Genomic DNA, 107,185 nt, shown 5'->3' with positions numbered 1-107,185 from the left:
TTCCCTTCAGGGGATGTGGAAGGGCAGCAGCTGCAGCAGCACCAAGTGATTTAATTCTTGTACGAGCAGATGGCAAGTGCCAATATATAGTTGACACAAGAAAAGGCAAATAATTGGGAAATGCTGTAGTCAAGCATTTTAAGAGACTAACAGAACTCATAACTACATATAGCACAACTTTCTACAGCCACCACGACCGTTTTACCCCTTCTTATAAGTGGCAAAACCAAGCACATTTATTAATCTGACTCAGAGAGATAGCTTGTCTGTACCATTTAAAAATAAGCAAAATTATATAAACTTAAAAGTATGCTTAGAACATATCAAGGAGTTCAAGAATTAACTAGCTCAATTTAATATTAGTACAAAGTTTTAAATGACTAACAGATCATAGAAATTAGTTTTAAGTTGTGCTATGAAATTAATTACTGTTAATATAAAAATTTGTAGGAAATTCCCTGGAGGTCCAGTGGCTAGGATTCTGCACTTCCACTGCAGGGGGCATGGGTTCAGTCCCTGTTCAGGGAACTAAGATCCCTGAAGCCATGAGGAGTGGCCAAAAAAAAAACAACCAAAAAAAAAAAAAAAAACAACTGTCAAATAATAGTTCAGTTTTATTGAACAAATTTACACTTTTCATGTTTTTAAACATTATGTAAAAGTAATGTTAGGGTTTTTAATAATTAAACTGGTATAAGTTCAGGAAGTTCAAATCAATTATTCTCAAAGTAAGGAGACACACTCAGTGAAGATAAAATACACATTTATATTCAATACTATACTTCACAGTGAGAAAATGTTACCAAGTCCAAGCTCATGCTTCTTGCCACACAGCAGGCCAATAAATTGAGAGATGAGTTGTCGGGGGAAGGACTAGTGACTTTATACAGAAAGCCAGCAGACAGAGAAGTCTGGTTCCAGCCAGACTTAGGAGAAGAGGTATTAATTTCTTTTTTCTGCAGCCACTCACAGATGGATCGGTGAGGATGTTTCTTGTGAGCTACACAAAGGTATTTTAGCTTAACACTCAGGCATGGGAGTCAGAATTTCCTGAGCTGGGCCATTATGTACACTTTAAGCTATAAGCAACATCCCTTTAGTGATTAACTTGAAGTAAAAGCAATAGAATACAAAGGTTAAAGTAAAAGAAACAGATCCAATATGGAGTCAGGTTTATTATTCTCTTTTACAGGAAGACATAGCTTTTTTTTTTTTTAAGCCAAACATTAAACGAATAGCATTTGTCAAAAATTTTGAGTTCTTTGAACCTGGATTCCTAGTACTAGAAATTTCTGTAAGAAGGATTTCTTTTTATAAATCTAGCACATTTAATGTATTAGAAGTTTAATTTCCTTATTTTAGGAATAGTTGATTAGTTTATTTATGTGATTGTGTAGTTATCTTGATAAATGTTGGGAAGAAAATTTTCTCTATCCTTCTAGGTTCTTCTGACTGGCCTAAGAATTAAATTGACATGAGACAGATTAACAGGAGGAAATGAAACAAAAATTTAATGACATGTATACATGGGAGAGACTCAGGGAAACTGAGTAACTTGCTAAAATGTTTGAAGCCCTCATCTTAAAAATCATCCTCAGCTAAAGACAGAAGAGGATATTGAGGGTGGGGAGTCAGTTATGGGAGGTCACCAGGAAAAGCACAGTAAATAAGGGCAAGGTGGTTGGACAGATTTAAGTCACTGCCTTCTCCATTGATAACTTTCTACAGATGTGGTCATCCTCTTCCTAGTGCAGAGAGTGAGACAACCTACAAATGGAGATTTCCCTTGCAAACGTAAATGTTTCTTACAGAAGGATAATTCCTTCCTGGCTCAGCGTTTTTTCCACATCTGCTGTTTCTTAGAAAATAACCAGCTTTGGGACTTCCCTGGTGGCACAGTGGTTAAGAATCTGCCTGCCAATGCAGGGGACATGGGTTTCATCCCTGGTCCAGGAAGATCCCACATGCCGTGGCACAACGAAGCCTGTGTGCCACAACTACTGAGCCTGTGTGCTGCAAATACTAAAGCCTGCACACCTAGAGCCCATGCTCCGCAACAAGAAAAGCCACTGCAATGAGAAGCCCACAGACTGCAATGAAGAGTAGCCCCTGCTTGCCACAAGTAGAGAAAGCCTGCACACAGCAACGAAGACCCAATGCAGAAAAAAAAAAAGAAGAAAGGAGGGAAGGAAGGAAGGAAGGAAGGAAGAAAATAACCAGCTTAAAATAATTAATATGCTGAGAGACATATTTTGGGGAGGCAAATTTTGCCCCCCTACATTAGCCAATGAGAACAAAGCTCCTTTAAGAGATGTAATAATCTAATTTGTTAGAACTCTCTAAAGTTAGTAAAGCATTTCACACTATCACAACAAGAAGCAAAGAGCTTTCTTGGTTACAGCCATGAAGGCATGTCCACATGCACAGACATACAGAGTGTAAAGCAAAGAATGTTGTGTGCCATCCAGTTCTACAAGGATCAAGTCATGAGCCACTGCAGCCGCTGACCTACAGTACACCCTGATAGGAATTCAGCACAAAAACCAGGATCAACTATTCAGTGTTTTGGTTATACAGGCCCCTAGATATGCTAGTGAACCGAAGTTCATGTGTCCGATGCACAGTGAGGCCACGCAATATCGAAATGTCAGAATTTGGAGCAGAGAAAGGTTGACCTCAGAGTCACGCGAGGTAATGGGTGGCTCATGCCCCCCCAAAACCCGGAACCCCCAGAAGGGTTTCAGCAAAGCTTTTCTTTTTTCTTTTTTAAGAACTAGGGTTTGAGTCCTAATTACCCCCCGCACCCCCGTTCCCCCGCTCCGCCAATGCCACGCCGGTATTGACTGTTATTGACTGTACTGGCTGATATTGACTATTCTGCTAAAAAGAATTTTGAAATCGGGAGTCCTCAACTAATAAAACAGGTTGCGTTCTGCTTCTTCAAAATTAAAGCACACTTTTCTGTAGAAATACCAGTAATTCTAGGTAAGAGATAACACATTCTGGGAACGTTACAATCTGTCCCACATAAGGGAGGGAGATGAGTGCGTCAGTAAGAGGCAAGTGAAAACTGATTTACACCAGCTGGAAACCCGCAAGAATTGTCTGCGTTTGGCCTCTGCAGCAGGAGACCAGAGGCTCAATGGATGCGCTCTTGGCCCCTGGGAACTACAAGTCCCAGAATGCCACGGGGAGGCTGCCAGGTCGCGCACGCGCTCTGAGCGCCGCAGGCTGGCCGCACTTATGGCTGCTCCCAGCAAGGCGGTGATCGTCCCGGGGAACGGCGGCGGGGATGTGGCCACCCACGGCTGGTACGGCTGGGTGAAGAGAGGACTGGAGCAGGTAGGAGACGTGCCTCGCTGCGCCGAAAGGTCGGCCTGGCGCGGGAGGGGTCGGAGAGCTACCCGCTCCCACCCTTTTGTGCAGAACCCTCCGGGAGACCCGGTCTTAGACTCTACAAGTAGTGATTGGCTGGTGAAACAGCCCGGAGGGCTTCTCCAAGGGCTCAGAGACCGAGCCCGCTCCCCGTGTCTCCTGCGGGTTCAGATCTGGGACTCTCAGATGATTCTACATCTGTCTCCTCTGCTCTCTGCCTCAGATTTTTAGACATTTTAATGTGTAATATTAATATATACAAAGGATGTATGTAACACGTATGTACATTATGAAGCATAATGTAATCAATACCTGAGTCCATCACCAAACTGAAATCTACAAGATTACAATGTCCTTCCATCCCATTTCCCTGCCATCGGAAAATTTTTTAATTTGCTTCGCTTTTAAAAATTAATGCACTTTTCAACCTATGTATGTATGCTTTAAGCATTATATTGTTAAATTTAGCTTCTTTGTGAGCTTTATAGAAAATGGTATCAACTGAGGGTTGTCTTGCGCACCTCGATGTTTTTTTCAACTCTCTTCCATAATTAGGCAATAAGACTATTTCCAGAGTTGCCAACCTCTAGAGCTCTAGAGTGAGTCTCTAGAATAAAATTCCAGGCTTGTAGCTGAAAATCATGCATAGAGCTACAAACCAAAAGGTCAGGGCTGAAGCTGTCCAAGAGGATCAGATCCCCAACTTCCTGTACCAGTATTTCTGTACATTTTACCTACTGCCTGGAGCAAAGTCTGATTGGCTCCAGGTCAGTTTGTCTAGAATCTGTTCACTCGTGCCCTCTCTATATATATATGCCAGTGGTGATAAATGTGCATGTGCAGGTGCACATATAAAGAGATCTACAGAGCTGGCTAGATAGAGAACTACACACAGATAGAGTTTATGAGGAGGGATTGTATGCTTATATGTAATCCTGTAGCACTTACTCCACTTTATTTCATAATATAAGCAAGTACTTATTGAATTGATAAAGCTCATATCAGGTGTCTCATTTCTTATTAGCAAAGTGTTAGTTGTAATTAACCTCTTTATTATAGCTTTTTCTCCCCCCCTCATATCATAGATACCTGGTTTCCAGTGTTTGGCTAAAAACATGCCTGACCCAAGTAAGTTTTTTAAACGTGTCTTTAAAAAGCCTCATCTTGTTGGGTTTTGATCTTGACATTTCCTGGTAGAGAAGAGGAATATCCTAGTAGAGAAGCCGAAGGGAGTACGTACCTCAGGGTGAATGATGGCAGGTATTTGAGGGAGGAGGGTGCAAACCAAAAAACATGATAGAAGGTTCTTGTAAGGATCAAGAAGAGCACCTGAGCTCAGTAGAATTTAATTTTCAACTTTGTAAGCAACTTGATTTTCCCTTCTATAAGTCAGCTATTTGCAGGCAAAATTTTGGGTGTTTCATTTGAGGCAGAGAAATGACAAAACTTATAGCATCTCTGTGAGGTCCTAATATTAGAAAATGTAACATTGCCACTTTTGTTCTGAGTATGCCTATCACTTGTTTCAGGAGTTTCCTTTTTGGAAAGAAAGAATATGCGTGGCCGTGAACTTGAGAGACAGTATTGTCAAGAGGATTTTTGTTCTTGTTTTTGAGTTGGAAAGTTTACATTAAAGCTTCAGTTATATTTTATTACTTTAGTATTTCCTTACAAAAACATGCTGAAAAATAAAAACCAAACTGTTTACCAAAACTACAGATTTGAGGCTTTCAAACAGCAACACGTAAAACTTTGGCCCTACTACAACAGCCCCACCCGCATTGTGGTCCTGCAGCTTGCTGAGCAGCCCCCTGTTAGAAAGGTGGGCAGCACTGGACTGAGACTGTCCCTGTCGAGTGACGGACTCTTCTTTTCCCCTAAACCTTAGTCACAGCTCGGGAGAGCATCTGGCTTCCCTTCATGGAGACGGAGCTGCACTGCGACGAGGAGACCATCGTCATAGGCCACAGTTCCGGGGCCATTGCAGCCATGAGGTGCGGTCCTTGTTGAATTGTTAACCGCCCCCCCACCCCCCCATGTGGGCTCCAGCCAAGCTTGCTTGGGAAATACCTTGCATACATCTTAAGTTTCCCCTGCAGAGGAGACAGTGCTGACCTCAAAAGTGGTAACGTGATCTGTCCTAATTCCTTCCTGGTTTGGTTAGTGGATTAAAAGAAAGTTTGCTCTTACTGGGATACAGTGACCCTTTTAAAACACAAGGGCCTCCAAACCCCAGTGGCTGCCGTCACCCTCAGAAGAACTTGGCTCTCAAGCCCTCACCTCCCTCCCTATGTCATCTCCGCTCCCCTTCGCTGCCCCCAGCCTGGTTTACAGACCTCAGTGCGGTTCTTGAACTTGCCGAGCATGCGCCTTCCTCAGGCCTGTGCTTGCCACTGTTCTGCCTGAACTCTGTCCCCCAACACCTGCATGGCCTTCTCCTTTCTAGGTCTCTGCTCCACATCCCCTCGCAGGGAGGCCTGCTGTAATCACTCCACGTGAAACAGCAGCCTCACCCCACCGAATCCTGCCCCCTTTATAGCTTATGGCCCCCTGTTATCTGTAGCACTTTTCACCACCTGACATCCTGCCCATTTCTTGTCTGTCTCCTCCCAGTCCACGAAGGGGAGGGTGGGGGGGAGGTGGAGCTTTGTTCACTCTGACGCCGAAAGCCCGGTGCCTGGCAGTGTCTGGTGTGTGGTGGATGCTAATGACTCCCCGTCGGAGGGTGGAGGCTGTTTTCCCCCCAGCCCCCAGCCGTCAGGACTCATGGGCACCTCCCTGCTGCTCCCCAGTAGGATGTCACCCTGCAGGCTTAAGAGGCCTGGAGCATAAGGACAGAGCTGGCTGAATAGCCTGTGGGGGTTGGGTTTCCTCCATATTTGTGAGGGTGGATGACAAAGGATTATGGGTTTTGTGTGGCCTCTTGTCCCCAGCAGTCCCTCAGGATATCACGTGAATCAACTGTCAGAGAAATCTTGCCAAGTTCTGTAACCTCTCGGCCACATCTGTGGACGCTACAAGAATAATGCTTTCTGATGTGGACCTATAGAACTATGGTACATAGTGTTTATAAGCTGCTGGGAGTTGTTTGGAAAATGAAGAAATCCCTTTCTGCCAAAATCTATACCAACCCAAGGCCAACTGAATTTTTCTCAGGCTGCTGGCTCATGAGGTGGCTTCTTTTAAAGGCTCCTGACATTTATTGTAGGATTGTCCGCAAGCTTCTAAAAATTAACTTCTAAAGTTAAGGTAGGCAAGGAGAAAACTAGATGTCAAAGCCGGGGGGGTGTATGATTGTAGGGGAACAGGATACAGAGGACCAGTCCGCAGATTCCTTATTAATCACAAAGGGGGATTGTGTCTCTACAGTGGGGGGATCTGAGGGGTATCACCTTAGGTAATCTGACAGTCTCGGCAGTAATGGGACAAACTGGCATCATGTGAAGGATGTGGGAAGGACACAACATTGCCTACATAATGGTCTTGCCAGAAATGTTTCACCTCAGACTAATAATGAGGAAACAGACAAATTCAGTTTAAGGGATAACATACAAGATAATGGGCCTCAAATTCTTCAAAGATGCCGATATCATCTAAAACAAGTTTAAAAGTGGCTAAAGAGTCATGAAACCAAACGGATGATCTTTAACGGGATCTAGGATTGAAAGGAACATTTTGGTACAACTGGGGAAAAATGAATACAGGTAGTGTTACTGCCTCTGTGCTAAATTTATTAGGTATTAGGTATAAGAATGGCACTGTGGTTACATAAGAGCATAGCCGTGTTCTCAGGGGATATGTGAAGTATTTAGGGATGAAATGTAGCAAAATTAATGAATCTGGCTGCTTGTTGTTCTTCTAACTTTTTGGTAAGTTTGACATTTTTCAAAGCAAAAGGTTGGAGGAAAAGTTTAGTCACAAGAACAAAATAGCAACCCTAAATCTTGCCTGGCACCAAGGCCTCCTGGAGCACTTACCTTTCTAGGTCCTTCCTTAGTCTGGCCTTTGCTCAGTGAGGAAACTGTCTATAGTTAGCTAAGGGTCCGCTTGCTGGGCACTGTTCTAGGGTTCACTGTTCAAGGTTCAGCCCTGCCCTTGAGGGATGCCCTTGGGGGAGAGAGAGATGACACAACGCAAATGAGCGTGTGTGAAAGAGGCACAGTTCTGGGATGGTACAGTCACAGACCACCTGCATCTGTCACCTGGGTTGGGGAGGTGTCATGCCTTAGAATGCAGACTCCTGGGCCGTACTCTCAATCCTCTGAATCAGATGCTCTGGGGCTGAGCCTGGGAATCTACAGGTTAACCAACCAAGTGATGCCGACGCCAATAGTAAAGGTAGTCCCATGCACACATCAAAGAGAATGATTACACTTCTTGTGTTTATTCAGAAAGGATTACGGAAGAGGTCTGCACTACCTTGAAAACTGAGTAGAAATTCAGGTAGCCCAGGGGAGGTGATTAACCACTGGGCTCATAGTTCAGCAGTTTCCTCGTCCTTTTTCATACTAAGCTCAACAGCCTACTGCACATGCTTTCTGAAAGCTAAATCAAATGAATTTTGGGGTGGCTTACTGACCTTCTAGGGATCAGATATAACATTGAACAGCAGCTACACCATTCCCCTCTCTCCAGGTATGCAGAGACGCACCGGGTGTACGCCATCGTGCTAGTGTCTGCGTACACGTCTGACCTGGGGGACGAGAACGAGCGAGCAAGTGGTAAGTCTGAAGGCAGAACCCCGGGGGAGCCCTTCCTGTAGTCCCAGGCTGCACGTTCAGGTAGTAAAATGGCACTGTCTTCCAACAGGCTAACAAAATCTGACAGCATGTGAGGAATATTTACCACCCATCTTTAGGTGTAAGTTAGGCACTTAGAGAGTCCAGAACTGAACCCCTGAGCCCTCCCCTCCCCCTTCACCAGGAGCTATGGTGTTCAGCCCTACGGATCTGAAACTGAAGAAGGGCTTCTAACTGACACTGGACTCTGATTCTCTGCATCTCTACCCTGGTCCTCACTAGAGTGGTGAGAATGGAAAGGATCCACAGCACTGAGAGGTTGTGTTCTTCTCCTAGGATACTTCAGCCGCCCCTGGCAGTGGGAGAAGATCAAAGCCAACTGTACCCACATTGTGCAGTTTGGCTCCACTGACGATCCTTTCCTTCCTTGGAAGGAACAACAAGAAGTGGCCGACAAGTTGGAAGCCAAATTGCACAGGTTCACTGACCGTGGCCATTTCCAGAACACGGAGTTTCATGAACTGGTTAGTGTGGTCAAGTCCATGCTGAAAGTACCAGAGTAGACGAGTGGTTCCTGCTGTTCTGCGTAACAACATGGGCGTAGGGCAACGGTCAGCTTATTAACAGATGACAGTCACCTATTATCAGATGAATGTGGGCACACAAAGCAGATCAAATTAAGGTCCAGAAATGCCTAAAAAACAGGTTTCAATGTTCAAACTAAATTACAAACAGCATTTTCATTTCCCATAGAATCTACATCTCCTCAAATTTCTATGACCTAAAATAGTATTTTTCCCATTTGGTAAGGAACATGGGAGAGCTTAACCACCCTTACCTATCCAAGTGAATGAGACACAAACGAAACCAGGTTTTCTGATCCCCAGTTCAGATGAAAACTAAACAGGTTTCATGTTATGTTATAGGAGTTGCACTCCTCTCTGACATAAAACTTTTCTGTTATTGGGGGAAGAAAACATGACTTAAGGTCCAGAGTGTTGGTGAAGAGCTCAAAACACCAGCCTCTGTGGGGAGTGGGTCCAGGGTATAACCCAGACCAAGGCCTTCCCCTTTGACCCCTGATGCCTTGTCCTTAAACATGTCGAGAAAGTGACACACAAGGAGGCCGAGGCAGGGGTCTGCAGGGTCAGGCTGGGGTTGATCTAAGACCAGACAGGCCAAGGATTAGGGCAGCGGGGGCACTCCTGCCAGGCCCTGTCTGAGTTGTTGCCATGTGGGAGTTTGGCAAGGTATTGCCAATTTTCTGATTTTTCAAGGAAATAAATTCATATGGTAGATTCTGTATTTAGGGACTCTTAAGTGTATGTATATATAATCCGTATACACACGAATTATGTTCACTCCAGAGACATATGGGTTACGTTAGCTGGCAACTACTGCATAAATAAAAAATCTGCAAACACTGCAGGACACAGAGTCCAAGCCATCAATGTGTGACCTTTGCTATAAGTACTCACTTAGCCAGTGCTTTATGTGATATAAAGCCTGAGAAATAGACATACTGTCAAAGGATGAAATCATGGGAACAATCTAGATTTTGTTACAGTCTTAAATATTTTTAAAAATGATCTTTCAGTGCCCCAAATTTTGTTCTGTAACGTGTTCTAACTTTTAATTTCCATGTTCCTTTAGATCTCTTTCAGCATCATTCCATGATTTTTCTTCTAATCATACGCCCTCAAAAAAACTCTTTTTCATTTTCCAACATTTTTTGGCTGTTATGATCCCCAAGTAATGTCTCAATCAATTTCCAATAAATTCACACCTGGCATTTGCTGCAGTAATCTGAATTCCCACACTGTTTATACTTAACGAAGATTCAAAGCCATCATTTGAACTTGGAAAGTCTTGATTTCTAAATATGCTAAAAAAAAAAAAATGTCAGGAGAGATTCTCTAAACTTATAGCAGTAATTATCTTATGGGATGGGAATTTTGGTAGGTACGGTGTGGTGGACATATCCTTTTTACTTTATATACACCTGGGAATTATTTGAGTTTGTTGCACTGAATGTGTCTTTTATAACTAAAAATAAAGATTAAAAACAGCTTATTTGACAAGTTAATGAAAAGCAAAGTAGATCAGTTGAATAATTTTCTTAGAGAGGCTATGTAGCATTGATTTGACCAAGCCTGTAATCAAAGTTTGATTCTCTTTCAGTTATTTGGAAGTAGTAATTGTTCTACTTATTCTCTGCCTTGTTTTCTGAAGTCCTTTCTTAAAACAAATTACAAATTTACACAAATAACAGTTCATAATATTTGCTGTCCTCTTTCTCTGTAGAAAAAAACAAATACATACAGTTGAGAAATAATTAACTTTGATATTCTTCATTCCTATAAAAATAACTTAAATACAGAGCCGTACAATGGTTGAGTTGCGCCGCTCAGTAACCACAGGGCACCAGCAAAGAAAATGTCAGTTCTTCATTCACAGAAGCCACGACCTCAGGTGCTCACCAGCCGCAGGTGACTAGCAGCTTCCTTCCTGGACACAGATACAGAGCATTTCCATCCTGATAGAAGGTTCTATTGGACAGCACTGTGCTAGAGCACGTGTTACATTCTTCCCTCACCCACGATCAAAGTAAAAGTGACTTACTTGGAAGTCACTTTTGTTTCACTAGTTTGTTTAGTTGATCACCATAAAATTTATGACCCCATAAAACTTACTCATCACCAAACTAAGATCAGAGGAGTTTCATGGAGTAAACCCACATGAACTATTTATTTAAAGCATCAAATCATGGTCTTTTATGATTCTCTGTTTGACTCTCTACAGATCACTATAAAGCAGAGAGGGGCCTCGATAGACTCTAGGGATTATCTGTTTTCAGATGAGCAAGATACCTAACACTAAATGGGAATCAAGTGTAAGGATTAGGACTTCATTTATGATTTGATTTTTTTGTATTGTCGTGAGTCTATAGAGTCGCGCAATTTGTTTTGGTCTAAATTTACTCCTGGGGCTTCCTAGGTGGCGCAGTGGTTGAGAATCCGCCTGCCAATGTGGAGGACACGGGTTTGATCCCTGCTCCAGGAAGATCCCACATGCCTCGGAGCAACTAAGCCCATGTGCCAAAGAAAACAAACAAACAAACAAACAAACAAAAAAATAAAGTTTAAAAAAAAAAACAAACTAAATTTACTCCTGTAGGATAAATATCCATTTAACTACCATCAGAGGTGCTGTATTTTTAAATTATTGTCTCTTTCTTTCTTTAGTTAATATTCAGAATGAAAAACATACTAAGAGAAAAAAGTTTAAAGGGGCTGTTTATTGTTTTAGCCAGATTGTAAACTTTAAAAAATCTCTGGCTTTCAAGATACAGTAGGAAGTCTGTATTGAAAACACAAACTGGTTCCTTCTTTCCACTTCTGAGTGTCCTCCAAGCTCAGTTTTCTCATTAAATAAGATGAGCGCCTCTGCGACAGGCCAGGTCCCAGGAAGGGCAGATACTGTTCTTAGCATTCCAGCTCTCACCAAGGGTGGAACAGAAACCCTCTGTTGTTTCAGGCTCCCAGATTCTTCTGGATCTTACATGTGTCCAATGATCTTTGTTTCAAAGCGCTAGTGTCATCAAATGCTAGTTCCATAGAGCTGGCCACAGAATTTACCTGGTTCTTAAAAGTTGGTTACTGAGCTTTATTTCATTTTACTGTTTACCTCAAGATAACCCTTGTGTTGGTTCTCCTAACTGCTGTTTGTACTCAGGCCTCAACAGAGCTTTCCTTTCCCTCAGTCCCACGCTTTCAGCCTGGACATAGAAACTTTTAAATGACTCTGTAAAGTGAAAATACAACAGCGGAGACCCTAAAAAGCCCTGTAGCTAACTTCTGTGCAACAAAACATCAAGTAACCTATTGTTTTCTATTTAGCTGAAGATGGGGACTGAAAGTGCTGTTAGAACCGAGGACAATTATAGTGGCTTCCTGCTTAGTTTAGACCTATTACACCATGAATTTCAGAACAGAATATGGAAACAAATCTAAAACAGGACAAGGAAGGAAGAATGATAATCTCTCCCTTTCCTAAATAAAGTGAATGGAGGACAATGGATTGTTTTTAGTTTTAATTTAGTTAAATAAGAATCTGGGGGAAATTCTAGCAAACAATACAATTGAGCCACAGAGTGAACCTTATAAGACTTTAACAAAGAAGAACCAGGGAAAATATTCCCCTGAGGATGATTAATATCCATGCACTGTCCACATATCCTCGACAACAGGCATCATCTGGGTTTGTGGTAAGTACAGAGGCATAACTGTCTGAAAGAATATTTCTGACATAAACAGTCATCAGTAGTGTGTGGAAAAGGGATGTCCCACTGTGTCCCCCATCCATGCTCCAAGTCTGCCTTCTCCCCTGCGATTCCTGCTTCCCCACTTTTCATTTCTTCTCAGTTAAACCACTGAGAAGGCAGTAACAGAAGTGGTGAAACTGAGCCAAATGTAAAGTATTCCCAAAGGAGACCTTAATAAATGACTTCAAAATGGGCCTTTTAAAGCTCTAGCTGTTATTAAAGTACTTGGCAAATGTGGACTTGTTCATTGCTTTTCCCGTGAATCATCAAAAGTCTTGAAAGCTTCAGAAGGTGGTCTTCCAGGAGTTCAAAGTATTTTACTTGTTGAAGAATGGATTACTACTAACCTTACCTGTTTCATATCCGTTGACTACCCCACCAATATAAATTTAGTCTTCACAGATTAAAAGATTTTTTTCTCAGCAGTAAGTCTGTATCTTGAAGCTTGCTTTCAAGGGAAAATGATGATTCCATCATGAATTAAGTTATTTGTTCCCAAAGTAACTTCATTTGCAAAATGTCAGTAAAGGTCATAGCTCTATTAAAATTCGAGCCACTCTGTCATGTAAATACAGTTTGATGGTGAAATCTCACCACCTTCATGGCAGTCATCAAAAACCTTTAAAAAAGAAAAAAGGTTATATTCAAACTGAAGTTTTAAAATTATTACATTATAGGTAATGTAAATATCAACAACTAAAAATTCTAACAAAATAGCCAAGACCCAACTGTTTATTTAAAGCAATATTAAAAACAAAACTTTCAAAGTGAAAGAGGTTAGGACTAGATATAAGAACATGCTGGAATAGGACCTGCTCTGTGAGCATAGAGTGAGAGACCTTTCACCGTAGCACGAAGCTGACCATGTCCACCTGTGCACTGGGCAGAAGGCAGGTAACAGGAGTCCAGGAAGGGAGATCTATACGCACCAGCGACTTGATCTCAACCAAATGTTTCATGTTTAGCCACCTTCCTATTTGTGAAGGGTGCTAAATACAAGTCCCAACAGGTTAGCCTCTTTTCTAGCAGTTGAAACCAGGGCATAGAGAACTTAGGCATGTAGACAATAAAACAGACTAGCAGCCCAAGAATATAAACGCCACAAGGGCTGGGACGGTGCCTGCAGCACACAGGTGGTTCTCAGAAACTATCCAGGAACCAATGAATGAAGAGTGTGGGGTGAAAGCATATCACCCCTGGGTGTGAGTCCTGGTTGTCATGTGTCAACTGTACACTCTTAGGTCTTCCTCAGCCTGAATTCCCTCACACTTAAAGGAAAATAATACCACTAGCTCCAAGGGACATAAGGAGGATTAAATCAGACCGCAGAAATCTTCAAGAACATGTCTGGCCCATAGTACGTTCTCAACAATCTCATTCCCTCCCTGCTTAGGTGAAATGATTAGCCCTCATCAAAAATTGTCCATTTTGGGACTTCCCTGGCAGTCCAGTGGTTAGGACTCTGCACTTCCACTGCAGGGGGTGCGGGTTCAATCCCTGGTCAGGGAACTAAGATCCCACATGCTATACAGCACAGCCAAAAGAGGGGGAAAAAAATGTCCCATTTGGGGCCAACAGCAGAAAACAGATTTCCTTAACATGGTTATTCTAAGAATGTAAGGTGACGATTTGTTCATTAAAGGTCTGTCATCAAGGTTACATGGAGGTTCCAGCAGCTCTTGGTCAACCCTGAGTTTGGGAAAACTTGGGTGTGCTTACTGGTATCAATACATTATGTGGCATTTGCACTTGGTGGCAGTAAAATGTAAAGTGAAGTCATTCTAACTCACCGGGCAGAGTCCGCAGGGGGCTCGGACCAATCCTGTGGGCGGGATGATCGGGCTGACTGCCCTGTACAGTTTCATGTGTCCGTCCACGCTGCCTACGGTACCTTCTTTTGCAGCGATGATAGTCATCTCCACTTTCCCATCATAGATGAGTGTATTCAAGATGGTCTCAATGTCTTCCATGGACAGCTCTACCTACAAAAGGGATATGTTAGAAAGGACCCCAAAAGGACAAGGAGACATCCTTTTGGAGGGTGTTAAAAACAGTAAAAGGGCACACTTCCTTGGTGAAATGGGGAAGGATTATGCTGGAGAGTAACTGAGAGCACGAAGAGGCTGAACAATGGCCCAGGTGAGCGCAGACTGTCACATGCCAGGGATAGAGCTCAGAGCACGTGCTGAGCTTGACACTTGCTGATGTCTTTCACCCTCCTAAGGAACATCTACATGTCTTGTAACATTTTTTGGCAAGAATTTGATGGAGATTTATAAAATGCTTGAGTAGAAAGGTACTTCAGACATCAAACAGTCCAAATTCCTGTTTTTTATATGATATCTTGAGCCCAGGAAATGAAAATTTGTCCAAGAGGTCACTTCAACTTCTTCTCTGATGGTGACCAGCATCGAGTACCGTGTCTGCACGTACAGATCTTCAGCAGAATGTGCCGACAATGCCACTTACAGCTCGTAAGTCAGAAAATACCAATAAATGACAACTGATATGATGACTAGTGTCTGGCACATATGTTGAAATGTCCCCAAGAGAGTCAAGAACTTGTCAGAACAGACTTTTGAATTTGGTAGTGAGGTGCACTGCCAGGCCTGCACTGTATCCCAGGCTCAAGTACAACAATTCAATAAGTGCCTGATGGCAATGAACACCGTTGCCTGACTGGCTTAAGACAGTACTTCCTCAAAGTGGGTTCTGCAGAATGTACACAGGTAGCACCAGAAAAAAGGGTCTGGGTCAGGTGTGCCTGGAATACACTGTAAACTACATTCCTATGATGAAGAATATGTTTCTGAAAATAAGACGAAAATTAGAAACTGGTTCTGACCTTACTGATCCCCAGTTCACAGATATACTTCCACACTTCATGTGACGAAGCAAATGAGCTATTTCTCTGTATCACTGGATTCTGTTTGCTTTCTCGTGCTGTTTCTGCCTGTAAGGGTAGAAACATAAATTTCAGGAAGAATACTGGTGCCTTGTGAATACAATTCATATAGAATGAAATCAACAACAGGACATATTTTGTTCAGTAAAAATGGCCAATTTCAATATTTTCAACTCCTATAAGATATGATATACAAGATTAAACATTCCTTATGAAGAAACTTAAAAAAAAATACTGAAAGTGATGTTTCCTCAATTATGCCTCACCTTGGTTTGTAAGAATTTAAAACACTGTTGGTTAAGCACCTCTACAAATTCAGATTCAAAATCCTGGTCACTGTACCAGGCTCCGCCGGTCACAGAGCGGTCTGGCTGCAGGTTATAGAGCATATACACCTTCTTTTTTGAGGCCTAGGGAAAAACACGCACAGTAGATGGTTAACAGGTAACAAAATAGTCTTCCAAAACTAAGACTTAAAAGCCCCCAAAGCTTCATATTTTGGAGCAGTTTGGGACTTACAGAATCACTGGGAAGATGGGGCAGTGTGCCCCCAGACCTGGTGCTCAGCTTCCCCTAGTATTAACACCTGACATTACCAGAGTACACTTGTTACAGCGAAGGAACCAATAGTGATATGTCAATATTAGCTATAAAGTCTATACTTCTTTCAAATTTCCTTCGTTTCTCCCTAATGTCCTTTTTATGGTCCAGGAGCCTATCCAGGATACCAGATTACATTTAGTTGCTTTGTCTCCTGAAGCAAATTTTGGTAGTGACAGTTTCTCAGACTTTCCTTGTTATTGATGAATTTGCCATTTTTTGAGAATTACTGAAAAAATTTCTGTAGGATGTCCCTTAATTGGGATTTGTCTGAGTAGACTGGAAAAAAGACCAGAGAGGTAAAGTGCCCCTCTCATCACATCATGTCGAGGGTACTTGATCATCACTACATGATGCCTGTCATCATTATAACATATCAGTGTTGACATTATGAATCTGTCACCTGGTCTGAGGTAGTGTTTCTCAGTTTCTACACTGTAAAGTTGCTTTTTTCTCTGCCCTTTCCATATGTGGAAGGACGCCCCCATGCACAGCCCACACTTAAAGACTGGGAGTTCGCTCTACTTCCTTAAGGATGAAGAGTCTACATAAATTATTTGGAATTCTTCTGCATGGGAGACTTGTCTGTTCTCCCCCATTTACTTATTTATTCAAACATCCATATCAGTATGTTCTCATGAATATTTATTTTATACTCTGGGTTACAATCTATTATTACTTTAGTTTAAAACTTTGAAAACATCATGCTAAGTGAGAGAAGCCAGACACAGAAGACTAGATATTGGGAATTCCTTGGCAGTCCAGTGGTTAGGACTCAGTGCAGTCACTGCCATGGCCCAGGGTTCAATCCCTGGTTGGGGAACTAAGATCCCACCGGCCACACAGCATGGCCAAAACAAAAACAAAAATAAAAAAATGCCAACAACATTAAAAAGATATCATTAAAAAAAAATTAGAACAGTGTGATGGCTGCAGAACACTGTGACTATACTAAAACCCACTGAATTAAATCTCAATAAAGCTGTTACTAAAAATAAAGATGTAGAAGCATGATAGGCAAAATGAAGCTAGGCATGGGTACACAGGGATTCATTTTGTTATTTTTTTATACTTTTGTATATATTTGAAATTATCCAATAAAAATGTGGATGAGAAATACTATTCTAAATGAGGGAGTGGTAGGACATAAATACCATTGATAAATAAAATGACTGATGAATATCAAATTCTTATTTGCTGAATTCTGTGTTCAAGCACCCCTTAATCTAGAAGCATGCCAGCTCCTCTATGCCTCAATCGGTGAAGCCAGCAGCTGTGTCTGCTGGAGCCAGCTCAGGATCCTGGAGCCCCTGGAGGATGTGATGGGGTCGGCAGGATGAGGAGGAGGAGGAATACCACGCACTGGAACAGATGCTCCACTGGGACAGAGCGCTTTCTGTGACTTGTTCACTAACGTATTCCAAGCACCCAGAACAGTGCCCGGCATATAGCAAATGCAGAGCAGATATTTGTGGAATTGGTAACCTCACATAGCAGATTGAAGTAAATTATCTTACGTGCTACAAAATCCAGGAAAAACATTCATGATTCTTTGTTGAAGAGAGTAAAGTAGTTTTATTAGATTTTTGAGTGGGTAAGACACTAAGAGTTAACTGGCAGTGACATACCTAAGCAGCATCTCCAAACCATCCAATATGAGCTAAAATTTTTAAAATCTTTTTTGATCAGTTGTTTTAAATCATGACACAGGGACTTCCTAGGTGGCACAGTGGTTAAGAATCCACCTGCCAATGCAGGGGACACGGGTTCGAGCCCTGCTCTGGGAAGATCCCACATGCTGCGGAGCAACTAAGCCCGCGTGCTGCAACTACTGAAGCCTGCACCTAGAACCTGCACTCCACAACAAGAAAAGCCACCTCAATGAGAAGCCCGTGCACCACAATGAAGAGTAGCCCCCGCTCGCTGCAACTAGAGAAAGCCCACATGCAGCAATGAAAATCCAGTGCAGTCAATAAATAAATAAATAAATAATTAAAAAAAAAAATCATGACATAGCTTAAAGAACAATAAAAGCCTGAAATATACTGGGAGGAATAAATGTACAGTGAACATTCAGGGGAAGAAAAGAGACCAGTACTCACTGCCACAGACTTAACAGCTTTGATAAGCTTCTTACTTTCCAAATTCTTTAGAATTTTGTTAATTTCTGTTAATGGCAAGTTGCTTTTGTATCGGATATCTCTGCTCCATATTCCTATTAGAAAGTAAAGTAAAATAAGTTAAACACTATAGGATGTGTGTTTCTTTTCTCATTGCTTATATCTCATTATAAATCTAGCAAAATATGTATATATTCTTGGAGCATAGCTATAGGAAAAATGACCTAGAGGCAAGAATCTCAGAGAGCAACAAAAATATGCAAAACAATACATAAGTTATATGTTCTATTTTCTAACTGGAAATTTCTTGGAATGCTAGTGTGGCACCTTTTAAAAATCATATGAAAAGGCCGTTTTTGTAAAGGAAGAAAAATCTTGAATGTCATTGAATTAACATGCCCTCCTATATCCCAACCTCTTTTTTTTCTATAAATTTCACTTTAGTTGTATATATGAAAAACAAACTTAAGTTTGGGTCAGGGTCAGCTGCCATCCTCAATGAGAGCAAAAAAAACTTTATGAGAGCATCTGTGTGCATGTATGTCCATTATTTATACAGCACTATATTTGAGAGAAGAAAGATTATAGTTCTTTTAGTCACTAAAAGCCTGTGCAGAAAGCTATGATTTTTCTCTCAAAGAAAGAAATAAGTGTTATATATACAAAGGGAATTCATGTAAAAATATTTTGCTGTGTTTTCTTTCTTTCTTTTTTTTTTTTAATAAATTTATTTATTTTATTGGCTGTGTCGGGTCTTCGTTGCTGCACACGGGCTTTCTCTAGTTGCAGTGAGCAGGGGCTACTCTTCGTTGCGGTGCACGGGCTTCTCATTTTGGTGGCCTCTCTTGTTGCAGAGCACAGGCTCTAGGCCGTGGCCTTCAGTAGTTGCAGCACATGAGCTCAATAGTTGTGGCTCACGGGCTTAGTTGCTCCACGGCATGTGATATCTTCCCAGGGCAGGGATTGAACCCGTGTCCCCTGCATTGGCAGGCGGATTCTTAACCACTGTGCCACCTAGGAAGTCCCTTTTGCTGTGTTTTCTTCCCAACATAAAGGCATAATAAGATAGGAAGTTTTTTCTTTTTAATAGAGAATGACTTCATATTTATTTTTAAAATGTTAATTTAACTTAACACATATAAAAATTATATTATTTCAGGTTACATCATAATTGTTGAAGCTAATATTAATGACTCAAATAGATCTTAAATTGTAATAACAGCAGTTTAGATAAAGTTCTTTAAGGGCAACAGGAAAGGAACTAAATAGCTGTTGAGGGAGCTACATCAGACATTGCCACACCGCACTAGGCATCCCTCAGGGTTTTCCAAGAACCAGAGAGATGTTATTATCCACAACTTACAGATAAGAGGAAGAAACAAAGGCTGCCGAAATTTAGCAGGTGAGGATTAAAAGAAAAAAAAAACCTTAATTTTTAATTTATTTATTTTGAATAGATAATACATTCACGTGGTCCAAAATTCAGAAGTTTCTTTCCATTCCTGCCCACAGCCATCTAGTTCCCGTCTCCCTTGAGGCAACAACAGCATCACTCCTGGGTGTCCTTCAAACGTATGTACATTTTATATGTGTGTGTGTGTTATATTTTCTTCTCCTTTTAACACAGATGGCAGCATACTGAACTGACTGATCTATACCCTGGGAAGCCAGGATCTCAGTCCCTATAGTATCTGGTCCTAAAGACAATGCTCTTTCTGCTTGTTCCTCTATATGCTTACCTTTATTTCCTGCATCCTCTATGATTTGATATACTAGTTTTTCTTGGTTATCTGATCCTTTCATTTTACTGCAGGGGAATAAAATAGAATTAAAAAGGCAAAGAGGTACATGATAATCTAATAATCTACATGACTACTTAAACGAATGAGCAGACAAGGTCATCACATTGACTTATTTACCAAAAGAAGGGCTTACCTTAAAAAGAATGAGACAGGGCTGTATGTACCAGAATGAAAAGATGTCCAAGATATAGTAAGTGAAAAAAACAAGTTGCAAAACAGTATGGATAGCATGATCCCATTTTTGTTAAAAAAAAAAAAAAAAGAAAAAAAGAAAAGAGATTATATATAAATATATGGTATATAAATATATAATCATCTCTATGTATTTATATATACCAAATTATTAAGAGCAGCTGTCTCCAGGAAGTGGAACTCAGGTGGGAGGTGAGATGATACACAAGACAGGTTTACATGATGCAATTCTGTACTGGCATTTTCCCTCTGAACATATATTACTTTTATAATATTAAAATTTTCTTAAAATAAAAAATTAGGTGCTTACCCAGCATTCTGAGAATCCTTTATTCTATACAGAAGGCCTGTATTGCTCCTTAAGAGATCCAACTGACCCTAAAGTTGTGTTTTTTTTTTTTTTTTAAAGAAAATAGCAGTGAATTATTTTGGAGATATATCAAAATCCAATGACAAACATTAATACATTCTTCAATATTTTACACATACTAAAATATCTTACCTCCCATAGTTGCCAGTTCCTCACTTGAGTACTTAAGTTTTTTTCCTACATATCCCATGAAATGTACATTTTAAAACTTAGCTCTTTATCTCACCATTTCCCCAAATATTAATACCTAACAATTTTTTACATGTTAGATCCTGGCTTGGTTATATGACCAATGTGTAAAGAATTTTAAACAAGCAGCTTTAGAATAATAAATAAAAATCCATATTCAATTCAAGTAAATTCAATAAATATATATAACATAAATAAATATAATAAAGTGTAATTTGTCTAAAAAAGTTCAAATAAAGGCTATTCATGCCAAAATATCTTATGATACAATGATTAAATAAAATTTACATTAGTATATGTGCTGCCGAAGGGAGCACAAAATTTACATTAATAGTAACATACTAACTGTGATTTTTGTAGTGTTACATGAAAATTAGGCAGAAAGGTCAACCAATGAATAAAAGGCCTGTAGTAGTTTTGTTTTCACACAAGTCACAAGTGAAATAAAGTATGTCTGCCCTGCTCCTGCATTTCCTTGGGTCTGAACTTAGGAGAACCCAGACGGCTGTACCACTGGGCTTCTGGCAGTTCAGGGAAGCAGGGCTAGGAGAGGCCCCCCTCCCATAGTTAAGGCTGGGCAGACCCATGGCTTGGAATGAGGCTGATATATGGATGAACAGCAATACTCTCCCTCCCTCCCTCGGACCACAAAGCCCAATTTGGAGGCTCCATTCAGTTGTTCAACTCAGCCTGTGAACATCTACTTAACACCTGTACTGTGATATACATTTTGGGGGGACAAACATGAATTTTAAAAGAGAATTACACAGCTAACTTTGATACCATTGGGTTGGCATTAAGACAGAACTAAGTAAAGGGTGGGATGGACTCTCGGAGAAGCAGCTTTGGCCCAACATGTGGGCTCAGGGAGGCTCTCTGGAGATGATAGCAGAGATGAGTCTTGAGGATAACGAAGAGTCAGTCTGTGAGGAAAGGGAAGAAGGGCCTGCTAAGCAGGGAAGACAGCATGAGCAAAGGGCCTGAGGCATGAAACAGCGTGATGTGCCAGGGAACCACAAACAATCTGTTCCCTCGAAAACTAACTTTTGAGGCAGAGGGATGGAGGGAGATGAGGTGGGTGAGGAAGGTAGGGACTCAGTGTGTAAACCCTGGAGTCCGGTCTTGAATCCCTAGAATTGAGAGAAGGGTTTCTGGTGGGAAAGTGACTTGGTCAGATCTGCATTTAAGACAGAGCACGCTGGTTGCTCTGAGGCACATGGAGCTGGGAAAACCCGTTAAGATGCACTGTAATAGTCCAAGTAAAAGCTAAGAGCCTAAACACATGCAGGGGTAGTAGGAATGGAAATAGGTGAACAAATTTGAAAACTGTTTAAGAGCTAAAGTCAGCAACACTCATGATTTATTAATAGTTACTCCCTTGCTTAAAATTCTTCAATAGCTCCACCACTGCCTACAGCCTGTAGCTGACAGGACTGGCAATAGGTGGGGTTGCAGAGGTGGTGAAAGAGAGGGAGGTGCTGAGAATAATTTTCAGACAGAAAGAAAAAGGCTAAAAGCAGGGGGAGGGGAGTTTCCGAGAACAAAAACATTTTTAATTGCCACACTTTCCAGCACCCCAGCTCTATCCTTCCTGGAGCTGAAGACCTTTACCACGGTGAATCGATTAGAAATCACCAACACTCCTTTTTTACTTTGGCTAGAACAGGGTTCAGCAATCTGTGCACTGCTTTTTTTTTTGAATTGAAGTATAGTTGAGTTACAATGTTATGTTAGTTTCAGGTGTACAACATAGTGATCTCATATTTTTATAGATTATACTCCATTTAAAGTTATTATAGGGACTTCCCTGGTGGCACAGTGGTTAAGAATCCGCCTGCCAATGCAGGGGACACGAGTTCGAGCCCTGCTCTGGGAAGATCCCACATGCCGCAGAGGAACTAAGCCCGTGTGCCACAACTACTGAGCCCATGCCACAACTACTGAAGCCCACGCCACAACTACTGAAGCCCACGCACCTAGAGCCTGTGCTCCATAACAAGAGAAGCTACTGCACTGAGAAGCCCGCGCTCCACAATGAAGAGTAGCCTCTGCTTGCTGCACCTAGAGAAAGCCCGCTCAGCTATGAAGACCCAAAGCAGCCAATAAATAAAAAAATTTATAAAAAATAAAAAAAAGTTATTACAAAATATTGGTTATATTCCCTGTGCTGTACAATATATCCTTGCAGCCAATTTATTTTGTACCTCTTAATTAGTTTGTACCTCTTAATTCCATACCCCTATCTTGCCCCTCCCTCTCCCCACTGGTAATCACTAGTTTATTCTCTATATCTGTGAGTCTGTTTTGTTATATTCATTCCTTTATTTTTTAAATTCCACATATAAGTGATATCATATGCGTATTTGTCTTTCTCTGACTTACTTCACTTAGTATGATAATCTCTAGGTCCAACCATGTTGCTGCAAATGGCATCATTTCATTCTTTTTTACCACTGAGTAATATTCCATAGTATATATATATATATATATATATATATATATATATATATACACACCACATCTTCTTCATCCTTTTATCTGCTGATGGACACTTAGGTTGCTTCCATATCTTGCTAATTGTAAATTATGCTGCTATAAACATTTGGGTGCATATATCTTTTTGAATTAGTGTTTTCATTTTCTTTGGATGTATACCCAGGAGTGGAATTGTTGGATCATATGGTAGTTCTATTTTTAGTATTTTGAGGAATCTCCATACTGTTTTCCACAGTGGTGGCACCAACTTACATTCCCACCAACAGTGTACAAGGATTCCCTTTTCTCCACATCCTCACCAACATTTGTTGTTTGTGGTCTTTTTTATGATAGTCACTCTGACAGGTGTGAGGTGAGATCTCATTATTTTAATTTGCATTTCTCTAAAAATATTGCTATGATTTATGTCAAAGAGTGTTCTGCCTATGTTTTCTTCTAGGACTTTTACGGTTTCTGGTCTTACAGTTAGGTCTTTAATCCATTTTGAGTTTATTTTTATATATGGTGTGAGGAAAAAGTCCTAATTTCATTTTTTACCTGCAGCTGTCCATTTTTCCCAGCACCACTTGTTGAAGAGATCTTTTTTTTAAATTAATTAATTAATTTTTATTTATTGGCTGCATTGGGTCTTCGTTGCTGTGTGGGTTTTCTACAGTTGTGGAGAGCAGGGGCTACTTTTCGTTGTGGTGCGCAGGCTTCTCATTGTGATGGCTTCTCTTGTTGTGAAGCACAGGCTGTAGGCATGTGGGCTTCAGCAGTTGTGAAGCATGGGCTCATTAGTTGTGGCTTTCAGGCTCTAGAGTGCAGGCTCAGTAGTTGCAGCACACAAGCTTAGTTGCTCCCTGACCTGTGGAATCTTCCCAGATCAGGACTCGAACCTGTGTCCCCGAAATTGGCAGGTGGATTCTTAACCACTGTGCCCCCATGGAAGCCCCTTGAAAAGACTCTTTTCCCCATTATAAACTGTTGCCTCCTTTGTCTTAGATTAATTGACCATAAGTGGATGGGTTTATTTCTGGGCTCTCTACTCTGTTCCACTGATCTATGTGTCTCTTTTTGTGCCAGAACCACACTGTTTTGATTACTGTGGCTTTGTGGTACAGTCTGAAGTCAGGGAGCATGACACCTCCAGCTTTGTTTTTTCTCAAGATTGCTTTGGCTATTTGGGCTCTTTTGTGGCTTCACATAAATTTTTGTATTATTTGTTCTAGTTCTGTGAAAAATGTCCTGGGTATTTTGATAAGGATTGCGTTAGATCTATAGATTGCTTTGGGTAATATGGACATTTTAACAATATTAATATAGTCTTTATTATTTATTTATTTCCTGGCCATACTATGCGGCAGGCAGGATCTTAGTTCCCCAACCAGGGATGAAACCCATACCCCCTGCAGTGGAAACACAGATTCTTAACCACTGGACCACCAGGGAAGTCCCCTTTTTAACAATATTAATTCCTCCAGTCTGTGAACATTGGATATCTTTCTATTTCTTTGTAGCATCTTCAATTTCCGTCATAAATGTTTTACAGTTTTCTAAATTAGGTCTTTCACTTCTTTGGTTAAGTTTATTCCTAGGTATTTTATTCCTTTTATGTGATTTTTAAACAAGATTATTTTCATTTCCTCTTTCTGTTAGTTCATTATTAGTATATAGAAAAAGCAACAGATTTCTGTAGATTAATCTTGATCCTGCAACTTTATTGAATTATTAGTTCTAATAGTTTTCTGATTGAGATTTTAGGGTTTTCTATATATAGTATCACATCACCCTCAAATAAGGACAGTTTTACTTTTCTCTTCCTGTTTGTATGCCTGGGCCCTGGCAGTGAAAACATCAAGTCCTAAGCACTGGACCACCAGGGAATGCCCTTCTTGATTTTAGAGAACAGGCTTTCAGCTTTTCACCACTGAATATGTTAGCTGTGGGTCTGTCATAAATGGCTTTCATTTTGTTGAAATATGTTCCTTCTACACCAACTGTGATAAGAGTCTTTATCATGAATGGATGTTGAATTTTGTCAAATGCTTTTTCTGTGTCTATTGAGATGATCATGTGACTTTCATCCTTCCTTTTGTTAATGTGGTGTATTACACTGATTGATTTGTGCATATTGAACCATTTTTGCATTCCTGTAATAAATCCCATTTGATCATGGTACACGATCCTTTTTGTATATTGTCGAATTCAGTTTGCTAACATTTTGTTGAGGATTTCCGCATGTATGTTCATCAGAGACACTGGCCTCTAATTCTCTTTTTTTTGGTAGTATCTTTGTCTGCTTTTGGTATCAGAGTAATAGTGGCCTCATAGAACGAATATGGGAATGTTTCCTCCTCTTCAATTTTTGGGAACAGTTTGAGAAGGACTGATATTTGCTCTTCTTTATACGTTTGGTAGGACTCCCCTGTGAAGCCATCCAGTCCTGGACTTTTGTTTGCTGGGAGTTTTTTGATTACTAATTCAAGTTTACTATTAGTGACTGGACTGTTCAGATTGTCTATTTCTTCCCGATTGTCACATGTTTATTCCTTAACTGTTTACTGTACTTATAGTTGATTTTTCCATTTTTGTCTTTTAATTGTCATACTAGCTTATGTAAGTGTTTGGTCCAAAGCCTTTACTATGTATTTGCCTTTACTAGCAGTAAGAAGCAAATAGAAGGTAGGAACAGACTATTGCTTATATGTAGATGTGTGCCGCTATGCACCTTAGTGACAGTTGGGTTACTAAATGTAACAGTTAAAATACAAGTATTTCATTTGCCTTGTAAAATGCATATTACTTCTTTCCTTAATTCAGGCAGTCTGAGCTGCTTCTCGGTTTGGAGTCTTATCAGTCACAACCTAACACACTTTTGAGAATGGTTTCATGACTACATAACAGGAAGTAGTGACGATCACAACATTTAAGTAATTACATGAGCTAGCTGGAGTTACCTTACCATGGACAACAGTCTGTTGATGGCCACTGCCCGCTGCTGGGCTTCTATGTGCGGCATTTCATTCTGAATTACTTGGTCCGTGATTCCATGAGGGAACTGGTGACATAATTCTATAATTCTAGGAACAAAGGTATTAACAATATTCATGTTTTTACCTATTTCAAGAGGCAGAAGGGGAAAAATACAAGCAGAACAGTTTGGAGGTGTGCCTTTTTTTTCACATTTGGCAGATAATCTAGGTTTCTGTAATGGTTCTGAATCAAAGCATGTTAAAAATGAGGAAGCTTTTGAAATACAAATTTACATCTTTATTGTATTTAAGAGAAGCATTTCTTCTCCTTATTCATATGAACTTTAAATTTGAACAAAAGTCAAATGTAAACAGAAAAACACATTAAAGCTGAGGCTTCTGTTTTCTTAGATGGACAAGCATGACAAAGTAAAGAGACAGTGCCTTGGGTAGCCATAAGTCTGTAAACAGCAGGCAAACCAAGCACTTCTAGTGGGAAGTCAAATTTTTCTACAATTCACCACAACTGGGACGTGCTTTTGGAATTATCCCTAACAAACAAAAGTAAACCCAAATTTTCACCTTGTCTTAGGATCGTCGCATGTGTTATTCATAACAGTTTAAGAAAGTTGGGGTCTTTTAAAACTATGTAGTAACCTAAAAATTGCAGAGCACGGTAGAGAATATAAAATCGGCAGACGCTTTGGGTGCCCTAAAATCTTCACTTAAACACTGCACTGAAACCACCTGGCTTATGTTGCTTCATAACAGAAATATGCACCCTAACTTCGGCTAAACATTCTACCACGGAAGTTCCCTTAGTGACAAGGGCGATCCTGGATCAGAACTTGAATCCACAAGTACTGCGAGGAAAACGCCGAGTCTTCACTCTGGGCGTGGATCCCCTTAATGTAGGAAAGAAGAGCATCAGTCGAGCTTCCCCAACAGCACCAGGGAAAGGTCAGCTACACAATCTTGCAAACTGTCCGACTCGTTCTGAACTTGAGTTCTATCTTCCGGGGAAGGGAGGTGGGTTGCAACACCCGCGATCCCTTCCTGCGCGTACAGTGAACTTGTGAGGGTCGCGGAGACGGGGTCCAGAGCCTCGCGGGGGCTCGCGTGCCGGGATGCGAGCCTCACTCACTGATTTACCTGTTTTCGATTTCGACCGGATCCGCGTCGGGCGGCTGCACCTTCACCTTCACCTCGGCCATGAGGGCGCAGGTCTCGACCGCTGCGGGAAAGAGATGCTCACACTTGCCGGAGAGCGAGCCGGGGAACCCGGGAACCGGTGAAGACAGCGCCAGGCCAGTGCAAGGGGCCTTCTTCCTCGTGTCGCAGGCGGGCCTTCCTTGGCTGTCGCTTTGAGGTGGCCAAGCCGCGCCTGCGCCGCCTCACTCGCGCGCGGCGCTACAGCTTCTTATTCTGGTTTTTCCAGAATGTCTGTGCCTGTTGGACGAACGAGCCTGCCTCCTACATTCAGGGGTGGGACGCCACCTTGTAGCGCTTTCCAACCTCTGTGAAGGCACATTCTCGGACGCCTACGGTGAAGCCTGACGAAAGGAGCTCGAGGCGGGTACCAGTCTCGCGGCCCAGCGCTGTCTCCGGGCGGGGCTAGTTGCTAGGAAGCCGGGTTCCTGCCAATCACCTGCCCAGCTCTCAGTGGGCGGGGCGCGGCTCGCAGCGTCTTTGGTAACCCGGACCGCAGTGAAGGAGAGGGCGAAGGGCGGTGAGCAGTGGGCTGCCTGGGTGGGGGCTGCGGAGGTACCGTGGGGCCCCCAATCGGGTCCAGGTGGCCGGAGGACGAGGAGGAGGAGGAGGGCATCCCTCACTCCAGCTGAGAGCTAGCGGGCGTCCTTGGCTGCACCTGAAGGACGGGGACAAGGACCAGACGGGGTTCCGGATCCGGGCGGTGAGGGGGCAGTCTGGATGGAAGGATTGCGGGGTAGGGGATGCTGTTGACGCCACACTGCCATTTGGGCCTAGCGGATCGGTCTACTGATTGATCCTCTTCGTTCGGGGCCGAGAGGCTTACCCACTGTCAGCCTTCCAAGGGCAGCTCCTAGTCGCCGCAGGAATTATTCCCTCCCCGAATGTTTTTATTTTGAACTAATTTTTAACTATTTTTATTTTAACTGCCTCTCACTTAAATGAAAATGTGAGGATGGACAAGCTCCAGAGTCTATCCACCCTTCCGTAGGGGCTTTGCACCACTCTCTGTATCTGTATCTGCAATTTAAATTCTTAGCCTCTGACCTGGAACTATCCAACCAGGCATTAAATTCACTGCTTAAATTTAGTTATCTCATCTTTTGGTTATAGTCTGTGACAAACCTCAAACCAAAGCGATGTTAAGGGCAACATTATTTGTTTGTTTGTTTGCTTATTTATTTATTTATTGCTGTTTGGCTTGCGGGATCTTAGTTCCCCCATCAGGGATCACATCCCGGCCCCTGCAGTGAAAGTGCCGAGTCGTAACCACTGGACTGCCAGGGAAGTCCCAGAGCAACAATATTTAGAATAGCAAAAACCAAAACTAAAAAGAAACTAGTACATGCCTAAATGCCCAATCACAAATTGATACATAAAATTATATAAGTACTTGGAAAATTGTAAATAATAGCAGAGGGTGCAAGAAGTGCACTATAAAAGTTGTTTTAATATAGATTTTAGTTGAGTAAAATCTATGCATCCATTATCATTGAAATTTGAACAGACCATCAGCGATATAAATGGGTGCTGTATTAAGATGTGGGATTTTTCCCCCCTGGATCCTTTATGTATTAATAATTATGAGCCCCGCCCCCACTTTCAAGGAAAAGATCACTGAGGCCTCCATACTTGTACTTAATTATTTATAAATACAGTAGATGGCGTGGGAGACTTTCCTGTTTGTTGCTCACTGTTTATATCCATGCCAGCTTTGTTCCAGCCAAGGTGTTGATCCTCTGCCATCCTTCTAAAGCTTCTTTTGCAGCTTTCACATGCAGGAACCAGCTGGTGACAACTGCAGGGCTTTGGACCTGGAGCTTTCCCAAAGGAGTTGGTCCTAAATTAACATTTCACCTGCGTACAGGTGTACTTCTGTTCCTCTTGTGTGCTGATTTGCCTGATGCCAAGAGTGGTGGCAGGAAAGGGTGGTAGTGATTCAGTGGTTGCCCAGGTTGGGTCATCAGTGATGGCCTCTGCTTTGATGAGTTCACTTTATTTGCCCATTTAAAATAATTTTGTTCCCTCATCCCATACATTCATGCTTTTCCCCCCAAAGTGAGGTAAATATTTAGATAAAACCCCACACAAGATTTCAACAGCAAAAATACAGCTGAAACAATAATTATTTCAATTAAAGATGGTATTTATATTAACACAACATTGTAAATCAACTATACTTCAATTTGAAAAGAAGGACCAAAAAAAAAAAAAGAATTGAAATGAGTCTCCCAAAAAATAAAAAAGATATTTGTAAATGATAGATTAACAATATTCTCTTTAGTTTTTACTGGTCTTGCTGTATTTGAACGAGGTACCTCTCTTCAGTGTTTGTGTTCAAATTTAGGTGCCCACTGGAATTTATTTTCATCCACTTTTTTTTAATGTAAGGAGGGGAAATGACTGCTGGTTCAGTGTGTGTCCCTCAAATCATACCCCTGCGGGTGCCTCAGCCAGGAAAAGCCAACCATGAAATTGATAACAATACGCTTTTGGAAATGAAATCAGGTAAGAATCAAATGTACTTGAAATCATTTAAAATAACACTGCCAAATTCTTTATATTCATTTGATTATTGACTTACCTCTTGGCATGCTTTATATAATCAGGATCTTGGGAAGTCTGTAAAACTTCCCAAATTTGAAACAGTCGTGGTTTATAGAGTGGTATTTGTATAGATTAAAATGGTTGGCTCTTGCCAACCTTCCATTTGTGTCGGCAATAGTTGTAGCAATGCCTTGACTCACCTTAGCCAGGGGAGGATGTCCTGATGCTTCCCCAGACGTTCCCAGGGCTCTCATTATTTTTCTGGGATATTGGTTTGACCTGCTAACACAGGCTTCCCCATCAGACAGGTTGGAGAGTGAATCCCGGCTTTGAGAATTTCTGGTGACCTTCAGTACCTTGCTTTGCCTTTTTGAGTCTCAGCTTCCTCACTGTAAGAGAGTGATAGTATGATCTACTGTTTACAGCCATTGTGAGGGTTAATGAATTGACGTGATGTGAAGCACACAGGGTCTGGCACATGGTAATGCCAAAAGACATCTTATCTATTTCTGCAGAAATACAGCCGTGAATGCATTTTATATTAATGCCAGGAATACACACACACACACACACACATACACACACGCACTTACATATATAATTAGCCTAAGAAGGAAAAGTTTTATAGATAGAACATATGAACAAATACTTATTTAAAACAGACTCTGACTTGCAGCCACATGGACGGACCTAGAGATTATTACAAATATTTGTTGAATGAATGAGTGAATCTTAAAATGTAAGAAATGTGAGTTAAAACTATGAGATACTTTTTTTTTAACCTAGGAAAATATAAAAGAAATATTGGCAAATATAAAAGAAAAAATAATCACACATGATATGGCTGAGATTGTGAGTAAACACACACTCCCATGCCTTCCTGGCAGCAGTGGGAATTGTTTCAGTATCCGTGGAGGGAAGTTTGGCAACATTAACTAAAATTACAAATGCCCACAGCTTTTGACTCAACAGCACTAGTTCTACTTATTTTACAGATATAGTTATAAAAAGAACTCTTTACGGGGTTATTCATTACAATGCTTGTAATAGAAAAAGAAAAGGAAGGAAGACAGTTTAGATGTTCATCTGTAGGGACTGGCTGTTTGCCAGTGATTCATCCATAGAAAGAGAGAATACAGTGCAGCCATTACGAAGAATGGAGATGCTTTTCACATACCAATATAGGACAAAATCCAAGAGAGATTGTTAAATGAAAAGAGAAATGTGTGAAACGGTATGATCAGCCACCATTTGTATATAAGGAGAGGGGGAAATAAGAATATGTATATATACGCCTACATGGATGTAAAATATTTTTGGAAGGATAGTTGATATTATTTGGTTGCCTTTGGGCAGCTTATGTCGGGTGGGAGGGAGAGTTTTCATTGTATATCCTTTTTTGACCTTTTGAATCTTCGATCTTATGAATTTATTACCTTTACAAATGTTCTAAGAAGTGTAAGAATCATTTACCTGGTCCAAATAAAATATAACAAAAGCATTTCTTAAGCAATGCTCAAAGAATGAAAAATTAGCTTCTGCTTTCTATGTAGATATTGTGGTCTTAAAATTCACCCTGCTTGATCTGTATCGATGCCCTATCGGAGAGGCAAAATACCATAGAGCTTCAAGAGCATGGCCTATCTAGCTAGGCTCCCGTAAGTCAAACCACAACTCTGCTGTTATTTAACAAGTTTCTTAACCTCTCTGGGACTCAGTTTCCTCATCCATAAAGTGGGTATAAAATAGGACCTATCTCATAAGGTTGTACTGATAAAATTAGCTAATTCATGTAAAGTACAGTGCCTGGCCCAAAGAACTCAATTATTGTTAGTTATTGTTATTCATTTCTACAGTATGTACAAAAATCTCATTAAATAACTGACCCATAGGTGTTATTCAGGGACTTACTACTTTAGTGTTCATTCCAGTTATCCTGTTTGGGTTTTTCAGACACCCCAGATGTCAACATATATTATACCCTGGATGGCAGCAAACCTGAATTCTTAAAGAAAATTGGTTATGGTGAAAATACTACCTTTAAGTATACGAAGCCTATTACTCTGCCTGATGGAAAAATACAAGTTAAAGCTATTGCAGTCTCTAAGTAAGTAAAGAGCATAATGATTAAGATAATTTATATTTATTGTGTTTTAATTTTATTTATTTCAGTGAGAATCAGTGCTGGATTAGAAGGACACTAAAGAATAAGTTATCTTAATTTCAGCATATATCTGTAACTTTTGTGTTTTGTTTGTCTTTTATTGAGTTATACTGTAAAGTACACAAATCATAAGGGTGCAGCTCAGTGAAGTGCTGTGTATACTAACACTGTTTTTAGTTTGAGTTCCACATTGGGATTTGGGGAAAGAAGAACCTTTTCAGGGTTTGGGACCTCCAAAGAGATCTGGCTGCTGTGGGGAGAATTCTGTTTTTAGTGGATGGTTCTTTTCTCCCCAGGACGTAGCCTACGACCACCATGGTTCTCCATCAGATTTTGTATTGACTTTATTGACCTTCAAAGCTACTGCCATTTCAATTTGTTGAACATTAGCTACTCCATTCTTTTCTTTGTCCTTTCTTTCCTAGTCAATGATTTTTTTTTTCATTTTCTGATATAGAAACACCATTTAATTTGGTAAACTTCACCGTGGGTTGTAGAGAAGAAAACCCGCAAATGCTTTGCAGATTTGTGTGTTGGGTTGTAGAGAAGAAAACCCGCAAATGCTTTGCAGATTTGTGTGTCTGTGATAGAGGAATTATTTTGTGCAGCAAGACAGGTTTGGCCACATTTTTGAAAGACTTTTAAGCCCCAAATCAATATCTGGCTGGCCCAGGTAATTTAAACGAGACTCCAGGCTCCCCCTGCTGGCTGAACTACTGCATGGCTTTTTGACAAGAGCTACAAATTCTACACCAAAGATGATTGCTTGGCATTAAAAATTTTTTTTGATTAATAAAATAAAAATAAAAATTAATAAAATAAAATAAAAGTAAAACAAAACTACCCTCTTCCACATTATTATTCTTTATTAAAGATTGGAGTCTGTGGCTTTTATGACTTGCCAAACCATTTCTATTAAAACAAGTCATCTCAATTATTAAAAATTAATAAGCTAATTATTCTGGTGCTCAATGCTGCAAGGCAGGCCCCTGTATAAGCTGCAGATGGTAGTATAATGAAGTAGTAATTAATGACTATGTAGTTCAAAGGTGTTAGTAACGCTTCCAAAAGACTGATTGTTCATGCCTCTCCCCATCTTGCTCTGTATTCACCAAGTGTCTGCTCTGAAAAACTGTTAGTCTTTCAGATGTGCTCAGCTTAGGGAAAGTATCTACACAAAAAATTTTATGAGTTTTCAAGGCAGAAAATTAGTGCTTGTATCCATTTGTGATAAAATCGTTCTTAAAAGGAAATGAATAAGAGCTTTGCCATATATGTGCTTTCATGTGGCCGTATGTATGTCTATGACTTTCACAGCAGAGAACGGTTGATGAGGAACACAGGTGGGCAGGAGGGGCCAGGGGCTCGGGAACATCTCAGCAGAGGGAGAGGGTTTCAGGTTTTGATGGTCCATGGATTCCTGGTCTAGTCCAGGGTCTGCAAACTTTATGGCATCTGCTTTGATTCTTTAAAATCCTCCTTTGTGGTCAAGAGCTTCTTAACTCTGATATGATCATTTTATAGTATTTTGGCAATGAACTTGCGTGGTTCTCCCTTTTTTGTCAATGACCTTAAACGGTGGTGAAGAAAAATCAAGCTGGGCTGAGGTAAAAACTGCTTCAGCTGAAGGTAGGTAGTTGGCGCAGTCAGAGTCACCTGAGAACAGTCATTTTTCTTCAGCAGAATCAAGAGGGACGTCCCCATTTTGCAGCACTGATTAATAAAGTAAATGTATGTGCAGGCATCTCACAGGCATCCGTCTGCAGCCCCTGGGCCTAAAATGTTGTGTTTGGGTGGAGGACAGATCCAAATGCTGTCCCCAGAGGCAGCGACAAAGGCAAGAAGATGCTGCCTGGAGCGTGGGAAAGAGGATGGAGTTTGTTGACCTTCATGCGAAGGGAAGGCAATAGAAGTGGGATTAAAATCCAGATGTGGCCTTTGGCATCTCAGTTTTTCATTTGTCACATGAGGTTAATAGAACACCTTTGGCAGCCATTGTGAAGGACAGAGGTGATACACTTGGGATCAGGCAGGTGGCAGCTTTCGTTACTGTTGTTTGTTGTTTTTCAAATTCTTAACGACGGGCTAACAGATTGCTGTTGTGGGACCCGCCTCAAAAGGCCTGCCTCGTATTTGAGAACCTTATGCCTGGGTGAATAAGCCGTTTCTACTCAACCCTTTATGTTCCTAAACCAGAGGTTCTCAATTGAGCATAATTTTGCCCCAAAGGGGACATTTAGTAGCATGGGGAAACATTGTTGGTTGTCACGCTGGAAATGGGAGTGTGTCAGTGGCATCTGGTGGGTGGAGGCCAAAAGTCCTGCTGAATGTTTTCCAGTGCACAGGCCCGCCCCCACAGCAAGGGATTACCCAGCCCCAAATGTCAGTATTTTACAGTAGGTTGAGAAAACCTGGCCTGGACACGTGGCAGAATTCTTCCAGATCCAGTTTCTTGACTGCCTTGAAATCCTTCAAGTAATTATGGTGTTTTATTGAGAGGATAGTAATCTTTGCAGGGATAGAGCTGTGTGTAATTTTTGCATGTCAAGTGTACCTTATATCAGTGTTCCTCAAGATGCACGTTTATGGCCTCGGATTCCAATCCTAGCAAAAATTTGTGTGTGTTCAAATGAGATTTGGGCTCTGAGTAGAATTCCTAGCTCCAACCCCAAACCTAAGCCTTTTTGGGGATTACAATCAGAAAATCCTTCTACCAAGCAGGCCGTCTGAGCTGGTTTTTGGGTGACAAGGTCCATGGGTGAGAGCCCTGGCTGGGTCCCCATGGATAGGGCCAGGGCCAGCTGTGGTGGGGAGACAGCCTAGACCTTAAAAGGGGTGGAGCAAGTGGGTGGGAATCAGGCTCCTACTCAGAGTCATGGGGCCCGTATGTGTGCCATTCGTCAGGATTTGAATGGTCCCTGGATGGAGATGTTTGTGATGGTTTATGATGTCCAGGACATGTCTCACTAGGGGGACCAGTGTATCTTGGCTGACAGAGCATGGGCCAAAGATGAGCATTCAGATGAGATGGATGTTAAGGGAATGAGTTCAACAGGCAGTTCATCTGAAAGACCGTCTGTGTCTGCATCCAGATCTGTATCTGTAAATTTGGTTCGTTACAAAAAAAAAAAGCAAGACAAAACACACGCTTCCCCAAAGTTTAGCCACCCACAAGTCACTCCAGCCAGGGAACATGCCAGTATCCACTGATCATGTTATTTCTTAAATATTGTCACTCAGTGATAGGTAGTGGCTGTTTAGAGCAATAGTATATTTCTGAGAATTTTTTTTCTCCTTCTAAAAATGTGGCTTACAATCTCTATATTGGTGAATGTTAAACATTTCTCAACTATTTTGGAACTGATGTCTATTCATTTCTGAATGTTTACTTAATCAAAGAATTTTAAGCATTTGGGGATACTTATTTGCATGAAGTTTCAAGAATTTTAAGAAATAAAAAAACTGACATATAAGAAATCTGAGAAATTGCAAAAGAAACGATAATGAAACAGATAAAATGAATCAAAGGCCAATATGAAAATCAATGAGCAAAGCAGACAAAGAAGCACTGGAGAAAGAAGACAGCTGGCACTGTAAACAGCATGAAGCTCCTGGGAGATCAGACAGAATCACCTGAGTTCCAGCTGTGAGCTTTCAGTACAAGTTAGTGGGAGTGAGAGTTAAACATATCAAACAAATACACCAACGCCTGTTCACCACGATGTGGCAGAGCCTGCTGGCTCTTCCCGATGTCTGTGTTCCCCTTCTTTAAGAATCACAGAGCCCATGAGTTTTAGCCGGACACGTGCTTGCCCAGAAGAAAGCTATTTCCCAGTCCTCCTTGAAGCTAGCAGGAGCCACGTCACCAGGTGTGGCCAGTGGATGCACGTGAAAGTGATGTGACAACTTCTGGATTGTGCCCTAAAGGAAGGGGTGGGCCATGGTTCCCGCTGGCTGGAATGTGGCTGTGGTGGTCAGCCACGTGGGGTCAGAGGACATGTGCAATGTCCTAGATATGGTGGAGCAAAAAGGTGGAAACTCGACCGCAGGCCCTGTCACTGTGGCTCCTCTGCACAGCTCTGGGTGGATTACTGCCTGTTGCTTGTGTAAGCCACCGTTGTTTCAGTTCTGTTTTACAACAGCCAAGCCTGTATCCTAATACACTAGGGACACATCTCAAGCAAATACCGACAGAGAACATATTCAAGGGTACAGGTGATCAAAAAAGGCCGACCATGTCAGATGTTGGCCAGCGTGTGGAGAAACTGGAACCCTCAGATGATGCCGATGGGAATGTAAGATGAAGCAAGCAAAAAGTTAAAAACACTGACCATATGACCCAGCAGTTCTGCTCCTGTGTATCTGTCCACACGTGTGGCTGGACCGGCCCTCGTTCTTATTGTGATTGCAAGAGGCCCTCAGCAATAATCATTAGGAAACTTTGAAAGAGACGAGGTTTATTACCTACAAGTCCTGGGAATTAGGTGGCACACAGTGAGGTCACAAGTAGAGAGAAAGAGACAGAGGGGTGTGTGTGGGGAGTTGCGGGGAGAGCGAGGAAGGGAGAAATCATAGGCCAGAGGCTCTGCTTTTATTGGGGTTGAGAAGGGGGACCTAGGGTTCCAGGGGCTCACCTTTATTGGTGAATTTTAAATGTAAGAGCGCAAATTTACAACGGGAGGAGAAAACACAAGCAGCCCAGTTGGTCAGTCATCGAACCAACCAAGATCTCTAAGATAAAGGAGCCTCCATGGGGGAGGTGGCCTGGGTCTTTATCTAGTCCTGTGGCCAGCAGTGTGACTACTCAAGATCACCAGCCTTTGAAGTGGTTGCCTCAGCAAGCAGAGCATAAGTCAGGCACTTGCATTACAAACAAGAGGAAACCCAACCTCCAGGGCTTATCCTCCAAAGACTCATGTGTGAGTGCTCATAGCAGCATTGTTCATAATGATCCAAACGTTGGAAAAAATACAAATGACCGTCCACGGGGGAGTGGGTAAACACACTGGTACATCCGTAAAGCAGAATAGTACTTGGGAATAAAGATGAACGAGCTACTGATCTACGCAACTACATGGATGAATCTAAAAAGTAAAAAAAAAAAAAAGGATGGGTAAAAGCAGCCAGACTTGTAAGACTCTATCTGTATGATTACATTTATTTTAAATTTCTAGAAAAGGCAAAACTATGGAGACAGAACGCAGATCGGTGGTTGCCTGAGGTGGGAGATGGGAGCAAGGAGTGACTACAAAGAGACCCAGGGAACTTTGGTGATGGAAGCATTCTAAAACTGGACTACAGTGGTGGTTGCACAGTTGTGTACATTTACAGAATATCATCAAATTATATACCTAGAGCAGGTGACTTTTATGTCATATACATTATACCTTAATAAAACTGTTAAAAAAAATAAAGAGTATAGATGAGCTGCTGGTTCGGAGATGAAGTCACCGCCAGAGTTTAGTTCTGGGCAGCTCTGCATTGCTTTCTCATGGGGCTTTTATTGCATCTGAGAGGAGCAAGATTAATTGTGAAATATTACGAATAAATTGAAAGCTTGCTCGTATTTGAGGAATAACAGTTAAAATCTCCTAGGGCAGCGTGTATTATGCTACCCACAGCTGGGGTAAGGAAAATTCCCATGACTCATATGGAATGAATGATGTATAGGTAACTCCATTCTTTGTTTTAGAGTAGTTTGAGGCTTGAGGTATGACATCTTTATGGTGAGAGCAGTAGTTGGTCCCCCAGAACTGCCCCCCGTGAACCATGCCTCCCAGGGCAGCCCCTCTGCTCGGGGCTGGCCCTGTGACTTACTTTTTGACCAAGAGAATGCTCCAGGCAGGAAGCTGAGGCCAGACCACAGGACGCGTTGCAGTGTCTGCTCTGGTCTCTTGGAACATAAATGCTGCGGGGAGCTGGCCTCCATGTAGGGAGTTTGACATCCCTACAACTTCCACACTGTGAGGAAACCCAAGTTCACCACGTGGAGAGGGAGACGGACAGAGAGGGAAGGAGAGAGATGACTGGCCAGCCCAGGCCAGGCTTAGAACATGAGGGGAGAGACCATTTTGGACATCCAGCCGAGTCGGTCTTTGGATTGACTCCGGCCCCAGCTGACTCCTGACTGCAGCCACACGAGAGGCGGCAACCAGGAGCACAGCTGGCGAACCCACAGCTGTGTATCTTAAGACCTTACGTTTTGGAGTGTTTTGTTACCTGGCAAGAGAAAACCTGAAAAAGGCAAGACTATAGAAGCTGTAGTTTGGTTTCTCCAATTTGAAATGCAATAACTGTAGTCACTAGACTAAGGGACTTTTATGGAGTCATCTTAATTGCTGGGCATGTTGTCTTTCAATCTTTGTGTAACACATAGACTTTTTCTGTTCTGAATAATTTTCAGAGACTGCAGACAGAGCGCCATCGTAACGAAGGTGTTTCAGGTGGACTATGTTCCACCAGATGCAGTCTCTTCAGAAGACAACGTGGAAAGTGTCCTCAAAGATCCTCCAAAGCAGGTATGTGATGACAGATAAGGCATTTGGGTCCTCATGGCATCCTTGTTTCCTTTTCTCATGGGCACGTCTCCTCCTTCCTTTACCACCAGAGTCACTCTGTCCATTTCCAGATCCTTATGATTGGGGTCAGTATCAACCACTGCAGAGTATCTTTGCTGACTTCCCACCCTTTGGTCAGTCCCTCCTCCACCCCGCCCACTGGAGATTCCTGGCAAGCGTCATCGTCTCTGCTCCTGTGTCCTCAGTGGCTCCGCATACCTGTGGAAGAAAGCAGGGCCCTGTAGCCTGTCATCCCAAGAGTCAGTTTCTGCCCTCAGTCATCCTTTGCCTTGTGACTCCCCTGTTTACGTTCCGGCCACGCACACTGTGCTCTGCCTCTGCTCCCCTAGCACCCAGGCCTTCTCCTTTTATAAAATGCTTTGATGCTGTGACTCCTTTGCTCCTTGTCTGTCTCTCCATGGCCTGTAAGCTCCCAGAGCACGTCTGCCGTGCTCAGCGTCTTGCGTGGGGGCAGGTAGGAGAGGGTGGAGCGTGTAGACTTGTTGACAAGATGCATCAGATGAGTAGAAACCCTCAGTGGGTGTGGCCTTCAATTATGTTGAAACCTTCACCCCCCAGTAGCTGCAAAGTCTCACCTCTTTGGAGAATGAATTAGACCTATCTAGAAAGGACATTTGGGTTCTGGGCGTCAGTGAGACGGATCCCAGGGTCAGAGGATGCATCAGCCCATGGGAAGGCAGCCAACCGAAAAAGTCTCAGTCATGGAGGTCTCCAGGGTGATGGGAAGTTTTTTGGGAGTCCCTTCAGTCTAATGATCGACCAGAGACCAGAGAGGAGGCTGTGGGAGTGGAGCAGTAGGTGCAGGTGTCGGGTGGGGCGCTGGGTCTACACTGGGCAGGGGCTGAGCCCACGTGTGGCAGCAGGTGCTCAGGCTTGAGCCAAGCATGAGGAATGAGCCCAAGGAGAAGAAAGTCCAGAGAGAAGTGTGTGTATGTTTCGGGGCCATGTGTGGGCAGGTAGTGGACAGAAGTTCTGTCTTTGCCCCTGGGTCTGGTGGTCCCTCTGTTGTCACTCTGACTCCCATGGTGGCGACATCCTGCCTGTATGTGCTGCCACCTGCCTCCTACTGGACCTGGTGGGGCTTCCCAGGCAGACGTGCGGCCAACCAGACAGGCCAGATTCAAAGCCCTATGTTTCCAGGGAAAGGTGAGACAGAGGTCACTTTGTGAAAATGACTGTAAACCCCTTTCAGGAAGAAGTGCAGCCTATGTCACTACCTCTACCATGGAACTTTTAATTTTCATATCGAAACGGGCATAGTTGAGGGACTGATATGCAATCTCTTCCCTCCTAGGAACTGAAGAATGGATTTGTTGAATCAAAAGGAAGGAAGAAATACAAGAATGTTGAAAATAAACTGGACTGGAGTGTTAACCTTGGAAAGTTCCCAGGTACGATGTGACAGGATGAAGATGAGATTGAATATTCCAAACCAGCAAACAGGTTCAGTGCTTGTGTTCTTGTCTGCAGAAGGGTTGGATAAGAAACACTGGAACAATAAAAGTAAGCTGTAATTTGACTTTCAATGCTTTCCTAGCTAACAGCTTAAGACCATGAGGAATGTTCAACCTGCCCAGCAGAGTCAGATAGATATCTTTATCAATTCATTACAACGCGGGAGATCATACACTAGAGGAGCCGTGGTAATCTCACCAACCAAAGCACAGATAACAGTTATTGGGGGAAGGGTGAACTTTGGATGAAATTTAAATGAAAGAAGAGTTTTGATAGGCTCAAGCAAAGCAGGGCTCAGTGTGAAATGGTCACCTTGAGGTATGGACTGGAGAAGGGGACCGGGGTTCTGTTACCTTGGAAACAACAGAAATAAACCTGGAATATTGTGCTTAGAAACCTTTCTCTGAAACTCTGCTCCAGGGTTGAAAATGTAGGCTACTTCTCTATGTCAAAGTGACTTGGGTCTTCCAGGCAAGAGTTGGATGTTTCATTCTTACTGATGTGATTTCAAACAGCAAAGTTTCTGATAATCTGATTTTAGAGAACAAGGTTTCTTGGCAAGTAAGAAACGGTAGTCACTCAAAGTGTGGGCTGTTACAACGTGTTACAGCTGCAGTGTGTCCTTGGGGCACATAATGTTTCCTGCTAACCTTGCAACTGGATTTATCCATTTTCCCAGCCTGGTGTGGAATATTGTGGAGTGTTGCAAGGCAGATTTTAATTTTCTCAGTCTCGGCTAATTCTTTTCTTTATTGCTATTAATTCAACTGAGTGGGAGCTTCTTTGTATAATTACTACTTTAGAGAAAGAATGTGACAACAGTGTCCCCTTATTTAAAGGTTTCTAAATATGAAGACACATTTGCATGAAGACATATATAATTACAGCTATTCACAGAATGACATTTTTGATATAATTGTAGACGTGGGTGAAAGAACTGACCCTAAAACTTTGAAAGATCTTCGCTTCTCAGAGAGTCCACGGGAAACCCCAGCTTTCCGTGAAGAATCAGGCTCTAGACCAGCCACCCAGCAGCCCCAGGTAAGTTCTAAAGAAAATCTTTAGGGTACTAAATATCTACTGTGCTTTTAATGCTTCTCATGAAATACTTTAAGGAAGTATCCTTGCCTTTTCACCACGTGCCAGGCACTGTTCCAGAGCTGGGGATACCTGGTTGAACAAGAAAGGCCCCTGTACTCATGGACCTCATATTGTATCGGGGACGGGGGCAGGCGTATAATAAATGTGAATAATCAAACAAAAAATTAAGAATAGTGATGTGTCGTGAAAAAGATATTGCTGGGTAACGGGATGGAGCAGCGGTTCTCCAAGTGTGGTCCCCAGACCAGTAGCATCAGTGTGACCTGGGAGCTCATCAGACATGCAGACCCTCAGGCCCCACCCCAGACCTTCAGAGTCACGGCCTCAGTGGGTGGGCCCAATCTTCTGTCTTAATTGGCCCTTCTTCTGAGATACACTCAAATTTGAGAAGCCCTGGGATAGAGAATGAACATGGAGGAAGAACAGTGTCCTAATTCAGGGGGATAAGAGAGGGCCCCCCTGAAAAGGTGACATTTTAATTGAACCTTCAAGATGAACAGAAATCAGCCCTGCAGAGACGTTGGCAGAGTAACATCAAGTTCAGCACAGTGAGGGGTCACAAGGAGGCCATGAGGATAGAGGCCGGTGAGCAGGGTGGGAGATGAGGTGGGGGGGGCACAGGTGGGGCCAGAGCTCAGGGCACTGTGCTTCTCTGATGTGGTTACACCTACGTGTCACCTGAGGGCTTTCAAACCGCAGCCTCAGAAATTCTGCCTTCTTCTGTCTGGTGTCAGGTTTGGGCATGGTTTAACATTTCTAAAATTCACCCATAAGTGATTCTGATTGGCAGTTGGCTGGGAATCACAGACGCTGGGGTGAGTCCCGTTGCGAGGAGTCTAGGTTTTCTTCTGATGGTGAAGAGACTCCATGTGGAGGGGAAGGCGTGATCTCATTGACATTTACAAGCTTTCTCCTTGGCCACAGTGTGGAGAGTAGAGGAGTAAGAGAGGAATGTTGCTCATGAGGCTTTAGCTCTGCGCAAGAGGTGATGGTGACTTGTGCCAAGGTTGCGGGAGTGGTGAGACAGGAGGCGGCCTTCTGAAGGTAGGGCTGGCAGGTTTGGCCGCGGGGTCAGGCGGATGGGGTGAGGGAAGGGAGGAGCCAAGTGTGACTCTCAGGGGTTTGGCCTGAGCGTCTGGAGATGATTGTACCATTTATCAGAATGAGGGAGACCAGGGAGGAGCAGGTGCTCAGGTCTCATCAGACATCCAAGTGAAGGTGGGTTTTTTCGGGGTTTGTTAGTTTTTTTTTTTTTTTTTTTTGGCTGCACCACATGGCATGTGGGATCTTAGTTCCCTGACCAGGAATCGAACCTGTGCCTCCTGCAGTGACAGCACGGAGTCCTAACCACTGGACCACCAGGGAATTCCCCAAGTGGAGGTGTTAAGTAGACTGTTGGACATGAAGATGCAAAGCCAGGGGAGAGGTCAGAGCTGGAGGTATTGGCTTGGCCAAAAAGTTCGTCTGGGTTTTTCTGTAGCATTGTAATGAAATATTCACTATCTAGATGGTATTTAAAGCTTGGGCCTAAGTGAGATCACCTGCCAGGGCTGGACAGAAAACGAAGAGAAGATGGCACAGACAAAATTCTTGACTTAGAGGTTGAGCAGAGGAGGAAGAGTCTAAGAAGTAAGAAAAAAACCGTGCTGTCATAGAAGCCGAGAGAAGAAAGGGTTTCGAGGGGAAGGCAGTGGTCATTACGCACGTGACTGAGCATTCAGCTTAGGCAAAGACGGGGACTTGCCCATTGGATTTGACAAGAGAGAGGTTTTACAACCTAAATAAAAGCCTCATCAATACATTCTTACTGTGTTACACAAGAAAGATGCCCTTATACGAGCTATCTTCTATAACTATGATAGCACTTTGATTTTTCAGTATTTATAAAATTCCATTTAGACTTTTGGCATCTAAGGGCACCCCAGGAAACTTTGCTCTCTTCCTCCAATTCTGAGCCTCAGGTAGAGCGTTCCTGGAGTCACATTCTCTATCCAACTGCAACTGCTTCTTGTGTACCCATGATTCAAGGCTGTTCATACTTATCCTCCAGTGTAAAGGAGGTCAGGAGCATGGTTCCCAGACCTGGCTGCACATCACAGCCACCTGGGGGGGAATTTTAAGTATGTATATAGATTACCAGCTACCTGCTCTTGCAGTGCTCCTAGGTAGTCTGATTCCATAAGCCTGAGATGGAGTCTGTGGGTGACCAATGGTCAGCCCAGTCTGAGAATCACCGGCCTGGAAGACCAATTATCCTTATCCCGAGGTCCAACTCCTTCCTTCCTTTCCAGTCCCCAGTGCCGTGGTATAACTCAGCCTGACCTCCTGGGTTCTTCCACCTGCCCATCCACTGCATTTTCTGGAGAACGACAAAGCCCAGGCCAGAGGACCACAGACCTAGTAAGGCCTGCCTGTAAACCCCTCTAAATGAACTTACAACCATCCCTGCAATAGAGGATTGCCCTTCCCAGTCTTCTAGGAAGAAGGATGACCTGGTTTCCAAATGGACTACTGAGCACACACGACCCCTGTGAGCAGTGCTCGCCACTGCAGCCCAAAGAATAATACTGCTTTTGAGAGGAGATAACATCGTTTTGAAGAATGAATGTATATGACAAAACATATTCATAACTTTTCAAAAAAACAGTCTCACATGTCCATAATTGTCTGTAATGTGTCTAGAAAGAATTTCTTCCTTGAGTATTAGATTTCTTTGCCCACCTAGTAATTTAAAGAGTTGTTTCCAAGGAAAAGATAAAGCAGAACAGTATATAAAGATCCCAAGGTTCAGATTCCCCCAAAAAACTAGGAACATGTGAACAAATTTAGGAATTTGACTAGAGTTCAGAGGGCCAAGGAGGCCAAAAAAGACCACAAAACTTTTCTCTTCCACCCTTTTCCTTCATGTGGTAAGAAATTCTTCTCATTACTCCAGCTCAGTCCTTACTTGAGCAAACATCGGCGTTAAGGATGGTGGCAGGTGTTACAACAGGTCAGCAGCCACCAGGGAGGCAGGTGTCTCTGAGCCGAGCCTCCGGCCCAGGGGTGCCATCAGGGATGAGGGGGCTGGGTGCAAGTTACAGCCTGGGCGGAAGGTGGAAGACAGCGGATGCCTGGCGTTCATGTCGGGGCCCAGAGCTGTGGGTTCTCTGGCCATGTGGAGTGAAAGCCCAGCTGGCCGTTGACCAGAAGGCCTGCAGGCTCAGCGCTGCCACCTCTGAGGAAATTGCAAGAGAAGTCACACACCTGTACCGGTCTGTGTTATAACTGAATTTAACATTTTAACAATCAAATTAAATGTTGATGCACTGTGGGGACAAGCATGTATGGTCCAGATGAAAGCCAGTCAGTGGCAGAACCAAATTTGGCCAATAGGCCACCACTTTGAGACTTCCGGGCTCAGCCATGTTAGATCTGACACAAGCAACTGAAAACCCTGGGCTGCTTCCCGGGGTCTGCGGCGTCAAGTCTGGAGTCCTGAGCTCTGACCACAGGCATTTTGGTCGGCAGGGAGCCTGCTGCGATCAGACAGGCTTGAGGACGTGACCCCACATGAGTGACTCAGACTTTCTGAGCCTCAGCCTCATCAGGAATGGGGATTACACACGCCTCCTAATATGAGAAGGACTTGGTATTTCTCTGGCATTTGTGCCAAAATGCATGACTCAGTATCCTCATGAGAAACATTGGGCAAAACCAAATTGAGGAAGATCCTCTAGGTGAAGATCATGAAAGACAGACAGACTGAGGAGCGATTCCAGATTAAGGGAGACAGAAAAGACATGACCACTAAGTACAAAGTGCGATACTGGGCTGGACCCTTGTTCAGGAGGAAATTATAGCTGTGAAGGCCATGGCTGGCACGGCTAACGGAATGTGAACAGAGATGTGTGGATTAGATACTAGTGTTGTATCACCACTGACTTTCCTGGTTTTGATGTTTGCACTTTTGTGTGAGAGGACACACCTGTTCTTGGGAAGTGCTACAGTGTTTGTGGGTGGTGGTTGTGGGGACCCTCACGACTGCAGGTTATTCTCATGCTTATTGGAGAGAATGGCGCACTGGGGACAAGATGTCAACATGAACGAAGTCGGAGTTACTTATACCATCCCTGCCACTTTTCTCTAAGTTGGAAATTATATCAAAAGAAAATGCTACAAAAATAAAATGGGAATAATATTGCCTATTGACCTTAGGAGGTCACTGTGAAATGTCAAGGGGATAATGGCTAAAAAGTGCCAGACACATTTTCCTACTGTCACACCCTCCTTAAGTGTTAGCTTCTCTCCTCCACTGTCCTCCTCCATCGGTCCTTTCTGTTCCCTTCCCCTGCCACTCCGACCCCTGGACTGTATCCGACCTCCAGGATGGGCCATCACTGCCCTGCCTCTGTGTCTTCATGCGTGGATTTCCTCTACTCGGAATTCCTTTTGTCCTTCTGTCCACTTGGCAAACTGTTCTTCACTCTCCCAGGCACAGCTCAGACGTTACCGCCCTGGGGAGCCCTTCTTCCTGCCGAGCAGGTGAATGGGATCGTAACCTCCCCAGGTTCCTGTGGGACTCAACACAGTTGTGTTACGACGCCGAGCCCATGTGTTTCAGTAGTTCGGATGTACACGAGTTCAGCTCCTTGAGTGCAGGCACTGTGTAATGTGTATCTTTGTCCCCCCACCCTGCGTCAAATACAGTGCCTGGTAGAAAGAGGATGCTCCAATTAAAATGTATCAAAGTGAGTTAAATGTTGCTGGATAACAGCAGGCGACTAGCGGGTGAGTCCTTTTCCCAGGCGTTTAATCTTTGAGAAAAATGGGTTTCTGAAATCTGAAATCTGGTCTGTCTGATGGTAGTTCAGATCTCTTTTCTTATAAACTTATTTTTAATGAAATATATGTATCTGATGATGAACAGCACTTTATTTTTTTTTAATTAAAATTATTACTTAGACTTTCCCCATCATGGTTTTTAAAAGATGGCTGCTGGATATGGTAGGACAAAGGACTGACATGAACTCAATGTAATTTTGCTGTACTGTAGCTTTTACCATGATTTTATATATATTCTTAATTTTAGTTCCCTGGTTTTGCACATATAACCGGCCAGAAGAGTTTGACAAGCACGGAGGTCATGAGGATTCAAAGGGAGACAGACTTTCTCAAGTAAGCACTGCATTCTCTTTACTGTTTCTTAAGTTCCGCTAAGATACCGTGTGGTCAGAAAGAATTTGAGGATGGGACATAACAGTGGTATTTGTCCCAACTGTTTTTTATTAAATTTTTACAGGATTTAAAGGTGCAAATGACCTACAATAAGCTGCTTTTTATTAAAGTTTTACAAAATTTAAAGGTGCAAATGACATACCATAGACTGCACTTCAAGAGCATGATTGGCATACATATAATCTTTAAACTATCACCACAATCAAGAAAATGAACAAATCCATCACCTCCAAGTGTCCTGCGTTGCACCCTTCTGAAATCCTCCCACGTGTCCCTCCCCACCCCCAGGCAGCTGTTGGTCTGTTTCTTGTCCCTGCAGCTTGGCTTGCATTTGATTCCATGTATAAATGTAATGATTCAGTGTTTACTCCTTTGCTGGGCGTCTTTTACTTCGCCTGATTACTCTGAGGGTCACCCATGGTGTTGCATGCATCAAGATGTTTATTTGTTTTTAATGCTGAGTAGTATCCCATTGTAGGGATACATCACAGTTTATTCTATTTCCTATTGACGTGCATCTAGGTTGTTTTCAGTTTTTGGCCATTACAGATAAGGCTGCTATGAACATTTGTGTACAAGTCGTCCTGTGCATATACACATTCATTTCCCTTAGGTAAATAGCTAGGAGTGGAACGGCTAGGTCATATGGTAGGTATACTTTTAACTTTTTAAGAAAACTGTCAAACTGTTTTCCTAGAAAGAGTTTGTACCATTTTACATTCCCACCAGCAGTGTATGAAGTATGAGAGTTCCAGTTTCCCTACATCTTCACCAACACTTTTTATTTCAGGCCATTCTAGTGAGGTGACGGTTGTGGTTTTAATTTGCATTTCCCTGGGGGCTGGGAGGGTGGGTGAAATGGCCGAAGGTGGTCAAAACGTAGACATTTTCAGTTGTAAAATAAAAAAGTCCTGGGGATGTAACATACAGCATGGTGACGATAGTTAACGATCCCTTATTGCATATTTGAAAGTTGCGAAGAGGGTAAATCTAAGAATTTCTCAACGTAAGAAAAAAATTCTGTAACTGTATGGTGATGGATGTTAACTAGACATTGTGGTGATCATTTTGTAGTATATACAATTATTGAATCACTATGTGGTACACCTGAAACTAATATAATGTATTATTTAAGTCTTCTCTGTCTTTACTCATTTTTTCTATTGTGTGGTCAATTATTGAGGAAATTATGCTGAAGTCTATGATTATGAGTTTGTCTACTTGTCCTTGTATTTCTATTAGCTCTTGCTTCGTGTACCTTGAAGCTCTATTATTAAATATATAAACCTTTTGGAATCTTATGTCCTGTTGCTGAATTGACCCCTTTATCATTACAAAACAACCTTTTTTTTAAAAAAATTAATTTTTATTAGAGTATAGTTGATTTACATTGTTGTGTTAGTTTCTGATGTACAGCATAGTGAATCAGTTATACATATACCTATATCCAATCTTTTTTGGATTCTATTCCCATATAGGTCATTACAGAGTATTGAGTAGAGTTCCCTGTGCTGTACAATAGGTTCTTATTAGTTATGTATCTTAAATATAGTAGTGTGTATATATCAATCCCAATCTCCCAATTTATCCCTCCCCCCTGAAACAACCTTTCTAACCCTGATAATACTCTTTGCTCAGAAATCATATTTGTCTGATATTAATATAGGCATTACTGCTTTCTTTTGATTAGTATTTGCATGATGTATCCTTTTTCATCCTTTTATTTTTAACCTATTTGTGTTTATTTAAAGTTGGTTTCTTTTAAGCAGCATATAGTCAGATCTTGCTTTTAAAAAATCCAGCAATCTCTGCATTTTGATTGGGTTGTTGAGAATTTATTGTGATTATTGATATTTTTTGTGATTATTGTGATTATTGTGATTATTATGATTTTTGATATGTTTGAATTTAAGTCAGCTGTCATGCTATTTGTTTTCTGTTTGTCTTATCTATTCTTTGTTGCCCTCCATTTTTTTTGGCTTACTTTTGGATTAATTGGGTATGTTTTATGATTCCTTTTTTTTTTTTGTATCCTTTGTTGGCTTATTAGCTGTAAGTTTTCTTTTAGTGGTTGCTTTAGGGTTTATAGTACATATTTTTAACTTATCACAGTCTGTCTTTGAGTAGTATCATGCCACTTCTTTTATAGCCTAAGGACCTTACTAGAGTATACCTCCAATAACTGGATAGCCACAGCCTTTGTGCTGTTGTGGTCATTTATTTTACTTCTACAAATATTATGAACCCATGATACATTCTTACTTTTATTTGATATAATCAATTATTTTTCACAGTCCTTTATACTTCTGTTGTGGTAAAATAACATAAATAGAATTTACCATTTTAACAATTTTTAAGTGTACAATTCAGTGGTGTTAAGTGTTGGGCCCCCATCACCACCATCTGTTTCCAGCAATTTTTCATCATCCCAAACAGATCTCAGTTCCCATTAAACAATATCTCCCCATCCCCCAATCCCTCCAGCCCCTGGTAACCTCTGTCCTATTTTCCGTTTCTGTGAATTTGCCTGTTCTAGTTACCTCACATAAGTGGAATCAGACAATATTTGACCCTTGTCTTATTTCACGAGCATAGTGTTTTCAGGGTTCACCCATGTTGTAGCATGTATCAGAATTTCATTCCATATTAAAGGTAAAAAACATTCCATTGTATGTATGTACCACATTTCACTTATCCATTTGCCTGTTGATGGACATTTGAATTGTTTCCACCTTTTGACTATTATGCATCCTGCTGCCACGGACATTGGGGTACAGGCATCTGACTCCCTATTTTCAATTCTTTTGAATTTATGTACCTAGTATTTACCTAGGACTGAAATTTTTGGATTATATGGTAATTTTATGTCTAACTTTTTGAGGAACTGCTAAACTGTTTTCCACAGCAGCCGTATACTTTACTTTCCCACCAGAAATGCACAAGGGTTTTAGTTTCTCCATATCCTCACCAATAGTTATTTTCTATTTTTCTCATAGTCATCCTAACAGCTGTAAAGTAGTATTTCATTGTGGTTTTGATTTGCATTTCCCTAATGGCAAGTGATGTTCAGCATCTTCTTTGGGGTAATGCCTATTCAAGTCCTTTGCCCATTTTTGAATTGAGTTGTTTGTTTTTTGTTGTTACTTGGAAGAATATTTTATATATCTTGGATGTTAATCTCTTATCAGATAGATGATTTGTAAATATTTTCTCCCATCTGTAGCTTGTCTTTTCAGTATCTTGATAGTATTTTTTGATATTCAAAATTTTTGAAGTTCAATTTATCCATTTCTTTTGTTGCCTGTGCTTTTGGGATCACATCCAAGAAATCATTGCTAAATCCAGTGTCATGAAGTTTTTTCTTACATGCCCTTCTGGGAGATTTATAAATTTACCTTTTACATTTAGGTCTTTGGTCCATTTTGAGTTAGCTTTTGTATATGGTGTAAGGTATCAGTCCAACCTCATTCTTTTTCATGTCACTATCCAGTTTGGTTGAAAAGACTATCCTTTCCCCAAGTAGACTCAACTACAAAGGCTGGTGGTTGTTGAGAGGCCATGATAGAGACTGGTGCAGGCAACCAAGCCATCCAGTGCACAGTATCCAAACATCATAGGTGCCAAGCAGTTCAGACAGGTCACGGGATCAGGGCCCCAACCTGCCTGGAAATGCCTGGCGGCAGCAGCGTTATTCACGAGGGAGCCCAGGCCTGCGAGTCCTTTCCCTTTGGCCGATATCTGGAACCAGGTAGGTGGGTGAGGGCTAAAGGATGGGACCCAGCTGCCTAGGAAATGGGGCCAGACATCACTGGGGCAGGGCCTCGGACTCCTCCCAGGTGAGTGAAGATGAAGGCAGGGCTTGACTGTCAGTGACTCCAGAGTGCCGGGTAAGAGGACTTGTCGTTCAGGCTGGGCTCAGCGTCAGGTGGGAAGTAAGGAAAGTGCAGCATGGACATTCCTGGAATTCTCAGGACTCCCCTGCACACACGCCAGATCCAAGGTGATGGGACAAGCGGGGCCCCGCTCGGAACTGGGTCAGGGCTGCTGATGAACTGCTGCTGTGGTCGGAAGTGAGCTGGGCCCAGCCTCCGGGAGAAGGGCACCAGCAGCCCCAGATGTACGGCCACTTTGTAATAAAATGAATAGAGAAGCATCTCCCATCTTGAACTTGTTACATAGCCTTTGAGAGTGTTCTGCTTTGTTTTATTTTATTTAAAAAAAATTTGAACGCCTGCAGGTTGTCACTTGACTTCTTATCATGCGCTCATAGAACAAGGCCAATCAGGACCCTCTCCCATTGCAGGTGTGCCCACTGCCTCGTGCCCCGCCCATCTGACCCCTTTGCCCGCTACTGTCTAGAATGTGGCTCTTCGGTCCCGCCCATCTTCGGCTGTCGTCTCCCACCCCCAGAAGGAGCTCAGGTGAGCAGCCCAGTCCTTACAAGCTTCTGCCATTGGTTTATCTGATCTTTCTTTGCAGCAGGAGCATGGTACCAGGCACACGTGAACCACAAACAGAAATATGTGTTGAAAAAATTCTGGCAAGTGAATCTTGTACTATCCAGACTCCTACTTAGGAATGAAAAACTTGTTTGTATTGCCATTTTTTGTGTGTGTGACCTCGAAGAAGCATAGGCTCAGAAAGTGTGAAATCTCTTTATTTCAAGGATTCACATATGAATAAATAGATGTTTCCTACTCATACGATATTTCATAACCTGGGGGCAATAAGGAAATCTATTCTAGAAATAAATGACCAGAAGTACTAATTACAAGTCCGTATATCTATAAGATACATCATTCTGTCCAGAGAAGCTGTTTATATACGCTATAGATTGATCAGTATATCTACATTTAAAAGTTTTAGCTAAGTGTAGATAATAATTGATGTTATCCTACCATTAAGTTTGTAGTTAGTTAGAAGACATTCTTGGCTTACTAAAAACCAAAACCTTCACCAAAATGTGTTCATCTTTTATGCACTTGATACTTTGGGTTTTTTAAAATTTTATTTATTTTTCTTTATTTTTAATAAATTTATTTATCTATTTATTTTTGATAGCATTAGGTTCATTGCCATGCACAGGCTTTCTCTAGTTGCAGAGAGTGAGGGCTTCTCATTGCGGTGGCTTCTCTTGCTGCAGAGCACAGGCTCTAGGCACACGGGCTTCAGTAGTTGTGGCACTCAGGCTCAGTAGCTGTGGCGCATGGGCTTAGTTGCTCCTCAGCATGTGGGATCTCCCTGGACTAGGGATCAAACCCATGTCCCCTTCATTGGCAGGTGGATTCTTAACCACTGCGCCACCAGGGAAGTCCCCAAAATGATTAACTTTGAAACATCTGTACTGCCTGTAAATTATATTGATTAACATGTTCTAATGTAGAAACAGCTCTGTAATTTGACCTATTGAGTTCTTGCTGTGTCCTGCTCTCAGCTGGGTTTCTGGAACTCAAAGGGGTGGATCCTACTCCTAGGATTCCAGACCCAAGACACTCAGGGTTGCATTAGGGAGATGCAACACAGGGATGTCTCTCAGCTCCAGATCCACTCTACATCATCCTGCTTGTGGATTTCTCCCTTGCCAACTGGCTTGGCGTTAATTTTTCTCAGCAGAGGCTCACTGCTGGGAGGGCCACTGCAGGAGAACGAGCTTGGCTCCTCTTCCTGTTTGTGCTATGCTCTGGTGGTGCTCAGCTAGCCTGCAGGACACCTGGTTGTTCATCCTGGTGAATTGCATGGCATCTCATGAACAGCTTCTCAGTGGGCTCCATGGGTACCTGCCCAGCTTGCAGAACGTCTCTCAGGCATCCTGGGGGCAGTTTCCCAATAAGTTTCAGCAGCAGCCTGCACATGGCTTCCCAGCATGTCCTGCCAGCTCCCTGGGGGAGAGTCCTCATGAGTTTCATAGGACCCCGCCTGCTCGGGGGCCAGCTCTGGTCTCTGTCACCCCAGTGGACTTCTCTGCCATCCAGTGTGTGACAGCCACACCTGGTTCAGTAATGCCTCTTCCAGATTCGACCCTCTTCAGGTTCTGTGCCTCAGCCGGAGTGGCAGTGGCTTCTCCTTGTCCTGGGTAGTCCTGTATCCTTTAGAGTTTGATTTACCCAGTAGTAGTTACTCCTCTGTTATTAGTTAATAACTATTTATGTTAAACTTTCCCTGTTTATATTACCCTGTGGTTTCTTTCCCCTGACTGGACTCTGACTGATACAGAATTGGTACCAGGAGTGGCTCCAGGAACCAGACCTGCAAAGAAGGGGTTTTGGAAGTGGCTTGGTCCTTCCCTTTGCTCGGAAGTAGTGCTGAGCCCCTGGCCAGTGGGAGACAGGACGCTAGTAATTGTACCATGAAGTGGGTGTCACAGTAAGTTGAGCTGTCACATGGGGCTGGTGGTGAGGAAGCATCACGTAAAGCTAGCCTCTTGGGTGGCCAGGTGGCTGCTGCACCTGACGGTTGTGGCAGCGATGGTGATGCAAGGACTGTGGTGTGGACGGTTCTCCTGAGCACCTGGGAGCATCACGGAAACTGACAAGCTCAGGACCTTTCACTTATAATCCGAGAACCAGAGTGCTCCCGTGGCAGCCCTAACAGAACCTATTTCTTATAGCCCCAGGGCCCTACTGCTGAAAGCAGACTCTAGCTGAATATGTTGGTGAGTTACAGCATCAGCTGAATTCACTTTGTCACCACATTTCTTTTTGTGAAAGTTCGGGTATGAATTGGGACAGAGTAGGATCCTGAAACTGGGAATGGAGATGTTGGCTTGGACCCAGAGAAAACGCACCGTCTTGATTCCCTCTGAGCTTCATGCTGGTGGGTGAGCTGGCCCTCCTTTGTGAGCATCCTTCCTTTCCTTGAAATCTCTGTGATTACCTCGCTTGGGGCAGTGGCCTTGAAAGGGGATGTGTATCCTCCTCAAGACTCACTACAGCCACCCTGTAGCATCACTGCGGTCTAGTCCCTGCTGCTCTAGAGGGACAGGTGCACGCTGGGATCCAGGACAGAAAGGCCGCATGTGGAAAGAGGAGCGCAATGTTGCTAACGTGTATTGGCAGAATCTTAGGGAACAGGTGTGGGTGTGGATTTTAAATGAAGGCAGAATGTAACACTGCGTTGGGCCAAATTCACTGATATGCACGCGTCTTTTATAGATTCTGGATTGATTTAATGTTAGCTAATGCAGCCGGCAGTGGCTCCAGCTGCCTTTGGGGTTGGCTGACTAAAGCTTGGACTCAGTAGTAGCCTATATGTTCAGTGAGACTGCGGTGCCAGGACTCTCCTGATATCATGTTGGAGGAGGTTTGTCATATGTGTCGTGTGTTCCTCCAGCTCTCACCTGTATTTCACAAGAAGACTCAGAAGACACTTCCTTTACTAAGGCATTAGAGTAAGAAATACATATTAGTAAAAGGAGTGCCTGCATCCTTGAAAAGTTCCATGGCTGCTTTTCTTGGAGTCCAGACATGATCAGGGGCGGATGCTGCTGTTGAGATGGGTGCCCTGATCTCAGGGGGCTAATGGGATTCTAGAGGTCAAGCGGCAGCACTTACCTGCCAGAGACAAGGCGGGCACATCTCTCATAAAAGGCCACAGCGACGTATCAGTTATCAGAATCTGATCATGGTATTCCTGAGAATGAAGCAGAGGGGCAGCCTGCTAGCGTCTTCCTTGCTTTATATAATGGAAAAGAAAAACTCCCATGTTTTGTAGCCAAAAATGACAGAAGGGAGGCTGGGTCGCCTTGAGGATGGACCCTGCATCATGGCAAGTACATATCATAAGTCGTCCTTGAAGCCTTTTCCAAAGGGACCTGCTGCCTTGAGGAAAACGAAATGCCCAAAGCTTTGGGGGATTACTAGGTCCTAGCTCTGAGTCGAGGCTAAATCCTGGGAGATCCAAAAAGCCACTGTGGTCCACCAGTCCAAGTTGGGGCTTGGAGTCATCAGGTGATAGGCAGAGCCTCACCTCAAGGCTGACCCACAGTTTTTGCTTCATGTGTTCTGGGGACTTGTTGCTACACTTATAATTGCTGTGCCTTCCTGGCTTATTGACGCTTTCACCATCACAGAATGTCCCTCTTTGTCTCTAGTATTATTTCTTGTCTTTAAAGTCCTTTTTTCCTGATATTTATGCAGTCACTCTAGTTCTCTTAGCCTTACTATTTCTATTATATACCTTTTTCTGTACTTGTATTTTCAACCTATTTGTATCTTTGAATCTAGAGCATGTCTCCAGTCAGGCATCTCTCTCTTTTTTTCTATGCAGTCTGACAGTCTCTGCCTTTTAAGTGTGGTGTTATAGTCTATTCACATTTACTGTCTTTAATGATGTACATATGCTGTTTTACTGTTTGTTTTCTGTTTGTCTCACGTCTTTTTTTTTGTTCCTCTGTTCCTCCTTTGCTTCCTTCTTTTGTGTTAAATAAGTAATTTTTAGTATGCCATTTTAATTCCTATGTTTCTTATGTTAATTTTTTTTTTTTTTACTGTTTTAAAAGTTCTTTTCTTTCCTTTTTTTTTTAAAGTTATTTTCTAACAGAGCTCTAGGGATTACAGCATACTCCTAATTTCTCACAGTCTATTTCAGAATAATTTAACTTAAATCCAGTAATATACAGAAATTTTGCTCCAATATATCCTCTTTTCCTCTCCTCAGAGACCATTTCTATTCACTGGTTTTCCTCTGAGTACAAGTTGCACTTTCTTGTTTTTTGCATGTCTCAAAATTTTTCCTTGAATTTTGGACATTTTAGATAGTATAATAAGTCTGGATTCTGACTTTTTCTCCTTGTGCTGTTGTTTGTTTTTTTGTTTGTTTGTTTACTTGGATTAACTATTTCAAGTCTGTCTTCCTTGCAATTTTCAGCCACTAATATCAGGTTTTTCCCCTTGTTTTATTTTTAAGCCTGGGATCACCCCTGGGTGTGCATAGCTTAGAGTTCAGTTGAAGATTGGCCAGAACTTGTGCTCAAAAACCTTGGTCCTTTAAGGCAGCAGTCCCCAACCTTTTTGGTACCAGGGACCGGTTTCACAAATTTTCCATGGGCAGGGGCAGCGATGGGGAGCAGCAGATGAAGCTTCACTGACTCACCCGCCGCTCACGTCCTGCTGTGTGGCCCGGTTCCTAATAGACTGTGGATCAGTACCAGTCCGCAGCCCAGGGGTTGGGGACCCCTGCATTAAGGCTTCCCATCTCTGCTAGTGGATCTGTGGTGGGCTGGGTGCAACTTCAAACCTCAGGCTGTTTTCAGGTCTGCCCCAGCTCTTGATGCCAAGCTCTCTTGCATCTCCACGTGCAGCCAGGGATGTGTGGGTGGCTTGGACCGTCTCAGGTCTACTCTGCACATGTGAACATCCTCCAGTCAACTAAGGGTGCAGGGGGAGTTTGCCGAGCCCCCTGGAGACGACCGACCTTCTGGAACTCCCTGTCAAGTCCCTGGCTAGCTGTGGGCTCATCAGTTCCCCCGAACAGGACCATGAGCTCAGGCTAGTGGATCCATTGTCCCCCTGTTTGCTTGCCACCGAGATCATCACCTTAACTGTGCTCCAAAGCATGCCAGCCCTGCCCGTCAGCGGCTATGCAGCTGCTGGTTTTCAGAGCCCGCCCTGCTCTGGTGCAGCTTCCACACTGGTGGAGCTGGAGGAGGATGGGGACAGCCCAGACAAGACCCAGCAGACATGTGGTGTCCTTGTCCAGAGTTCAGGACTTTTCAGTTTGTTGTCTGTCTTTGGTTGACTTTCAGAATTTTTTAACAGTTTTATACAACTTTATAATTGCTTTTCGGAGAGAAGATTTGTTGGTTTCCTTACTCCATCATGCTGTAAGCTATTTTATTTTTCTTTTCTTTACCTCTCTTTTTTCTTTTCTTTACCTTCTTCACCTCTCTCTTCTACAATAAACATGTTTTTACTTTAATAGGAAAGAAATAAGAATAGAAGTAGTAATTATTTAACAGAAATTTTTACAAAAGCAAATTAAACCTTACATTTTAAGACCTACTCATACCTTCGGTTTTTGCCAACCCGATCTTGTTTGTGCAGATGGGCTTATGTGCAGAATGTGAAAACCTGGTGCCCATGAACACGCCCATCTGTGTGGTCTGTGAGGCCCCTCTCGCCCCACAGCTGCAGCCACAGGCCAGCCTCCGCCTGAAGGTAATGAAATGTGAATCTGTAAAAGTATGAATAAAGCACATAGAAATTAATGTTCGAACCATGAAACATCTTTCTTCAGCTGATGGAATTGGCTAATAATTGATAAGCTGATACCTGTGAACAAAATCCACTCTCATTTTTGGAAAGGCATCTATCTGCCCAAGAGTTTAACTTGTCAGTAGGATCTAAGCATCAAGAGGGATACACAGAAATGTGTTTGTTCCCTGAACATGGATTTGGAGGACAAATTGCACTGCAGCTAACACAGTTTTTTACTTCATATATTTAAAATTGAACATTGTAAGTAATTCTGGCTTTTAGTCTTGTCCTTAAAGTCACTTCATGTTTTTGTTTGCTTTGTTTGGTCATGGATCTCTGTTAACGTAGAAAAGAAGGATTACAACTAGTCACACGGATGAAAAAGTTAAGTATCATCACGAACATTCAAAAAACCTTGTGAGACAAGTGACGTGATGCCATGAAAATTTTTTTGGACTCTACAACTGAATCTTTTCTCCATTTTTCAATTTATAGTCCCGTTCACCTCCTTTTTACTTGACCTCAGATAAAGGTCACTAGAGGACAAAATAGATTTAATAAAGATAACTCTGGGGATTAAAAAAGTAAGAATTTTTAGCAGTAAGGGAAGTGCGTGGATTTAATGTACAATTAGAACTGTAACACTCCGAAAATGACCTTGTGGAGTCTCTGTGGTCAAAATGTATTGCAGTTTATGAGAGAAAAGTTAAGTCCACTTCTTCTTACGTGTCCCAGCTCCCCTTCACTGTGAGCAAAAAGTTCAAGAGTGTCCCAGGCTAAGTAAACCTTCAGAAGTGAGATTTTGAAGAACTGGCTGGGCCAAGGTCAAGTAGATGAAAATTTACTAAGCTTTTTGTTTGATGACTATTTTCAATCTTAAGAAACTCTGGAAGTCACTGCAGGAATCCACCATACAGCCCTGGAGGCCTGTCTCCAAACTTCTTCTGCGTGAGAGTGAGAAACAGCTGCTCTCTTGCTTAAGCCACCGTTCTTTTGGCTGTTCTGTCAATCACGGCAGAACCTATTCTCATGCATATTTACATTATCCAGGATGTTTGAAGATAATATCATTTCGAACCCTTTGAACTATTCAAAACAGGAGGAATGGGGGTAAGTGTTAGCTGAGAGTCAAGTTTGGTACACATCATGCCACCTCCAGCATTTGAAACCCAGAGTTCTTCCCATGTTGTGGACAGGCAGGAGGTCCAAAGGTATAAGTAATTTTTTCCTTCAATTTGTGGATCCTCTATTAAGGATAAACATAAGACTTTTATAGTGATTAGGAGTGTCAAATCCAGGAGTGACACCTTTTTAAAATACAATTTTGATGAGAGAGAGACAATCACTTGAAACTGATTTCTACTCTATTAAAGGGCCGAAGACAGAACATATACCTTATAAAGAGGAAACCAACTGATGATTCAAAGATGAAATTTAGAAAATCAAGACTGTTTGACTTCCACTGTTGAGTTTTCAAAGGGAATCATGAAATTACTGAGTATATAAGCTTCACATTAGCTAAAAATGCCTCAAATTGGTAAAGGGCTCTCTGAAACATTAACTTTCTCAAGATCTTAGGGAGTAGTGATTTAGGGTACCTTTATCATTTTCTCCAGAAGTGAGAATCTCGTGACCATTTCTGCTGGTGTTTTTTCTGTGGTGTTGTGCCTCTTTTAGCATTGGGCTCTTATGGTTTACTAGCACTTTTAATAAAGACATGGCTTCAGCAAGTGTATAGCTTATACTATTAGTTAAGCTACTTAGCCGTGCTGCTTTTACCAAAACATTTGGATCACCCTTGGCACCCCACCCTCTTCTGTTTTGTGTACTTTAGACATACACGCTATATTCTGCACCCTAAGAATTTACTGGAATATGTCTGAATTCCCAGCAGTGCCAAGATAGCACAGGGAATGGTGTGAGCCTGAGAAGCAGTCACTAGACACCTGCTCTAGGGTCACTGAATGGGGACGATTTGGGGAGGGGCCTGAGGAAGAAGCAAGGTCCCCAGGCAGCTGGCATCCCTCACCACGGCGCAGCCATGAACCTTCCTTCAGGTTCACCCAGTTCCTCTGGGTTCCACCTTGCCCCTCCCACGCCGGCCATCAGGTGCTGAGGAGCTCTTTCAAAGGCACCTTTTGATGTGGCTTTACCAGCTGCTTCCTGGACCACCGTCTGGGGTTCTGCTCACTGCGTTCCCCAGGCTGTGACCCCTGCACCCACTGCCTGAGAGATCTGGGCCCCCCACTTGCCGTGGTGGAGGTGGCAGTCTTGGTGGTGGCAAGGGGCACAGAAGAGGATTCGTCAGCTCTTACCGGGGCCAGGGCCAGGGATAGCTTTGAAGAGGGGGTGTCATCTGAGCAGATGTTGTGGGAGGCTCAGGCATTTGCTAAATGGGAAGGGGTGGGGCAAAGAGAAGTGACTCGTGGGTGTGTGTTCATGTATGAAGTGGGGGAGGGAGGCATGCCAGGAAAACACACGGAGACCGGGAACTGCAGGATGTGCCCCAAAACTTTGCAAGTTGTTTGGGTTTGTGAGCTGCAGAAATGCTGGCGGGGGCCTGTAGGCAGCGGGAAATGGCGCCTTCTCTACCCTTCTTCCCAGTGGACCCTGCAGGGTTGAAAGCAAGGACAGCTTTTAATCAGACTTGATTTTTAGAGAGACCTTTGTCACCGTAACATCTGACCTGGTGGGAAATGTCTGATTTTTATGACCAGACAATCATTATTGCTGTTACTCACAGAAGGACCCTGGTTAGAAACCTTCATCCCAGGGGCATCCCAAGATGTTACAAGGGTGATGGCTTTTTAGCTCACATTCTCACCCAGAGAGCCGCCTCTGAGGTCAGTGGGAACACCTGTGTAAGCTGCTCACGGAAGCCAGCAAGCCTTCCTTCCCTCCCCAAGGCACCGGCAAGGCCAGCTGACAACTCTGCTCCCACTTCTAGGTTGGTCTCCATCTCGCTCCACTGAGTGCACAAAGAACCATCGGTCCTCTTCCTGCCGTGATGCAGACAGACCCACTCGCTGTGGCAGGCTTGTCTGGTGTTGATGTAAAGCCCTTGTCAATGCTGAGGAAGTTTGCTCCATCAGATGCTTGTTTTTACTGCCAGGATGAGAAGATATAGTAGCAGGAGTTTCTTCTTTTATCCTCTGTCCTGTATTTCAGAATAAGAAAGGATTTTATGCTTTTTAAAATTTTCCAATTTTTGGTAACACGTGAAATGGTCCAAAGATACACAATGAAATATGTAATTTCCCAACCCCACCTCTATTTCTATTCCCTGAAATAACCAATGATAGCAGCTTAGTGAGTGTCCTTCTAATGTATTTTTCTACATGCACAAAAACATTCATACATAGTCACACATTTAAATTTGGTTTTGTTTGCTTGCTGCTTTCTTTCTTTTTTTTTTACAAAAAACAAATGCATCCTGTTGGCCATTTTCTAAAGCTGAAAACTAATGTCACCATCTCCCCTTTCACCAGAGCACATGAACTCATTTAGAAAGAGATCTTCAATTTCCTTCAGGCTCTAACTAGCAACACACATTGCACCTCCAGGACACCCTTTGTATTTGGGGTTCCTGGAATCTGCAAGGCTTAGGGCTGAGATCCACGTGAAGTCATTACTCTGAAAGAGATCTGATGACTCACACGGCGAGGACACAGTACCTCCTATGAGACCCCAGACTCTCGCCCAGTGGTTCTGGGATAAAAGCAATGTAACCACAGCTCTGAGTCAAGTTGACCTTGGCATCTTACAAAGTCCGCTTTGAGATTAAGTTTGCAACAACCTACTGGCCTGTGTCCAAAATTCTTCCTCATTTCGTTGTGTCAATTAAAGCTTATCATTTGGGAGATTAGAAAATTGTTCTCATCTTCCAGCTACTTTGTAAGGAAAAGTTTTACCGCCGTGACTAAGCTGGGTCCACGAAATTGCTTAGACCCGTTCAACTGGTCAATGTGTGACAACTGCTATTGACGAGGCAGCAAATGAGGGTATTGACTTTTTAAAAAGTGCTTGTTGTAAATATTTAGCATCCTCATTAAGGCCATCTGGTGGTGGCCTGAGTCCCACATCGTCCCTATGGATATACATAAATCTATGACGTAGTGATTGTGAATACAAGATTATTTCTATCTGTGGGTTCATGGTCACTCTGCTTCAAGAAGTGAGCCACATGGTGTCAAAAAGCCACCCCAGAAACCACGAAGAAAGCCTGTCAACCAAGAAGGCTGTGCTTTTACTGGACCTAATACAGTGAGATAAACCAGCGCTTTGACCATTTTAGCAGCGTCTCATAGGGGAGAAGATGGGGGAAGGTATTTATGGGGTTTCGGTACTGTGGTTGGGCGATTCTAAAGAGAATTTGACAAAAGTGAAGCCTAAGATAAACGGTGAGCTTTGGAGGATGAGGATGTGTCAGTGTAGGTTCATTGGTTGTGACAAATGTGCCAGCTGGTGCGGGATGTTGATGGTGGCGGAGGTTGTGTGTGTGTGTGGACAGGGATGTATGTGGGAGCTCCCTGCAATGTCTGCTCAGTTTTGATGTGGACCTTAAACTGCTCTAAAAAACAGAGACTATTAAATTAAAAAATGTTAAAAGAGAGTTTTTCTAGGCAGGATTGGGCAGAGTTAGTTTGGATTGGGCAGAGATGTCAGGCTAGTTTAAATTTTTTATTTATTTAAATAAAAATTTCGTATCTTTAAAGTGGTGATGTTTTGATATACATGTACAGAGTGAAATGATTACTTCAGTCAAGCTCATTAACTTATCCATCTTTGAATGCTGTAAATTTTCTAAGAGGGTAGATTCCAGGTGCTCTCATCACACACACACACACACGTACACAAGGGGCTGCTGTGGAGGACATACTAGTTTTAGATTGTGGGTCTTGTAAGTCGAGGGCCATTGGACTTAATAAGTAAGCAGTTTTACTTGTTTTACAGTTCTTTCTAGAGTATTTCCTGCGGCAAACAGCTAGATTATTTTTGTTTGATCTCAGTATATATGTATATTTTTTCTAAATACCCTGGGTTTGGTTTTTTTTAATGGAGATTGTTCTGTACAAGTACTGTCACTAGTACTGTCTGGTAATTTTTTTTAATTTATTTATTTATTTTATTTTTTATTTATTGGCTGCATTGGGTCTTCATTGCCGTGCGAGGGCCTTCTGTAGTTGCAGAGAGCGGGGTCTACTCTTCATTGCAGTACGTGGGCTTCTCATTGCAGTGGCTTATCTTGTTGCAGAGTATAGGCACTAGGTGCGCAGGCTTCAGTAATTGCAGCACACGGGCTCAACAGTTGTGGCTCTGGAGCACAGGCTCAGTGGTTGTGGCACATGGCTTTAGTTGCTCTGCAGCATGTGGGATCTCCCCAGACCAGGAATCGTACCTGTGCTCCCTGCACTGGCAGGCGGATTCTTAACCACTGTGCCACCAGGGAAGCCCCTGATCTCAGTATATTTTAACACCGGGACAGGAAATTTGTTTCACTTCTCAGTGGGTTCCACCAGATCAGGAAGATCGCTGCTCTAAATCTCACAGAAAAGCTCTGATGATTGCAGACTATGCTTTGGGGACCTTAAGCAGCTGGGAAGAAAGCTGGAACCAGGGGATGTGAGGACCCACTGAGAGCAAGTTTGTGGTTCTGTGCCATTTTGAGTGGCTTCTGCCCTTGAGGAATTCTCTGGCCTGGTAACGGTGGTTTCCCCATCTGGCTCAGGTTCCTAGGAAGACTTTGGGTTCTTTTACGTAAGTGGGACTTGAGGAGGACTTGGAAAGGCCAGGGGAATTCTGCAGGATAGTCCAGTGACTAAACAGATGTTAGTTAGCAAACCTCCCGTGGCTGAACTCTAGCTAGGCTGATTTAACCACCTTTTCTTTTTCTCTTGTTTTTTTCTGTGTTGCAACTTATCCCCAGGTTCCTGACTCAGAAGGTTGAATTTACCACTCATTTTCTAAGGTGGTCTTATCTGCAGAGCAAATCCAAATTCATATTTAATACAAAGCCCTGTGGGGTCAACCCCAGGCCAAGAACTAGGTCACTTGTAAACATATAATCTTTTGCTGGTCTTGGGCCTTCCTGTTTATTGGGAGCCAGGAGATGGAGAGCCTACCAAGTAGCACAGTTGCCACACTGGAAAAAAAAAAAAAAACTCACCCAGAAGCAGCACGAAATAGTCAATTCATCTTCCTAAGGCCAAATGAATACTCTTTTCCAGTTTTTTCATTTTGGGGTTTGTTTCTTTCAAAACTATGTTCATTTGTTTGACACTATTTATGCTGTAATAATTCCTTAACTAATCTAATTTCAGGGTCCGGGTGTCAGTGTATGGTCTCGAGCTGGCTGATCGGGTGCAAAGACTGCTTGATGGTTTCTTTGTACAGCTGTTTGCTCAGAGAAACACCTATTTCTTTTTCTTTTTCTTTTTGGAAAGTACTTTGATTTATTGGACTTAAAGAGTTTACATACTAAATATTGAATAAGAGAAAGGAATAAAAACATGATTAAGTAAATATGAAACTTCTCAATTCTGGCTTTCATGACTTTCAGAGTATCATGCCTTGAAACATAACCTTAAACTTGAATCAACCTACAGATGCCACTTCAAATTATCATAGCTACAGTTGGTTTCCCTTTTTGCGTGGTGTGTGCGTGTTCCACGTAAGTTATTTTGAAAGATGAGTTTTAGATCATGAAGTCATCAGAATATCTGACTGCTAATCTCCATGGTAGTAGATAATGTACCTCTTATATTATTCTACCTTATTAACACTCTTTTGTCCTACTACGGTATGCTGTTCAGTTGAATTGGCAGGAAAAATAAATACATTTATCTGTGAAGAAATTAGAGAACCTCCATGGAAACACGTGTTTCTCATTCCCTGTTTTCAGGAGAAAGTGATCTGCCGCACCTGCGGCACAGGGAACCCTGCTCCCCTGAGATACTGTGTCACCTGTGAGGGGCCCCTGCCTTCATCGCAAGAGGTAGGTCGACTGCATGTGCCAGTCCTGTATTTTAGTGGCTGATAAATGTTCAGGGTTAGTGATAAGAAATATAGTCTGCAGAGTGGGGAAGGAAGTTTCGGGGGCGGGGAGAGAGGAGAGACCAAAAGAAGCTGCTCGTGGTAAACTGAAAGCAACATTTCTGTGTTCACCAATACAAAACAGTTTTCAGAGTCTTCAGGGGGATTCAATCAAGTCGGCAATGTCTTACAATTTCCTTTAGTGACTTTGCCTGGAAGGCTGGCCGCAGCCCATCGGGGAGGGGCTGTTCACATTTCTCGGGTTTCCTGACAGCCTCACTTGAGTGTGTAAAATGAAGGAATTTAAATACAGTGAATAGGTTCCACTCAGATGATCTCTTTTATGTTTACAAAATGTTTCTGATGAAGTTTAAAATTACTTCCAGGTGACTCTCGCCCTGGCCTAACAATCCCACAAAGAAGTCAGCATTCACTAGCCAACTTAGCACAGAAACACTTGCTCTCTTGGGGCCATTGTAGAATATCTCTCTCTGACTGGGGGATTTGTCCTTGGAGCGATTCCTTGGGAAGCCGGACAACATGTGAGGGTGAATGTGGTCAGCACATTAGTATCAAAGAGCAGGGGGTTGCGTTCCCCAGGCCACCGACACAAAGTGCCTCAAACCGAGTGGCTGGGAACAGCAGGAACTCATTGTCTCACAGTTCTGGGCACCTGGAGTCCGAAATCAAGGTGTTGCCAGAGCCCTGTTCCCTGTGACACTCTAAGCTTCCTGGCTTGTAGGTGCATCACCCCAGTCACCTGGCCACCTTCTCCCTGTGTTACTTCGCACCCTCTTCCCTCTGAGTGTGTCTGTCTCTGTCTCCTTTTTTAATAAGGACTTCAGTTGTACTGGATTAGGGCTCATCCTAATGACCTCATTTTATAATAACTTGGTTACCGCTGTAAAGATCCTGTTTCCAAATAAGGTCACATTCTGAGGTGCTGGGGTTAGGACTCCAACCTCTCTCTTTGGAGGAGACACAATATACCTTCTAAAAAATCTTTGTTTTTCATGTACTTGTAACTTCTTTTCTCTGCTTTTTATTTTTCTATTAAAAATTTTTTTTCAGTTGTTGATTTACAACAATTCACCCCTTAATGGGAAGGTTGGCCAAGGTATCTTTTTTATGGCTGTGCTGCGGGGCTTGTGGGATCTTAGTTCCCTGACCAGGGATGGAACTCGAGCCCACTGCAGTCGAAGCTCAGAGTCCTAACCCCTGGACCACCAGGGAATTCCCCAGGGTATCTTTTAATTCTGTGTCTAATTACTAACAGTCTAAGATTAGCTGATTTGAAGGAACTGTTTTTGTTCCAAGTTTTATTGAGTATTATTTATAGGCAATAAAACTCACCTGTTTTAATTGTACAGGCTAATGAATGTTGGTAGTTATATGCAATCATTTAAACCACCACCGCAGTGAAAATACAGAACAGTCCCATTACCTTTAGTCCCTTTCCTCCTGTCCCTTTGCAGTCAAGCCCCTCCCACAATCACCAGCCCCAGAAAATACTCATCCCTTTGGACACTGTGGCATTGCCTTTTAAGGAATATGTAGCTTGTGTGTGTGTGTGTGTGTGTGTGTGTGTGTTTGATTTCCTTCACTTAGCATAATGTTTTGAGGTTCACTCATGTTGTTGCATGTATTAATTTAAAAAAATTTTTGATCATTGAGTACTATTCCACTGTATGTATATAATACAACAAATTGATTCATTCTCCAGTTAACAGACACTTGGTATGTTTCCAGTTTCAGGCTATTATGAATAATGTTGCTGTGAACATTCACATGCAAGTTTGTACGTGGACATAGTTTTCATTTCTCCTGGGTAGATACATAGGACTGGGATTGCTGGTCCCATCTAAGTTCCTGTTTTATAAGATGTTGCCATACTTTTTTCCAACATGGTTACACTGTTTTGCACTCCTAACAGTAAGATAAGGAGGTTCCAGTTTCTCTGCATTGTCACCAGCACTTGGTATTATCAGGCCTTTTTTCATGATGTCCCCTTTTTACCATTTTAATGTCTGTAGGATCTGTAGTGCTTTTGCCTCTTTCATTCTGGATGTTTGTAATTTGTGTTCTCAGCCTCCTCTCTCTCTCTCATCCCCTCCTTCCTTTCTCTCTTTTTCTCAATCTCTCTCTCTCCAGCTAGAGACTTATAAATTTTATTGATCTTTCCAGAGAACTAGCTTCTGGTTTATTGATTTTCTCCATTTTTTGGTTTCATTTTTTGGACTTTTGCTCTTTATTGTTTCCTTTCCTCTCTTTGTTTTAGATTTTATTTAATATTCTTTTTCTGATTTCTTAAGGTGAGAATTCAAACCTTCAATTTAAAATTTTTCTTCTTTTTGAAAGAAACTACAAATGTATCTCTAAGAACTTCTTTAGCAGCATTCCACAAATTTATGTAAATTGCATTTTTATTATAATTCAGTTTAGTTTTATTAAAGTTTTATTAAAGTATATTTTCTAATTTCCCTTGTGATTTCTCCTTTGACCTATGATTTATTTATAGGTTGGTTGTTTAATTTCCAAATACATGGGGTTTCCCTTATCTTATTGATAATTTTATTCCATTATAGTCAGACACCCTGTATGATTTTAGTTATTTTAAATTAATGAGAATTGTTTCATGGCCCAGTATATAGTCTAGCCTGGAAAACATACCAGCTGCACTTAAAAGTGTGTTCTGTCATTGTAATGGGTATTCTATAAATATCAATGAAGTCAATGTGAAATGTTGCACAGATCTTATATGTCTTTGCTGATCATTTTCTAATTGTTCAAGTAAATGCTGAGAAAGGGGTATTAAGACCTCCAAAAATGACTCGGATTATTTACTTCTCTCCTTAATTCTGTCACTTTTTGCATCATGTATTTTGTTAAGCACATAAACATTTTTTATTGTTATGTCTTCCTGGTGAATCTAACCTTTATTGTTATGAACTTTCCCTCTACATCTCTTGTAATATATTTTTCCCCCTAAACTTGATTCATCCTATATTGATACAGAACCACTCCAGCCTTCTTTTTTATTGTTTACATGGAACATTTTTATCTATATATTTACTTCCTGCCTATATGGCTGGACCTTGTCTGTGGCTTGCATATACTTGTTTTTTCCTTTAAAAAAAAATCCATTGTGACAGTTTCTGACTTTTAACTGGAATGTTTTGTCCATCAAAAGTTAGTATAATTATCGATATATTTGGGTTTTGATCTACCATTTTATTATTGATTACTGATTTTTATTTTTCCCATCTGTTTTGTTTCCTTTGTTCCTACTTTCTTGCCTTTCGGGGTTTTTGAATACTTTTTAGAATTATATTTTAATTTTCTTGTTGGCTTTTTAGCTGTATTTCTTGGCATTATTTTTTAGTAGTTGTCCTAGTGATTAAAATATACATCTTTAACTTTTAGTCTAATTAGTTATTATTGTATCACATCAGGTTAAATACAGAAATCTTACAACTGTATACGTTCATATCCTTCTCCCTCATCCTGCATGTTACAGTTATGCATATTACACCTTTATACATCATCAACCCTTCAAGAAGGTTGTGATTTATGTTTTAAACAATTGTATGGCTTATAAAGAAATTAAGAGAAAAACAAGTATATATATGTGTATATATATGTATGTATGTATAAATGAATCACTGTGCCTTTCAATGAAAGGTCTGAAGGCTTTGTATTCAGATAACCAGATTAGCAAGTTTTGTATCAAAACCCTGTTTTAACAGCAGGATAAATTGAAATTTAAGTCTGAAGCAAAAGTTTGCAAAGGGTTTCTCCTTTGATTTTTTCCCAAGGAGTCTCCCTCTAATGGAACATAAATGGGGTGAGGGTAGGCATATACAAAAGGGGTCTTCTTTCTCAGAATCCGTGGATGTTGTGAGCTCGTGTAACCTTTTTGTGGATAGATGTCTGTCCTTGGACAACAGAGCAGTCCCTGAAGCAAAATAGGATACTCTGGGCACATAGTTTTCTTTGAGGAAAAATTATCCTTAGTAAACATTTCCCGTAATGTGTGCATTTATTCTGTTATCAATGGAATCAGTTATTGATTGATTGATTGATTGATTGATTCAATAACTACTTGAATGGCTCCCAGGTGCCAAGGTCCCAGGTCCTGTGCTTTTGGGGAAAGGTGTGAAATGGGAGTCCTTTCCCTTCAGGAAATCAGGTCTGACACCTGGAGCCTGCCCCTGTGCCGAGCACCCCTACTTACTGCACTGCCCTTAACGATGTGACATCCCGCCACAGAAATGCCCCATGAGGGAGCCACTGTGTTGAAGGGGCTGCGGAGTCCTGGGTGAAAGCCAGGCTGTAGAGTCGGCTGCCTGGGGTTCAGATCTTGGGGCTCACCCTCTCGGTGCCTTGGTTTTCCTCTTCTGCAAACAGAGCCGACCATGGCACCAGCCTCACAGCCCTGCTGTGGGGTTTGCTGCAGAGGTCGGAGGTCGGGGCACTGCTCAGATCGGCACCTGCACGTGGCAGGTGGTCACAAAGCAGTGACCCCCACGTGTCTGAGGAGAAGGTCTCTTCCTAGGTGATAGCGGGTTAGCAGCAGGAGCAAAGATTCTAGTCCAGGTCCACCTGCCCACGTCTCAGAAAGGCTCATGAGACAATCCCAATTCCCTCCCCCAAAGAAATAATTCTTCTCCTGTGTCAGGAGTGGCAAGTCAGCTCACATTTCCAGATGGAAACCAGAGTCCAAAGGAGAAAGGACGAGCCTCGGCCATGAGCCCTCAGGCCGCCCCGCTCTCCGCTCTTTTTCTATTGATGCTGTCACAGTGAAGGGCCGTGGACACACTGCCTTTGGTGTCCCAGGTACCGAGGGCCATCGAGCTGCGTGAGGCACCAGTTTCGTCGACTTTCCATGAGAGAACACGTGCTCTTTGTTCTAGTGTATTCATTGGAGAAGCTCCTCATAATTTTCCTCTTTGGGGCAGAAATACCTTATTTCCAGGGTTCGCACTGGTTTGGGGATTCCTTCTCTTCTGGATTGGGAGTGGGATTGGAGAACGGACGCACCTATACAGCCCTTCGTCCACCCGTCCACATGAGAACAGGGAAGCTTGCTTCTGGGATTGGTGTGGAGCTTGTGTGAGGGTTTCAAACAGCTTCTCTGTGCCTTAGGGCCACCTCAGAGCCAGGCTCCTCCTTTTCCACAGCCTCGCTGAAATCGGTTCTTGGGATTTGGGTCCTAGTATCAGTTTCCCTAAGCAGCTGGAGACAGAGATCATTCGTTCTCTCAAACTGAGGTCTCTCATTGCTGTTTTCATTTGCATTTCTTTGAGGTTAAACCTTTTCACTCATCTGTTGACTCTTGGTGTTTCTTCTTTTCTGAATTGTCTGCTTACCTTTTAAACAAAACACTCAAAATTATTTATTGGAGTAAGTGTCACATGTAAATAAGGCAGGAGGTTTCATGTGAAGGGTTAGTCCCTCTCCCCATCCTAATCTCACAGCTCCTCTCCCCAGCAGTCATCACTCTTGCCCACTTTCTGAGGTCTTCTTTCAGCCATTTGATGCGTTAATAAGTAACTGGTAGTTTAATATGAACACAGGCCCAGTTCTTTGCACCCAGCAGTGTATCTTGTTAGTAACCTCCTCGTTGTTTCCACCGTCTGTCTGTCCCGTGGTGCGTTTAGGCCATCCCCTAGTGCTGGACATTTAGGGCTGTTTCCAGTTATTTCCTCTAAAACCACAATCCTGCAGGGAACAGTTGTGAATATACTTCTTTTTGTATTTGTCCATCTGTAGGATAAATTCTAGAAGATAGAATTGCAGGGTCAGAGGGTATGGGCATATGTTTTTCTGATGGCTGCAGATTGTATGGTATGGGCATAACTTGTATGGGAAAATTGTGTCTCTGATATTCATGAAAACATAAAAGTATTTTCTGTCCTCTAGCCCGGAGTTCCGACTTGCTACTCTCTTTGCTCTAAATGTGGGGCCAGCAATCACCCCTCCGCCCGATTCTGTGGCTCCTGCGGTGTTCATGTGAAGTCCTTGGCGAGACCTAGCGTGGAGAACAGCCTGCCGCCCGCTGCTGGAGAACCTGGCCCTTTTGCTGAGGTGAGGCCTCCACGGTAGTAAGAACTGTACCTGGGAAGGGGCTGTGACTCTCAATTTGTGTTCTCGACCCTGTGAGCCGAAACACTTAGACCTTTCTCAGGGCCTTCCAACTGGGTGTGTAAATAACTTCAACCAATTTATGTTTTAAACACTGAAGTGATTTCTTTAGAATTCAAAGATGTAAATATGCGTTTATCTATAGTAAAGCAAGGTGTAACTGCATGTGCAAGGCAGTAGATGTAATGTCACTAGGGAGCTTTAAAGTACACAGGATAGAATGTACTCTCGTCTTGTCAGTTTCTTAAGTAGCATGCCAAGAACTTTCCCCCTGCTCTTTTATATTTTAAAAATTTTCACTGGGTATGTAAAATTGCTTTTGCCACTCATAACAACTGGCATATTTGAGGAAAATCTCGCAAGGCTATTTTCAGAAGGACTTATCTAACCAGCTTCGTGTTAGCCTTTTATGAATTTGTCTAAACTGCAGAAAGACGTTTCAGGTTTCTTCTCTTCTTTAGATTCTTCTAATCTCCTCATTAGAAGAATTTGAAGACTGATAATTATTAGAGAGGATGCATGTGCACTCAGCCACTTTGCATTCATTTTTAGGGAGTTTATGCCATCTTAACCCAGATGAAAACACTTACAGATCCTGGGACTGCCAATAACCGAGGTAGCACCTTTGTGCAAATGAGACACGGTGTTTTTTCCTCAAGACACTTGACTGCCATCTTTTGGAAATTGATTATAATTTACTAATCTTGTTAGACATTTTCTTCCTTCTACCATAAAAATTGTGCTAATAAATATGCAAACATACGATGTCCACCACGTGAATGTTACCCCGTTAGATACAGTGCTATTGTGCAGTGTGCAACGTATACAACCTTACATGATGGTCCTCTCAGGTCCCAGGTCCAGGTGTGGAAGAGTGTCTCAAAGAAAATGTTGGTGCCCAGTAGTTAAGTGTGGATGGGTAGTAAAGTCTATGGTCCACTGGACTGTAGAGCTGGGAGGATAGATTGCCACACCTCAGGCGGCAAGACAGGGAATATCAGTTGATTTGCTGAATTTTAGACAGTCAGTGGACAAGGGGGTAGGGCTGGCTTCGTGGCACAGGCTGGGGGTTCCTGGAAAAAACAAGCAAGGAAGATGAGGCAAGGCCTTAAAACCCCCTTTTAGTTCAAAGTACAGTGTTTTGGAGATACTGTCACTCTTGATTAGACATGTTTTCTGTGATAAAATGGAGAATTAATTAATTTATGTTTTAGTTTTTTTTAATTTTTTTTTTTTTGCCTTGCCCATGTAGCCTCGATCTGCCTGGCAGCCCCTACATGTTCCTTTGCCAAGGTCTGATGCTGGGCCTAAGAAGGATGTGGGCACACAGACCACTGGCCTGTTCTACCCATCCGGGACGCTGCTGGCGAAAAAAGAACTGGAAATGGCTTCTCAGAAGCAGAGGCAGGAGAAGATGAGTGACCATAAACCTCTCCTCACAGCCATCAGCCCAGGGAGAGGTGAGACACACTCTCCTCTCAGGGGGAACCCACTCTTTCCCTGAAAGAAAATTCTATTTTTTATCTTCCTTTTGATTCATTTTTTTATGAATTTATTATTTATTTATTTATTGGCTGTATTGGGTCATCGTTGCTGCACATGGGCTTTCTCTAGTTGTGGAGAGCGGGGGCTACTCTTCATTGTGGTGCGTGAGCTCCTCATTGTGGTGGCTTCTCTTGTTGCAGAGCATAGGCTCTAGGCACATGGGCTTCAGTGGTTGTGGCACATGGGCTCAATAGCTGCTGTGGAGCACAGGCTCTAGAGCACAGCCTCAGTAGTTGTGGTGCACGGACTTAGTTGCTCCGCGGCATGTGGGATCTTCCTGGAGCAGGGATCGAACCCGTGTCCCCTGCATTGGCAGGCAGATTCTTAACCACTGTGCCACCTCGAAAGCCCTTCGATTCATTTTTATATACAAGAAGTGCCTTTATTTTTCTTTTCTCAAGTAATTTCGCTTTGTGTGAATAATAGCACTTCCTTAAACTGTTAACAGGTTTTGACTCTTAGCCCCGTCGTCGAGTTTGTAAATGAAGTAGCACATAGAATATGCACTACAGACCCAGAAAAGTGCTTAGTCTGCATCCTTATTGCCATCTGCCATCATGTGTTTTCTTATTGTGGCAAAATTCACATGCCATAAATTTCACCATCTTAACCATTTTAAAGGGTACCATTCAGTGGCATTTAGTACATGAGCAGTACAACCATCACCACTCTCCATTTCCAGAACATTTTCTCTGCCCAAAAGTAAACCCTGTACACTGTGAGCATCACCCTCTACACCCCCCTCCCAAGGGCGTAGTAACCACTCATCTACTTCCTGTCTTTTTGGAGTTTCTTACTCTGGACATAGAAGTGGAGGCATATAATGTGGTCTTCTGTGACTGGCTTCTTTCACTTAGTGTAATGTTTTCAAGTTTTGTCCGTGTAGCATGTTTTCAGTACTTCATTCTTTTTTTTTTATAGCTCAGTGATATTCTGTTGTGTGGATATATGACGTTTGTTTGTCCTTTCTTCAGTAATGGACATTTGAGTTGTGTCCAGCCTTGTGTGTGTGTGTGTGTGTGTGTGTGTGTGTGTGTGTGTGTCCAGGTTTAACTGTTAAGAATAATGCCATTCTGATCATTCATGTAGAAATTTTTCTCTCGCATATCTTTTCATTTCCCTTGAGTATACATAGGAGTGCAATTGCTGGGTCAAATAGTAACATGTTTAATTTTTTGAAGAACTTCCAGACTGTTTTCCAAAGTGGCTGCACTATTTTACATTCTCACTGACAGTGTATGAGGGTACCGATTTCTCCACATCTTTATCAACAGTTGTTATTATCTGACTTTTTCATTAGAGTCCGTGTGGACTCTCCTTCGAGTTTATTGAGCTGCTTGGATGTGTAAATTCATGCCTTTCATCAAATTTGGGGCCATTATTTCTTCAAATATTCTTTCTGTATTTTGCTCTGTCCCCTCTTCTGGAATTCTCATTATGCATATGTTGGTATGCTTAATAGTTTCCTGCAGGTTTCTTGGGCTTTGTTCATTTTTCTTCTTTTTTTCTGTCTGTTCTTTGTATTGCATAATATCTGTTGATCTGTTTTTGAATTGGCTAATTCTTCTTTCAGTTCAAATTTATTTTTGAGCCTCTCTAGTGAATTTTTAATTTCAATCATTATACTTTTTTGCTACACAATATCTATTTGGTTCTCTTTACATATAATTTCTATGTATTTATTGATATTCTGTATTTCATGAGGCACCTTTTGCTTCTTCATGTGTAGTTTCCTTTAGTTCTTTGGATATATTTACAATGGCTGCTTTGAAATCTTTGTTAAATCTCCAACATATGATCACTCTCACAGTTTCTGTTGCCTGTTTTTTTTTCCTGTGTATGAATCACAGTTTCTTGTCTCTTTGCCTGTCTCAATTTTTTGTTGGAACCTGGACATTTAAAATAACATATTAAAGGGAGATCAACTCGATGATGGGTGATGCCTTAGAGGGCCCGGACAGGGAGTGTGGGAGGGAGTCATGGGAGGGAGGGGATATGGGGATATGTGCACAAATACAGCTGATTCACTTTGGTGTACCTCGAAAGCTGGTACAAGAGTGTAAAGCAATTATATTCCAATAAAGAGCTTAAAAAAAATAACATATTGTAGCAACTCTGGGCACTGACCTCTCCTCCAGGCTTGTTACCGTTATTTGCTTGTCTGTTTAGTGACCAACCCAACCATGTTCGTGAGCTCTGTCTCACCCCCACATTGGGAAGCCTCTGAAGTTGCTCTGTGGAGAGTGAGGCCTTGGCCATGTCACCCTAGGATGACCGTGATTTTGGCAAGGCTCTCTTTGACCATCTTTTTCCCTGACCATAACCAGCCTTTAAGTTCCACTTATTGCTGGCTGAGTGCTTTATTACTTTCCACCACACTCTGGGGGTGGAAACTGCTCTACAAACTGATCCAATTAAATTTGTGATTCTTTACAAGGATAGTTTTTGAGGTCAGTGTTTGAGCTATTTCTCAAACTTCAGGAGGGCTCTTCTTAGCCATTTATTTCTGTAGTTCTTGTTGGTAAACTGGCCAGCCTATGGTTTAACTCCTGTCTGTAGGCTTTTTAAATTACTTTTTTACCACATTATCCACTGTTATCCTTAGGCCTGAACTTCCCCACACTCTTGCCAAAGGAGTACGTTCCTACAGAGATTCGGAGCTCTCTGTTTTGTCTGCCTTTGTGCAAAATATCTGAGCCAATGCTCTGGATCAGGGGTGGGGACAATGGTGTGTTTCTCTTCAGCAGCTGGGCACTCAGTTGAGGGGGTGCAGCGGTCACCTCTGGTCTTCTTGACTCACCTCTTCTCTCATGAAACCTCTGCTTTACAAATTAGCCAGGACAAGGGTGACCTGGACATCAGTATTCTCAGTGTACTAGACCCAAGGGAGGGCTTCCATCCCATAAATGGTGGCTGGGCAGAGAAAGGGGAGCTCCCATTCTGGGACTGCATTTGCCCAGAACTTGGTCTCTGCAGCAGGTAATTGGGGGTGGGATAAGAAACACTGAAGTCCTGTTTCTCCGGGAAAGATCCTGTAGCTCTCCAGCTAGGAGCTGGAGGAGAGGGAGCCCTTTATTTATAGCTGCACCGCATGGAATGACGTTTTCATTGTGCTCAGCTGAGAGAGGGGAGGAGGGGGTGGGTCGTGGTTCAAATAGCGCAGACTCTTGCTGTTCTGAGTTTTAGGACAGTTTCTTCATCAGATGTTTCTGTATTTGCTCTATGTCCTTAGAACCATTTCCAGACACTTGAAATGTTTGTTTATTTTATAGTTTCACGGGTTTGAAGGCCCTGAGCTCCTTGGGCTCCCACGCTGGGAGCTGAGCATTCCCAGCTCTTCTCTTGCCCCCTGGGTTTCCCAGCTGGGAGTCAGGACTCATCCTCAGAGATGACCAGATGACTCCTCTCACCCCTGGATGCCGTTTCCCTTCCTTTGGAATCTAAACTGGCCTTATGAGTTGCTTTGATCAGCAGAAGTAACAGAAGAGACACCACGACAGTTCTGGGTCTGGACTTAGGAGGGCTGGGAGCTTGCACTTACTCCCTAGGAAGCGAGTGCTGTTGTAATGAGGTCAGGACAGCTCACTGAGTGAGGGCAGGTACCCAGGGCCCAGCCAACAGCCACCACAAAGACTTCCAAAGTTTGAGAGGGTGCAGGCGCCAGTTGCAGGAAGAGAGAGGCCAGGCGGCCCCCAGCACTGCGCCATCTTAACCGAGGCCTCAGCCACATGAATGAGACCATCTCCGACTCCCGGCCTCAGCTGATGCTCGGCTGATACCACACGGGGCGGAGATGAGCCGCCCCTGCTGGGCACTGACCACATTCCTGACCCACAGAAGTGTGAGCCCTCAGGTGGTTGATGTTTTAAATCACCAAGTCCTGGGGCGCTTTGGCAGCAACAGATAACAGACACAGGACCTGAGTTCCCTATCGCAGAAGGCAACCCCCTGCAGCCCCCTCTCATCCTGAGCTGGAAGGGAGCAGACCTCACCCCTCAAAGGAGGACCTGTGGTCTTGCCAGGACCTTTTCCAAAAGACACCCTCACCCCTCCCAGCCTCCAGCCTTTCCACAAAGTCCTCTCTCCAGGCTTTTTTTTTTTTTTTTTTTGGCTGCATCCCAAGGCATGTGGGATCTAGTTCCCTGACCAGAGATTAAACCCGTGCCCTCTCCATTGGAGGTGCAGAGTCTTAACCACTGGACCGCCAGGGAAGTCCCTCAAGGCTTTTTTGGAAGTTGACTTTGATATTGGAATTGTACATCTGTTGTAGATTCTCAGTCAGATCTCTGTGGTTAACACGCTCCTGCCTGCATATTTATTTATTTACCTGCATCTTCTCTGGGTCCATCTGTGAGCTACTCAAGGGCAAGAACTTTGTCCCCTACTGTGTCCCTAGGCCTCGGATAGTGCAGGGCACACAGTAGGTGCTCAGTGGCTGTTTGTGGGATGAACGTGCCTACTTTGTGCCAAACCCTGTGCGAGGCTCAGTGCTCCCTCTCATGGTATGTCAGCTACTCACAGCCGCCTCTCGTGATGCCCAGACCCCTCTGCCCGCCCGATTCCAGTGCAGCGTGATGCTCGGTCCTGTGCATCTTTGCTCGTGTCCCTCATCAAACATGCCACAGCATCACTTTGCTTTGCTGTCTCAGACTTTCTCCAGAGCAGCAGAAGGCTTCCAGTTCAGGGGCAGGTGCAGCTCAGAAGTGCCAGAGCTCACACACGGGGCCAGGGGCAGAGAGTGAACACCTCGGTCCCTCTGTCCAGTGCACAGGCCTGGGGTGTGTTCTGCCTGGTCCTTGTAGATCCCAGCAGGATGGAGCCCTGGCTGCCCAAGGCGTTGACCAGCTTTTAATCTGTTCTTAACTGACTTCCCTTCCTTCCCTGTCCTGCTGTTTCCGCTCCATCACTCGTGCTTCCCAGGGTCACCTTCAAAAGAAACCACCAGTTCTAAGTCTTCATCTCAGGCTCTGCTGTCAGAGGAACCCAAACTAAGACACTGAAGTTCTCTTATTGGTGTCACAATAACTTATGAGGGAAGAGGTATTAGTCCCATTTTATACGTAAGGAAAGTAAGGCTGAGTAGGATTTTGATGTCTGGCTCAAGTTCACCAAGCTAATAAATGATAAATTTAGGATTTAAGTGTCTGGACTCCTAATCATGTGCTATTTCCACTAAACCATGCTGTGTGGCCTTGTAAAAGCCACCCGATTGCTCTCAGCTTTAGTGTCCTCACTGGTGAAATGATGAGATGGCATCCGATGCAGGTTTGCAGACACAAGTGGCCACAGGTCAAAGCCAGGACGTAAAGGCAGGCAGCCGGGCCTGCAGGGGCTGTGTCCGGCTGGAGGCCCCTGCCCCATCTAAAGCGGGCAGCCGCTCCTCGGTTCCAGGCAGCCAGGCCCAAGCAGAAGAGCCAACTCAGTGCTGCTGCACCGCCCACCTGTGCACGAGAAACCAGACTCATGTGAAATCTCTCAAGTATTAAATGGTGGCAATGAATCCGAATTATTTTAAACCCTGTGCAGACTGGAAAGTGGCACAGGAAGCTTTTCGGAGGGATGGAAATGTTCTACATATCGATGGGATGTATACACTTGCCAAAACTCAAACTGTACCTTTAAAATAGGGCCAATTTCTTAGTAAGTTGTTTCTCAATACGGTTGATTTTAAAAGAATAAAAGGACCCCAGGTATGGTGATCAAAGTATGTTCCATTGGAATTCTATAATATTCTATGATTAATCATGTGCAAAAAGACAAAAAAGAAGAAAAAAAGCCAGGAACAAAAATGGAACTTATTCTAGTACACAGTCAAGGTTCAATGAGTAAAAACCATCACAGAGTCTGGCAAAGAGAAATGAGCTTTGAGAATGCATGCTGCACGCTGGCACTTTTCTTCCTTCACCTGGGAAGAATCATCCGTGTGTTTCTCTCCTACTTTAGGATACTGGAGAAAACAGGTGGACCACATCTCCGCTCACCTCCGCTGTTACGCTCAGAACAACCCTGAATTTCGGGCCTTGATTGCCGAGCCCAGGATGGGAAAGGTGGGTGGACTCTGGGCAGGACTTCTGCTTCAGAGCGTCCCGTGGGATCAGGCTGAGGGGGCACCCATGGACTGTCCTGAAATTGCACTTCGCTTGCTCTTTTTCTTTTTCCTGCCCCTCTTTCTACGCTTCCTCACTGTCCTCCCTGCAAGCTCTGCCTTAATAAATCACTTGCACGTGAGTCTTGTTTCAGGGTCTGGGCACCTGACCTAAGACAGTAAATTGTGAACATCTTATGCTTCTAGATACACAGGCTGTGGTATTCTGACGGTCAGAACTAAAAGAATAGTTTAGTCCCGCCACATTGTACATTAAATCCTACCCTGTGTCACCAGCACTAGTAGTTGTAAGAGTTAGTAGATAACTCAGTATCTGCGTCAGGTCCATCATCTGTAGTCCTCTTAACAGACCTACAAGGTAGGTGTGTTACCTCTTTGGCAGTTTTTAAAACATGCCCCAAAATTCTTCAAGAGTCTGTCCTTCAGAGGGTGGAGTCTATGGCCTCACCTTGAATCGGGGTGGGTCTGTGACTGTGGGACTAACAGACTGTGGTGGAAGTGATGCCCTGGGACCCCCGAGGTGTGGTCCTGCAGGCCACGTGACTTCCCCGTGTGGCACGCTCACCACCAGCGCTCCTTCTTGGAGCCCGGCCACCCTGCTGTGAGAAGCCCAAGCCACACGTAGGGACACCATCTGCAGCCCCAGCTGAACCCAGGCCTCAAGTGATCTGGGCTCAGGAGCCAGGCAGATGGTGGTTGCTTCAGCCCCCAAGCAGGGAGCCACCTCTAGCCGCTTGAGTCCTTCCAGCTGAGGCCTCAGACATGCAGCAAAGACACGCTTGTCCATGCCATGCCCGTTGGAATCCATGAACGTAATAAAATGGTGGTTATTTAATGCCACTAAGTTTGGGGTTTTTTACTCTGCAATAGAAATAATCAGAACAAGCCTTATTTGACATCCAGGAAAACTGGCTCAGAGAGAGCTGGTGACCTGCCCAAGACTGTACTCGGGGTCTCAGGGGATTCAGGATTTGAAGCAGGTCTGTCAGACCCCAAGAATACTGCTTTTATAAAGAGACACATCTGTGAGATCTTTCCCTCTGTCATGAGACTAGAAGAACTTTAAAAGCCCATCCATTCCTCTGCCACCAAGTAGTCCAACACCAAAACTGTGTCATTGTTAAGTACTGCTCAGTTTCCTTTGATAATCTATTTTGGTGGTTTATTAATTTTTTGGCCTAATCTAGGGGTCTGCAAACTATGGCCTGTGAGGTGAATCTGGCCTGCCACCAGTTTTGTAAATCAAGTTTTATTGGATCACAGCTACACTCATTCATTTACTTAGTCTGTAGCTGCTTTTGTGCTACAATGGCAAGGGGTATATGGTCCACAAAACCTAAAATATTTACTCTCTGAGCCTTAAAGCATTTGCTGAGCCCCATGGATCTAAACTCCTCCCGCTACTTGCAGAGCCAGCTGCTCACCTGAATACTTGGCCCTTGATTGCCAAGGCCAGGCTCCCCAGGTCACCTTTTGCCAGGTGATGACTTGCAGCCATGCGTGTGTCTCTTGTATAAATTCAGGTCTTGCTTTCTTAACCAGTCTGGCAGTCTCTGCTCTTTGATTGGAGTATTTAGCTCATTTATGATTAGTGGAATTATATATAAGGCTGGATTTGTGTCTGCCATTTTGCTATTTGTGTTCTATTTCGTCTAGTTTTTATTTCTCTTTTGCTGCCTTCTTTTGTGTTAATTAAATATTTGATTACATGTACAGTTTAGCATCTCCGAATTTCTTGGCTGTGGCTCGGGGCATTGAGCCCCACACTCATGCTTGCGAATTCTCTCTAACACTTTTTTTTACAAGCTCATCTCTGCTGCTGTCCATGAGGATGGCTATGAAGTTAGCATCAGGCTGAATTATATTCAAGTCTCAAACAAGGTGAGTAAAACCATCAGAAGTTATTCATTTGAGAATTGACTGAGCTAGTAAATGGTAGCTTATTATTTATTGAAATGCTTCTGCATAGTCCATAGGAAAAGTTTCAAATATTAAATTTAATTGTAGTCCAGCAATTTCATAGAACTAGATAAATAACTGAGCTAAACCTCAAAGAAGCCAGCTTTCAGGCACATAAAGATGTCATAAGAACAGGAATTATCACCCACCCTCTTGGTCCTGTAGTTCTCAGGTTTACTTATACTCACTGAGGTCTGAGTATAGGCGAAAGACTGACACAAATGTTTGCTGATATGTACTTTGACCTGTTTGTCTATAAACCATACTTTGTGGCCATGTCTCCCTTGATCTGTCCTCTTATTTGGTAACTGGAACATTGCCACAGAGCCTATGAGTGTGTGACAGACATTAACTGATTTATATTGGCAGATTTAGTTTCATTGGACAAGAAGTCATAATATATAAAAGGATAGTTAATGGATTGAGAAGATGAGTGAAGAAGGCAAGGAAAAGGAGGGGACCTCGGCCCTGGCCGTGACCTGGCAGGATGCTAATGGTGTCTCTCAAACTGAGACAGATACTTGGGCCCTGCCTGACCCACAGGGAGGTTGAGCGTGTTGGTGGGCGGGGGGTGGTGGTGGGGGGGGAGGATGCACGTGAATGTGCTCTGAAACCAAGTTGTGTGGCTGCATCAGAGCTTGGGCCGGGAGGTGCTTCAGGAGAATGGGACCGAGGGACTCAGGGACGGGGGCAGGGGGCTGGGTGACAGAGGGTTGTCAGTAAAGTCTGGCTTTAGCCTGATCCATGGGGGGAGCTCTGGAACGCAAGTCACACCACACACTTGTCCCCAGTTGAGGCTGGCGGGGCTGGGGGGGTGGGGGAAGGGGCATAACCTCTGAGGCATGCCAGCACCCACCTGCAGAGGGCAGCTGGAGATGGGGGTGTCAGCTGTGAGCTGTGAGTAGCCAGCGCAGCAGCTGGGGGGGGACCTGACCGGCTCAGGGAAACTGGGCAGGCACGAGCACGTCTGCAATGTGCTGTCCGTCACCTAGAAGTGAGGGACGTGTCCCCAGGTTCCGCGTGTGTATTTTCCTAGCCTGTGTGTTCTGTGCTCAGGGAGTAGCAGGTGGCTCCCAATGGCAGGTGCAGGATCTGTGTGAGGGTGGGGCAGGATGCCACACTGTGGCACCAGTCCAGGGGGATACAGAATCCCGGGTCTGGCCTGTGTATCACCCATCCTCATTTTATAGACATCCATGCAACCTCATTTTACTTTCACAACATCTCTTTGAGGCTGGTCATAATAGTTCCACTTTACAGATGAGGAAACTGAGGCTCAGAAAGTTAAGCAGCTTGCTCCTTCCAAGGTCCCAGAACTAATAAGTGGCCAAACGAGGATTCAAACTCTGCAGCCTGAGCCTCCCCCTCAGGCCACCCTAATTCCAAGACTCAGAAGGGTTGTAAGCACAGAAGGACACAGTTACTTACACATTCATTGTAAAGGTGCTGGGGCAGCCACAGGGAGGGCGGGCTGGCATGAACCCGTCTACAGGCTGTTGCAATGATATTGGTGTGAGAAGAGGGGCCAGACTGGGGAGTCATGTAAGAGGCAGAAAACATCACGGTGAGGTGAGGTGTCTGGCAAGATGGCAAGGCTTCAGACTTGACTGTCTGGGTGGACAGAGCTGTCGTTAACAGAGAGGAGGCGGGTTAGCAGGGAGATGGTTCTTTCTGCTGGGATGCAGCGGCCTCACCTTTCATGGTGCTTGAATTTTGTCATTGGTCAGAACCTTTACCTGAACAAGGCGGTGAATTTCAGCGACCACTTTCTGAGCAGCGTCACCGAGGGAGGAAACGGGCTGTTCGGCAGCGGGTCCAGCCTGGGTGAGTTGTCCCCTTCCGGGGGCTTTAAAACAGTCGACCAATTACATGTGGATGTTGTTAGGAGAGTAAATCCTACGAGTTCTCCTCAGGAGGAAAAATATTTTTTTCTGTATCTTTAGTTCTGTTTCTATATGAGAGGACAGGGCTCACTAAACTTCTTGGATCATCATTTCATGGTGTGTATAAGCCAAATCATTCTGCTGCACCCTGGAAACTCATACAGTGCTGTTTGTCAGTTACATCTCAATAAGACTGGAAGAAAAAAAGAATAATTGAAAGAGAAAAACCAAAAGAACAGTTGACCAGAAACAACACAGTGACTTGTCAGAGGTGGAGAGAATTGCTTAAAATTTGCCGGCCCAGCCAGGTCTCTCACTTTCACGTCCCTCGTGTTACTCCTCTGGCCTCCCCAAAGTCAGGCGTGAGACCTTTGCCATCTTTCATGGGAACTGGGGAGATAAATTGGGGCAGGGGCTGCTCTTTGGGGCCCGAAAACTGTAGCCCCTTTTATTCCCCTCCCTCCCACCCATCCTCTGGTTCTGGACCGAGAGGGTTGGCCCCAGGAGTCCTTCCTGCCAGGTTTCATCAAATAGAAACTCGTATAAATGCCTTTTCCTCCTTTTGACCTCTTGAGGAGGGGGAGGGGGCATGGCGGGGAGTGGCTCTTTACATGAGGGGAGTGGCAGGGGGCTTCACTTTCGAGCCTTGTCATTCCAGCGAGCGACTACAGCCAGAGCATCCCAGACACCGCGGAGAAAGTCACGAGAACCAAGAATTTCAAGACCAAAACATTTCAGGAGAAGAAGCCGCAGCTTACGGTACGTGTTCTCCCCGGTCCTTAGAACTGTCTTCTTCAGCCTATGTATCTAATGTTTTGAGATTTTTCAAATGGAAGAATACTTTTTCATTTTCTGTTCCCTTTTTTATAGCAGTGTGTTTTTGTTTTATGGAGGCAGAAGCTTTAAATCTCTCAGGATTGTTCACTGGAATCATTTTAAAGTTCTCCTCAGTCCCCCAGTCACCTCTGTTTCCTCTGGGGTCAGTTCTGTCTGCTTGTCTTTTTCGTGCTTTTGGCTTGTCTCAAGCATGTAATGACCCTTGGTTGTCAGGTCGTGTTGACAGATGAAGGGCTAGTTTGATTAGCGCTGGAGCCCACCTTGGATGCCCAGCTGGGTCTGCGGGCCTGAGGTCTCTGTGGGTGGGGGTCCCTGAAGTTGCCGGCGTGGGCAGGCCTTTCCTCTGCTGCTGAGCGTGGTGGTGGGAGTGCCGTGGTGGTTTCCACTCCTCCCTGGCTCTCCAGACCCGTCCCGTGTCGGTCATAGAGGCCTGGGCTCCCAGTAGAAGCCTCTGTTAGGCAAATCATGAACTGTCTGGAAAATAGTATCAGGACTTAAGCAGGGAACAAAAGCCTCCCGCCCTTCTACTGGGGAGAACAGGGAGGACGCCGGCCATCCCCGCAGTTCACAGTAAAGCCCTTTAATAAACGCTGTGGATTCAGCCGCACCCAACGCCCGCCCGCCTGCTGGGCTCCTGGAGAGAACGCACTCACGCCGCCAGGGTCTGCAGCTGGTTTTCCTCCCGGCTTTGATTTCCCCGTCCGTCTGATTCCATCTGCTTTCAATCCTTGGGATTCCTCACCATTTCTGATCCACGCGTGGTACCCCTCCCGGAGTTCCCTCAGCTGTTAGTTTTGTTTTTCACAATTATGGGCCGTGAACAGTTTTAATGGGAGCTTTGGGGAGAGAGACAGTGGGTGCCTTTGCTCCCCCCCACCTTGCCCTCTGGTTGGTCCTCTTTGGCTGCGGCAGCGAGAATGGAAGTGCTTAGGTCTCTGTCCGAGATGGAGGTAGAGGTGGCCGCAGGGTCAGTTCTCCCCTCCAGACCCCCCGCTTCAGTCACACCGGCCCCAGGGCCTCCCGGCACGCATGTGGGTGCCCAGCCTGCAGCAGGGGTTCTCCGCAGGCAGGTGGTCACACTCAGGCTGATTTCAAACACCTTACAAAGCGTGCAGAGTAAATTTTAGGATTCACCTGGTTGCTTTTCCTAGAAATATTCATTAAAAAGCTAGTGTGGGGTTTCTGGGGTTTTGTGAGGTTTCTCATCGTATCCCTGTCCTTAATAACACGAAAGAATGTCGTCGTGGTGTCCTTACCCAAGGCAAGGTTTACACCAGATGTGTTTATTCGTGCTGCTGGCTGAAGACCACACACACACACACACACATACACACACACACATATACACTCCACACATATCACACATCACACATACACACACACACACACACCACACACCACATACACTACACACACCACACACACACACCCCACACATACTACACACCCCACACACACTACACACACCACACACTCCACACACACACTCCACACATCTCACATCACACACACACATATCACACATGCATGCACACACACTCGTGTGCTCATCTGTCTCTGGGGCTCAGAACTTACCTGGAAAAGGAATCATTTGACCTGTGGGTTGAGCCTGGGCAAATGGGACTTGACAGTAAAAAGATTTTGCAGCCATGGAAATGACCACCTTCTGTGATCCTACAGCCTGAAAATAGGCTTCTGCTGAAGGAAGTGGGACCAGCAGGGGAAGGAAGAGTGTCTGTGATGGAACAGCTGCTCGATGAAGTAAGTGCAGCCCAAGAACATGCCTCCCTGAGGCTCCCAGCCAGGCCTTCCACCCCATCTCTTTCAGATGGAAGTTTTGTCCAATATTGTACTTTTAATTTAAAACTGTCTGGAAGTGGGCCAAATGGCTAGTCAAAAACTTTACATTGTCACCTGTTGCTAATTTTTATAGCAAAGAAAATAGGCAGAAAAGTGCACAGGAGCCCAAATAACATGCAAAGGTGGACAGAATCCCTGGTCTGTGACCCCGTGTGATCTTTTTGTTTCCTGATGAAGCAAGGTTGTCCATCGGTGCCTGGCCTCCTGCTGGGGGAGCAGAAGCACAAGTTTTATCACCCACGTGACCTGATGGCTCTATCTTTACAGGTTGGGTCTAGGGGTTCCTGCTTCTCATCTGAGTTAAAGCAGTTTAGTTCCATCGAGGGTTTGTCACACTTACGAGGATGGCGAGCGGGTGCCGTTGAGTGCGGGCTTTTGTGCAAGCTTGTCCTTTTCCACGCACTGCAGGGAGCAGATCCCAACTGCAGTGACAACGAAGACCGGCCTGTCCTGAGCCTGGCGGTCGTGAATAAGCACCACGAAGCGGTCCCGGTGCTCGTGCAGAGGGGAGCGGATGTGGACCAGCAGTGGGGCCCGTAAGTGAGACACCAGGAGGGGAGAGTTGTGGGCGAGGTGGTGGCCAGCTGGTACCTGGTGGGGCTCTGCTGAGAGGTCAGTCTACATGCCCTGTTCAACTTGAACCACTTAAGGACCATTTCAACCCATTTTGGCCTTAATGAGAGACTTAACTGCTTCTATTTTCCAAATCTGGGTAAAACAAAGGTTTTTAAACGGACTGTTGGATTGTCCAACTTTTAGTAGCTTTTGTAAATGGTGAACCATTTTGTTAACCTATGAATTTATATTTGTGAGGCCGCAAATCCTTAGCCCTTGGGTGTTAAGCAGTGTTTTTCATCATGATGAGAAATGGTACGAGTGTTCCCCTTGGAAATATACCCGTGAAGTTACAGCAGGAAGAAAACCTTATCTGGTCGTCCGCGGATGCTAACAGCACTGGCGGGGAGGCAGTGCATGTGGGTTCACCGTGTCGTCTCCTGGTGCCTTGGTTTCCCCAGCTGGGAAGCCAGACAGAGAGATACCTGGTCACGGGTCACGCGGAATGCTTTTGTTACTTTCCTGCTCTTGACCCTGCCCAGTCTTGGGATCCCATTGTTCTCTTGCAAATTATTTTGGAAACTGGGGTGGACAGTGTTTTGAGTCCAGGTCCTCACTGCTAACTGCTTACGTCTGCTGACCAAGCTGTTGAGCTAGAAGTCGTCTAGGGAGTTGCACGTCAGCCACTCTGCCTCCCGCGCCTTTACTGAGATGGTAGGGCCCAGGTCTGTGAGTCGTGCTGCTGAGGAGGGCAAGGAGCACAGGGGACAAAAGTCGAATAGCTGTGCTTCTGTTCTCCTCTGTTTTCAAAATTTCGTCTAGCGTTTTTATTCCAAATACCTCTCTTAGTCTTTCTAAGTGCATTATTAAAAGTTTCTGCCCAGTAGGACCCCTATGTCAATAGACACGACCCCCTTTTTAGTTTTATTTTATAGCAGAGTGTTGGCATGTGGCTGTACACACTCGATGGCTGGAATTTACTTTCTCAAGTTCCCTTAGGGTTCACGTGCATCACACCTTGTCAGCTTTGTCATTTATCCTACACTTATATCATCATTATTAATAGAAATAATGCCACCTTGTTTTAAGGTATACTTTATATTTGTATAACTCAGACAAGAATCTTTTAATAGCATTTAAGTATAATGTTTGTGGTTGATACAAAAACTGCTTGGGCATGTTTTGAATTGATACTTAAGTATGAGGAGTCCAGGCTTTAGGAATGGTCCGGCTAAGAGGATGAAACTGCTCTGGCCGTGGAGCAGATGACCTGTTTCTCTTCAGTGCCCCTCCGTTTCCATGTTTGCTTCATTTCCATTCTGTACATCGACCTCTGTCCACGTGTGACCTCCTTGCATTTCTGCTGAGCCTAACGCTGTAGTTACGTGGTCTAGCTGAGTGGTGTATAACAGCCCTTTTTCACTCCCCCTGTGTTGTCATGGTTACTGTCAGCCCAATATAGCTTACAGGGGGTGGGGGAGGGGAGGGTTCGGAAAGCAGATTTTTCCACTGAGAGCCAATTCTGCTAAGTCTGGCTTATATTTGTTAGTTAGAAGTGTTTGGGCCTGGGTCTACCCGGGCTCTGGACCTCTGTAGACCCAGGAACATGACCTCAAGCCTCCACCATCCTACAGCTCTTCAGGCACAAGCCATCTGGAGACCTGACTTTCCTATAAAAGAGACTCTGTGACTTGCTCCTTCGCAAACAAGGATTAACATGCTCTTTCCACCCCGAGCTTGTGTAGCTGATGGAGAGAGGCAGCCCAGGTGATCTCTGCACAAGTCACTTCTGTCCAGCAGGTTGGCCGGTAGCAGAAAGGCCCTCCCTAGGGTTTCTGGTTCCCATGTGTGTCTTTCTTACCAGGATAAACTCCGGCTCAGCAGAACGGGGATGGCTAAGGAGAAATGCAGCTTCCTCCCCCGAGGCTGACCCTCTTACCAGCAGACTTCAGAAACACAAAGTCCCACGAGGAGAGGGACACAGAGAGAGGCTGTTTGCTTTTGGACAGCAGCTGCCCTGCTTCACTGGCCGTTTCAAACATCGAGCCTCTGAGCTCTGGCCCAGGAGGCATGTGAGGAAAATGCAACCATCAGAGGTTCACCTGTGGTGCTTTATTCCATTAGGTAATTGAGGATTTACAAAGAGCGAGTGTAATTAACTCACCGCGATACTTAGATTGGAGTAAACAGTTTGAGTTGTTCTTGCATTGGTAGCAAAGTGTCTTTATGATACAAATTCACAGAGCACCACAGTGTGCTTGCTGTGCAGACCACATTCTGGAAGATCTTGACAATGACAAGCTACTCGGAGGAGCAGACTCACAGCATGGGGTTCTGACGAGAGGGTGCATTCCGTCTTGTGCCCTCACCATGTTGGAGTTAATTTGTGTGAGGAGCAAAAGGTACACAATTAAGAGTTGGCAGAGTCACGATTTTCCAAAACTGAACCGTGGTTACGCAGGAAATAATCAACCCAGGAAACCTAGCCATCTAGATTTTCTAAAAATCTAACTAGAACACACACTCTGCTGTCAGTTCGGGGAGAGTTGTGAAGACAGAAGGTCATGAGTCTACTTAGGAGATGCTGCAACCCTGTGAGCATATCTGAGTTCAGGTGGTAAATGAATGATGAAGCCCCAGGAACTTGAGGGGGTGAAGTGACAGTTAAGCCTTATTTATGCCACCGGGGAGGTGGGAAAGATGAAAGACGAGGAGGAGATTGGTGTCTGGTGTGACTGAGACCGCCGTGGTCAGGCCTCCCTGACATGCTGTGTACCCCCTCGACCCTGAATTTATAGCCAGGTCCTCTGAGCTCCCCAAGAGAGAAACAGGCACCGTGTCACAGGGGACCTGGTGGCCCTGGCACATTTGGGGGCACCGGGCTGGCATTCACACATGTGCTGAGTAGATGCACAAATAATTCAAGTGACTTGGCGCCCAGGAGAGGTCCTCTGAAAGACCATGTGAGAAATGTACACTTCGAAGGTGACCACTGGGAATTGTGCTAAAGGAGAGGGGAAAGTAGAGTCTTCTGTGGTGACAGGGGACAGTTTGGAGGCAGGAGAGAGCAAACTATGGAGAAAATGAACATGTTCCTCTTGCTTGGTCTTCTCATCTGTAAAATGGGGATAATAGTGTTCATGTCCTAGAGGTAGTGGAGGGTGAGATGAGATCGTTTGTAGCGCCTGGAGCCTAGTGATTAGACTTTCATAGTAGCAGTCATGATGCTGTGATTAGGAAAAGGTGGCTTATCAGCATTTGAGCAGAAAGTATCAACTGCATGATGACTGGCACAGGATATGGGGTGGGGGTGAGCTGGCCCTGGGAGAAGAGCCATGTGGGGCCTTAAATAACAGAAGCCCAGGGTGAAAGGTATTACAGCTGGATTTAAGTTCTAAATTCTATTTCTTTCTTTCTTTCTTTTTTCTTTTTTTTTTTGGCTGTGCTGGGTCTTTGTTGCTGCGCACGGGCTTTCTCTAGTTGTGGTGAGCAGGGGTACTCTTCGTTGTGGTGCATGGGCTTCTCAGTGCGGTGGCTTCTCTTGTTGCAGAGCACAGGCTCTAGGCGCGCAGGCTTCAGTAGGTGTGGCTCGCAGGCGCTAGAGCGCAGGCTCAGTAGTTGTGGTACATGGGCTTAGCTGCTCTGTGGCATGTGGTCTTCCTGGACCAGGGATCGAACCCATGTCCCCTGCATTTGCAGGTGGATTCTTAACCACTGCACCACCAGGGAAGTCCCTAAGTTCTATTTCTAGTAATAGATGTCACCAAGTTTTCCCAAGTCCAAATTTTCACATTAAGGAAAGAGTATGTATATTCTTTTAATGCACCAAACTCTAAGAAGATGAACTTGATAAGTACTTCTTATACATTAATGTGTATGTAAATCACCCAAGGATTTTGTGAAAATGTACATTCAGGTCAGGGTGGGGCTGGGGCTGGGGCTGAATTCCTGCATCTCTAACAAGCTCTCAGGAGAGGCCAATGGTCCAGGTGCCACAGTTTGAATAGCAAGGATCTAGAGGCTGTTCTTACAAACACTGAGATGTTAAGAGACAGCCCAGTGTGGCCTGTGGTAAGGAGATGACCTCACAGTGCTGTTGGACGTGGGACTTTCCCCCCGTGCCTGACAGGTCAGTGATGCTGATCTGATCAAACTAGTAACAATAATATAACCACCACCACCAACAATGTGAAGGCTGATCCCCAGATCTTAGTTGCTTGGAGGAACTGTTTGTATCAAACCCAAGTCAGATCTTTGGGAAGCCATGGAAATTCTGTCATAAGGCACATGGCCTTGCCATTTTCACTTACTGCCTCTGGAGAAATATGAGGAGGAGCTAGCCAACCACACCATTCAGATTTCCTTGGCACCAGGAGCCATGACCAGATAAGCTAGCTGAAATTACGTGAATAAGATCTAAAATTAGATAATATCTAAGACCATTAGGGAGGTTGGATGCTTAGAGTTCTGTTGCAGCAAAAACAAAACAAAACAAAACAAAACAAAACAAAACAAAACAAAACAAAACAGTGAAAGTGCTAAGTTTCTCATTTACTCTGGAAGACGGAAAGCCTTCTCATTACCTGGACAGCTCTGATTCTGGAGCCCAGATCAGGCAGAGGATTACCCTTCCACAGGTGGATGCAGAGGTTCACAGTCATATTTACCTGCAATTCTTACAATTCATATGGGTTTCCATCTTGGAGGCAATACTCCTTCCCTTAATTTGTCTGTCTATTCATTCTTTTCATTGATGTATTCATTTTACTAGTGGTTTCTGAGCACCTACTGTGTGCTGGTCAGCATTCTAGGAGATGGAGATACAGCAGTGACGAAGACAAGCCCCCTCCCTCATGGAGCTTACAGTTTAGTGGAGGAGACAGACAATAAACAAGTAAGCAAACGAACGAGTAATTTCAGAGAATGATAAGTGCTACAAAGAAAATAAAGCCAGGTAAGAGAATCAAGCGTGGTGTGATCAGGAAGGGCCCCTCTCCACCCCCCAGGACCAGGGACTCCCAGAATTAGTCTGGGACAGACTCGCTTTAGGTAACAAAGCAGTATGGGGAGGTTTAGTCACCAATTTCATCATTCATATCTGGCCTAGCCGTAGTGACATTGCCTTATTTATGACTAATCTGGCAGGAAGATTTCTTAAATTGTGTATGTTTATTGAAAACAATTCATACACACCAAAGTCACTTTTTAATTGTATCAAAGTAAGACATAGACATGATTGAAAAATCAGATCCTGTGGAAAGGCTTGCAAGTGCTCTGCTACTCTCACCTCTTCATCACCTTCTCACCTTGTCTCCAAGGACAATTGCATTTAAATATTTTAAAGTTCTCCCGGGAGTCAGCTAACATCTTTCAATGGCGTCTCTTGACTAGCCTGGATTTAAGTATATGTAAGTGTGTATCAGTGATCTTTACCTTTACCTCTACCTCTCCTTGCCCTTCATCTCACAACTTCTGTTAGTATATGCTTACTTTTTACAATGCTAATCACAGTTACATTTACTTGTAACATAATGAAGACATCCATTCTTTATCCATAGGTCGATTCCAAAGCACGAAGAGCAGCTGCATTATAATAGCTACATAAATGTTGTTCATTGGTATACTCTGATTACATTTTCTTGTTTATAGGTTCAATAAAACAACACTTAGGCCACTCAAAATTTTCTTACCAGAAATGTCAAATGGATTCTCCTTACACACCATAAATTATTCAAAATCAGGTCACATTTCATTTTCTTTCATAAACCATGAATAACTTGTGCATCTTTGCGTGTATCTGATTTTCCTGGACTTTCTGATTGCCTCTGTTTTTTTCTGGTTTGAAAAAGAACATGCCTTCCCCACATCCATAATCTTATTCAGTTTCTTACTTTTTCAGTGCTGTGCTTTTTTTCTTAGAAACTTTCTCCTTGGAGTATACTTCCTGGTTGGATTTTACCTGACAGCTCTCTGGCCCTGCTGCACAGTGGTCATCATAGGATTTCTTTTCACTGGAATCCACCTGTAGTTATGGCTCACATTTGCCTCTTTCTTGGTTTTGACTCTTGTCAGGCTAGAATGTGGCCTTAGGTAACTTCTTCAGAAAGCATATGTAGAAAAAAACTTGAATCCTTGAATGTCAAAAATGACTTTCTTTTGTCTTCACTCTTGACTAATAATATCTTGCTATTAATTTCTGTGTTCAAAATAATCTTTCCTCAAGTCTTAGCAAGCCTTGCTCTCATGGTTTCTAGCATCCAGCATAGCCCATGAAAATGCTACAGCATATTCTTATTCATTTGTTACATGTTTATTCTTTCTGGAAGCATTTATCCCTGATGTTCTGAAATTTCACAGGGGTATTTTTTTCGATGTGCTGCTGTTCATTCATCCACTTGGTCCTTTCAGTCTGAAAAGTCATGTTTCTTCAGCTCAGGGAAATTTTCTTCTATTATCTCTTTGGTATTTTCTCCCCTCCATTTTTTCTATTGTCTCTTTCTAGAATTCCTATTAGTTGGATGGTGGACCTCTTGAATTGATCCCCTCTGTCTTTTTAATTTCCCCTCCATATTTTTCACCTCCCTTTTTCTCTCTGCTTTAAGAGATTTTCTTGGCCCTCCTGCTGAATACTTTTTATTTCATCGGCCATATTTTTACTTTCTAAGAGCTCCTTTCTGTTCTGATTGTTTCTTCTTCATAGCCTTCTGTTTTTGTCTAATATTGTCTTCAGTTGTTTTTAATTTCATATGTTTGTGTTTGAGTTTTCTCTTTGATGCTGCAGGTTTTTCTCAGATGTGCATGAATCTTTGTCATCTGTCCAAGTTTGAGAATGGGAAATGGGCTAGATGAGTGGGAATTCTGTGTGCATGACTGGAGCTTATCAACGGGGTGGGGTGGGTGGGGTCATGGGTGTATGAAGCTGCTCTCAGGCTGGGACGAGTTGGAAGGCTTCCCTTTGGGTGTGGAAATTGCCAGAGGCTCCATTTATCTCCTTCAGAAATGAGACCACCATACTTTTTCTCCATTGGGATAAATGAATGGCTGCAGGTATATCTGCAGGTGCAGGGCACGGGGTGGGGGTGTCGAGGGAAAGACTAGGGGCAGGAGAATGCAGACCTCCAGTTGCTCATCTCATCTCTATTTTCAGCCACAACTCCCACCTTCCATCACTCCTGCCACCTCTAGGCAGGAGCCTTTCATCAGTTCTAGAATGCAGGTACCACCCCATCCTCCACTGCAGCATCCACAGCTCCCTCACGGGGCCAAAGCTGACCAGGTGAGGTGGAGACATAGCCTGGCATGTCGGGAAATATGTTGTCTGACCTCTCGGGCCTGCCCTCTGGGTTCTAAGATCGGTGTTTATTTTCATGTCACACAAGCCAAACTCACTGAATCCAAAGTCACTGTCCCTACTCAGGAATAGGAGCCATGACCCTGAAAGGTTATTGTCATACAGACAGTGCCCAAGGTTCAAGCCAAGGGTGAGACCATGTCCAGTGTGTTCCATGAACTCTTGCAGGAAATATAATAACATAGTATTTATTAGCATTTACTAAATTGGCTACAAACCAGATCCTTGTGGGGTTTCTCACTTTAAAATAATGAATACGTTTATAGCTTTTCACTTTTTATCTGATATCAAAGCTTACCCTCCAAACCCTCCAAGGAAAAGAGCAGAGAGGGGAGAGTCAAGAGATTTTCCTGGGTTAGTTAAATAGGTCATGGGTGAAACCAAGTCCCCTTTAGTCATCTGCTCATTCTCCAGTTTCTCGAGGATGCGAACCAAGGATTTAGGCAGGGATTTTTTCCCATCCAAACAGGCTCCAAAACACAGCTCTTCATGAAGCAGCTCTGCTTGGCCTGGCAGGAAGGGAGTGCATCGCTGCCTTACTGGGGTACGTTCCTTGGCCTCTGAGGGACACTCTGATGGCCACAGTGATCCCCCTGTCAGCCTGTGAGGATTTCAGAGGGTCCTGGTTCCTGAACAGCTGCCCCAGTGAATGGGGGCCACCATCCCCACCACGGCTCATGGGGCACTAAGGGCTTTTAAAGGCACAGTGAAAGCATTGCCCCCTTAAACCCACTTGGTTGTGGGTTGTTGGTGCCATGGGAACCCACGGCTGGCATGGCGCTGGTCTTTTGAGATCACAGCGCCCGTCAGGAGGTCTCAGGGTAGAGCCGCCCTCGAGGGCGGGGTCACAGTGGCCTCTTGGGGGATGTTTGGGATGAAGGCCAGGAGTTCCCAGACTGGCCTCCGCGGCAGAGAAAGTTCATGAGTCCGTCAGCTCACCCCCATTTCCTTCGCAGATGCAACGCAAGCGTCCAGAAGAAGAATGCAAGAGGCCAGACAGCGTACGACCTGGCCCTGGAAACTGGGGACGAGCCCGTCACTTCGCTCTTTGCTGCTAAGCTCAGCCTGGATGACCGTTAGCCCCCAGGGCCCCGCAGGCGTCGTTTAAAGAAACCATCCAGCTCTGGCTGTGCTTCACTCGCTTCCCTCTGAAATGTGCATTTGAGGTTTGGAAATTGAGCTTGAGAGGCACTCATGTAAGGTTTTAAAAAGTTACGTGACAATATAAGCTGCCAACACCCTGTGAGTATTTCCCCAGAAGCCCTGGATAGTGGTGAACTTGCTGGATGCTTTTAGTGGTGTGTCGCTGCTTGCCTTAGAAATTCCTCTTTCATGTTATTTCTCAGTAGATAATAATTACACACAGTTCTAAGCTAAAAAGTATAAAATATTGTGTAGTGACATCTCCCTCCCTTCCCTGCCCCACAACTACCACGTCCCCTCCATAGAGTCCACCAGTGACGTCAGTGTCCGTTGCGTCTTTCCAGAAGTCGTGTAGGGTTATATAAACACGTGTACGTAGTTTGTGTGTGTGTTCGTGTAGAGTACACGTAAAATATAAGTAGAGGTAACACACATATACTCTGTCCCCTCTTCCAAGACAAATAGTGGGAAAGCACATACTGTTCTGCATGTTGTTTGCTTAATATATCTAGTAAGTGGTTCCAAATGAGTGCATAAAGATTGAGCTTATTAGAACTTCCCCTTGTTAAGCTGAACGCATCAGTACTCCCTATCGTATGGCTTGTTCTTTGGCTGACAAGTAAGCTTCGAATAAAGCAACTGCAGGAATGTGTAATTTTGAGTCATTTCTTTTTTCAGATTGTCACTTCAATCTTTGGGTGTGATGCTGCAGTAGGAGTCCCTAAACTGTTTCTGTTGACATTTGTAAATAGGATATTCGTTAATTTAGAAAAACTAATTCACGGCAATGAGTAACAGACTCTGCTGGCCTCACTGCCTGCACTTTATTTCCCCAGGGTGGGCGACTGTCTACAGGGGGACAGGTGCCGAGTGGGACCCGAGCCCCAGTGGAGCTGGGTGGCACAAACCCTGGCAGCCTGTGGAAGGGGCGGGGGTGGCTGCCAGGGTAACCTAGGTCCGGAGAGCCCCACGGAGTGTGGTCATTGGCTTGGTGTCTGGGTGGTTTGCACGGTGTCTGCTTTGTTTAGCCGGGAAAACATTTCCAGAATTCTCTTCATTTAAGGCTCAGTTCAGGGTTGGCTGCGGGAGAAACTGCACAAGGTTTAAGATTCAGAAGGTGGAAGTGATGTGGTGGCCCCCCCCGCCCCCCCAGGAAGGTGGGTTAGGACACCTGACACTGTGGCTCACACCCCGTGGGCTCTGGAATGCACAGCCAGGGAGAAGGGTGTGCAGTTCAAGGCCATTTCCCCAGACCTCAGGGAGCAGGGAGGGTCCCACCGACCTGTGGGCCTCAGAAACAATCCCCTCGGGGCTGCTGGGCGAAGCTTTCATACCCTGAAAACCCAGGACCACTGCTTCCTGGGTTTTCCACACTTCCAGTGGGCAAGACTCGGAGCTCCCAGTGCAGGGGGCCCAGGTGCTATACCTGGTTGGGGAGCTAGATCCTGCACGCGTGCCTCAACTAAGAGTCCGCATGCCACAACTAAGACCTGGTGCAGACAAAATAAATAAATAAATATTTTTAAAAAATAATAAAGTTAATGAAAAAGAAGGTTGTCTTGGGTAGCCTGACCTCAATAAATAAATATAAATAAATAAATAAATAAATAAATAAATAAATAAATAAATAAATATTTTTTAAAAATAATAAAGTTAATGAAAAAGAAGGTTGTCTTGGGTGGCCTGACCTCATCAGTGGAGCCTTTTAAAAAAGCATCTCAAGATCAGAGACTCAAAACAGCTGAGTCCCTTCTTTTGGTTTTGAAAAAGCAAACTGCAGCTTGTGGGGACTGTTGGGTGGCCACCTGGAGCTGAAGGCCTCCCTGCTGGAAACTGAACTCGGCCAACCAGAGAACGTGCTTTCTGTCAATAAGCGCTTGGTTCCAGCTTCGAAAGGCGAGGCCCGGCTCACGCTTTCACCCACAAGCCTGGTGGGGCGGGGGCTGCCGGGAGCCTGTCTCCCCTCGGCCCACTCTGTCCGCCCAGGCTGCAGAGCAGCCCCAGGAGTCCCTTCCTCTGCTCAGGGTCCTCGGGGGCCCGGGGGCCCTGGGGCCGCGGCACTAACTCCTCTGCATGTGCTAGCGCACCAGCAGTGCTCCTGGGAGGGGCTGGGGTACAAATCAGGGAACCTGCTACTGTCACTCCTTCTGTCTTTTCCCTTTTCTGGGGCCTTTGGCTTCAGCACTGCTGGGCTTTCAGGTCCCTTTGCTCTCTGTCCCCGCCTGCCTGGGGTCACCCCAGTGGCCCTGTGTCGGGGACACCCACACCCGCCCAGGTCATGCCCACTCTGGGGTCCCAACCCCATCTGCCCACCTCCTGCCCCTGCCCTTGCTCAGGCCTGGCCTCCATCCCTACCCCCCCGCCCAGTTCCTGGCACGTGGGTGATGCGTCGGATCCACTTCAGCTGCCAGCACTGATCAAGGTGTTTTCAGATTCACACGTCCTCCAAGCCCGGCGGAGCCTGAACAATAGATGTTCGTCGCTGCTGTTTCCAGGGACTTGGAGTCAGCTGCCTGGGGGGCGGGGGCTGGGGGGGGCATGACCTCTGGGAAGTGCAGAGCCCGAAGCCTAGGGACACCTGCGCAGAATGACGATTATCACACCTGTTCCCGATTACCTCTACCCACGCCTCAGGTCGCCCTGCCGCTTGGTTCCTTATCCCATAAACACCCCGGCGCCTCGCCTTCCCAGGGCATATTTGAGATGTGTTCTACCATCTCCTCCCTCGGCTGATTTGTGAATAAATCCCGTGGCGTCTCCGCTTCCTGGGTGTCTGGCAAAACGAACATGGTCGGGTAGGTTTCTGCGAAGAGCCGTTGAGAAAATTCACTGTGGCTTTTGGGTTTGGGCAAAAGAATTTTCTAGCCAAACTGCAGGCTTTGCAGCAAGGGTATCCTGGCTGTGAGGTTTCAAAAACATGTGTTTTGTTTGTTATTTTTATTTTTATTTTTTATAAATTTATTTATTTATAGCTGTGTTGGATGTTCGTTGCTGCGTGTAGGCTTTCTCTAGTTGTGGCGAGCGGAGGCTACTCTTTGTGGCAGTGTGCGGGCTTCTCATTGCAGTGGCTTCTCTTGTTGCTCTAGGCGCACAGGGTTCAGTAGTTGTAGCCCATGGGCTCAGTAGTTGTGGCTCACGGGCTTAGTTGCTCCACGGCATGTGGGATCTTCCCAGACCAGGGATCAAACCCATGTCCCCTGCATTGGCAGGCAGATTCTCAACCACTGCACCACCAGGTAAGTCCCTTTTGTTTTTTTTTCCTAAATCAAATAGTTCTGATATAAGGTTGTAGATAAAAATAAAAGTACAGTATGTGTGTCAGTAAACTAGAAAATATTTGGGTATCAACTCTTTTATAACTTAAGTAAAACCTCAAAATATTTTAAATTTCAAATAATATCCTGGTTATGAGGATTTATGCAGGTAAGGTTGCAGTATGTTTTGTCTCTTAGACACATTTATAATCAACGTAGATATTTAGGCTTCATCAAATTTTGACAGGCTAAATGATTTACTAATTCTCTTACTGAGATAGTTTGTTTTTGCAAACCATTACATGCTTATTGTAAGAAATTAAAACAATGCAGAAAATTCAAACGAAGAGGGAAAAAGTTACCATCCAGAGATCGTTTTCTAAACGTCTCTGTGGGTAGACTATTTTACATAAATATTTTTTGTTCACTAATAATATTGAAATCTATTTCCTTGTTTACAAAAAAAAAAATCCTGATTTTTTTACTCCATATACCAAGGAATATGTTACCTATTGGGAAAGAACACCTGCTTGTACATTCTTTCTTTAAATTCCTTAAGATCACGATCAGCTTTTACAATGAAAGTGAAATTATCCAATCAAAAGGTGTTTAGTGAGCATTTAGTATGTGCCTTCCCTTTGGGGGTAGAAATCCTGATATAAAGAGAAGAGCGTGAGGATCTGCTGTGATATTTGGAGAGAAAGAGGACGCTGTATGCGGAGAATTTAAGGCACACATGTCTGCCGTGTTCTCCCCTGCTCAGCGGCTCAGGGGGCGCCCTGGGAAGAAGGATCCGAGTTAAAGCTGCAGCCAGGTCCGGGCACCTCCGTCCTGTCAACTCGTCCTGCTGCGAGTGGCTTCGACTATCTCCCCCTACATTCGAGTCCCTGCAACGTCTTCCCTCCCTAGTAGGACCCGGGCAAGGGTGCACCCAGCTGCTGGACTGTTTGATCGATGGAAAGCCTCTCTCTGAGGCCTAACACGTGCTGACATCTCCTACTCCAGCCACTTCCCACATTTCCTACACGTCACGTTTCAAAGTTCTGCACGACGGCCTCATACTTAGTCAAAGTGCAGAGTTTGCGCAGTGTCTCTGTCCCTTTGTGCCATCGTGATGACCTGGTTAAATGGCCGCACGTCCAATCTCATGGTCCCACGTCTCCCCACGCTCCAGGGGACAGAGCAAACAGCACCACAGAATCTTACTGTTCTGCTGTTTTATTGTTCTGCTTACTGTTCTGTTTGTTTTTATTTTTTCATTTACACCCCTGCCCCCAGTTGTGGCAGCCTTATACGAGCAAGTATGTGACTTTCAGCCAGGGAGCTCACTTGGAGGCTTGGAGGCTGCGGGGTAAGCACGGTCCTGACCTGCTGCCTGATTTTACCCTGGGGGGCCAAGTACATGAACTGAATCTACGTCAGTGGGATGCATTGATTACAGAGAAAACTATAAAGCTATGTTGTCAGTTTTTTGCAGTTAAAAAAGTTAAACTCCTCAGAGCCCTTGGTAGATTTGGGGGAGAGAAATCGCCTATGATGAGGCTCGCCTGGTGGTGCTGTGTCCCTGGGGAGAGCTCTAAGTCCTGTTGCTTATCCTGTCTCAGCTGGTGGCACCCATGATGCCCGAGGGCCCACCTGGACAGTCAGCCTGCACCCCGCCCTGACCCCCAATTCCTATCCAGTCAGCAAGCCCTGCAAACTGCCTCCCCCCACCTGTTGTGGCTCTTTTTCCTCTTCCTGCAATCCCTGGCTCAGCCATGTCAATCTCCTTTAGATCTGATAAAATTACCGCCCTCCATATCTCCCCCCTCCGACTTTAGAGTCCTCAACTCCTTGCTTTCAGAGCTGCCTGCACAGTGGTGACCGCGACAGTTTAGTCTGTGGGTCCCTCCACCTGTCAGGAAGGCACGTTCCTCAGAAGTCTTCGCTCTGTCGCCTCGTCTTCCCGCTGCTCCGGGAGCCGTCCCCGCCGTCCCCAGCGAATCCCTGTAGACGTGTAGCTCCCTGTGCGCAGCAAGCAGAACCTGAGGCTGTGTGGGGTGTGCGTTTACCCAGCTCTGAGCACAGTTCTGATCAAACGGAGCTGGACACAACCAGCGAGAAGAAGAGAAAGCAGAGCCAGGGGAAATTAAAGCCTTCATTCCTCAGCTCTCTTAGGACTCGTACTGATTCTCTGGTTTCCAGAAGCTGGGGAGTCACCAATGTCCATGGACCTGTTTGCTCACTTATCCAAGCCCTGGAGGAGGAGGCTGAGGCTGGGCACGCTGGTGCCAGTGTAGCTGCAGCAAAACCGATGTGCCACTGAGTGTCATTTAAATGAGGTTGGGACTTCCCTGGTGGCGCAGTGGATAAGAATCCGCCTGACAATGCAGGGGGCACGGGTTTGATCCCTGGTCTGGGAAGATCCCGCATGCCTCGGAGCAACTAAGCCTGTGCGATGCAACTACTGAGCCTGCACTCTAGAGCCTGAGAGCCACAACTACTCAGCCCACAGGCCGCAACTACTGAAGCCCTTGCCCCTAGAGCCTGCGCTCTGCAACAGAAGCCACTGCAATGAGAAGCCCGAGCACTGCAGTGAAGCGTAGTCCCCACTCGCTGTAACCAGAGAAAGCCCATGTGCAGCAACAAAGACCCAACACAGCCAAAAAAATAAATAAATTTTTTAAAAATGAGGTGGGGTGGCTGGAGGAAGGAAGCCTGTATGTGTCAGATTTACTAGAAATGGAAAAAGGAAATCTTTAACAAAGCACTAAATTATTACATGTTCCAAAAATACTTGTGCTAAGCCTCAAGGTTTGGTTTTTTTTTTTTTTTTTTTGTGGAATGACTATTGGAATTCCAGCTTTTCTTAGTGGTTGGCATAATTTTAATTATAGCAGGACAGAAGCTTAGCCTGGTCTGCATTTCTATGCTTCTCCTTTTTTTTTTTTTTTTTAAGAACTTTTGAGATGCAGTTAACAGACAATAAACTGCATATATTTAAAGTGTAGAATTTGGTATTTTTTTCTTATTAGTAATGTATATATGGCAATCCCAATCTCCCAATTCATTCCCCCCCGACCCTCCCCGCTTTCCCCACTTGGCGTCCATGTTTGTCCTCTACATCTGTGTCTCTATTTCTGCCTTGCAAACCAGTCGATTTGTACCATTTTTCTATATTCCACATATATATGTTAATATATGATATTTGTTTTTCTCTTTCTGACTCACTTCACTCTGTATGACAGTCTCTAGGTCCATCCATGTCTCTACAAATGTCCCAGTTTCGTTCCTTTTTACAGCTGAGTAGTATTCCATTGTATATACGTACCACATCTTCTTTATCTATTTGTCAGTGGACATTTAGGTTGCTTCCATGTCCTGGCTGTTGTAAATAGTGTTGCAATGCACATTGGAGTGCATGTGTCTTTTTGAATTATGGTGTTCTTTGGGTATGTGCCCAGTCGTGGGATTGCTGGGTCATATGGTAATTCTATTTTTAGTTTTTCAAGGAACCTCCATACTGTTCTCCATAGTGGCTGTATCAATTTACATTCCCACCAACAGGGCAAGAGCGTTCCCTTTTCTCCACACCCTCTTCAGCATTTACTGTTTGTAGATTTTCTGATGATGCCCATTCTAACTGGTGTGAGGTGATACCTCATTGTAGTTTTGATTTGCATTTCTCTAATAATCCGTGATGTTGAGCAGCTTTTCATGTGCCTCTTGGCCATCCGTATGTCTTCTTTGGAGAAATGCCTGTTTAGGTCTTCTGCCCATTTTTTTGATTGGGTCGTTTGTTTTGCTGATATTGAGCTGCATGAATCTATGCTTCTCCTTTTGATTCATACATTCCCTCACACATTCATTAACTTTCCAAAGCAGATTTTTACAGAGCACACAGCAAATGCAGTATGCCATGGTAAGTTTTTTCAAATAGTTTTCTCGAGGATTTAGGGGTGTTCTGTGTCAAAGAATGGAGAAGAGAAACCTTGATATTATGCTACAGTGATGGAGGGGAAAAAAAGCTGCCCGGGTCAAGTTAGATCATCATTCTGATAAGCTTTTTCTCTGAAAACTGTTCAATTGAGGTGCCCAAAGTGACATAAGGATATTGGGTAGAAACCATGATTAAGGGCTTTGCAACTGTGACATCTTTAAACCGTCTGTAACTTCGAATATTTTTACTTAAAATGGTGTTCGTTCCAGGGGACTGTGCCACAGTGTTCCAGAAGCTCCTGTCTGATGTAAAATACACCAAGAGGTCGCTGCATCCCAAGTCCATGTGGTGGGGACACCGGGACCACAAACTCACCAGTCATTGGCTTCTGTGGATGGTGGGACTCCCTCTCGTAGGACCCCGCCATAGTGACGTCCTTCCTAGAGCCAGGACCCCCGCTTCAGGCATCCTGGCCTTGGGGCCATGGAGGTACATCTGTGATTGGAGTGTGTCCCAGATGCCATTGTTCATTTTTCTTCAGTGTATTTCTGCAGGGGGTCCCGAGAACTCACCCCAGTCGCTTTTTACCCCTTATCTGTTTACAGATGCCCCAGACCCAGGTTCCTGCTCATCCCTGACCAACTACAAAATTGAAAAGACTTTAGTTTCTCCCAACACTCCAGTCCCTCAGCTACATTCCCATTCACTTCAGGGGGTTTCCTTTACATCAAAAGACGCGGGCCAGAAGGCTCCTCACTCTGCTCGTCTGTCCTCCTTTTGATCCTGAAGGGATAGACACAAGGGCACGGGTGTTTCCAGGCTTGAATTGTACGGAGAGCTGGACCATCTCCCCCTGCCTTTCCAGGGGAGAACTGGACGCCACAAATGGCTGGTGGTTTTGTCCTAGGAAAGGGGGAGGGGGCTCAGGAGAGCAGAGCTGGGCCCAGGGAGCAGTTATGGGCTGCACCCACCCCTGCCCGGCCCTCTCGCTGCCCCCCTTCTCCTGTAGAGGACCCTTTCCTCCTGAGTCAGGGGTGGGCATTGCATGTGGTGGGGATCCCAAGCCTGGGGATGGCACAAGGCTCTTGCTGCGCTTTGTTTGGCAGACCAGAGTGTTTCTGTGGGGAAAGCGCTTAACTACGTGGATTGTCTAATGCCAAAGGAAGCTGAGAATTTATACATTTCTCAAAATAGGCTTTTTTGGGGTTTTGGACAAGTTTTTTTTTAGAATGCAAATCCAGTCTAACATGGTTCCGTTCGGATAGGACCTAAGAAGTATCTTCATGGAATCTGCTAAATATTTCAGACTCTGCCTTGCTAGCTTCTCCCCTAAAATTCCCTCCTCCTCTCTTCCCCCAGCTCCCTCCCCCTTACCTTCATCGCCCCATTCTCCTTTCCTGTCTCCCCCTCCCCGCCCCCAAACCTTCTCCCCCCTTCTCTCTCCCCTCGCCGTCCTCCTACCACCCCCTCCTTCCCCTCCTCACCTGTATTCTAAGTGTTACCCATCCCACCCTCTCTTCCTCTCCCTCCTGTTTCCCAGAGGCGGTATTTGGTATTTACCTTAATAGACTAATTGCTTCAATTTGCCCATTTCTCCTCAGTGAAGACTCGTGTCACTGTCTCACAGAGAGATCCCCTTGTTTAGTTAGGGAATATGAATTTGAATGGGTACACTCACCTCACGTGACTATAAATTCACTAGTTTTAACAGAATATATATGTCAATTTTCACATAATACAGGAATCCAGCCACTGAAAATGTCAATCTGTACAGTGTCTAGAAGTTTCATTCCTGGAATTCTCCCTTTTCTTCCTGCGGGAACAACTGGAAAGGTTTTTATTCTCTTAAACCGTGTGGATACAATCGAATGTGTGTGTATACCTGGCTGCCAGACGTGATGTTGTGCTCACTTACATGTAATATTATTGTCGCTTTTCAGTGGCTGGTGAGCCTTTGTGGGTGGTCAGTATCAGTACGTGGCTGACTGGCAGGACTGGTCCGTACAGGCACTCCCTCCCATCAGTGATGCTGGGCCTGTAAGGGCCCCGTCATCTCCCCTGCTTTGCTCTGAGGAGTGTGGCTATGGACACGCAGGTGGGCAGTTATTCCCCCTTCCACATTACCCAGCCAGTGAAGGAACCTAACTCACTGCCCCCAGGGCCACGCTGATTCCTAACTCTCATCCCGTCCACATGGTTGCAGGTGGCCCGGAGCGCCCTGTGCTTGAGCCTATGCTTCAGACATCCTCACATCTATATTAGACTTTGTTTTTAAAGTATTCTCTCTCTTTACTTGTTTACATTTTCTATTTCTTCTTGAGTCAGTTTCTACAGGTTATCATTTTCTAGGCATTTGAGCATTGCGTCTAGGTTATCTAATTAGTTGAACAGTATACAAGCATTCATAGTATTTCCTTATATTCCCTTTTATTTGTGTAAGGTCAGTAACAATGTCCTCACTTTCATTTCTTTTTTTTTTTAATTTTTTAATTTTTTATTTATTTATTTATTTATTTTGGGGGGGGGGTACACCAGGTTCAATCACTTTCATTTCTGATATTAGTTATTTGCATTTTTCTCTGTTTATCTTTTGTTGATCTTTTTTCACAGAACAAACTTTGGGGTTCACTGATTCTATTGTTTTCTCTCATTTTTCTCTAATCCTTATTTCCTTCCTTCTGCTTGCTGTGAGTGTAGTTTAACTTTCCTTTTCTAGTTTCTTAAGGTGGAATTTTGTTACTGATGAGATCTTTTTAAATTTAGGCATTTATAGGGACTTCCCTGGTGGTCCAGTGGTTAAGACTCCACACTCCCAATGCAGGGGGTACAGGTTCGATCCCTGGTCGGGGAACCAAGATCCCACGTGCTGCACAGGATGGCCAAATAAATAAACAAATTTAGGCATTTATAGCTGTAAATTTCTGCTGAGTGCTACTTTCACAGTTTCCCATATCTCTTGGTATGTCATGTTTTCATTTTCATTCAACTTAAAGTACTTCCTAATTTCCTTTGTGGTTTCTTCCTTGAACCATTGCTTATACAAGAGGATGCTATTTAAATTTCCGCGTTTGTGAATTTTTCAGTCTTCCTCTGTTAGTGCTTTCTAGTTTCTTTCCTTTGTGGTTGGAAAACATACCCGGGATGATTTCAAATCCTTTTAATTGTATCGAGTCTTGTTACGGCCTAATATATGGTCTGTCTGGAAAACGTCCCCTGGGCACTTGAGAAGAACGTGGTGGATTCTGCTGTTGCTGTGCGGTGTGCTCTGTAGAGCCTCACAGTCTGTGGGGTCAGGCTGGATACAGGGGTACTCAGTTTCCTGTTTCCTTGCTGAGCTGCTAATTGTTTTGTCCTCTGTTGCAAGCAGAGGACTGCGTCTCCAGTGGTTATTGCTGAGCTTATTTCTCCCTTCCTGTTGGTTTTGCTTCTTGTATTTTGAGGCTCTGTGGTGGGGTGCTCACAGAACTGTTTGGGACAAGTTACTCAATCCCTTTAATTTTCTCTAAGCGCTTTACTGAAAATGCCAACAATGATATAAATTTAAAACTCAGGAACATTGGGTAGAAACACGTCTTCAGTGATGCCAGTCCCAACGTGAATCACTCCCGGGTCCTTTGTGAGACAGTCTTGTCTTGGGAATTGTATGAGTGGTGGTTAGTTGCCACAGAAGCCCACAGAGGCCCACTTGCTGCCTTACTACGGGTCCAAAATGTCCTCGCGTTCTGTGTTCCAGACGACCTGAATGTAACGAGCACACACTGCCTCTGGGGAGGGCAGCGCCAGTTCTCCCAGCTGGAATTCAGTGACGGTGATGCCCTCAACTTGCAACAAGTGTTCCGGTGTCGAATGTCCTGCCTCCCCTTCCTGTGAAGGTCAGGGCCTCTCCTTCTAGAGCAAATTGCCAGAAGCACTACTTGGTTCCTCCCTGAGACATCTCTTTAGTAGGTACTACTTAGTGCCTTTATTAGTACCAAAAACTTGCTTCCCAGAATTTAAGTTGGGGAGGGCTATAAAATAGGCAACCTAACTTACATGTTCCAAAAGAGAGGTATAGCTTATAACACTAGTTTAAAAACGTTTCCTTTTAAACTAGAAAACTCATAAGTATGTGGAGACATGCTATTGAACATGCTGCTTGAACAACCAATGGGTCAATGAAGAAATCAAAAGCAAAATAGAATACCTTGAGACAAATTAAAGTGGACATACAAGGTACAAAAACTTAAGGGCTCAGCAAAAGCAGTTCTAAGAGAGAAGTTCATAGCAATAAATGTCTACCTCAAGAAACGAGAAAAATCTCAAACATCTATACCTCAAGGAACTAGAAAAAGAACAAACTAAGCCTAAAGTTAGTAGAAGGAAGAGAATAACAAAGATAATAGAAAAGATCAATTGAAACTCAGAGCTGGTTCTTTGAAAAGACAAAATGGACAAACCTTTAACTAGAAACACCTTTCTTTCCTCACCAAGAAAAAAGAGGGCTCAAATCAGAAAAGACGTCAAACTGATACTACAGAAATACAAAAGCTAGTAAGAGACTGCTATGAACAACTATATGCCAACAAACTAGACAGTGTAGAAGTGGACAAATTCCTAGAAACAGACAACCTTCCAAGATTAAATCATGAAGAAATGGAAACTCTGAACAGATATTACTAGTAAGGAAACTGAATCAGTAATCAAAAACATCTCAACAAAAGTTCAGGACCAGATGGCATCACTGAATTCTTTCAAATATTCAAAGATGATTTAATACCTATGCTCTCAAACTATTCCAAAAATTGAAGAGGAATAAATGCTTCCAAACTCATTTTGAGACCAACATTACCCTGATATCAAAACCAGACCAAGACACTACAAAGAAAGAAAATTACAGGCCAATATCCCTGAAGAACATAGATGTAAAAATCCTCAACAAAATATTAACGAATTTAATATTTTAAATTTAGGACTTCACAAGTCCTTGTCATCATTCCCTGATTTCTACCTCCAGTCCACACTTTTTTAAAAAATATATTTATTTATTTATTGGATTTATTTTTTTATTGGCTGTGTTGGGTCTTTGTTGCTCCACATGGGCTTTCTCTAGTTGCGGCGAGTGGGGGCTACTCTTCATTGTGGTGTGCGGGCTCCTCATTGTGGTGGCTTCTCTTGTTGCAGAGCTTGGGCTCAAGGTGTGTGGGCTTCAGTAGTTGTAGCACATGGGCTCAGTAGTTGTGGCTTGTGGGGTCTAGAGTGCAGGCTCAGTAGTTGCAGCGCATGGGCTTAGTTGCTCTACGGCATGTGGGATCTTCCTGGGGCAGGGCTCAAACCCGTGTCCCCTCATTGGCAGGCATATTCTTAACCACCGCGCCACCTTGGAAGTCCCTCCAGTCCCACACCTTTAATGAGAACTTCCTTGACTACACCTCTCCCCTGTGAAGGCATCCCCTTTGGCTCACCAGTAGCACTGAGAGATTGGGGTACAGAAATGAGCCTTTGGCTATAGACTGTCTCAATATACCATAAGGATTGCATTGTTCTTCTTTATAGTATTGTATGAAGCTTGAGAATAGGGATTAGAACACAAAATTTTGCTTCTCCTGAGAAAGCCTCCCTGCAAACTTACATTACAAAACCAGGCACTCATTCTGGCCGGCCAACAGGATGCTACACCTGCTTCTGAGATGTTTGCTTCCACCCCTTATAGACTAATAAACAGGTACTTAGAGGATTTAACAATCCCAGATAATCAGCTGTGTACCATAAACAGAGCAAGGGCTCTGGTTTTTCAGAACTGTTTCTCTTACTCATTTGGGTTGTTTCCAAGTATGACAGAGAATTTGTTTTGGGAAAACTTAAGAAAGCAATTGAAATGCTCTTGCAGTTTGGAATTTTACCAAGCATATGTGAACTTTACTTATTTATTTGGCTGTGCCGGGTCTTAGTTGTGGCACGCAGCCTCCTTTAGTTGCGGCACACAGACTTAGTTGCAGCATGTGGGATCCAGTTCCCTGACCAGGGATTGAACCCAGGCCCCCTGTATCGGGAGCGTGGAGTCTTAACCACTGGACCGCCAGGGAAGTCCCGTGAGCTTTACTTTATACTGGCAATTTTAGGCCTCAAATATTTTTGTGGCACCAGATTTGTCCCTAGATGTTTACTCTTCCACCAATTACAGGATATGGGTGGGTAAGATTTAATTTTTAATTGAGGTAAGATTCAGGTAATGTAAAATTTACCATTTTGACCACTTTTAAAGTATACAGTTCAGTGGCTTTTAACACATTCACTGTGTTCTGCAGCCATCACTATCAAGTTCCAGACATTTTTATTACCCCAAAAGGTAGCCCTTTATCACTGGGGAACAGTTTCTCCCTGTGTCCCTTTCTCTTAGCCCCTGGCAACCACTAATTTGCCTCTGTCTCTTTGGATTGGCTTGTTCTGGATATTTCGTATAAATGGAATGTGTGTGTGGTTTTTAACCTTCATCCTGTTAACGTGGTGTGTTGTATTGACTGATTTTCCTGTGTTGAACCAGGAATCCGCTTGGTCATCATGTAAAATCCTTTTAACATGCTACTAGATTAGGTTGCTACTAGCATTTTGTTGAGGGTTTTCCCATCTATGTTCGTAAAGGATATTATTGGTCTGTAGTTTTCTTCTACTGTCTTTGTCAGGCTTTGCTATCAGAGTAATACTGGCCTCACAGAATGTATTAGGAAGTTTTTGTAAGATTTTCAGAAAAATTGGTGTAAACTCTTTACATGGTAGAAGTTGCCAGTGAAGCTATCAAACTGTGGGCTTTACTTTGTTGGAAGGTTTTTGGTTACTGACTCAATCTCCTAATTCATATTGGTCTGTTCAGATTTCCTATTTATACGTGATTAAGGGTTTGTATGTTTCTAGCTATTTGTCCACTTCATCTAGGTTAACTGATTTGTTGACACACTGTCATGCACGGTATGCTCCTATAATCCTTTTCAGCTCTATAAAGTTGTTAAAAACGGCTTGTTTTAATTTCTCCTTTTAGTCATTTGAGTGTCCTCTCTTGTTGTCTTGGTCAGTCTAGCTAAAAGTTTGTCAGT

General features: G+C 43.8%; 3 protein-coding genes and 1 non-coding gene across 14 annotated transcripts; 2 read left to right on the top strand and 2 right to left on the bottom strand.

The window, feature by feature from the left end:
- The first annotated feature begins 3,213 nt into the window (after positions 1-3,213).
- Positions 3,214-10,725, top strand: RBBP9 (RB binding protein 9, serine hydrolase). The gene is made up of 5 exons (XM_057702155.1): positions 3,214-3,342; positions 4,461-4,503; positions 5,264-5,369; positions 8,011-8,096; positions 8,451-10,725. Exons 1-5 carry the CDS (start codon positions 3,244-3,246, stop codon positions 8,675-8,677), a joined length of 561 nt encoding a protein of 186 aa, XP_057558138.1. The 5' UTR covers positions 3,214-3,243; the 3' UTR covers positions 8,678-10,725.
- Positions 10,726-12,194: 1,469 nt separating this feature from the next.
- Positions 12,195-27,389, bottom strand: POLR3F (RNA polymerase III subunit F). The gene is made up of 9 exons (XM_057702154.1): positions 27,219-27,389; positions 26,057-26,174; positions 20,368-20,435; positions 19,803-19,870; positions 18,046-18,158; positions 15,610-15,753; positions 15,284-15,391; positions 14,229-14,420; positions 12,195-13,057 (listed from the first exon to the last, which is right to left on the bottom strand). The coding sequence occupies exons 1-9, from the start codon at positions 27,278-27,280 to the stop codon at positions 12,980-12,982; spliced, it is 951 nt and encodes a 316-aa protein (XP_057558137.1). The 5' UTR covers positions 27,281-27,389; the 3' UTR covers positions 12,195-12,979.
- A 245-nt stretch (positions 27,390-27,634) lies between these two features.
- On the top strand, positions 27,635-93,586 carry DZANK1 (double zinc ribbon and ankyrin repeat domains 1). Of its 11 annotated transcripts, XR_009048504.1 has the most exons (22): positions 27,769-28,011; positions 29,667-29,783; positions 31,776-31,929; positions 38,390-38,504; positions 39,859-39,955; positions 40,942-41,060; positions 46,192-46,277; positions 50,641-50,758; positions 56,378-56,491; positions 63,432-63,524; positions 69,485-69,649; positions 70,959-71,166; positions 77,195-77,298; positions 79,164-79,238; positions 81,044-81,140; positions 81,858-81,958; positions 83,717-83,797; positions 84,305-84,432; positions 89,255-89,345; positions 91,599-91,727; positions 92,272-92,346; positions 92,759-92,895. XR_009048504.1 is itself a non-coding variant. In XM_057703407.1 (21 exons), exons 1-21 carry the CDS (start codon positions 27,996-27,998, stop codon positions 92,880-92,882), a joined length of 2,316 nt encoding a protein of 771 aa, XP_057559390.1. In that variant the 5' UTR covers positions 27,769-27,995; the 3' UTR covers positions 92,883-93,586. The 11 variants fall into 11 exon arrangements, 9 of the variants coding, with proteins under 9 accessions (XP_057559389.1, XP_057559387.1, XP_057559390.1 ...); XM_057703407.1 differs by lacking the exon at positions 89,255-89,345 and having other exon boundaries at positions 92,759-93,586; XM_057703406.1 differs by lacking the exons at positions 27,769-28,011; positions 92,272-92,346; positions 92,759-92,895 and adding an exon at positions 27,635-27,758 and having other exon boundaries at positions 91,599-92,244.
- TRNAD-GUC (transfer RNA aspartic acid (anticodon GUC)) lies at positions 42,413-42,485 on the bottom strand. The gene has a single exon. It is a non-coding gene; the product is annotated as a tRNA-Asp (tRNA).
- Positions 93,587-107,185: the final 13,599 nt, after the last annotated feature.

Source organism: Hippopotamus amphibius, chromosome 12 (assembly GCF_030028045.1).
Source record: "Hippopotamus amphibius kiboko isolate mHipAmp2 chromosome 12, mHipAmp2.hap2, whole genome shotgun sequence".
Classification (NCBI taxonomy): Eukaryota; Metazoa; Chordata; class Mammalia; order Artiodactyla; family Hippopotamidae; genus Hippopotamus; species Hippopotamus amphibius.
The sequence above is the reverse complement of the archived record's forward strand: the minus strand, read 5'-3'. Positions and strand labels throughout refer to the sequence as shown.

What these genes read in the sequence shown, in the direction of transcription:
- RBBP9 (XM_057702155.1), top strand. Translation starts at nt 3,244, where the DNA reads ATGGCTGCTCCCAGCAAGGCGGTGATCGTCCCGGGGAACGGCGGCGGG. An exon ending in TAAAAACATGCCTGACCCAA is followed by an intron (nt 4,504 to 5,263) that starts GTAAGTTTTTTA and finishes CCTAAACCTTAG; the next exon opens with TCACAGCTCGGGAGAGCATC. An exon ending in CGAGAACGAGCGAGCAAGTG is followed by an intron (nt 8,097 to 8,450) that starts GTAAGTCTGAAG and finishes TTCTTCTCCTAG; the next exon opens with GATACTTCAGCCGCCCCTGG.
- POLR3F (XM_057702154.1), bottom strand. Translation starts at nt 27,280, where the DNA reads ATGGCCGAGGTGAAGGTGAAGGTGCAGCCGCCCGACGCGGATCCGGTC. An exon ending in AAGCTGTTAAGTCTGTGGCA is followed by an intron (nt 15,754 to 18,045) that starts GTGAGTACTGGT and finishes GTTTTTCCCTAG; the next exon opens with GCCTCAAAAAAGAAGGTGTA. An exon ending in TTAAATTCTTACAAACCAAG is followed by an intron (nt 15,392 to 15,609) that starts GTGAGGCATAAT and finishes CTACCCTTACAG; the next exon opens with GCAGAAACAGCACGAGAAAG.
- DZANK1 (XM_057703402.1), top strand. An exon ending in AGGCCAGCCTCCGCCTGAAG is followed by an intron (nt 56,492 to 63,431) that starts GTAATGAAATGT and finishes CCCTGTTTTCAG; the next exon opens with GAGAAAGTGATCTGCCGCAC. An exon ending in CGGCAGCGGGTCCAGCCTGG is followed by an intron (nt 81,141 to 81,857) that starts GTGAGTTGTCCC and finishes TTGTCATTCCAG; the next exon opens with CGAGCGACTACAGCCAGAGC.